The 118,619-nt window shown below is 51.0% G+C and overlaps 2 protein-coding genes across 6 annotated transcripts in view; both read right to left on the bottom strand.

Annotated features, from left to right (window-relative positions):
• Positions 1 to 1,889: 1,889 nt before the first annotated feature.
• Positions 1,890 to 100,587, bottom strand: GATAD2A (GATA zinc finger domain containing 2A). 4 transcript variants are annotated; one of them, XM_040241266.1, is made up of 13 exons: positions 100,267 to 100,587; positions 60,359 to 60,447; positions 37,801 to 38,064; positions 15,115 to 15,247; positions 14,883 to 15,014; positions 13,562 to 13,651; positions 12,789 to 12,920; positions 12,485 to 12,652; positions 10,684 to 10,963; positions 8,215 to 8,513; positions 7,434 to 7,580; positions 7,000 to 7,195; positions 1,890 to 5,337 (listed from the first exon to the last, which is right to left on the bottom strand). In XM_040241266.1, exons 3-13 carry the CDS (start codon positions 38,061 to 38,063, stop codon positions 5,207 to 5,209), a joined length of 1,971 nt encoding a protein of 656 aa, XP_040097200.1. In that variant the 5' UTR covers position 38,064; positions 60,359 to 60,447; positions 100,267 to 100,587; the 3' UTR covers positions 1,890 to 5,206. The 4 variants fall into 4 exon arrangements, with proteins under 4 accessions (XP_040097200.1, XP_040097198.1, XP_040097201.1 ...); XM_040241264.1 differs by having other exon boundaries at positions 37,801 to 38,069; positions 100,267 to 100,586; XM_040241267.1 differs by having other exon boundaries at positions 7,506 to 7,580; positions 37,801 to 38,069; positions 100,267 to 100,583.
• Positions 100,588 to 113,883: 13,296 nt separating this feature from the next.
• Positions 113,884 to 118,619, bottom strand: part of MAU2 (MAU2 sister chromatid cohesion factor) — a 34,394-nt gene continuing 29,658 nt past the window's right edge. For both annotated transcript variants that reach the window (XM_040241262.1, XM_040241263.1), the window contains exons 17-19: positions 117,854 to 117,944; positions 117,019 to 117,146; positions 113,884 to 116,679 (exon numbers count right to left, since the gene is read on the bottom strand). In XM_040241262.1, coding sequence (XP_040097196.1) covers positions 116,605 to 116,679; positions 117,019 to 117,146; positions 117,854 to 117,944 — 294 coding nt within the window. In that variant the 3' untranslated portion in view covers positions 113,884 to 116,604. The remainder of the gene's footprint in view (positions 116,680 to 117,018; positions 117,147 to 117,853; positions 117,945 to 118,619) is intronic.

Genomic DNA, 118,619 nt, shown 5'->3' with positions numbered 1-118,619 from the left:
GAGGTAGGGAGGTTAAGGGGTATGTGTCTGCTGTCCCCACAGGGTCTGGGGAAGGTTGGGGCTATTTTGCTTGTGAGGAGGTTTCTGAGTTTAGTGACAGCGGCTGTTGTCATTTGGGTGTACGGGAAACACCTTCCTCGGTGCTCATCCTGTCTGCCTCCACCAGAGCCCGGGTCCCTGAGGAGAGTGGTCAGTTTCTGCTCCCTCACCCTCCATGGCTCTCAGGTGCCTTGGGGATTGATTATGCGCCAGCTCTCCCTCCACTCCCTTCAAATAGGATGTGATCCCAACCGCCACATTTTACAGAGCAAGAAACAGGGTGAGAAGAGGGAAATGTCTTGCTCACTGAGAAAAAAGCCCACATCCTTTCCCCTTGCCCCCAAGGTCCAGTCACACAGCTCTCCTCTGTCCTCAACCTGCCTTGCTTGGTCTCACCTCTGAGCATTTGCACGGGCTGATACCATCCCCAGCGCTTTTCCCTTCTCTTCATGCAAGACTTGGCCTAAAAAGGTCACCTCTCACGAGGTGCCATTCTTTCCCTCCTCAACCTCCTCACAAGGTGTGATCCCAATGACTGGGTCATGGCACATGCCTTGTTGTGCCCTCTGATTACTGTGTGTAAGCAGTGGGCCTGAGGTCCTTCCCCTTATGACCACACCCATGACTCAGTTACAAGGGGACAGGGTCTCAGGCACCAGGCTGGTGTCCCATCTGTTATCTGGAGAAGATGTGTAAGACTTGCCCTTCCTCCGCTGAGGAGCCTGGGTGCCTGATCCAGCAGACTCACTTGAAGAGGGGCTGTGGAACCCCAGAAATGGCCTTCTCTCAGTGTTGGGGGGTGTGGGCACAATCAGCATGTGTCAGAGGTGACAGGCCAGCAGCGTCTTGTACCAGTTCTGTGCCTTGCCCAGGTGAGACCAGGCTGGCCATGGCCGCAGGGGAGGGAAGTCAGACCCCAGGCTGGAGGCAGAGATGCCCCAATGACAAGTGGCAGCAATAAGTAAATAAATGAACAAAAGCACCTAGGAAAACAAGAGGACATTTTATGCATATTGGAGTTCAAAGTGCTCATAGGTTTCATTTTGTGAGTAAAACTTGGAAACAGTGTGTCTGAAAACAAATTTGCACCAGGAATCGTTCATTTCAAAGGGAGCCAGGTGGCTCCCACACTGCACCAGCACTGTCCTGCAGCAGCCACCCAATGCTGAGCCAGAAAAGCCCACCACTCTGGGATGAAGGCTGTTGATGGCGAGAACCCAAGCCAAGGGGCAGAATTCACTGCATTCTCACTGCATGCACTCCCACGGCCCTGTGGGTAAACAGGCCACAAAGCGCCACCCAAAGGTAAGGCTGTAGCATCCAGGTGTGTGCGTGCTTGTGTGCAAAGTCAAGTGTGACTCTTTGCAACCCGATGGACCATACAGCCCGCCACGCTCTGTCCAAGAACACTGGAGTTGGTTGCCGTGCCCTCCTCCAGGGGGTCTTCCCTACCCAGGGACCGAACCCGAGTCTCTCATGCCTCCTGCACTGGCAGATGGGTTCTACCACTAGTGCCACCTGGGAAGCCCCAGCATCCAGTTCCACTCTGTCCTGCTCAGTTGCTCAGTCGTACCCGACTCTGCGGTGGACAGGGAAGCCTGGCGTGCTGCAGTGCACGGGGTCGCAGAGTCAGACACGACTGAGCCATTCCCCTGAAGCATCCAGCTGGGGAAGACTAAATCCCCGTAGCAAGTGAGATCTGCAAGAAGCCCAGGAAACAAGCGTCTGATCCTTCGCTTACCTGTTAAGAAAGGACCACCCTGCCATCCCAAGTCTCCAAGCTGCCACAAAGCTAGGAGGAAAACAATGCGAGACCCCAAGGCCGAGCAGTCAAAAAGAAAACACAGCCAACACATCATCCGTTTTTTTATTATCCTTCAGATTCTAAAACTTCATGACACAACGCACAGCCATTGATTCCAGGGTCTTTATTGGAACTTCTATGCCGGTTTGGTAGTCACTTTGTTTTTTAACATTATCATCAAAGGCTTATAGTCACAATAAATACAAGTGACAACCTCCTCCCCCCAATCAAAACAGACCACCTCCCAAATACCCTACACGGGTGTGACTATTACTCTTTAAGGATTATAAAACTTTAGCTGTCCTTAAAAAAAAAAAAAAACTCACTCCAGCTTCTTTAGGCAAACGCCATGTGCAGCATAACCAGGCATCAAAGAAAAACCCTACGGCAGAGCAGCAAGGGCCGTCTTTCCATTATCCACGCCTGTGATGAGAACGTATGATTTATACAGAAGACTCCTCCCATGTCTCTCCAGCCACAGCAGTGACTTGTGGGCCACTCAGGAGCCATGCAGGAGTGTCCTGTCGCCTCTTTCCTTCCCTCTGTACCAGTGACCTTTTGCTTTCAGACCACAGCCGCCACCCACCCCTACCTCCCAGGGCAGTCACTCTTGACCTTGTCAAAGGTGTGGGTCCCAACAGATACACCCGGGACACTGAGGACTAGGGTCCCCACGACAGCCGGGATGGCCAGAGCCATGGGCAGCTCTGAGTGGACACAGAGTTCCCTGTGCGAGCACCCACGGGCACCTGTGGGCCTCCGCACACAGGCATTTCAGATGGGGAAGGGAGCCTGGGGAGCCCTGCACCCCAGTCCACATAACAGCCAACGTTCTGAAGTTTCCAGGTGTCACTGGGGTTCCTGTTGCAGATTACTGGGCAGTTACAATTGTCATTTGGGACTGGGGGCTCCCACGTTCTCTGGTTCTCCTGGGAACCAGATCCTCTCAGCCTAAAGACTGCTGGAACCACGGCCCATTTTGAGGGGTGGGCTTTGGGGCTGGGAGAATACCTTTAATGTTAACATCCTTCCCATACTTGAAAGGTATTTAATGCCCTTTCTTAACGACATAAATTTTAGCACAGAACCACGCACTTGAGGCTTATAGGAGTGACAACGCAAAGGGGAAACTAAAGGGAAAGGGGGGGATAGAAGTTTTGAGACGGGAAATGAGTCAAGATTAAGGCATCTCACCTCCTGGATCCCCCCTTTTTTCTTGATCCCTTTTGAAAAAGCTACATTTATGTCACAGTAAGTCCTACCCATGGGAATGTGCCTGCAAATGCTGGGCTGGAGGAGGCAGAGAACGGGTCAGGGCCCAGCCACCGCGCCCTCTGCCTGTGGCGGTCAGTCTGCACTCGGCTCACAAGGTCCAGGCAGTAGCCTGGAGAAGTCTGGCCAGATGAGGTGAGGAGAGGTGGATCCTGAGCATGGTGGAGAGTGATGGGGCGAGGATCCGGGGCCAAAGCGAGTGGCTTGCTTTTGAGCCCCGGAGTCACAGACCCAGGCAACCCCTGTGGGGCTGCAGCAACCCTGGGCACCCCCAGTGCAGAGGTGACCCTGGCCGAGACGCCCGAGTTGCTGCATGGCACTGAGGTCAGTTTGCCCAGATCAGCCAGCTGGGCACTCCTTCTTGTAGGATTTGGGAATTTTGGCCCATGTCATCGAACAGAGAGAGCTAACAGCTCAGAGTAGTATAAGACAGGTATTTATTTGCCAGGCACACAGAAAAATGCGAGGAATAGAAACGCTTGCATACTCTTGATTTTTTGGTGTAAAAACACACCCTTCCCCACTCCCCCCTCCCCCAAAGGTCAATTTCCCCCTTTCCCCAAATCCCTGGATCTTGGAATGAAAGCCACCGTTCTCCAGTCCTCCCCTCCTTCAGGCCACCTTCATTATGCACTCAAAACAAAAATCAATGAGAAATTTAGGGCTTTAGACAAAAAATTCAAACGCTTTGCAAAACTAGGTCTTCTACTGCATGTCAAAAAATGTCTTCTAAACACGGATATTCACACAACATGGGGGGGGGTTAAATGAGCCTTTATTAGAACGGTGCAGCAGTGTATTTGAGGAAGGTGGCCCTACAAAATAAGAATTTTAAATTAAGTCCCTAACTGCATGGACAGGAAAACCAGGGCTGGGGCTGAAGTGAGGAGCAGCATACCCCGTCTCCACACGTGTGTGCATGCACGCGTGGCACCCTCACACCTGCAGAGCTGGCCCGTGTGCAGCACACACACAACAGCTTCTGCCTTTCCTCACGGACTGATTTTTAAGGAGTGGGAGAAAACAGAACAGAACACAACTAAGAGCAGACCTGATCCTTTGAGACATTTCTGTAGACGCTAGAGGATTAAAAAAACACAGTCTGAAGGCAAACCCTGGCCGCGTGGCCCTGCTTTTTAAGGGAGGTTCTAAACTAGACCCAAACGCAAACCCTGAAGTCTGGGGGGTGTGAGGCCTCCCCACGCAGACACACTCGACAGGAGCACAAGCCAGGGCTTAGGATGCGTCCATCAAAGTAAGTAGGAAAAGAAAAGGAAACGATTTAATAAAATAAATCACCACCACAACAAAAAACACAACAGCCGGCCCCTCCGACTTCCTTCTCCGGCTCCGGGTGTGGCGGCCGATTCTCCCCTCCCTACTCAGGCGGCGGCACTCGGCTTCCAGGGTCCCAGGCTCTCTGGCTGGGTCTGGGTTGCAGTTTGTTCTTCTGCTTAAGTGTGGAAGGTCGGAGGCTGTCTCCGGGATGAACAGCAGCAGAGGCCTTCTGCTGGAGTGAGGGCTGGGGGGTGAGAGGCCCACCCCCCAGGGCACCGGGGTCGTGCTTGGCAGGGAACCCTGGGTCTGCACCGTTTACATTAAACTCCATCATCGTGAGGTGATTTAAAAAAATCTGTCAACCTAGGGATTGCCATGAAGAAAGGCAGTCAGAGATTAGGAGGCTAAGACGGGGGCAAAGCAAAACAAAACAATGCTCCGCTCAACTTCTGCAGCGCCGGGCACTGCTGCCCGAGCGTGTCACAGTGTCTGGGCACGCCGTCCAGGAGCCCTGCCAGGGGCTGAAGGGGAGGGCCAGGAGCAGAGCCGGCCCCGAGGTCCGCTTTTCTGCTGGTGTTGGGCAAACTAAAGGCAAAGAAAGGAAGGAAGCCCACGGGAAAGGTCCCCCAGTATGAATCCTGGTCCACCTGTGAAGCATCCCTCCGTGACGCGACGAGACTTTGTAGCCAAGACTGGAGCTCTCACTTCTGCAGCGTGGCCTGCGCGCGCTCGCCCTCTTGGGGAGCGAGGTGTCTTCCGAGCGGAGGGTGCTGGGCCAGGTGGGAGGGAGGGAGCCTGTTCTCCACTGGCGCACTATTTCCACGTGGCTGACTGGGGGATGGAGCGGGGCGGGATCATGTCCAGGAGGTACTCGCGCTGGCGGTCCACGGCTGAGGAGGTCTTGTGCACCGCCAAGCTTGGGCTGACAAACGCGAGGGCCCCGCCTGCGACAGGACAGAGCAACAGGCCACAGCGGCCCCGGTCAGGGGAGGCTCTGGGGAAGACCCCCGCCTCGGCTGGGCCCACTGGGCACAGGGGGCACAAAGGCCAGCTTGGGGAAGCCCCTAAAGCCTCCAACCAGCACACTCTGGGCTCTGGGCTGGCACGCAGCACAGACTGTCCCGAAGCCCCAGCAGCAGCAGGGACCCGAGTCCCTGTAGCACCAGGTATTCCGGGTGGGTTCATCTATTTTGTGGAACAAGACTTCCCAACTGAATGCACCACAGAACCCTCCATGCGCATTCAAGGCCAGCGCTCCAGAAACCTGGAGGTCCTGCCAGGTCCTGCCCAGCCTTCCTCAAACTACCATCCAGAAACCCAGGGCAACCAGGAGCACCGCTCCTAAGCCAGGACACTTTCGTATCTAGTCGTACAAGTCTTTGGAGACAGCAACTATGTATTCCCTCGTGTTCTGTTTCAAACGCTGCCTGTAGTGTGCAGTTTCCCCATGGGCGCTACCACTGTGCACACGTATGTAGTCTCCTGTTTGACTTTTCCCACTTATTTCATATACTTTCAAAATTTCCCAAAAAAGGACTTTTCTGACCAGCCTAGGAGTTCTTTGCTGCCATCTCAAACGTGCTGAACAAAAGTATCTCAGTCTGGCATGTTCACAAACGCTCTCTGCTCTCCAGGAGGGCTGGGTTCTGCTGCAGTCGGCTGGCCCCTCCCCACCCTCTAGCAGGTTCTGCTCCCCAGGCGCGTTTCTAACGCGTATCAGCTGTGCGCAGAGCCGGCTTTTCCGTGCTGTTTCCACTGACAGTCCTCTCCCAGTTCTGACTACTGAGATGGACTCTCACGAGGGTGCCTCTTCCTCCTACAGGGACCCGGGGGTGGGCTGGGGAGGGAGTCGGGAGAGAGCTCTCACCCATCTCCTCCTCTCGGCCCTCTGTGCCGAGACTTCCACTTTCCAGTTACTGATGGACACAAGAAATATTTAACGTTCATCTCAAGGCGAGCACAAGAATAAGGAAAAGCAGGAAAGCGGTGTCAGGGGACAGCCAGAGGACAACATTGGGAAGGGGGAGCTGCGGCAGACAGGAGCGGCCACAGGAGGGTTTCCGCCTCCCCAAGCTGGGTCTCAGATGCCTGCTCCTCACAGGGCTCTGCTGCCCACCTCCCCAGGGGCCCCTTCCTCCTGCCTCCTTCTAATTCTATCCTGCACTTTGTACCATCTGACCTGTCCAAGCAGGCAGGGGTTCCCCACAGAGTGGGGAATGAAGGACACTGGGTCAGCACACCATGAAAGGTACGCTGTAACAGCAGAAACAAGCCTTCTCTGTGTCAGGAAGGAGGAGGGCTGAGGCGGGCATTGCCTGAACTGGTTCCGTCCCACATTTTGGGTCAAGAGCTGAGAGTCTAGGTATGGGGGTGGAGATACCAAGTGTGGTTAGCACTTATCCAGGGCCACCACTAGTTCAGGGTGTCCTATTCAGCGAACAGAGAGGTGAGGCTGTAGTCTCCGAGGCAGCTGCTCTTAAGAAAGCAAGTACGGGTTCAGGACCCTGGCGCCACAGCCTGGGCGCGTGCAGGCCTCTGTTAAAAGTAAGGGTGGGAAGGGCACGCCCCTGGGGAGGTCCCCACTGAGCCCCTCCAGGGCCGCCCACCTGTACTCAGGGGCGCCTTCTTCCAGTTGGAGGTGGTGCTGCCCTTGCCAGCGCTCATGGCCCTCTCGGAATGTCTGCCCGTCCTGCTGACGAGGGTGGTGGCCGAGGCTGCATTCTGCAGTTTGGGCGACTGGCTGAATGTGTGCAGGATGCCCCGGGGTGTTGTGGCCGAGCCCCGGGACAGCTGGCTGGAGGCCTGCGGGGGAGAGAGAGGGCCACAGCTCACACAGGGAAGGGGGCCGCGGAGGGCACGGTGCTCAGCGCAGCCTCTCCTTGATCTAGCTGACCTCTTCCCACCCACACGGGATCCCGGAAGTCCAACATCAGGAGACTAGGTAAGTTGCACCGAGGCAGGAGGGGAAGGAGGAAGGGAGAGAGAGAGCGAGAGACAGACAGACGGACGGACGCAGGTAGCGTGACAGTCGGCGACTGACGTGGTCACGGTCGGGGGCGTGAGGGCTGGTTGGTTGTGCGGTGCGGGGGGCTCCCGGCGCCCTAGTTCTGACCTGTAGCACAGCCCCGTTACTCCAGTCGCGGGCCTCTCCTGAGCGGAACGCCAACTTACGCCGGGGTTTTATGACCTACACAAACGGGGGTTGAAAGCGAGGTCAGCGCTGTCCAGAGGCTGACCTCAGGCGACCACGTGACCGAGGGGCAGCAGCTATGGTCGTGCAAGGCTGAGTCCCCACAAGGACAGCAATTTCCTGAGGCAGCACCGCCACCCACTATGCAGGGATCTTGAGAAGATGAGTTTGTTAGATGAATTATCAACGACTTCCGAGGACACAAAAAATTGCCAACTGTCTACAAGGGGTGGGAAAACAAAACATTTAAAAAAAAAAGGGCAGCCAAAAAAACTTGATTTCAAACTTGCTCCTCTCCTTAATTTAGCTACAACATTTCTTCCAGCGTCCCTTTTGCAGCTCAGTGTGGCTTTCAGAAAAGTCCTTTTAGACAAGAAGTACTTGTCAGCTGGCACACTGCGAGTGAAAGCTACAAAATCTAAAGAAACTGCAAATTAGTATTTTCACCACCAAAAACCACCATTAAATGCAATTTAGACACACAGTTAACAACCAGGCAGATGATCGCCGAGTGAGGGAGAGAATGCCGGAACATCCTGCCTGACAGCGACAGCTCCTTGCTGAGGGAGCGAGGAACAAGATCCCTCTCCCGGAGGGCACCGTCCGTGTCCACCCCACGTGCGGCTCTCACCTGCTTCAGCACAGGGAGTGGGGCGCTGGCGGGCTCGGCCTTGGCCTGCGCGGGGGCGGCACCCTGCTGCAGGAGGCGCTGCTCGATTTCCTGCTCCTGCTGGAGCGCCTTCACGAAGGCGGCCTTCAGGCGGCTCGTGTGCTCCACCTTGAGCGCCTTCTTCTGGTTGGACGCCATGCAGTTCTCGCACATGATGGTGCCGCCCTTCTCCTCCCGCCAGCGGCACGTGAAGTCTGTCTTGCACTGTGCACACATGTAGGGCTCCCGGGAGAGCACGACGGCGGCCGACATCCTGCCTGCTGCAGGGGGAGACAAGCGTGGCTCACGTCGGAGGAGCGGGAGCAGCACAGCCAGAGCCTGCACCACCGCCAGGAGGGATGTGCATGCTGGCAGAGCCCAGGCAGTGCCCTGGGCCAGGGGGCCCAGCTGGCATCGGGACACCGAGGCCCCGACGTTCGTTCATTCGGCACACACACGGGTGCCAACTGTGTGCAGACACAGGGCCAGCCTGCAGAAGCTTTGCTGAGAAGCAACGCTGCTGCACTTTAGAAAGCGCGGGCTCAGCATCCTCGATACCAACTCTCAAAGACACCTGGTTTCTCCCGGCCACCCTTCCTGCCCAAGGAGCAGGCATTTCCCACCCTCCTGCACTGCACCACCTGGCGGGGAGACGGTGGCCACTCCAGGCCCCAACTTGCCTGGGGGCGAGGTAACCACATCTAGAAAGTGCTCACAACAGACACTGTGCCTGGTGTCCTGTGCATAGCAGGGCGTCCGGGCTGCACAACAAGCTCTTGAGGGGACGCCCCTAGCGCCCTGTCTCAAGAAGAAACAGCCTGGGGAGCTGAAGTGACTGTGCGTGGCTGGCCAGACACACAGCCGGACCCGGGGAACGGGAACTTGGTGGCACCCAGCTCCCGGAGGGGTGACCAGGCAGCCACAAAAAGAGCCTGCTGAGGTGTGGGGTCATGCTTTCTTCAGTGTGTATACACACACACACATGTGCCACCCAATGTGCATTTTGTTCCTCTCTCTTGCACTCAAAGTTCAGCAGCCTCCTGGCGTCTTGGACCATGATGTGGAGAGGCCCCGGCCGCCCCATCCTCCTGGCTGAGTCGCCCTTCCTGGTGAGGGGCTGCAGCGGGAGATCTGATTCCAGGGGGCTCCCGCCACTCCACAGAGCAGACAGGACGCCACCTGCCAGGCTGCCGGAGGCCCCAGCCTGGAGCTTCTCCTTCCACACGCCCACCCCCAGAGGAGGTGGTCCCGGCTGCCCTCGGCGTCAGCGCCACCTCAGGCAGGACTCAGGGCCTCCTCACACGGCTAGGGCCTGTTTTCTGACGACAGGGGATGGAGACTGACCCCTGACGAGAACAAGCGCAGACAGACCAGTCTGGGAGAGAAGGAGCCCAGCAAGGCCAGTGCAAGACCGGCGGGCACTGCAGCCTCTTGCCTGCCACACCACACAGGCCTGGGAGCAGCTCTTTTGCCAACCTGACCTCACCCCAAAGGAGTCTCTGAAGGAGCGCAGACACGTCCGGCCTGTGTCAGAGCCCACAGCTCTCCGTCCTGCGCCCGGCCGCGAGCCCCCAGCTCCTCCGGGACAGTCCACCCGGCCACCCCTGGCCCTGAGGAGGTTTAGCGCTGTCTCCTCTTCAGCACGGAGCGTCGATGAGCCCACGCAGGGAGGAGATCCAGGCTGGCTGGCCAATTGGCATCACCACGTGCGCAATTTAAGGACAAAAGAGCCCTCAGTTCTGCATCTGCTGGCAACTCTCTTGGGGCAAACCCGACTTCCCACTTTCCAGCATCCTTTCTCCTCACCACCCCGTGTGTGCGCTTTCGTTCCTAAAACCTCTTAACATGCAGGTGGCTTTCCAGACCACTTCCAGAGATGGTGACAACGTGAAGCTAGCCCAGGCACAGGTGTCCCTCCCCCAACGTGGGGACTCAGTGCTCTGCAAAGCTCCACCTTTCCCCAACTCTCAAGAGGAGGTCCCATCAGAAAGAAGCTGCCTACTGTACATGTAAGAAACGATCTAGGATGGGAGGGATAATCAACTGGGAGACTGGGGTTGACATATATACACTACTATATATAAAAGGGATAACTAATAGGGACCTGCTGTATAGCGTGGGAAACGACTCAGTTCTCTGCAGTGACCTTCATGGGAATAGAATCTAAGAAAGAGTGGATATATGTGTAACTGATCCACTTTGCTGTACAGCAGAGAAGCCCAAACAACACTGTACATCAACTATACTCAACGAAAAACTTAAAAAAAAAAAATTTATCTAAACCGCAGAGCAAGTGAAGAACTGATGGCAAGAGATCATCCATAATATGCTACAAGACAGCCGTGCGTACACAGCAGACGTGCCCACACGCGCTATGCATCGGAAACAACTCACATGATGGAAACCTCAGCTTCAAGACAGAGAACAGCCCCAAGCCCATGGCCTGCTCACCTTGTGTCTCCAGCAGGTTCTGCACCACCTCCTCCAGGCCGACCAGGTAGATGAATTCGTTGTTGGCAGCGCTGGGCAGGAAGTTCATCTCGGGGGCAGGGGGTTTGGGTGGGGGGATTTCAAGCAGCGTCTTCTCCAGCTGTTTGCGCAGAGCAAGCTTGGCAGCCGCCTGCCGACTGGCTGGAGAATCCGCAGCGGTGACCACGGAGGCCACACTGGTGGGGGTGGAGTTGGCCTGAGCAGAGGTGGCTGTCGTTCCTTTCAGCGATGCTGGGGAGGGCTTTGGGGAGGCAATGACCTGGTCAGGGTGCCTGAGGAGAACCCCCCAGTCTGCACCATCAGGTACGCTAAGTCCTTATAAAAGTTAACTCCAGGTCGGCACCATCAGCTACACTAACAAGTCCTTAAAAGTAACTCAGAGCTGCCTGCCATCAACAAGCAACAGAAAAAGAGACATTAAACTCAACTGCTCTGAGATGACCAATCTTACAAATAACTTGTTGAGGTTTAGCTGATACCCAGATAACTTAAAAATCTGTAACCTGCTACACTCTATCAGCTGAGGCCACTCATGAAGCCATCAGCATCACAGTGGGCACCCCTTTGGCAACCACCCCCACCCAGGCGCACGGCCACTGTCCTGTCACTGCAGCCTGGTTCCCCTTCCAGCGCGGGTCCAGGTGGCCCCTTCCTCAAAAGGCTGCCAAGGTGGCGCACTGCGGCATCAACGGCATCTCCCTTACAAGTACCTCTGTGTGCCCCGCCCTTCACCCTTCTCCATCCTCATTGCTCCTGCGTCACTCACCATCTTCTCGACCCTGGTGGCTGACCTTCCACCATCTCCTCACTCCAGCTCACTTGCCACCCCACACTCAAATGCTCTCCTCCAAACTGGGAGCGGACCATGCCAGTACCCTTAAGCTTTACAGGACTGAAGACCCTTCTGGAAATAGGAAAGCTGTGTACACTGTCTCCAGGAAACTGCACGCACCTGACAACTGGCATGCAAGAGGCCGTGGGCCTCAGGGAGCCCATGACACGGGCCCAGGGGTCTCCACAGGGGAGCGAGACTCCCCAGCACAGAGGGTGCCACCTGGCCTCTGACCGGCCAGCTCTTCGCTGTCCCCCTCGCCGGCTCCCTTGACCCCTCAGGGAGCAGAGCGGCAGGATCACCACTGCCTGCCTGGCTGCCACCCTTCTAACACAAGGAGAGGACGACACACAGTAGATCAGTGTCTACGGGGTGGACGGAATGGCCTGCCCAGGACATCCCCATTTGGGCAGCAGGACAGTCCTTGAACCTGACTTCAGAAGAGCATTGCTGGCCATGATCTTATCTGAGAAAGGCAGACATGGATGGTGCCAGAGGAGGAAGAGAAGCTAACTTGCACAGCAACAGAAGCTCGTGCAGACCCAGCCATTTCATCTGTCAGTGAGGATCTTCAGCCTGCCGCCCCTGGCTCCATCTTCCCCCACTCTTAGGTGGAAACAAGCCCTCACCATCTCAGAGGCTCTGTACAGAGATGAAGGGACACGTGGCTAAAGACAGGTGCACTGGCGCTGAAGAGACACTGCAGACATTCCCCTCACGTGCTTGCGCCTGGCCACGGTGGGGGGGAGGGCAGGTGGAGGGGAAGGGGAGCCTCTGGTGACCCTACCCTCACCCTCTCAGCAGTTAGCTGCCTCTGCTCGACGGCAGAGGCAACAGGAGACTCCTGTCCACAATCTTCATGACCCAGCAAGGTCCCGGGAGCTACAGCACCACGGTGCACGGGCCTGGGCTGTCCGTTGCACGACTCACCTGTGGGATGTTGACGAGCAGACTAGTGTTGGGGACGTTGGCGACACGGATGAGGCCCTGCTGAATGATCCTCTGCCCCTGAATCTGCACACTGGGCACAGACGCCCGGGGAGCCAGGAGGAGTGGCGGCGGCCCTGTGCTGGAATGTTGTCTGATGCTGTGGATTTGCTGTTGGGGTGTGGGGCAGAGGCAAGACAATGAGAGGAAGATAAAGAGAGACGGGGAGAGAGCCCCAGTCTGAGTACCGGGGTCATTCTTCTGAGAGGGACAGTTGCCTGGGGCTGTTCCGTAAGCCCGTGCTCACCTGGGCCCCCCTGACGAGTGGGGGCATGACGACCTGGGAGCTCGCCTGAGGCCCTAACTTTGAGGACGTCTGCTGCCCACCACGGACCAGGGGTGGTGGGATGACACTGCCAGGCATCCGAGTTGCAGAGGCCTGTCAACAACAGCAACTCTCAGATCTCACACGGCTTTGTGAACAGGTGTGTTGTGTTCATAAAGGCACAGACGCACACTCACCAGAACAGTGGTGGTAGAAGAAAGCTAAAATGACTGCTCACTCTAGACAAACAAAAGAACGAGGAACACAGGCTCCCACCAAGAGCCATGCCAACCTGGACTCGCTCAGGACCCAGGCACCCCCATGGTAAGAAGTTAGCTAACTGGGATCAACACTGCCTGCCTGCTGGTCTCAGCTGCGGTCTCTGGCTTGAGGGCGGGCAGGTGGGCTTGGCCTGACCTCTGTCCTACGGCTGAAGCAGGAGCTCTGCCCATCGCGCCCTGTGGGCAGAGGAGGCTGTGACAGGCTCAGAGAGCCGGGCTGCGGTGGGGGCCCAGAGTGTCCAGGATCTCAGCCGTCTCTCCAGTCTCACTAGAGGCAGCCATGGGAGGGGCCCTCTGAGCGTCTGTGTTATTCATGATGAACAGGGGCCCAGTTTGGGTATGGGGACGCAAATGTGACTGGTAAGGGGGCTCCCACTGGAAGGCCTCATTCTAGTCTTACGAGAAGGAATGAGCAGCCTTTTGCAGAAACCGGATCACGGCTGCTCAGGAGCGTGATGCAGAGTAAACACTGACCTGAAGTGATGGCTTGCCGGAAGGAATGTTCTGGGTGCCCCGTACGAGCGGGGGAGGGGTGGTCACGGAACTCCCAGTGGAGCCTGCAGGCTGCAAGAGGTCAGGACAGGCAGAAGATGAGAAGGCTATCAACCATGCTCCTCCCTACACACGATTCTGAAGAGCATTGCTTTTTTTCTTCTTTAAGAAGCATCAGGCTCTCAAAGGTTCTGCTTGCCTGCCATGTTCACTGCAGCGGGAATTAACATGTTTGAAAAACACAGGACGGATTTTCCAGGGCCCTTTACCCCTCTGCCCCAAGGTGCTTGGCATCACTGAGATTCAGGTGCCATCTCTGCCCTCCAGGGGACAAAAAAAGGCTGGCGGTAAAGGCTGAGGCTTCTATATGTATATATCAATCCCCACCCTGGTGAGAAACTGTTTGGTCCAGGCATACAGCCACCAAGGAAAGTGACAGACTTGGTTCCCATCATCAACTCTTCAGCAATCAACAGGAAACAAGTAACGAGCAGGCTCATCCATCAGGATACTAACAGATGCCAGGCTTGGTCCACCTGCTTACTAGGTGTGGAAGGGAGTTCAAGCAAATCCCCAAGTCAGACCACGAGTGTCCTCCCATCTCGCTCCCTTTAAGGCGGAAGCAATGTCTACACACTGTCTGCGTGTACTGCCCAAGATGCATTTCCTTTCTGGTTCACTGAGAGAGTCATCAGAATGTAAGGAAGGGTAGCCATGTCACGGACCAGGAACTTTCCAGAATGGGATAACAAAAGAGGCCCACAAAACCAGCCTGACCTTGCCATACAGGATAAGCCCCGTTTAGAAGCTGCATGAGGAGCGTGAGGCGTGGGAAGGTGGCAGGGGCAGAAGCCCCGGGACACGGCCTCTGGGGTTGGGTATGGGCACCCTGAAGCAGGCGTTCAGCAGTCTGTCCAGAAATCCAGAGCAGCCCCTGCCGGCCACACAGGCACCCACAGGGCAGGACGCCCCTCTGAAAGGGGTTCAGGACAGAGCTGTGTTGCCAGCACCTTCAGAGACGTCTGCTCTCCATTTCCCTGATGGGAGCCTACAGGGAATGAGGTTCTCATACTCAGATCCAGAATATTCTAGATTGAAATCTCCTCTAAGCTAAATCCAAAACATGAACTTGAGCCTGCAAATTTCCAATTCAGACCCTGCCCCTTTGCCCCCGAGGAAACTGGACTCCTCACAGACCCAGCTCCTGGGGCAGCAGGGAGCCAAGGAAGTGCCCATGGTTTTCTGTCCCTGGTCCTAAATATCTCTCACTGACCCCTGAGGAGTGAACAGCCAACGCACATACCTTCTGGGTGGGAGTTTCTTTTTGTATTTGACTCTGCCGCAACTTCTTCAACAAAACCAGTTTTGCTTCTTCTAACCTTAACTCTTCTTTTAGTTGCTTAATCATCCTTTCTCGTTCTTCGGGACTGCTTTTCTACAAGGTCAAGAGAACATGGGTTGAGGGAGGGCTGGGGCCAGGGAGCACCAGCTGGCCCCACAGCGAGGCGGCTCCCTGGCGCGGGGACAGAGCTCACCATGAGGGCCTCGGTGCTGGTCTCCTTCGGGGGCTCCTCGGTCAGCCCATTCACCCTCGGGCTCGCAGGCTGCTCGTTGTCAGACAGCACGATCACATCAGGCGAAGGGGGTCTCCTCTCAGACTTCATGTCACTGTGGGGCAGGGAGGAGGGCTGTTACCTGAGCACCCCGCCCGTGGTGGGCGGCACTCCCACGGATGCTGGGATTCAGATGCAGACACAGTGAAGTGGAGGCGAGCAGGCTGGCCTCCCCACCCCTCCCCACAACTGCCTGCCCAGGCTGCCTTTTCTCACTGCACTCACCACGTGGCCCTCGAACCTGCCAGTTTACAGCTGAGCCCTTTAAAAAGTCAGGACTGTTCCCGATAACCACTTCTGTGTCCCCGGGCTGAGGATACCTATGTGTCTGCGGGAAAACATCACATTTTGGAACCCACCACAGCCCCTTTCCGTACCATGTGGCTCAGTACTGAACCAGAACACTTGCTCCTGGATTTTGGGCCTGCTGGTGGAGCACCTACCTACCCATGCTGGAAGCCACCTGATGGGGAGGCCAGCCCCACTTGAATCAGCCTTTCTCTGCTGAACCCAGACTCCCTGACGACCCTCAAGCCTGGACAGCCCACCTACCCCTCCCCAGGTGACAGAGGGGCTGAGGCATACACTTTCAGCCGACGGTCTAAGTCCCCAGCGCAGGGCGTCACCACCTCACGAAGGCAGCCAAGGCAGCCTGCTGCGGGGTCCTTCCTGGGCTACAGGTGGGCTCTCTATCCTGCCAGTGGCAATGTGGCAGTAGTGGCTGCAGGTTTTGAAACTGACTGGAACATGGCACACATTTGCTCTCACATACCAGGGTACTACCCAGCCACTTAATCTGCTCACAGACTAGCTCCCAGCCAACCCTGCCCATTATCCTCTGCCCTCGTTTCCCAATCCTACCACTCAAGTTCCTCAGAACGTATATGCACGTCTGGTAATGCTCAGTTCACTCGCTCAGTCGTGTCCAACTCTGCGACCCCATGAATCGCAGCACGCCAGGCCTCCCTGTCCATCACCAACTCCCGGAGTCCAGTCAAATTCACGTCCATCGAGTCAAGTGATGCCATCCAGCCATCTCATCCTCGGTCGTCCCCTTCTCCTGCCCTTAATCCCTCCCAGCATCAGAGTCTTTTCCAATGAGTCAACCCTTCGCATGAGGTGGCCAAAGTACTGGAGTTTCAGCTTCAGCATCATTCCTTCCAAAGAACACTCAGGACTGATCTTTATAATGGACTGGTTGGATCTCCTTGCAGTCCAAGGGACTCTCAAGAGTCTTCTCCAACACCACAGTTCAAAAGCATCAATTCTTTGGCACTCACCTTTCTTCACAGTCCAGCTCTCACATCCATACATGACTACTGGAAAAACCATAGCCTTGACTAAACGGACCTTTGTTGGCAAAGTAATGTCTCTGCTTTTCAATATGCTGTCTAGGCTGGTCATAACTTTCCTTCCAAGGAGCAAGCGTCTTTTAATTTCATGGCTGCAGTCACCATCTGCAGTGATTTTGGAGCCCCAAAAAATGAAGTCTGACACTGTTTCCCCATCTATTTCCCATTTAGTGCTAGGCTTCCGCTAATGGCATTGCTGACCACATATATAAGGACCAATGGGTCTCAGAGACAGTGCTTAGCACCAAGCCAAGCAGCTCTGTTTGCTGAGGACATAATGTAAACTCTCCCTTAAGATCTAGCCTCAGCATGTGTGTTGAAAGAGCAATCAGCAGGAAAGCCAGCCAAGGACTGAATTCGCCCGCTAGGTGGCACTATGACCCAGAGAAGAAACTGCTAAGTTAACTGGGAGTAACAACAGCTCAAAGTTGTCCCATTCCTTCCAGCTGAGTGGGGAAGCAGATTTAGGGATGGGAAACCGGTATTTTAACAGCCCACTGAACTGCCCTTTCCACTCCCAGAGTGAGCTATGCCTTCAGGGAAGGGGGTGCACAGAGGACCACACACGGGGTTCACTGACTCCCCCAACCCCTCAACCCGCAGTGCTCTCCCTTGGCCCACCCTCATCTCAGCTCTCAGAGCAGCACAGCCGCTGCACTGCAGCAAGCCCAGCCCTGATGCGATGGAACCACCACAGGTACAGCTGCTGGGTGGGCTTCCACGAGCGATCAGGAGGCGCCCATTTCAAGGTACAGAACTCCCTCATTGGGGTTAACAGCCCACATTTTCAAGGCCAGGAATTGGCTGGCTATAAAATAACCCAGGATGTCTCACTAGGGCCTCAACAAACCAAAAAACCAATGCAGTTCAGGAACCATTACTCTTTCAAGTCTGTGTCTCCCTGCTGGCTGCCAACTCTGCCCAAGATACACATCAAAGATGACCCCAGGGCTCCAACCCAGGTTCTGTGGGCATGCGCCCAGGCACTGAGCAGACACAAGGCTCTGGCACGGGAGCTGCAGCCGCTGGTCGCAGCCCAGGCGGGCACACAGCAGAGCAGCAGCCTCGGCAGAACCAAGTCTAGAGTTACAGACTGCCGGTGCTTCCTGAGCAAGAGCGAACGGGGGCAACGGTAACCTACAGGGATTTATCACTTTTTACCATCTCATGGAGCATGTGCCCATCTCCCAAAGGTGAGATGCCTAATACAGCTCAAATCTCCCTGAGGGAAGAGGGCAGGGTTAGGGGCTGGACCACATGGAAGCTGAAGCTTCCTGAGATGACCACTGTGACCAGAGCTCTCCCAGGTCCCATCTTGGACCGAGACTAATCAATAACTCGTCCAAGAGATGACATCACCTCCCATCAGTGATCACTCAGCATCCCAGCAGCCAGCAGGGAGTGAACTTCCTGTATGCTAATCAGGCCACCAAAAAGTCATGTGACAAAGGCATTTCCCTCTTTGGTCATGTGACCCTTTAACTGTGCCTTCCAATGTGAAAACCATGGCAACAGCCAGTTCTAACCAGTTTGTGACATGCAGCCTTCATTTTGAGAAGTGAGGTAGGGTTCAGGTGCTGTCAGGAAATGGAGGCGCCAGCTCGCCCTGGGGCTGCAGGGCTGCAGGCACTTCCTGTGTGGCGCCAGCCCACAGGGGACTGCTCGCTTGTTACAAGGACCTAGGTCGCCTCTTCCGAACGCAGAAGGGCCACCAGCCCCCACTAGTTTCCAACAAGGAAAACTTTCCTAAAGCTCAATTTTAACACAAAGGTACTTTAAGTTTCTCAGAACTTTCCCAGCGAGCTCTTTTAATTCAAGGAAAAGGATACTCATTTGACAAAGGCTCAAAATTATTGTGGGCATTCTTTTTCTAAAAAAATGTATTCTAAATTATAAAACCATCTAGCCCAACATGCCAGGGAAGCAGTGTAGTGGCCGGGTATATTATCTCGGTCCAGGGAGGCTGCCTGGGCACCACGTTTATTTGAAAGCTATGATTTCAGGGCAAATGCATTAAGCCTAGCCTGCCCATCTTGGGAATCCTGATATAAATTATTATGATCAGAAGATATTTTATGTGACCTGGAAGCAAGCCAGGCTGTTCGTGAAAACATTCTCACTACCTCCCTCCCTTGTATGCCACCCGAGGCTAAACAAACAAAAATTCTGTTACATGCCCGGAACTTCCGCAAGTTTCCTGGAGATTAAAACTTAACTCACAAGACCCCTCCATTCACAGCACCACATCCCAGGTGCTTATCCAGCAGTGGTCAGTGCGGGGTTAGCACTGAGTGTCTCCCTGGCCTGTGCCAGGGGAAGCAGTTTTCATCAAGGGAAAGCAGCCCTGACCTTTGCTGGTCTCCATACGCGCCTGCCTGATGTCTGGGAAAGGTGCACTTGTTCCACATTCATGCATCCATGTACTCACTCCTTCCTAGCTGCTGGAAGCCAACCTAAGAAGTGGGTGCCGTGTCCAGCAGCGGGGAGAAACCCCTGGATAACAGCAGCTCTGTCTTTAGGGTCAGCCAGGAGGGACAGGGGCACGCAGGAGCAGACCACCGCCCACCCGGCTTCACCAGAGGACATTACTGCCTCAGACTTGTTTGACCAAAGCCTGCGTTTTTCTAAGATCCCTGAGATGCCTGCATACATGAACGAAGTCGGGGACAACTGTGGGCCCAATGAGGCCTCAGGACAACAAACTGCTCCTCGGGGCTAACCAGGGGGAGAGAAGCAGGGCTGGCAGCCAACTAGTCCCTGCCAGAACCCTCCCTCTCCCCCTCATCTTTTGGCCCCAGCTGGGTGAGGAGAGGCAGGTAGCTGCTAACTGTTTAGGGGGGTGGGGGGGGGGCTTTGCTAGACCCCGCACCAAGCAAACACTTGTCTTGGCCCCACCAGACCCCTCCCAGGGCATTCCTCCCACTAGAGCCCATTCACACCATCCAGGCCCACAGGTCTCTCCAGTCCCCAACCCTGAACCCCAAACTCCTGCTCCTGAGCTGCCCCCACCTTCACCACCATCCACTCCAAGGAAATGTCCCTCCATCATATTCTCATCTCCCCTGTGACAGACCCAATGCACACTGGAAGATGCACTTCTTGAACGGCCCCTGGAAGCACAGTCAGCACTACCCCACTGCACTCAGGGGACCCGTCCCCAGCGGCACGCAGTCGGGGGAAGGCTTCCTAGTTCTACCCCCAAACTACCCACCCTCAGCAGGGAGCTCAGGGCAAAACACTGGGGCCTTCACTGAAGGGCGGCAAAAGCCTGAGCAGAGGCCCTCCCCCGCCAGAGCCCAGCTAACTCACTCCTCACTTCTACAAGCTCGTCCAAGGCCAGCGCCCTGGCCTTCCTACAAGGGGCCACCCTCCCTCAGCCTCCCAGGGTGACGCTGCCACTGCCCACTCGACAGGCGGGTGCCCCAACCCAGGGCTGGGGCCAGGGACCGGTGTTCCCACTCAGACCCTCTCTCCAGAAGGGTGGGGCACTGCAGCTCCCAGTGATGGCCAGGATGTTCCCAGGGCGCTGTGACAAGGGCAAAAACAGGGGTCCAGCCCTGGTGCAATGCCACAACCCCGGAAGAGGGGCTGAGGCCCTCTGAGCCAGAGGAGCAGGACTCTCCTCCTGGCACCAGGCTGGCTGGTGGACAGGCCACAGGGCCTCCTCCCAGAGCAGGCACGGTGCACCAAGCCTGCACATGCTGAGGGAATGAGGGGGTCGCACGCCTGCAAAACCGCCCCACTTGGTCCTGCCTCTTACAAGTGAGAAACCCAGGGTAGGACATTCCCTCTCTGTGCCTCCTCCAAGGTTGGGGACAGCAATTCCTGCCCTACTGCCCTTCAGCTTTGCTGGGTGAGGTGAGACCTCAGTGCCAAGAAGGCTCAGATGCCCCAGGACGTCACTGGGGCAGTTTGGGCCCCAACCTCCTGAGGCAGTAAGGAGCTGCTCGCTGCGAAGGGGAACTTGGCAGACAGAGGACAATCAGGTAACAGCCGAATATTCCCAAACCCAGTGAAGACAGGTGTTGAGTCTACTCTCTGGGTGCTCAGGTGACGTCCCTGGTGTGCACCAACCTCCCCCACTTCCCTGTACCTAGCTCCAGGAGAGTCTGAGTTCATGAAGAATCCGCAATGCCTGTAGACTGATCACTGTGCGCCTGTGGGCAGGTCTTTCCACATGCACAGATACTATGCTGCTCAAAGATGTGCAAGCTCAACTCAGAAATCAAAGGATTTCTGAATTGTGTCATTATGTATTTTCGAGCACCAAGCCCTAGAAATCCACTTCCTGTGAGCCCAGGACTCTGGTGGATGTTAAGGAGGAGTCCTAACACTCCTAGTTGACAAAACGCTGTGCAGAGGACCACTGCACCACACCCTTATGAGGCCGCCCACTCAGTCTGCAGCGTGCCCTGAAGGCAGCTCACTCCCTGCGGCTTGCAGTGAGGAGCAGAGAGGAGCAGAGAGGAAGCAGCAACGCGAGCTTCTGAAGCAAGGTCACAGCCTCAAAAGATTCTCCTTGGGCCCTGAGAACATATGCTCTGAGAGACCACCCCCTACAGAAGGACGCCGAGCTAGCTGTTTGGCTAGAGGGTCACAGAGACAGACACAGAGATGGCCCCAGCACCCCACATGGGCAACAAGGCCACTGGAGAGGAGAACCCAAGAAGCTACACTCAGCTGGGACCAGTCAGCCAGCAGAGCTGACAGACGACGCTATGCTATCACAGGTACTTTACGCCACCCGACTCCTGGGGCTGGCAGCCCAGCTCTGCCCCCAAGAGCTAGCCAATGCCAGGGTAGCTCTACGGCCTCCTGCAGACTGTCTTCAACAGGCTGGCCACTCCAGACACTACACTACCCTGGGAGTGAGAAGGCGGGAAAGAAAGGGCTTATCCAAGTAACCACCCCCGCTGAACCTCAAAGCCCCGTCTCCTCCCCTGAAAGGACCAGCAGCAGTTCTCCGAACACAGAGGTGCCCCAGGGCAGACGCCCACTCTGGAGGAGATTGGTGTACAGCTCAGGGATGGCCCGGCCCAGCAGAGAGAGGGGTGCATGGGGAGTCCAAGGAGAGCAGGGGCCCATCCTCAGGCCTGGGAGCCGCCACTGGAGGCTGCAGGCACTGCTGGGAGGGCTGTCTGAGCCAATGTTGGAAAGCAACTCCATACACTTAAGCCAGGGAGCACCCCTATTTCAGAAGCACTTGTAGGAAAGTTCTAAAGAGAGAAAAATAAGACGTCTATCACCAGTTTCCAGGTTAGTCCTACTGCCTGGTAACGTTTCACTGGCAGTTTCCAGTTGCACACTGCTTGTCTCAGTGGACACACACCACTGGGATCTTTCACAGTCATCTGGGCATGAGAGCTACTCACTGGGACCCCACCACAAGGCACCTTCCCTTCCCAGGAGGCCCCATCCACTCAGACACGCTCAGCGTTATCAGAGAGGGAATTGCCACATGCAGACACAGGCTGTGCCCCGAAGCCGAACACTTGCCTGCCCTGACGAGTGCGGGGTCCCTGCTGCACCCCCGGAGCCCACCTGCTCCCTGCTTGCCCCAGCTCTTCTGAGACTCCCTCAGCTCCCCTTCTTGGCATCCATTACCACCTCTCCCAGCCCTGTAACTTGACACCCTGTTGGCTGGGATGTCAAGACAAAAGCCCAGAGCCTGCTTTGTGGGGGCCAGGAAGTCAGAATACATCGTGCTTCTAGGCCACAGAGGCCACGGAGGTGAGCAGCTGAGATGGGAGTTTTGAAACCCAGCCATAATTCTTCCTGGAGACTCCAGGTCCAGTTATTGCTCCGGGACTCCATTATGGCCAAGATCTCAGAAGAAAGGAAGGGAACACATGTGACCAGGGTCTGGCCCCAAGAGCCCATCCCCCACCAAGGCCCCCAGAGCAGAGCGGGGCAGAGGCAGCTGCAGCGAAGAGCACTGTGCCATCAGCAAAGCCAGGAGGCATCCAAGCCTGTCCTGCTGGGGGCTCCTTCTACGAACACAGGAGCCCCTGAAGTCACACAGTCTGGCCAGGGGAACCAAGAGGACCTTCCTGGGCCTGGAAGCAGGGACGGGGGCATGAAAGATCACTGGAGAAACAAACCGAGGACAGGCAGAAGGGAGTGTTCCCTGAGCCACAACTGGCAGCGGCCCCACAGAAAGACCCTGACCTCCAAACGGCAACGGGGCAGCCTGCAGGGTCAGCCCATCCACAGTCACGGCAGCGCAGCCTGCCAGCCAGGAGCACGCTCCAGTCGGGGCACCACCAGGAAGACTAAATTCGATTCAGCACGCGCTCTGCTCAGAAATCTGGGAAGGGTCACTTGTCAGGAAACAACCACAGTCACAGAACTGAAATGCTGGCCTGTGTCAGAGTTGGACGTCTGCTGACCGTTCATGGTGGCCGCCTCTGTGCCAAGCACCACGATGCCTGCCTCTGTATGATCCTCTCAACTGTCACCTATACCCACAGGTGAGGAGGGCGTCTTGAGAGTGACTTCCTGAGGTCACAGCCCCAAGGCCTGCAGATAACCTGGGCCCACAGCAGGTCTGCTCAACTCTGGCACACCAAGGCCTGCCACACGCACCCCACCCTGCACTGGGACCTGAGCCCCCATCTGCTCAGAGCAGCTGGACCCCTGGAGCCTGCAGGGGGCTAAATGGCACCCTAGAAAAGAAGATGCAGGGAGAGAGAGGGCGGGCTTCACACAACCGTCAAGTGAGGCCTCTACTCAGGTTATCAAATACCATTTTTGGACTAGGTTAAAGGGGAAAATATTTTCATTTACACCTGCAAGATCCTGGATAGTCAGCAGCATTTGTATGCTGGGTCCCTGAGGTGATAAAGAGATAACAGAGCAAGGACACAGATGTGGCCCTCAGACTTATCTGAGAAACAACTCTTGCTACATGTGGACCGCTGTCTACTCAGAGAAGCTGGGTGACGTTTCAGCACTCGGGAACTCACGCTTCCAAGGGGCCTGGGCCTGGGGAGTGAAGGTCAAAGGAGTGTGGGACCCCTCTGCCAACCCCAACACCATCACTAGCATCTGTTCGTTCCTCTGTCACTGTACCCATGTGCCAGGCCAACCTTCCTCTAGGGAGAAATTCAGGAGCACTCTGCAGCATGGAGGCACTCCCTACAGCAGATGAACCCAAACACATCTCCTAGGATGCCAGCTTCCTAACCAGCTCACAGCAAGAAAAAAGTCAGCTGTACACAGATGAAACCACACTGGAGAAGCAAACACCGCTTTCCAGCTTGCAACGTCCACAAACTCTTGTGATAAATGGAAAGTGCTTTGTTTGCCTGGAAGTTTTTTGCCCCTCTTAAATATGTGTTTGGAACTGCTGGATCCTCCCCCACCACGCCCTGGCAAGCCTCAGGGGATGTCCTCCCAGCAAGGCTCTGGAGTCCGCCACCCCCACCAGACCTGCTCCAGCTGCTCTGAGCAAAGCTGCTGTGAGGCTCCACCCAGGTCAGCCATGAGGACTGTGGGGGGCTGGGTGCTCCTCAGTGGCTGCAGTGACCTGGGCCAGTTACCAAGCCTCAAAGAGCTGTAGTTTCTTCATCTGCAGAATGGGATGCCGCTGACCTTGAGAGGATGCTATGAAGCACAGCGGGCACGGAAAGTGCATCCAGTCAACGGATGACCACCCCACCTCTCTCCTCCAGGCTCACAGAATGCACGGTGCACGCACACTCAGGGCAGCTCCCATCTCCTTTTCTGCTACAATGTAGCTCTGAATCAATTCATTTGGCCACCTGCCCTGCAATCCGAGGTCTCTGGTGACAGGGTCCCCAGCTGAGGGCTTCTCCTACCCCCACTTTCTGACCCCATCAGGCTGTTAACCACTGTCCTTCCTGCAACGTGAGCTCAGAGTCCTGCCAGGCATCTATGCCTGTGCCCACCCTGCAGAGCCCGCCAGGGGCCCCCCAGAGTGGGCCTCAGGACCCCTTCGGGGCTTCTGCCAGGTCGCTATAATATGGAGATGCCATCTGCCTTTTGTACCGAGTCAGAACAGCTGCAGCCAACTGTGCCAAGATTCGCACTGTCGTCACACTGTAGGCAATGCCTTGGATGAAGTACAAGCTATTGATTTGATTAAAACTCAGCATTTGAGTACACATGTCTTTTTAATATTCTGTGACAACATAAAGCACTCCTGCTGCATACCCACGCAGAAGAGCCACGTAGGGAAAAAAAAAAAAATCACACGTTTGGGCATCTGTAATGTTTGAAGGAAGGATGGACAGACATGCTGTAGTTATTCAGACACGGGTGTCCGCCATGCACTTTCCCCAAAATGGTTAGAGCAACGCTGGTTCACTGACAGGAAAACAACCAATAATGTATCACTAATGATAATGTCTGAGCTCCCAACAAGCAAAATGTAGGATTTTGGAAAACTTGTGAGCCCAACAGCTTCCCAGCAGATCAGATAATTAACTAATCTGATTTTCTGAAATACTGAAAAATAAAATGTATCAGACTTTGAAAGATCTCTGTAACTCAGTCAACTAATATTTTCTAATGTTCAGTGGTATGATTACCCACTCAAATATGAATAAAGGATCATTCAGGGAGAGAAGAAACAGAACACCCTGATGCTTCACCCTTTATGTGCTGTAAACAGTCACTCCCTTCCAGAGGGCACAGCACAGAAAGGGAGGAAGAAAGTAACTTTATGGTGAAGACACCCGACAAGACACTCAGGTGATCAACACCGCAGCGACAACTCACACTGATGGGACGTGCCCTGGACACGGGTATGATGAGAAGGGCACCTGCCCTCTGTGGTCCTCTCCAAAACCCAGTCCAACCATGAGAAAAACACCAGACAAATCTCAACTGAAGGCCACCCTATGAACACCTGACTCCCAACTGTCAAGGTCATGAAAATCAAGAACGTCTAAGAAACTGTTTCAGCCCAAAGGAGACGAAGGAGACATGATGACAAAATGCCATGCGGGACCGTGGGACAGAGAAGGTGAAAACTGCAAACAGGAACTCAGAATAGACTGTGGTGAGCAGTAACTACTTAGGACAAATGTTCCACAGCAGTCTGTTAGCAACAGAAGACTGGGAAGGGGTGTGTAGGAATGATCTTCGCAACTTTTCTGTTAAGTCTAAAGCAATCCTAAAATTTTTAAAAACTTTTTTTTTGTTCAAAGTACAAGAGGGACTGACAGATTTTAATGTAACCGAGTACAAAAACTTAATCAAGGTTTCAGAGTTCACAGTGCAACTAACTGCTGGGAATGGCCACTTTGTGTCTTGCATTTAAAGAAGAAACACACAATTATGCAAAATGACAAGCAAACACTCCTCCCTGCCCCAACCTGCTTGTCTGTGTGAGGCTGGATTTCCTTCACATGCTTCACCCCTAACAACTTAGGACGAGAGACTAAATGGAGAAGCAGATAGGAGAATCCAGCTGTCTGCTTATTAGAGCTGCAAAATAGCTTTTTTTAATGAAAAATGTTTTTTATGCTCACATGGAATTGGTTCATTATTGTTCATTATTATTATTTAAAAATAAACAAGTATTTTCAAATTTTTCTAACACAGTAAACGTCATCATATTTTCCACACAACTAAGCTTCTCTGGGGTCCAGAGATGGAAAAGGGGCCAGGTCAGCACTTCTGGCAAAGGGTTTTCTGTCCCCATCGAAGGAAGATGCCAGCCAGTCTCAGCAGAGGCCCCCCCAAGTGGAGTCCTCCTGACATGCCACAACCCATGTGTTTTTTTCTTGTTGCCAAAGCTGTGTTTTGAAAAGCAAGGTGTGCTAAAAATTTAATAGGACTCACCTCACATATAACACTGTAATTTCTCTATAAAACCTATTCAGTTACAAGACAAGGATGCTTGTCTTATAAGAACTGGTAACCTTTTTCTTGTGGCCTTGAAAAGCAGCAACTGTACCGGCCCCACAGTTAGCCAGTTCACAGAGAACTTGCCACTGCCCAGGGCGGTTGGGACACCCTGCATCTGCGGAGGGGCGGGCAAAGCACTGGCGTCCTGTGGAGGCAGGTCGGGGACCCCAGTTCCCACGCCAGGAAACTACCCTGCATCTCACGCCGCACTCCCTGCTTACGCTGCCCTCCAGGCAAAGGCATCTCCTCCCTTCTCCAGCAGCTCTGCTCTCACCAGCAGGCATCCAGCACGCTTCTGAGCTTCACCGACATCCAGAGCACCAACTCTCCCTGCTCCAGAGGGTGGCGCACGGCCTGCACTTCTAGCCCAACAACCCGGCCCTGCTCCTACCACCACGGGCCTTCTCTGGCCCTGACTCCAGGCAAACCCAGTGGGCTCCAAGGACCTGGACACCTGAGCAACCCTACTTCTGGGCTCCCAGAGCATGCCACCCGGACTGCTCTTGCCCACACTGCCCACGGATGGATGCCCAAGTCCTCCTGAAGGGAGGGCACACGGCATGCCTGGACTGGCTGGCCTCCTTAGAGCACTTGCTGTGCTGAAGCTGCTTTTGAAAGCGGCCAAGGGCCTCCTCAAGAAACTGTATGTCACCAGGTCTCAGAGCCCTAAGACCCAAAGCTTTTCTGTGTGATTACATCACAACTATTTTTAACTATTTTTAAGATTTAAGCTCTAAAAATAAGCACTCTGACAGCTTGGGACCTAAGGAAGGGGACACGTAGCAACGTCTGGTATGTCTCCCATCTTCCCACCCATCAGACACTCCCTGCCTCCTTTGCACTCCTCCTCCCTCAGGTGGGCCCATCACAGAGTTACCGAGAACTCAGTTCCCCCTCCCTCATTCTTGGATACCCATGAGTCCCAAGGCTCCTTCCCACCAGCACTGGGACAAACTTTACTGAATGATGTTGGACCTTCTGAGGTTTGAGTATAACCAACTTCACTTCAGAGCAGAGGGTGGGCTCCAAGGGTGGAGAGGCCTGTCCTGGGCTACCCAGGGGTGTGAGTGAAATCGAGCTGTCAGACCCCACATTCTTTTTTTTTAAACCACCTGCCATCCCCACTCCCTTTCAGGCTCACAAATTACAATTCAAATGCTCGCCTTAAGGGAAAAAAAAAACCCAGAAACCTCCTGCAATCAGGCCAGCTCTTCTTTTCCGCAGGGCACACTCTGCTGGGGAAATGTTCCTCTCCGGGTGTGTCACCCCCGCTGGCCTGGGGTCACAAACAGAGCTCCCTTCAGCCCACTTCTTCACTGGGTTAGGTGGCTGGGGGTCAAGACGGGATCCCTCAGGCTGGCACATTCACCATCCCCACCCCCAGGGCTGGTTAAGGTGCTGGTACACCTGTTTTCATCACGTCAGAGACGCCAGCTGCAAGATAAAAAGCAACGCATACGAGAGCAGAGCCTCCACGGCAGAGGGCTGGTCAGAGGCCCTCTGTCGTGACCCCCGTAGGCAGATGCTTCAACAACCACCGCTGCGAGGACACCACTCCAACAGGAGCCACACCGTGAGTGGACATCAGAAACGGTGGCTGCAGAATCAGACTGAGTAATTTCAAAGTAAGGAAGTGATCTGCTTAATCTGCCGATCTGCTTAACTCACACGTGTGTGAAGCCAAGAGTTCCTTGTGCGTGCAAAGTTGCATCAGTCGTATCTGACTCTTTGTAACCCTAGGGACTGCGGCCCACCAGGCTTCTATGTCCATGGGGTTCTCCAGGCGAGAATACTGGAGTGGGTTGCCATGCCCTCCTCCAGGGGAATCTTCCTGATTTGGAGATCGAGCCGCCATTTCTTGCATCAGCAAGTAGTTCTTTAACACAAGCACCACCTGGTAATTCCCAGCTGCTTACCTGGATGACTACACAGTGGCCTCTGGTTCCTGGTGGGGCAGTCACATGGAAGGCTGGCACTATCCAGTGAGAAGCCATCCCCTCCACAGCCAGAGGAGGGCGCCATAAAGGCAACAGGGAAGTGGCAAAACTGTGGGGGCTCCTTACCCGACCAGGCTGGCTCACAATATGCCCCTCACAATATGTCCCTACGTCACTCTGAGAGTTAGAAAACAAGGCACCTCAAGTCTGTCATGCTGCCATCCAAAAATAATGATTTTTAGTAGTACAGGTGAACTCCTTCAAATTTCAATTAAAAACCTGTGATAAGATGTGGTCAGACAGAGAAGAACTGGGATGAGCAGCCCCGAGGGAAGGGGAGAAGCAGAAGACGAGGAAGAGATGGAGAGAAGTCACAGAGGTTCAGGGAGGTGGCAGCTGAGGCCAGGAGTACAGAATGAGGAACTGATTTCTGAAGGAACATACTCCTCGGTTCCACGTGCTGAAATGCAAGCAAGCTATGGACTTCTAGTTGAAGCTGACAGAGCTGCTCCCCAGCCTGCTTGGCCTCTCCTGGAAGTCGCCCAGCAGCAGACAGAGAATTAGCAAATGAAAGGCCAGCCCACAACAGGTGGCTCGGGAGGGGCTAGGCTCCACGGTGTGTCAGAGCCCCCACCTATGGGAAGTGATGGCCACAAAGAACAGGCTCCTGGCTACAGGACTCCCAAAGCCCATGGTGCAGGAGGGACAGGGGTCGATCGCTGGCGACTGTAGGAGAGCCAAGGTGAGGGCCACCACACCTACTTGGGCTGTGAGAACCAGAGCCCTTTCCAGAGCCATCACAGGCCCACAGCCATGTCACATTCCCCCAAATCACTCAAGGACGCACATTCCAGCAGACAGCTGGCAGGAGGGTCAGGCACAGCTGCAGTGGGGCACGGTGGGGAGGACAGGGCAGGAGGGTGCTCGGGGCTGCACACGGCCATGGAGGACCACCACCACCCCGCACAGCTGCTGGCATGCCAACAGTGCTGGCCTCACCCTGTCACGGAAGGCAGAGGGCTGGTGGTCACACACGCAGACCAGGACGTGGGCTCAGACCTCTCTGGAGACCTCATGGCTAAAACTGTGAAGACTTGACACTCAGTGAGGACCAAGTAGCTGACTCTCCACACACAAGTGAAAGCACTCAGACATTTTAGAGGAAAGGTGTAGCAATTTCTTTTAAAACAACTCAATACTGACCTACCCTGTGACCCCAGCCTGATCCCTATTCATGTGAAGATTTCCACAGGAATGCTCCCAGCAGCCCCAACCTGGAGACTGCCTGGTATCCGTGGACAGGTGAGTGGGTGACTACGCGTATCCACCCAGGAGTTGCTCAGTGAGATGCTGATACACACCACAGGGATGAATCCCAATCACACGGAGTCAGAGACGGTAGACCCCACCAAGCACACACTCTCTATTTCTAGGAGGTTTGAGAAGAAGCAAGACTGATGGAAAGTGGGAGAATACACCCCGTCAGGAAGGGCAGTGTATGTGCGATGGCTCCAGTGAACCATCTGGGGTGCTAAGGGTCTGTACCCCGATAAGCCTGTGGACTACACAGGCGGGTACACCTGTGAAAACTGCAGCAGGAGAGCATCCGCAGCCGGTACCAGCAGCGCTCCTGGCAGAGCAATGCCAACCCCAGTGTTTGCTGCGTGCATCCTCTCCTGCAGACTGCGGGTAAAGCAGGCGCAAACAAACAAGGGCCCCACAACCTACGAACAGCAAGTGACACATACACCCGGCCCTGTGGACGCAACGCCTACTCAGAACAGAGCGACGCCATCCACACAAGCCCACGCTGCAGACAGCAGGCGGAAGCACCACCACGTTACTCTCAGGGTCATTCACTTTGGAAGAGGACTCAAGCATGAACCAGGGTGTGGATGACGTGCTCCCACAAACCGCTCACCACTATGAGTGGCTAAGTCCTGTCTTACTGGCAAATGACCTGAGAACCCTGGCTTCTATACAGTGTCACCCACCACTATCAGAGTCCCAAAGAAGGACAGGGCAGTGATTCTGTCATCAAGGATATCTGCTTCAAAGGTGGCCTGCTTTGCAGGCACCTTGGCGGGGATGAGAATACACATTAGAATGCCTCCCATCCACGCCACAGGGCACACCACTGGTCCAAGTAAAGCTCTGTCCCAGAGCAAAAGAGACACACGACGCAAAATGGGGAAGGAAGAACAGGTGAAGCAGCTGCCTGAAGACCACGTACCCAATGGAAGCCAGCAAAGGCAGCCATCATGCCACCTGCCCCACACATCCACTCAAGGCCCACAGGGCTGGTTGGTGAGAAGCAGAAATGGGGCTCCAAGTCTGCCCCTGCTGTGCCCGAGGCCTAGGAGCCCTAGTTTTGTTTCCCCCCAAGGTAAAATAAGGAAACAGAGATGGTCTGCTCAGGTGCCCAGTGACTTTCAGCCCTTGTGAACCACACCCCTAAAATCAAGGCTCCCCAACAGCTCTGCAGGTTCTCTGACCACACTATGGTACCCTAGAAAACCCTGTCCCATCACTTCTGCCCCCAAGGGCCAGCACCGGGCCTGCCAGAGAATCGAGGGAGAGCTGGCAACTCAGAAAAAGGCACACACAAATGTTTTCAGTGAAGCATGGGAGTGTAAGCATGCAGCTCCCACCTCACACAGCCCAGGGGAGCCAAGGGACCCTGTCCCAACCTTTCAGGTGGAGAAGGCCTGGCAAAGAGGTTCATTATTTTACTGAGTTAAATGTATCTCCACCCAAGAGAGGAAAAACAAAGCTATTCTCACCTGTGTGAGCCTAGATTACTTCTGAAGATCAATTTGTGACAGAGAGTCTCCTCTATAGCAAAGTGTAGGAATGGAGTCTATTTATCTTAGAAAGGAAAAAAGAGAGAGAACCCCCAAACAGCTTCCTTTGTTGGATGCAGCTCCAGCCGCATCCAACAGTCTGGACTTGGGTGGGGAGGGCAGCACAGGCTCATGACCTTTGGGCTGGTCTCAGACCAACAGGCTCGACTACCACCTCTGTGGGATTCTGTTTTTCCATGAACACATTTATGGATGCCATAAAGGAAACTGAACTATTTTAACCTCATTTTTAAATTTTAAACACCCATACTGAGACATAATTTACATACCGCAAAAATTCATTCACTATAAAAGTATAACTCAATGATTTTTAAGTGAATTTAGAGTTGTGCAACCATCCCTACAAGCAAAGTTTAGAACACGCCCCTCACCCCAAATGATGCTGTTACGGACGCCCATGCACTTGTCTTTGTGCAGATGTACTTTCTCAGGTACGTTCCTTGGACAGATTGTTGGGTCATGTGCTAACTTGGCCACATCTAACTTTTTAAGAAACTCCCAAACTGCTGGTGTCATTTTACATTTCCACCAGCAACATATAAGGGTTTCAACCTCTCCATATCCCCGCCGACACCTGTTATTGTCTCTTTTAATACAGCCACCCTTGAGACTCGTTTCATGGCCTAGCCTATGATCCACCCTGTGCCGCGTGCATACTCGATGTTATTTCCCAGTATTCTATAGACACCCTTTAGCCAAACAGAGAAGGCAATGGCACCCCACTCCAGTACTCCTGCCTGGAAAATCCCATGGATGGAGGAGCCTGGTAGCCTGCAGTCCATGGGGTCACTAAGAGTTCGGCACAACTCAGCGACTTCACTTTCACTTTTCACTTTCATGCATTGGAGAAGGAAATGGCACCCCACTCCAGTGTTCTTGCCTGGAGGATCCCAGGGACGGGGGAGCCTGGTGGGCTGCCATCTATGGGGTCGCACAGAGTCGGACACGACTGAAGCGACTTAGCAGCAGCAGCAGCAGCCAAACAGAATCAGTGCTCTTCAAGTCTTTCAGAATCTTGCCAATTTTCAGCTTATTTGCTCTACCAATTACTTAAAGAGAAGTATGAAGTCTCTAACTACAATTTATGAATTATCTATTTCTATTAGCAAGACTATCGTTTTATGCTTCAGCTATTTTGGGACTCTATCGTTAAGTACATGTACATCTGTGACTGTTACAACTTCCTGCTGTGCCATTAAAAAAAAAAAAAATGACGCTCTTTTCGACTTCCTTGGTGGTTCTCCGGTTGAGAGGGTGTGGGTTCGATTTCTGGTCGGGGAACCTCGTGGCCAAAAACCAAAACATGAAACAGAAGCAACATTGTAAGAAATCCAGCAAAGACTTAAAAATGGTCCACATTTAAAAAAAACAAAAAGTCCCTCTTTGGCTTTAGGAATATTTGTCTTAAAGTCGATTGTGTGTGCATGTATGCGCACACGCTCAGGCATATCCCAACTCTTTGTGACCCCATGGATTGTAGCCTTTTAGGCTCCTCTCTCCACGAGATTTTCCAGGCAAGAATATTAGGTTGCCTTTTCCTCCTCCAGGGGATCTTCCTGACCCAAGTGTCAAACCGGCGTCTCGTAACAAGTCTCCTGCATTGGCACCTGGATTCTTCATCACTGTGCCACCTCGGAAGCCAAAGTCCATTTTATCTGATATTAATACAGTCATTCTAGTCTTCTTATGGTTATTTACGGTGTCTCTCCCTTAGCCTTTTATGTAAGGATCTAAGGGGTGTCTCTTATAGACAATATATAATTAAGCTTTATCTTACCTTTTAATCTGGTCTGACAGTCTCTGCCTTTTTATAGAAGTATTTAAACCATTCACATTTAATATATTTTTGATCTGGGTGGATTTATACATTTATCATTTTGCTATTGGTTTTTTACATGTCTTCCTTCTTTTTTGTTCTTCTTTTCCTCACTGACTGCTTTCTTTTGTGTCAAATATTTAATGTACCACTAAATTCTTCTGTTGATTTTTTAAACAATATTTTAAAGTTATTTTCTTAATAGCTGCTCTGTGTGCTGTGCTTAGTCGCTCAGTTGTGTCCGACTCTTGCGATCCCATAGACTGTAGCCCACCAGGCTTCTCTGTCCATGGGATTCTCCAGGCAAGAATACTGGAGTGGGTTGCCATTTCCTTCTCCAGGGGATCTTTGCTCTAGGGATTACAATAAGCATTTTACTAAGATCACAATCTGCCTCCTGGTAAAATGGAAAAACTATTCCCATACAGCTCCATCTCATTCCTTCTGTACTGCTGTTGTCCCATATATTATATATCTATATATGTTATAAATATAACAAATTGTTATATACTCTAGATCAATTGCCAAAGAGCTATGGTCGTTTTTGTCAATTCTACCCAGAGTTATAGTTAATGCTTTAGATGATGTTATGCCTTTTATCTAAGAAGAAATGAGGGGAAGAAAGTCTTTTACAGTAGCCCACATTTACCTTTTCCAGAGCTCTTTATTTCTTCCTGTGAACATAAGTTACCAACATGTCATTTCCTGTCAGCTTGAAGAACCAGCAGATCTGCCAGCAGCAAATCCTCTCAGTCTTTGTTTATCTGAAAATGTCTTTCTGCTTTCGTTTCTGAGGGACAGTTTTGATGCACTGAGAATTCTGGGTTTATAGTTTCCTTCTTTTAGTACTCTGAATGCATTTAGTTCCCTTTAGGTTTCCATTTGAATGTTTCAGGTGAGAAGTCAGCTGTTAATTATATTAATGCTTGCCTTATATGTCATGAGTTGTTCTTCTCTTGCTACTTTTGATATTTTCTCTTTTTCTGTGGCTGGTAACAGTTTGACTATGATGTGCTAGGTACAGATCTCTTTGCATATATGCTACTTGAGATTTGTTGAGCTTCCTGGATAAGCTTCTCCTCAAATACATTTCTAGGGATTCTTCCTTCAAACAGTTTTTCTCTCTTGCCCCAAATATGCCTGCAAACGTGGGCTAACAGAGCTACTGTCCCTCCCCACATGTCATCTTCAAAACTGTCACTTCAGCCAACACCACTCTCAACTGAGTGAGCCCCTTCTCACCCGTCACAGCCTGCACTGGCCAGGCAGAGCTGCCCTGTGAACAGAGCTGGGCAGAGGGCATGAGAGCAGCATCAGGTGAAGTGACACAGATTTTCACCATTTTAACCCCACATTTCAGCAGTTTCTTAAGCATAAACCCTTCTCAGATTGTTGCATGCTTGTGGTCCGTTTCCAGGATGCTGGAATAGTTGATTCAGGGAAGGAGAGAGGGCTGGGCTCTCAATTCTGTCCTGCTTTATAGCTATTTTTTTTTTTGGTGGCGGGGGGGGGGAAGGATTTGACAATCTCTCTTTACTCAATCACTGCTGGAAGCTGCCTTCCAGTCTTGACTCATTTTGAAAAGAAAACATACACACTGGAAGACTATGTCAGAAAAAAATGCCAGAGATGAAAAGAGGAACTGAAGAGAAAGAGAAAACTCATCCTGCTGCCTCTTCACCAATCTCCACATGCTCGAAATCCCCCAAAGTAGGTTTTTTTTTTAAAAGTTGTATCTTGATTTAAATTCACCAGCCACTTCCTTAAAGAAAAAGGAAATTCTCTCTGCTAGAAGCCACCAGAAACTCCCTCTAGACTTCAATATGCCCAAACTGGACCATAAGAATAGGACAGCATGAAAGAAAGCAGCAGCCCGAGCAGAAAGAGCCAGCGCAAGGGGCAGGGGTGCATGGACCAAGTGGGAGACTGCCACTGGCACACATACACTGCTGACACGCTTTACAAAATGGGCAGCGGGTTGCAGGAAACTCCACTTAATGCGCGGTGGTGTCCTAAATAGGACGGAAGCCCAAAAGGGAAGGGAGGCATGTGTATGTGTGGCTGACTCATCTCACTAAGCAGTAGAAGCTAACTAAACACTGTAAAGCAATTATACTGCAATAAGAATTAACAAAGGTAAAAAAGCCAAACAGAAAATCTAGAAGAATACTACATGGCACTGAAAAAAAGATTATTCCAACATTCAACAACACAAGTAAACCTGGGACTTCCGTGGTGGTCCCCTGGTTAAGAATTTGCCTTCCAGTGCAGAGGACGTGGGTTCAATCCCTGGTCAGCGAACTAAGATCCCACATGCTGCAGGGTAACTAAGCCCACAGCTCACATTCGCAACTAAGACTCAAAAATAAATATTAAAGGCAACAACATAAGTAAACATCACAAACATTATGCTGAATGAAAGTAAGCCAAGGCCACAGACTACATAATTCCAATTATTTAAAGTGGAAAAACTAATCTCTGCTGTTCGAAGTAAAGAGTGGTTACTCAGAGGGTAGTGACAACAAGAGGGTATGCAGGGGCTGAATAATAATATATTTCTTGATTCGAGCTACAAGAAAGAGATTAGTTTGTGAAGTATACCAAGAGGCACATGTCTACTTTTTATCACGTATGCTACACCTCCATCAAATGAAATTCTCTGTATGGAGGTTCCCAAGGGATGACCCAGATGCTCTCAATGAGGATCCAAAGACTGCCGGCTTCTAACTCAGAAACCATGGACACCCCCCCAAAAAAAGATTAGTTCTAGAATGGTTCTGGGCTAGACTTGATCCTAGTATTCTGGCAAAATTCTCCAACAAACCAGACAGAACATTTTGTGTGGGCACTCAAGGAAACACTAAGCTCTATAAGCGACATCTTATTTTACGTTTAAGTTTAAAACTGAAGAGTACTCGTCACCAACACTTCTCATGCCACGCACCATGGTCAATTTCTGCGTACACATCTGTCACCTAGAGATGCAAAGCAGACATTATCACCCATTTTACAAATGAAGAAGCACAGACTAAGGTCATCCACCCAAGGTCAGCCAGGGAGCGTGAGCTGACCCCCACTCTGCCAAAGCCAGACCCTCCACAGTCTCACACTGCCTCACGTCTGGAGACACCGGGGCACGTCTCGCCCTGCAGGAGGGCCCCTGCTGTGTGCCTGGGCTGGTCTGTCGCTTGCGCTCCACACTCTTCCATGTTCCTTCACGTAACCTCACAATCCCCTCACAATTCACTGGCCTGCCCTACAGGAGAGCATGGTGATTACAGGGGAAAAATGCAGACCAGACAGCTAGAAACGGCTTTCCTAGCAGCTCAGTGGTAAAGAATCCAGCTACAATGCAGGAGACTGTCTGCAACGCAAGGGATGCAGGTTTGATCCCTGAGTCAGGAAGATCCCCTGGAGAAGGAAATGGCAATCACTTCACTATTCTTGCCTGGGAAATGCCTTGGACAGAGGAGCCTGGCGGGTTGCGGTCCCTGGGGCTGCCAACAGTCGGTCACAACTTAATGACTAAACCACCGCCGCCTAGGAACTTAAGAGGGTCCCAGCGAGTCTCCACAAACATGGGCTGCTCCTCTTCACCCACATGTGACACTGCTGAAGGGAAAGCAGACCCAAACTCACAATTTCCAGAACTTTAAAAGAGGCCTCTGGTTTTAAAACAGGGAGGGCAGAAAGCAGTCAGACAGAAAGGCCTTTCTGGGTAGCAAGAACACAAACACACTCCCCCAACTAACAGGCTTCCCCAGCAGGAGGGAGTTAAGTTCTCAATTTATCTTGAGGTAAAATTTTTAAAGCCGAGAAATACCGAGTCAGACAATCTCTGAAGTCCTCAGAACACCAATCGTCTGGGCCCCCAGTGAATTTAACACATAGCCTGCAGGCTGGGGTCCCTCTGTGGGATTAGTCAGCAAAAGAAAGGGAAGAGCACCTAGGCTCTCCAGAGCTGCACCTCCCACCTACTGCCCCCTCCCCCATCCCGGGGGCCAGATCCGGAAGGGAGTGTGCAGAGGATGCGCTGGGGGGCCGCGGGGCTGCCCGGGGGCTGCGGCCGCACCCACATGCCCCCCAGCTGCTGGCTCCCAGGACAGCAGGGACAGCAGGGCTGAACACCGCTCACCTGAGCTCAAGGGAGGACCCGGGAGAGCTGGGGGAGGGGTGGGGCGTTGCAATTCTTTGCACAGGGAGAAAAGAAATGGGGTGGCACACTGAGTCTTCTTTCCTTCAAGCTGAGGATTGGGAAAGTCACTCTTGAGGCCATCCGTACTGACTAAGGGGAAACCAGTGAAGCACACGGTACCGAACTTGGGAAGAGAGGGGCTTCCCTTCCCACATCCACCGCCTAAGAGGAGTGGTGGCTCCAGACTGCCCACAGCCCAGTGACCCAGGCAGGGGGCGGCCGCATCTCTGACCCCCCGGTGCCCTAGACGTGAAAAGCAGGGAGGCAGGACCAAATGAAAAACTCCCGCTTCCCTACAACCAGAAGCAGAGAATGGCACACAGGCACGCATTCAGCTGAGACCTGCAGCCAAGCAGGGGGGCCGACAGAGGCTACCACTCCCATCCGGTGACAGCCACCCACACTGCAGGCAGCTGGGCCCCAGGACGGAGGTCCCTTGGCCGGACAGTGGGCAGATGTCGGAGCTGGAGCCCACAGGCGTCTCCATGGCCACGCACTGAAAGATGCCTCCCCAGGCCCGACGGGCAGCTTCACCTCCGGCCGGCCGGGGCCCGGGCCTCTTGCTCACCTGTGCGTGGTCCGCATGTCCACAGGCCCGTCGCCCGCCTGCCCTTCGCCTCTGCCCGTGGCCGTCGCCTCTGTCCCCCTCAGCAGCCCTTGGGCGGGACCTGCTCCCGACTCAGGCGTCACTCGCGTGTCTCCGTCAGCGTTTAAATCCGAGGCCAGCACTCCTCTCTCCATTTTTATCTTCTTGCTCTCCACATCGTCCTCCACTGGGTCCCGCTCAAGTGCTCGTTTCTGACTCCGTGTGCGGCATGCTTCTTCAGTCATTCTGAACTTTAGGGGAGGGGAAAACATGACATTTAAACTTGGCACGACCAAGCGGCTATCTTCTCAGAAACTTTTCACAGTGTCAGCTTGGAGTGTTTGCCTCACCATGTGACAATGGCAGAGGTGGGCACAGCAAATGAAGGGCCCGCAAAGCGTGCCCAGCACATTTCTTCACGGGCTTGAGCAGGAGCAACAGGGCATCTGGGAGGCCAAGCTATGTGTCACCCCGTCCGGGGCCAGAAACCTACCGGGACCGGGGCAGGAACAAGGGAGGGTGGCTGCTTGTCATAAAGAAGGGGGTAATCTCTGCATTCCAGACTCAAGAGCAAATAGAGGAAACTGTTCTAGGTCTGACCCCCTCCGGCGGGATCAAGCGCACTGGATGTGAGCGATCTGGAATCCAAGAAGGGGGCACCACGCTGTCCCAGGAGCAGGGCCACAGCCCAAGTCCAGCCCTGCCCTGCCCTGATGAGGGCTGACCCTTCAGCCAGGGGCAGCCCCGCACTGCCTGCTCACCTCAGCAGGGTGGGGTGGGGGGGTGGAGATCACATTTAACCCTTTGACTGCCGACAAAGTGAACTCTGAATGGGGTGAGGCCTGGCCCAGCACCATGTACCTGCAGCAGACACATATCTTGATTGAAAGAAGAAAGAAAAGAAGAAGGGGAAAAAACACCGCTGAGTCAGGTTTTGATCCCATGACATCACTGGGCTCCACATGACCCTTCCCAGGATTCAGTCTGCGAGACAAAGCACTTTCCAGAAAACCAGTTTGAACCGGTTCCAGACAACAAGCTGAAGTGTTGTTAACCCTCACAGAGACACTGAAGGAAGACCGCAGTGATGGCTGTTTGCAGGGAGACTGCTGGCATTCCACAACCCAGTCTGGGACACAGGTACTTGCTCTTAAAGGGGCTGCTCAGAGACCAGCCTTGATGTCCCAACAGGGCAGGACACTGGAAACCAGAGTTCCAATGGTCAGGATCTAAGAAGCCACGCAAGAGTTCATCACAGGACGAAAAAGAATCTAGCTGCCAGGCCCCTGAACTCCCGAAGTACCAGTTCTCCACAGGACAGTCAATGCCCACACCTACCAACACGGTAGCCCCTTGGGGAACCCCAACCACTCCCCGCAGTGTGCCCACACTGAAGACCTCCTGGCTGTCTCCAAGCAGGCAGGGCACCCAGCACCTGGGTTTCTCCCAGGCAAAACCCCTGGGAGGCCTGTCCTGGGTAGGGCCAGGCAGAAACAGTCCAGAGCCCAACTTCTGGAATCTGGGGGGTGGTACAGGGTAGTGAAGGAGCCACATCGCTGTATGTGAGGCACACTCCTGAGGCAACTCATCTGCCACCTCTTTAAAGGAGCCGACTTCACAAATGAGCAACAGCGCAAGGCACTGCCTTGGACTCAAACGGAAAGGAAGTGAAGTGACAGCTGCTCCATGCTCCTGGCGCAGGAGGCAGGGCGTCCGTCTGACACGTGTTAGGCCAGCGTGGCCGAGCATGGGCACTCAGACATCTGCTCCCACAGGCAGTCCAAAAGGGTGGAATCAAGAAGGTTTCTTGATGGCCGTGTCACCCCCAGGGTGCTCCCCATTCCAGGCAGAGCTTGAGAACTCTGAAGCTCAAGGGCACAGGCTATCAGCTGGGCCTCGATCTGCCCCCAAACCTTCCTGGCACCCCAGCCTGCACCTGCCACCCCACCTCAGCCCCCTAGGTCCCGCAAACTGTCAGACTGCTGAGTCTGTCCTATTTCCCTGTGAGCTGCAGACAAGTCAATGCCCTGAATGGAAGTCACCCTCCCCTCCTCTCCCTCATTGTGGAAGGGACGCTGCTCCAACATTTGGGGAATTGGATGAGAGCAGTGATTTCAGTGGTCACTTTGAATAGTGGGTACCTATACTTCCAGGACCAGAGAGGAGCCTACTGGGCGTAAGAGATGTGGGGAGTCCAGGATCTCAGGTAAGGAAGTCCCCCACTGTTGTCAGAGAAAATTCTGTCCCTTAAGGAGAAGCTCTCAGTCTGGCCAGCCCAGAGGGGGACCACCCCCCAGGACAGCTTCTAGAGTGGTAAGCCCCAGGCTCCAATCCATGAAGCTCATCTGAACCCCAGTTTCAGTCTGAAGCCCTTCCTCTCAACTGTCAATATGAAGAACAAGGTTGGGGTGGGGAAGGGTTAGGGAGTGAGGACAAGGAGGTCGCTCTGCATGAAGCCATCAGACCAGCGAGGCAGTGCCCCAGTGACCTCATTTCACCGTCACTGGTGTGGAATAAGTGGTCCCAAGGGGCCAGAGTGGAGTTTCACACCCATGGGGCTGCTCCCTCCAGACTCAGATCTGGTCAGGGTCCCCAGCCGAGGACCTGGGAGACCTCGGAGACCCGTCTGCTTGTGCTCAGCGTGCAGCTTGTGCTCAGCGTGCAGCGTCAGGGCAGCTCACTCGGAAGCCGAGGGGCTGGAACTCTGCCAACCCCAGACACTCCCTGGGCCTCTGGCAGGCTGCTGGGGTTGGGGGGCCGGCTGCTGCACCCTTCCCCCATGACACGAAGGACGTGCACAGCTGGAGGGGGCGGGGACAGCAGGGGGGTGGAGGGGGATGAAGTCTCAGGTTCTGACCTCCTCCTCCTCCTTGGGTGGAGCCTCCTCCGCCCCAAGGAAGGCGGTTGCCTTAGTGCCCACATGGGGCCTGCCGCCAGCCAATCTCCATCCCGCCAGGCAACTGTTCTTGGGGAGGGCAGGTGCGAGTAAGGAGGGGCCCCACCCTCCCCTCAGCAGGAAGGACCTGTGACCCAATCCAGCACATCAGGGCTGGCGGCCACCGCCCTGCAGGCACAGCAAAAAAAGAAAAAAAGTTGTGAGGAAGAAACCAGCCTTGAGGAACGAAGTGTGACCTAGGAATGAAGCAGGACGGACAATTTCTGCAAGACGCAGCGAGGAGGAGCACTAGCATACTTTCTGAAGAGCAGCTGAAGAGGATATATCGCCCCAACCGGCAAATTAGGATCTGCTTCAAAACTCCGAGAGAGTGAGCGGGAGAGAATGAAGGGATAGCAGAGTAGCAGTGAGTAGCGTAAGTTCCACCACAGGCTGGAGGAGACCCGCTGGCCCGCAGAGAGCAGCACCTCTAACTGAGGCAGGATCTGAGCCAGCTGCTGCCTGCAGGGCAGAGCCCAAGAGCAGCCAGCCCGTAGAAAGAGAGGCACCACCAGGGCACAAGGCTGCCTGGGGCACAGGCTGCCACCTGGGGAGCAGGGCCAGGACCCAGGAGGCTTCCGTCCCCCTTCTCACTCTCTCCAGACAAAACCTGGCTGGTCAGCAGGACGCAGCCCAAGTAGTCCTCGGGCCCAAGAGGGACAAGCTCCAGCTACACCAGAGGCTTCCCAAGCACCCAGAGCAGACAAATGCCAGCGTGGGGGCTACACCAAGTCCTGGGCAGAATGCTAATGCAGGGCTTTGGGAGGGGTGCAGATGTCAACTGCTCCTACCAAAAGATGCTTTGAGCTAAATGTCACCTTCTAACTGGTCTGAGGACCTCAGGCGGAAAATCTATTCTAAAATAACTCCAAAAGGGTGATTGTGCTATGGCAGGAACCAATATTTTTTTAAACAGGACTCTGGGGACCAGCACCCCACACAGGCTGGTTCATTTGGGAGAGGGGAGGTTTAGAGAGGCATAAGTCACAGTCTTAACCCTGAGGTTATCATTAATACTCTTTGTACTAGGAAATGCTGTGTATACTGTTACTAACATAACAGCAAACACACTGCTAGTAATACTCGTTTCAGGCATGAGAAAAGTGAGGCTTAGGAGTATGTGTTTGGGAGAAGTGACAAGAGCTGATGCTCTGAAAAGCAGATGACGTGGGGGGCTTTTCCCAAAGCCCAAAGAAGGGCGTGAGCTCAAGGCGGCAGCAGGAGGAGGGTGCTGAGTGCAGACTGGCCTCAGGTGGAGCAGAGAGGACAGGGCAAGTCGGGGGGAGAGGGGTCCAACCTGTTCTAAAGGATCGTGTGGTTGATCTGGGGACACACGGGGGCAGAGCAGCAGGGAGACAGGACGGAACGATGGGTGAACCTCAGAGGATCTGGACAACATGGCAGACCAACAGCTGGACAGGGGGCGGGAGAGGGTCGTTTTGCTGTTGTTCTTAATTTTTGTCTGAGCAGCTGAGAAAAGATGGACTTGACTTTCTGGGTCAGGGATGGACCAGATCTGGAGGAAGGTCGCGGGAGTGAGACGGGCTGGCACGCACAGAGGCTAGGAGCGTGCGGACAGGTGGGGGCCTGAGCACGGCACAGCCGCTGGCCTCGGGGTGGTGTGGAAAGAAGGGGCTGAGCTGTGCAGCAACTGCCATGCGGCTGAGTGACGACAGGGTCCAGATGCCAGCCGCACTGGGCACCGGCCAAGCGCCACACCCTCCACAACCCCTGGCTGACAGGCACACGTCTTCCCATCCAGCACAGACCTCACTGCTCTCGGCCTGAGCTACTTCCGGGTGCCCGTCTCTGAGAGACAGTGGCAGAGATGCAGCGGCTGTGCTCTGGAAGGAGCTCGCCCCAAACACCAGCTCTCGAGTTTTAAGTGATGTCAGACCTCCTTCAGGCCAAATGTAAGGGATGCGATTTAACTTGGGAAATAAAAAATGGATCCCAATGGCCAGCCCCCACCAGATACAGCAGAGAACAAGGATGAATCTTAGGAAGCAACTGGCAGGGGAGCTTGTTACTCCCTGAGCCTCAGTTTCCCCTCCACAACTCACAGATGTGCTGGGTGAAGAGAAACAGTGACATCAGTAAAACCTTGAGTGAGAAAATCAAGTTGCAGAATGGTATGATACCATTCACAGTTTTAAAAGGCTTAGTTACAACCTGCAGAAAAAGATACTGAAAGCTCACTAAAATCAAAACTGAAAGAAATCGGACTAAAATCCACAACACTCACCCTCTGAAACTTTCACTGTCTATATTAAGCATTTCTGTACTAAATTATTTCTCTTAACAGTGACAATCAGTTTCTTTGTAGTCAAAGAAAACAAAGATAAAAAGAAGAGTGAGATAAACAAACATTCCCACTGCAGAGGGTGAGAACTGAAAGAACGGCAGGCATGAGGTGCAGTGAGGGGAGATGGTCCCTGTGGAGAGAGGCGCGCAGCTCCTCCAACAGGCAAACAAAGAGCCCAAGAGGAACCGCAACCTTCAGCGGATGGAGAGAGGGTGTCGCTGCCACCTTCCCACTTCTTACTGGCAGCTTTCAAGTCCACCTTCTGGACCACTTGCTACAGCAACTTCTGAGTTCTAAGCAGTAAACCCGAGCCCATCATTTCATCCTCACAGCCCACCTTCCACCTGGGTCACCAGCTGTCCCCAGTGGACATCAGGCCGCGGCATCAGAGCCGGCTCTCCCTGAGGGGACCCCTCACCGAGACAGCCCACTGCAGCAAATCCCACACTGTCACTCCCCGACGGCAGATATCCCCCATCTGTCTCCATCTTCAGTGTGGAGCGAACAGTATGGGTCCAGGATGGGCTGCTGAGTTAGACCTACATTTCTGTTAATCAGCCTCATGAAGGGTGTGACTCTTGGAGATGGCTTACATGGCAAAATGTAGCAAGTCAGTCAAGGGCTTTGATTAAAAACCCCCGCATTCTGACTTTCTGGAAGGCGAGTGTACTGAGATGGAGCCTCACAGATTGAGGCCAAGGCAGGAAGAGGAATCCAGGGAGATGGTCCAGGTAGAGGAACAGCATAGGCCAAAGCAGCTGAGCCAAGAATCTCAGACAGAGGAAGAGAGGCCACGGTTAGTCCTGTGCAAAAGATATCCTCAAAAAGAAACCTGAGTCCTACTCACTGACTGAAGCTGAGTTCTGAACCCTTTAGTTCAGTTCAGTTGCTTAGTCGTGTCAGACTCTTTGCGACCCCATGACTGCAGTACGCCAGGCCTCCCTGTCCATCACCAACTCCTGGAGTTTACTCAAACCCATGTCCATTGAGTCGGTGATGCCATCCAACCATCTCATCCTCTGTCGTCCCCTTCTCCTCCCGCCTTCAATCTTTCCCAGCATCAGGGTCTTTTCTAACGAGTCAGCTCTTTGCATCAGGTGGCCAAAGTATTGGAGTTTCAGCTTCAGCATCGGTCCTCCCAATGAATATTCAGGAGTGATTTCCTTCAGGATTGACTGGTTTGATTTCCTTGCTGTCCAAGGGACTTTCAAGAGTCTTCTCCAACATGAGTCTTCAGTTCAAAAGCATCTGAACCCTTAGTGGTCTGAAAGCTTAAAGACACTCCAAAAATGTAAATGTTTTCTCTTCTATATCATCAGAAGGGCCCCTGGCCCAGCCACCTGGCTAAAAGTTCCATGGGCCTTCAAAGGACAACAGACTCTCCCTGCTGCAGTCCAGGAACTCGGGTGGGGACCAACCACACCCACACATGTGAGGGCAGGTGCCATTCACCAAGAGTCTCTGTGGGTAGAAGACCAGCCAGTCATCCCACAGTGGGGAAATCCGAGTACAGTGGGCCTGGAACCAGGTTCAACACTCTTCTTTCTACTTGGCATCCTTATCAGCTGCCCACCGTGGAACACTCCATCGTACAGTCTAAAGGCCTTTTATTAATCATGCTTAAGTCTTTTTTCCCCTCACCCTGGAGAGACAGGCACATGTGGGGCTGAAATGACACCAGTAGGGACAGAACAGCCATCTTCATGCCTCCACAGCGGCCTTACTTCAGAGAACTAGGACCTGCCCTGCCGGTGGCTACAGAAGCACCCGTGGGGAGGTCTGGCCAGGAAGACCCCGCAACTGCAAGGTCTGAGCCCCCTGGCGTCAGATGCCACTGCCGCCCGCCCGGTGTGTCCCCAGCTCCAGAGGGGTGCCAGCCACGCAGCAGGTGCAAGCCAAACATCTGATGGACAAATGAGGTTTAAAGAGACCCCCCAAGGGGCTGGGGTGGACGCTGGTGAACATGGGCTCCCTTTCAACACTGGCACTCTCAGATCTCAGCCCAAGGTTAATGTTCCTCTGTTAACAGAAATGTGGGGTCTTCTGTTACAGACAAGATAGCTTACACTGACTGGGCATTTATGTACCGCACATGGGTCATCTCAGATGCAAGGTGAGTGCTATCATCAGCCCCTGATTTACAGGAAGGGAAACTGAGGCAGGTGAAAGTCACACAGCAAGTGGGAGGGACGGCGCTGGGAACGGAAGCCCAGGCTCCTCTGCACAGTGCCCACTGAAACTCCCCCATCCACCACCCAGAGTCAGGCGTGTCCTTTCCAAAGGACACAGGAAGCTCCTCACAAGCAGGAAGTGGGGTCGGACCACTCGCTCTGGCCCCTCGAGGTCCAAATGAGATATCAAATGTTTACAACTTTATTGAGTGTTATCAGTGAGACCACACCTTTTGCTGTTTGCTTTCAGAGCACAGAAATTCTGCTGGAGTACAGGATATGCATTCCTAAAAATTGCCACATGGTGCAAAATCATGCAATAAAAACACAGGGCTTATAGAAATGATGGAACAATGCCACAAAACTTCAGCAGTAACATTAAAAGAGTCTGGAACCTGATTTTTAAATGGTAGTGTGTTAAATAGCTAAGAAATGCACAAATGCTGCCTGAAGCCTTATGCCTCACCTGGGGGAAGACCCGGTATTTGCTGTCACTGTGGGTGGGGTAGGGTTTCTGAGTTACTGCAACTCAGGAGGAAGGAGGCTGTCTGAACCCAGAAGGGGATGGGTGTGGTGTGATGCACATCTAAGGTACGGGCATCTTGTTTTGGGGTCCCAGCAGGTGCTCTTTTAGCTCGGAGCAGTTTTCTGGATTCATCTAGTACAGGAGTCGGCAAACTTTCTTAAAGAGACACAGTAAATATTTTCAGCTCTGCAGGCCATTCAGTCACGGTTACTCAAGCCCTGCAACTGTGAGAGTTTGTTCTCAAGTGGGTGTGGCTGTGTCCCAGTCAAACTTTATTTACCCAAACAGGCCACCAGCCTGTGGGCCACAGGTTCCCAACCCCCCAGACCTAGCATTTCTCCTGGACAAAATCACATGTAACAAAACCGTGTGCCCTTATACCAACAGTGTTAGAACAAATCTGCTTTTCCAAACAAGCATTACAGCAGAAGTGACTACAGAGAAAATTGGTTTCAAAAAAAGGATGTGAATGTGTTAATTCAATCCGAGTCCAGGACTCAAGGTCAACCCTTTTGACCAATCAGAAGAAATTCCGTTTCAGGAAGTGTCAAGTGCATCCTGGTTACTGCAGGGTCAGTCTGTCCAACCACATGGGTCAGATTTACATCATTCTAAAAGCCCTACACACTCTCCAGACAAATAGGCCCCTCACAGAAGGAAATTACATGCTATAAACTCAATTACTGAAGCAGATGAAACTAACCCAGTTACAGAAACAAATGGTTCCTAAGCACACGTGCCTGAGCATCAGACCAAAGCTCTAAGGAAAAGCACAGGGGCTGAGGACCGGGGGTGGCAGGGGAGGATTAAGCCAGGAAAAGAAGAAAAGTGAAGTCGCTCAGTCGTGTCCAACTCTGTGCGACCCCATAGACTGCAGCCCGCCAGGCTCCCCCATCCATGGGATTTTCCAGGCAAGAGTACTGGAGTGGGGTGCCATTTTCTTCTCCAAGGGATCTTTCCCACCCAGGGATTGAACCCAGATCTCCTGCACTGCAAGCAGACGCTTTACCATCTAAGCCACCAGGAAAGAAAGTGCAAATCAAGTACACTGGGGCTGTTGCTACAGACCTAGGGTGGTGAGGGGAGGGGTCCCTGGGAAGAGCCTCGGGATCAGGTTCCTCTCCAGGTAACCGACTTAACTTTGCCCTTGAGGGCTGGTGGGAGTGGGTGCAGTCGTCTGTGTCAGAGGACACAGGTTCACTGCACGCTATCCCCCACTGTCCTGCTCCAGGGCAGGTTAGGCAACGCCATCACAGCCTGCTCCCTGCATCCTGAATACACCTCAATGCAGTCTGCCTGCAGCCGCACTTCCACAGCCCAGCCCCAGCCTGGAGAGGCCACAGCAGCTTCGGGAGCAGCCGCTGGGCTCAGCCTTCACCCAGTCAGCACCTTGGTCCTTCAAGTCTCCTGACCTTTATGTGAATGCCAGGCCTGACTGGTAGGCACATCGCCTCACTTCCAGCCTGACAGCATCGTGTCCATCCCACTGGAGCTCCCTGGACCTGGGGACTTGATGCAGGTTTTCTAAGCCTCCTGCTTAATGTTAAGAGAAGCCAGCGTTGTTTGCCAGATAAACAACCACTTTACAAAAAGTCTTGACCAACAAACACTTCTGTCATATTAAAGGAGCTCACCTGCTCTTTTAAAGGTTTTTCAACAAGGTGGGTAATGTCACCACTGGCCCCAAAACGGTGGCCAGCGGTGCCTAGTCTCTGGGAACGCAGAGAGAAGAGCGTAAAAGAGATGAACACGTGGTGCTCCAAACTTGGGAGCATCTGACCCTACTTGATGGACACCCTCCTGGCAGAGGAGGGACGCAGGAAACTGGGGTGTTAGCAGATACCTCCCTGTTCCCCAAAATGCAACACACCAGGGTAGCTGAACACCAAGCAACCTTGTGTCACACACACAAATACACACGTGTGTACCCACACTCAGACACATGCACCTATACACACTCATGTATGTACAGTTTTCACCCTTTCTTCCGACTTCCAAATCTTATCCAATCATCTTAGAAAAGGTCTTTCTTCTCTGTGTAATTCATTTATGAGCAAAAGAACAGCAGTTCTTATGTGTGATCACTGTCCGCTGGGCTCCAGAACCAACTGTCGGGAAGGAAAACCATTCTGAAAATGAGATGAGACACAGGGTCCAGAACCACCAACTTCTGAAGCAAGTGAAGGAGCCCACAAGCCATGCAAAATCCCTTCAGGGCCCTCTGTGAACCCCTGCACACCTCCACCTCTTCAACCCACACTTCCTCTGAGACAAATAATTTCACACCTGGGTAGAACAAGAGACCGTTTTAAAAATCACTAGCACCTGCAACTATGCTCATTTTTACTACTTTCTGCACACAGTAATTTAAACTTCCAAAGAAGGCAAAGAACCAACTGCTATTTACTGCTGTTAATATCTGAGTGATGCCTGAACCTGGAAGGGAACTTCCGCAGTACCGAGGAGCCTGGTCAGTTACTAACAACCAGGGATACCCTTCTCCTAGTTCAAAGCCTGTCTGATCCAGGACATGGATATCAAACACTGATTCTGCGCCAGTCAGTGACATCCAAGGGGTCAGTGACATCCAAGGGGCCAGTGACTTGGGGGTACGAACTTTGTGGAAGGCAGGAGCAGCAGCTTGGGGCTGGCCTTCATGAGAGCAAAGACCCAGTAAGGATTGTGAGATACATGTGCCGATCATCATTTTGTTACAAGCCAACAATGGAAAACAAATCCGCTCTGCTGGTCCGGAGCAGGAGGCGGGAGTATCTAGAAATGCTTCATTAGAGGTAGGTCGCGTGAGAAGAATCTGGAGTTGTAGAGATGGAAGAGGAGAAAGCAATGGTAGCAAAAAAGGTGAAGTGGCAGAAGTATACAGGCATGTGAAAACCCATCTCCCAAATAAGTACATAAAAACAAATAAAAGGGGATCAAAACTTTTAACAGCTTTTAAAAATGGAATGAGGTTGCTCAGAAGGAAAAAACATTCCCCCCCATGACAGTAAGGCCACTTATATGTTAGCAGTGATGACTGGGCCTCCCAGGCTGCAGTACTCTGGGACTGGGATGGGGCGGAGGTCCTGGCCGGCCATCAGCCTGTGAGCGCGAGGAGGGCTGGAACCTTTACTTAGGTCCTGAAGGACAGGGGAGGAAGTGCTGAGAGCACAGAGTGTGCTCCCAAAGGCGTAAGTGCGCACACAATTTAAATCAAGTCACCAAACTAATCAATCTGAGCACCGATGCTCTCCACAGGGGACTCTCTGACCCCAGTCCCCAAAGGCCTGCGCTACCTAACCCTTCAGGGAACAGACAACATTTAAGAATGCGGGGTTCAACTCAGATTCAGGAGTGAAAGGTGAAGGTTAAGTTCAGGAGCATCTTAGTCTCCTCCTAACAGGGCACTTCTTTCACGCCAAGCGTGCCCAGACACCACATCCATCTGCAATGATAATGACGCATCAAATATAAGGCCATCACCTCTCAGGAATCCTGCAAGGTGAAGTCAGACCGAGGCAGCCATCGTATCAGGTCGCCTTCAGTCCTTGGTTCAAGAACCACTTGGATATGTAGGTATGTAGACTGTTAACACTGGAAAGGAAAAAATATATGTATATATAAAACACCCTGGGCTCTCACATTTACAAACAAACACACATTTACAATCTGATTATTTTGGGGTTGCCATGCCCTCCTCCAGGGGATCTTCCCAACCCAGGGATGGAACCCAGGTCTGTCTCACTGCAGGCGGATTCTTTCCAGTCTGAGCCACCAGGGAAGCCCAAGAACTCGAGTGGGCAGCCTATCCCTTCTCCAGGGGATCTTCCCGACCCAGGAATCGAACCGGAGTCTCCTACACTGCAGGCAGATTCTTCACCAGCTGAGCTCCCAGGGAGGCCTTTGTAAGGTAGAGGAGATGTACATATAGCTTCTGGAATAATGTTTTTTGGGGATATATTTAATAAAATTAATCCGGAAAGCAGAAATTTTAATATACTCAGGTAGCAACCACCAACATTTTAAAAATAAAACCTCAATGGTCTTCAGATTCCTAAAGGCCAATGTCATGCAGACCTGGAGAAAGATGGTGGCAGCACCTCACCCTAGAACCGCCTGAGGGAACAGAGCAGGTTTGGGGACCAGTCATCTCCAGAAAAACCGATGGCCACTGCCTTCAGTGGGGCAATGCCACAGTAACAGCCAGCCCTCTGGTGGCCCGCCCAGCCACTCAGACTCCCCCTGGGCATGCGCAGGGCCAGGCCTGGGACAGCTGAGTCCCCAGAAGGCAACACCTTCCTCCCTCCCTGGAGTCACGGGGAGGGGCAGCCAGAGAAAGCACAGGTCCTGTCAGGGAAGCTGGGGTAGGTGGGGAGTATGTTTTTATCTTTCCCAGACACAGACCATCTCTTGAAACTTCTGAAAACAGGGCCCACCACTGACCAGCCAGGCCATGCAGACACCACTGAGATCAGTCTGCACCTCAGCCTCATGACTTGGCCTGAGTATCCCTTCCCAGTGACAGGAGATGAACACCTGTCCACACCTCCATGTTCAAGCATACAGCAGGACAAAGTACACCTAAACTGACCATGCTTTAAGAGGGGGAGAGACTGGCAGCGAATGTTTTTAAAACGTTGATAGCACCCTGGGGTTCACTCTGGAAAAGGGAGCTTGGATATTCTGTTCTCAGAAGTGCTCAGTAACTACCCTACACTGCCCACCTGCAAGTGGCCCCACGGGGGTGTCTGAGCCTCTGAAGGCTGAGGCCTGCGCCTGAAGCCCAAGTGCAACCCCAGAGAGAGAAACAAATGTTACCAGAAGAGAAGGCGACCCGTGAGGGGGTGTGAATGACACTAGATACCCACAGGGAAGCGGTGGCTAGGGGCCCTCTGGCACAGGACGTCACTGAGAAATTTGTCACTGAGCCTCCTCAGCCCACAAAGGGTTACGCCTGCCAATTCCCTGCCATCTGCAATGTGCCCAGCGGGCGTCACATCACCAAATGGGAGGCCTTAACCCTTCAAGGGCCGCCTCCCTCAGGACCTGGCTGAGAAAGCAGCCCTGACCACCAGCTCCACCGAGCTGGAAAAGGCAGGAGGTTTTACACAGAAATGTCCAGGAAGGGCCAGAAAAGCCTTCTGCATTCTCAGGAGGAGATGGGAGTGGAAAGAGGGAGAACCAAACGTGCACCCAGCAATGTGGTGGCACGGGCCTGGAGGCCCTGCCCGGGCTCCTTTGTCAGCTCCTCCCCGCACACATCCTGCAGCAAGCAGGGCCGGCAGCCCCACAAGGATCAGAGCCAGCAGGGAAACCTACGTCTAGGACGAAATAAGTTTCTGGTCTCAATGAAGCCCAGGGGCCTAAGAAACAGTTCCTCCTGATGAACAGCTCCTCCAGCACTTCCTGCACAGCTGTGAGAGCTGGAACAGAAATCTTCTCTCCTCCGTCCTGTACGTAGAGATCTCCCCCTTGGACAGAGGGTTGTTCTGGGTATAGACACCTCCCCAACCTCCAAGAAATAGCCAGGCTGACCTAAAGGATATCACATGAGTGGTCATTTTGTACAACATGCTACTCAAGGTACAAGCAAGATCTCGCCCCAGCCAAGGCCCTGAGAGCGCCTCTGACCTGGCTACCACCACCCCTCTCACGCTAACCCGGTTCTCTCAGCTCCAGCCACTCAGACATCCCAGCTGCTCCTCTGAAAGCCAGGTTTACTCCCACCTCAGGGCCTCTGTCCTTCCTGCTAGGTCCTTCCCGGAATCTCTATACAGCACTCTCTCCTTCAGGAGAAACGGCAAAGTGACATGAACCTCCCCCCACATACGCGACTCGGTGGGTATCTACCCTCTTTCCCACCGCATCACCACTAGCCATGCAATTACTCATCCTTCCATCTGTGTGTCCCCCTCCTCTCAACCCCCGCAAGAACACAGACTATCTCTTTGTTCAGTGATACTAGCCTAGGGCCCAGGACAGAATAGGTGTTCAATACATACTTGTTAAACAGACGAGAAAAAGTACCTTCAGTACTCTCAACTATGGCACTCCCCTCCCTTGTTAAATACATCAAAAACTCTTCATGTCAATAGAAAACAAAATGATCAAAACCAAACAAAACGGGGACTTCCCTGGTAGCCCTGTGGTTAAAAATCCTCTTGTCAGTGCAGGGAATACAGGTTCGATCCCTGGTCCAGGAAGATCCCACAGGACTCAAGAGCACTAGGCCAGTGAGCTGCAACTACTGAGTCCTCGTTCTAGACCATGGGGTCACAACTACTGGAGCCCACACAGTTTAGAGCCCGTGCTCGGCAACCAGAGAGATCACCGCGACGAGAAGCCTGCACCCTGCAATGGAGAGCAGCCGCCACTGGCCGCAGCTTGAGAAAGCCCTTGCGCAGCAACGACGGCCCAGTGCAGCCAAAAAAATAAAATTAATAAAACAAAATGCTTACTTCATACCATATATGAAAAACCAACTCAAAATTGGCCAAGACCTAACTATTAAACTATTAAAAGCTAAACCTATAGAACTCTTAGAAGAAGAGAATATAAGAGTAAAACCAGGACCCTCAATTTGGCAAGAAATTCTTAGATACGACACCAAAAGCTTAATATCAACGAAGGAAAAAAATAAATTAGACTTCATCAAATTTATTTAAATTCTTTTGTGCAAAAGATTGTGAAAAAAATCAACAGAGTGGGGAAAAAAATATTTGAAATCATATCTCTAATAATGGTCTCATGTCCAGAATATATTAAAAAACTATTAGAACTTAGCAACAAACCCAATTCAAAAAAATAGGCAAAAGATTTGAAAAGACAGTGCTCCAAAGATGACATACAAATGGCCAATAAGCACACGAAAAGGTGTTCAGCATCACCAATCATTAGGGAGACGCAAATCAAAACCAGCTCTCACCCGTTAGGATGACTGTTTAGAGAAAAAAGAAAATAAGTGTTGTTGAGGACATAAAGAAACTGGAACCACCATAAATTGTTGGTGGGAATGTAAAATGTTGCTGTGATGTGGAAAAGTCTGGCAGCTCCTTGCAAAGTTAAATACAGATAAATACAGAATTAGCCTTGCTGCTGCTACTGCTAAGTCACTTCAGTCGTGTCCAACTCTGTGTGACCCCATCGACAGCAGCCCACCAGGCTCCCCCGTCCAGGCAAGAACACTGGAGTGGGTTGCCATTCCCTTCTCCAATGCATCAAAGTGAGAAGTCAAAGTGAAGTTGCCCAGTCGTGTCCGACTCTAGCAACCCCATGGACTGCAGCCTACCAGGCTCCTCCGTCCATGGATTTTCCAGGCAAGAGTACTGGAGTGGGGTGCCATTGCCTTATGACCCAATAATTCTACTCCTAGATATATCCAAGAGATGTGTTCATTAAAAAAAAAAAAATTGTATACAAGTGTTAAAAAGCAGAACTATTCACAACAACAAGAACAACCCAAATGTTCACCAATGGGTGAATAAACAAAATGTGCTATATCCATACAATGGAATATTATTCAGACATAAGAAGGAACAAATTTCTGATCCCTGTCACAATGCAGATGAACTGTGAAAACATAGGAAGTGTTTAGCATGTTTAGCAGACACAAAAGGCCATACAGTACATGACTGTATTTTTCTGAGATGCCCAGAACCATGCAAATCTAGAGACAGAAAGTAGATTAACGGGTGCTGGGGAATGGGGGCACAGAGGTGGGGGAGTATAGGCTAATACACACAGGTTTCTCTCTGGGGTGATGAAAATGTTCTAGAATTAGAGGTGACAGCTGCACAATATTATGACTGTATTAAATGCCAATGTATACTTTAAAAGGGTTAAAATGGTGAATTTCATGTTGTGTGAACATAACCTTATTATTTTAAGGCAGGAAAACAAAAACAAAATAATCTTGACCTCAAGAGCCACAGCCCCTCTAGAGCTGCTTAACTACTAAAAGGGAAAAGCAGGCTTACTCTGATCCCAACAGGACTTGAAAAGGGTCCTCAAGGAAAGACTCCTTTGTGTAACAGGATCGCCAACAACCCAAGAGCCACTGGGGTGCAGTCCCTCATCAGCTTCTCACAGCAGCCAAGGAGGCTGTAGCAAGCCCGTGATACAGAGTGTGACCACATGGGACACAAATGGGAGAATTTATCAAAAGGGAACCAACTCTGTGAGAAGCCAGGCCACCAGTGTGGAGCAGGACTCAAGTCAGGCCTGCCCCTGGCCCCACACTGGGTTTGTGTCAGATGCCTCAGTCTCACAGACAGATCACTCACTCATTCACCCTAACACTTGCTTAGTTTCTACCACGGACCAGGGGCTGACTGGGCCCCAGCAACACCCTTGGGGGTTCCAACAAAAGGCCTCCCATCCATAGCAGCACAGTCAGAGGAAGCCCTTGGGGACACACACAGATGTATGGGGTGGGCAGTGAACACAGCAGGCTGAGACACAGGGCAGAGGTCCCTCCCACACGGGAGCTGTCAAAAACCCTGGATCACACTTAAGGCTCAAATTTATAAAGCACTTCTTTTTTTATAAGACAAAGTCATGTTGAAGACCAGCTAGCTACCTACTTCATCCAGACTAACTGGCTATGGCTGCTCTGGACAGACACCACCAATGGAGAGGTGAGACTGATTTCTAATGAATAATATATTAATTTGTGTCAGAAAACAACACATGGGGCAGTGCAGCATCAGGGTACTAAAGCGAAGCAGCACACGCAGTGATCGACGCGCTCTGGGTTCCGGGGGCGGCGGGGGGAGTGTGCACAGGACAGACAGGCTACCAGCGCCACACCCCACCAGGCCGAAACCAGAGTGCCTGGCTCAGCCCCACACCCCTCACCTTCCCCACCTGCGAAATGGGAACACGCCCACCTTAGCACCACCACGGCTCCACGAAGGCCCTGTGAGTGCTATCACAGAAAGGCAGAACGCCTTAAGGGAGCTCTGCCGCTGGACGGGCCACTGCCACAGCTCCCCACCGCAATGCCAGAACCGCTGCTGGAGGTTTTCGGCTCAAACTTAAACTAATCACAAGCGGCCAGCACCCTCACTTTTATAAGCGGGACTTTTCCTGCTCTGGGTCACATGCATTATAAAGCTCCCTGAAGGAAGGCCTGGGTTACACTCATCTTCCAAATTTATTTTATGGAAAATAAATTATTTTATGGAAAATTGCAAACATACCCAAAGCAGGAGCATAAATTGCACAGGCCCACCACCCAAATCCCACGGTCATCAGACAACCAACCACAGTTTTTCACCCACCTCACGTCTGCTAGGCTCTTTAAGAAGCAAATACCACTCAACATGTATCTATGAATGAACAGTTCAGTATTTATCAGTACAGGACACAAAATCACAATTCCATGATCATACCATCAACAATTAAACAATTATTCCTCAATCTTTGTCAAAGTCACACTTGTCTAAAATACACAGGTTCCCCCATTGCACTCTTTGCAATCATATGTTGAAGAAATCAGGTCATTTGTCCCATTTTCCCTTGACTGGGCTTTGCAAGTGGCCTCCTTGTGGTATAATGGAAAGTGTGAAAAGTTGTCAGTCACTCAGTCGTATCCGACTTTTTGTGGCCCCATGGACTGTAGCCCGCTTGACTTCTCTGTCCATGGAATTCTTCAGGCAAGAAAACTGTAGTGGAGAGCCGTTCCCTTCTCCAGGGGATCTTCCCAACCCAGGGATTGAACCCAGTTCTCTTGCACTGCAGGCAGATTCTTCACCATCTGAGCCACCAGGGATACACACCAGGAACACAACCCCAGTTTCCTATGAACTAGATTTTGAGGCCAAATCAAGCATATATCCCTCTGAAAGCACATGCACCCTTCCTTGGGGGTGGGGGTGGAGGGCTGGCAGCCACTGAGGACCACTGTCTAGAGCCACCATTTTATTAGGTGTCTGCAAATGTATGAACTTATAATTTCATGTTCCATACTCATTAGCCAGAGCATCAACAGCGACCCTGTCTGTCAGCCACATGTGGCTATTTAAAAAGACTTGTATCTAATAAACCTAAAATTTGACTTTCTCAATCACAATACTCCAGGTACCACATCAGACAGCATAAGTAGAGCAACTGGGAAACTCTGGCAGCTCGAGCCTATCTTCGAGGGGAACTAGCCCTCACCCGCTATTTTGCTCCTTGCAAGTTCAGCTGTAGAGGTAAGTGCTTGCTTCTTCACTCTACCAATTTTTCAAAATGAGTTGATTCCCTAACACTTTCTGAAGGGCACTCATGAGTTTCTCCCTTTCCTCTAATCATCAATACAAACCCTGGATTCTTTTTTTAAACACATTTGATGCTCCAACCCAGGGAACTAATTTTCATTCACATTTGCCCCACCCTTGGCTGGGGGTCCTGTGGGTCCTTCTGATACAACCCTGGCAGGATCTTTCACAACTGGGACATCCCAATGCAGATTTAGAATTAAAACATTTTCACTTAAGTGCTTTGATCTTTCACTTACATGTCTTTCGTCCTTAAAAAAACAACAACAAAAAAAATTTTTTGACCACACCACAGGGCTAGTGAGATTCTAGTTTCCTGACCAGGGATCAAACCTGGTCCCCCTGCAGTGGAGGCAAGGAGTCCTAACCCCTGGACAGCCAGGGAATTCCCAATTTTGGTTCTTAAAGACATTGGTTACTTGTTTTCTCCTACAACATATAATAAGACTATTGGCATTGTTGACCTGAAACCAAAAATATGATTCCTAAAAGCAGTTAAAGATTTTTTTCCCCTAATTCTTACCTTTATGGCATTATCTCATATCTTATGATCAAAAACTACCATTTTTCCAATTGTGTTTATTTATGGCTGCACAGGGTCTTGTTGCTGCACGTAGCCCTTCCCCAGCGCAGAGCGCGGACTCCAGGCACACAGGCGTCAGTGGCTGTGGCGCACCCTGCGGCATGTGTCCCCTGCCTTCGCAGGATTGTTAACGCCGGGCCACCAGGAAGTCCCCCAAACTACCATGCTTTAAAGCCATGTAAAATAAATCCTCTGAGAGGTTAAATTACCAACTTGAGTGATAACTCAAGATATGTACCCAGATTCATTTATTTCAGCTTGCTTTTGCGCAGGGCTTTTACGGCTTCCCCTCCCCCAGCATGACATAACTTTATTTTCTAATTATATAAAACATGCATCTGGTGCGACACAGAAAGGAAACCTGGAGGAGTCTCCCAATAATCCTATCCTCTTTTCATCATGCTTCTGGAGGTGACCATGTAGTTCACTTATGGTTTGTATATCCATTCTAAAAAATAAAAATAAGAACAAATACACAGTATGTCTCCATCCCACCCCTACCTTTTATCATGGGGGATAAAAGTGAGTACAATGCATCTACCCTTCAGTTTGTTATTGTTTCTGCTTAATTCACCCTAGAAACCCCATCACCATGACATGAAGCCATCCTTTCTTTCACTCAGGGGCTCAGCTCCACCCCACTGGCAGATCAAGCCCCATCAGTCCTGGCCCCAACTCACAACAGCTAGGTTAGTTCCAGTTTGCTACTTCAGAATGTTGTAGAGAACAGCCCAGACACAATCCGTACTTTTGACAGCATCTTCAGGATCCTTTTTGAGAAGTGAACTCACTGGAGCAAAGGGTAAGCAAATCCCTCACTAAGGTGTTGCAAACCTCCCAAAGCAACATACGGGGGTGCCTGGTTCCCACCAAGAGAACAGTGTCCACCTTTCGAAACTAAGGGTCAGAAATGTCTTAGGGAAGCTCCAGTGAGCACTGTTCTTAGTACTGGGAAAGACTGAGTCTCCTTCCTGCCTTGCTTAAGGGTCATCTGCATTTGCTTTTCCCTGTTTGTTTTTCTACAAGTCATACCCGTTTTGGTCCTTAACACCAAGCACAAGGCCAGTCTCTGAGCACGCGAGCAGTGTCTACAGCTGCTGAACGAACAAGACACCTGACGGGCAAAATTCAAGGGTAGACGTCAATTCCGTCAGCCCAGGCAAGCAGACGGACCCTCAGTATGCACAGTGACAACCACATACAAGGCGGGGCATCGTGTGCCAGCTGTGTGCGTGTCGGAAGGCTCTCCAGGGCGCGGCCCCTCTCCCGCCTTGCTCTTTCTCCATGCCCACTGAGTCCTGGGCAGCAGGAATGAGGAGACCCCAGCTGACCACAGGCCACGGTTCAATGGAAAGTGGAACAATCAATCAATCAATCAATCTGCTCGGCTGACTTACACCCACAACCAAAAGTACACAAGCTGACATACTTACACATTTTTTAAAAGTAATTGCTCAAGGGTGCTTTTGCCTGTTTGACATTGACCATCACCGGCCACCGCCATCTGCAGACCCTATTTTCCCATCAAGCCCTTCACACAGCAGGTACAGAGAGGCAGGACCGCAGGGAACACCTGAGGTGGCTTCCAGAAATTCCCTCCCGGACCCCCCACCTGACTGCTTTCTAATGCCATGGCTGTGTCTTCCTTGCTGGCCTTGTGATAGGAAAGGAGGAGTTTTCTCTCATTCATTCTCTCCAAAACTTACTGCGCGGACCGTGTACTTCCCAGGAAACAAGGGGCCAGGCAGGGACTTTCCTGGCAGTCCAGCATTTAAGACTGTGCACTCGCACTGCAGAGCGTGCAGGTTCCACCCTGGTCAGCAAACCAAGATCCGACATGCCGAACTGTGGTCAAAATTTAAAACAAAATAAAACAAAGGGCCAGACAGATACGAGGTCATCCAGGACCTCAAAGGATCCTGAGCCAGCCCTCTGCCTTCAGACAAAGCCCTGGGCTACTAGACAAGAGATGGTCCCTCTCCCCACCCTGGGCTGCAATGAGACCTTTTCTAGACATAAACTACCACGAATTTTAAATGCTAACGTTCAAAGAAAGCCTGCTGACAACCACGGGCCAAACCTACTTTCTAGGTGGCTGGCCTATTGCATGCCGCCACCAGCACCAGGTAACGAGCACCATTAACACCAATGATCCTCAACTAGCTCTAAGAAACCAGCACAGACCCTGAGACATTTTCACCAGAGCTCTAGGGTCCCTGGGTAGGGCCGGGGGGTCGGGTGGGGGTGTAAAATGGTGCAGCTGCCATGACAACCGTCTAGCATTTCCTCAGAATATTAGACTCGTGATCCAACAATTCCACTCCAAGGTACACGTCCAAAGGACCTGAAAGCACGCCTCCACAAATCTGTGTGCATAAACCTTCACAGTACTGTTCATGGTTACCAAGAGGTGGGGAGAGCCCAAATTTATCCCAGATGATAGATAAACAAAACGGAGTCTAGCTATGCAATCAAATACGCTCACCCACAAAAACAGATGAAGCACTGACTCACGCTACAGAGTGGACGAACCCTGAACCTTGAAAACATGCTAAGTATGAGAAGTGAGACACACAAGGTCATACAGAGTGATTCCATTGATAAGGAATGTCCAGAACAGGCAAACTCAGAGATATAAAGTAGAGGAGTGGCTGCTGGCGGCTGAGGAAGAGGGATTGGTGATCGACTGCTAACAGGTACGGGGGTTTTGGGGGGGTGATAAAAGTGTTCCATAACCACACAGAGGTGACATCTGCACAGCTCTTGAACACACAAAAAAACCCACTGAATTGTAGACTATAACTGGGTGAATGATATGGTGTACAAACTATCTCAATTAAAAAATTTTAAACACCAGTAAAATTTATTTTGCTGGGGAAACATTCTGGAAATGTTTTCCTGACCCCAGGATTACTTGACCATTCCCATACTTTGTTGCTCTATGCAGGTAAGAGCTGAAACCTCACAAACCGACAGCCAACCCTTGTCACATACCTCGCTCAGCCCAGCAGGGGAGTCCCTGCAGCCAGCTCTCGCCCCATGCAGTCATCCCACTGTTTCAAGGGCATACACCCCGTGGAAAGTCACCGGCCGGCTGGCCTACAAGAGGAAGCGGCTCACTGACCCAGGAGGAGGTCTCCAAGGTGTCATCTTCTAAGACGCCTCTCAGTCCTACCTTCTCCAGTTAGGTAGCCCCGGCCCACAACATCACTAGCCAGGCCCTGATAGTAACAGACAAACTACCACCTGGTTCTGGGCTCGGTCCTGTTGGGTCCTGAAAGCCCTGGACAGTCTCCACCTGAGACCCCAAAGCAGTGGGGGGATGGCTCAGCTTCCTCACAGGCACAGAGTGCGGTAAGGTCAATGCGCTCCAAGCGCGGAGGGTTAAGGATAAACTCTAATCGTTTCCGGCGCATTGGGAAACCACAGGAATGGCCAGAGGGCAAAGGCCACCTGGCCAGGATTATCCTCTGCCCCTGATCCTCACAGAGGATGGCTCACTCTACTGGGGCCTGGGCTTTTCAAACGAGTGACCTGTGAGACACAAGAAGAGAGCGAAAGGCCATCCGGAGAAGGCAGGGCCTGGGCAGCCCTGAGGAGATCGCCCAGTGTGCAAAACCAGAGGTGCTGGCCTTCTTCCCTCGCTAGGAGGTGGCCATCAGCTTCCGAAGCAGTGCTGTTTCAACGTCCAAGGACCTGAATGAGGCCTACTGGGTAAGTCAGTGCCTCCATTCCACAGATACTAGATACCTCGCACTCACCTGGCTTCTGGGCATGGGACGGTGGTCCTACCAGCCGGCCATGGTGGGAGCTATGTCAAAAGGCAACTTCTGTCAACGTGCTGGCCAACCTAAAACAAAGAACAGAGGAAGAAACACTGAGTTTCCCAAAAAAGTTACTGGTACATACTGACAATTTTAAATGTCTCCAATCCCAATTACGCTGTCTCCAATACAGCGTAATTCTAGATTTCAGCCAGAGCTCTGTGATGCACCCTTCCACAGGAGGGCAACCTGAAGAAATCAATTTCTATCAGTCTCTGACCGTATGACCCAATATGGTGCACTAACCAGCAAACACGAAGACCTCAGACACGAAAGAGCCCATCTTCAACAATACGGACAGAGACGACCACAAGCCAACATACTGAGCGCACAGAAAGCGGCTCAAGGCAGTGATATAACAGTAATGACATTACAGCAAAAACAGACACACTAGCGTTTAATACATGTTTAGCAGTGAGTTCCAGGTTTTACGTTAAAATTCAGTAACCTCTTTGAATCCCCAGGACAGTCTCAGGGTTAAGTTACAAAAGCATTCCCATTTGACAGGTAAGGGATCTGACATACCTGATATTCAGGAACTTGTCCAAGGTCAGCACATCTCCCTCTTCCGAGGTGACCTCTCCCCTCTCCAGTCCCCACACCCAAACACAGACCCCAAGAAAACCACCCACTATTACAGTCAGGGTAAAGTTTGCCCTCATGAAGCTGGGGACATGAGGTGCCCAAGGATGGATAAACTTCATCTCCCACATGGAAGTGACCTCACTGCCACAGGGCAACTAGAAGTTTCACCCAGGGATCAGCTCCAAAAGGCTTACACGGCCCAGGCAAAAAGGGGCTGCCTTGTTTTACAGACAGGAAAACTAAGGCTCAAAAACGTTCAGGAACTCTCCCAAGGTCATGGAGACAGCATGACTGTCCCTCCTTTGTGAGGTTAGATGTCCAGTGCAATGGGCATACTCAAGCCAGTGAACCAGCCAAATCTCAGCCTCCCAGGCAGTTGTCAGTTGTAGCTTGCCAAATATTGTCAATATCACCTCTGTTGTCATTCTTTGCACCCACATGACTACCAGGAGCTTGCTCTGGTATGAAACCTTTATATTTAAACTGGGTTCACAGCAATTCACAGATGGATGAATCATGGATGTCGAGAAACACTCCCACAGGAGAACTTGCAAAATAAGCAAATATCATATGGAAAGATATCTGTGGAAAGATATCTGTGGCAAGGAGCACACAGAGCCCTCCTCAGTGAGGCCCAGAGCTGGCTGCAGCCACTACTAGGGCTAGCTCCTAGGGAGAGGGGCCCTTTCTGTCACTTGTTTAGACCCTACTCAGTCTGGGAAATGCAGTATATGCCATTAATTCCCTGGAGCCAACACCTCTCTCTGCCTTGGAGAGGGAAACCTCAGAAGGAGTAGTCCTGCACTTTCCAAGCACCCGCTCTCTTCAGGATCATGGCCAATATACAAAAAGTCAGAGGTATTTCCACACAATGGCAACAATCAATCAAAATTCAGAACTTCTGTGGTGGTCCAGTGGCTAAGATTCCCTGCTCTTAGGGACCAAGTTTAACCCCTGGTGAGGGAATTAGATCTCACATGCCACAACTAAGACCCTGCACAGCCAAATAAGTAAATAGTTTCTTAAAGCCCAAGGCTCGGACTGCCCTCGAGGGCCAATGGTTAAGAATTCGCCCGATTCAGGGGACACAGGTTCGATCCCTGGTCCAGGAAGATCCCACATGCTGAGGAGCAACTAAGCCCGAGCACCACAACTACTGAAGCCTGCACGCCTAGAGCCCATGCTCTGAAACAAGAGTCAGCACAGGAAGAAGCCTGTGCATCACAACTGAGAGTAGTCCCTGCTCACGACCAGAGAAAAGCCTGTGCACAGCAACGAAGATCCACCACAGACAAAACGAGGTAATAAATCTTTGGGGAAAAAAACAAACTCAAAGCTCTAAAAAATAGTAATGATTAATACAGCATAAATGTAAAATACCCAAGGATAAACCTGATTTTTAAAAACATGGACAAGACCTGTAACCTGAATTACAGTAAGATATCACCAAGATTAGTGAGAGAAAACCCGAACAGAGAGATGACTTTTCCATGGATCAGAAAGTTGTCAGTTCTCCCCTAAATTGATGCAAAGCCCCAGTCAAAAATTTGCCAGCAAGTTTTGCTGGGGGAAAAAAAAAAACAGGCTGATTCCAAAATTTATATGGAAACGCAAAAGACCTAGAATAACGCAACACTGAAAGAGAAACAAATCTGAAGACATACCATCAAGCATGTAATCAAGAGTGTGCCATGCACGTAAGAGCAGAGGAGCAGACAAAGGAACAGAACACAGCCGTGCTCGTGTGGACAGGTGATTTGCAAACCAAGCACCCTGACTCTGAAACCACAAGACACACTGGACACTCTCCTAAGGGGTTAATGCCAAGTCACCTTAATCTGCTATAATAATGCATACAGTGCATAATGGCACATTATGTAACATATAAGAAGTTTTAAGGTCATCTCAGACTTTCACCCTGAACCACAACCTTCCCCACTTTCAGTTCAATTGCTCAGTCGTGTCCGACTCTTTGCGACCCCGTGAATCGCAGCATGCCAGGCCTCCCTGTCATCAACTCCCAGAGTTTACCCAAACTCGTATCTATCGAGTCGGTGATGCCATCCAGCCATCTCATCCTCTGTTGTCCCCTTCTCCTCCTACCTCCAGTCCCTTCCAACATCAGGGTCTTTTCCAATGAGTCAACTCTTCCCATGAGGTGGCCAAAGTATTCGAGTTTCAGCATCAGTCCTTCCAGTGAACACCCAGGACTGATCTCCTTCAGGATGCACTGGTTGGATCTCCTTGGAGTCCAAAGGACTCTCAAGAGTCTTCTCCAACACCACAGTTCAAAAGCATCAATTCTTCGGCGCTCAGCTTTCTTCACAGTCCAACTCTCACATCCATACATGACCACTGGAAAAACCATAGCCTTGACTACACGGACCTCTGTTGGCAAAGTAATGTCTCTGCTTTTGAATATGCTATCTAGGTTGGTCATAACTTTCCTTCCAAGGAGTAAGCGTCTTTTAATTTCATGGCTGCAGTCACCATCTGCAGTGATTTTGGAGCCCCCCAAAATGAAGTCTGACACTGTTTCCACTGTCTCCCCATCTATTTCCCACTAAGTGATGGGACTGGATGCCATGATCTTCATTTTCTGAATGTTGAGCTTTAAGCCAACTTTTTCACTCTCCTCTTTCACTTTCATCAAGAGGCTCTTTAGTTCCTCTTCACCTTCTGCCATAAGGGTGGTGTCATCTGCACATCTGAGGTTATGGATATTTCTCCCGGCAATCTTGATTCCAGCCTGTGCTTCCTCCAGCCCAGCGTTTCTCATGATGTACTCTGCATAGAAGTTAAATAAGAAGGATGACAATATACAGCCTTGATGTACTCCTTTTCCTATTTGGAACCAGTCTGTTGATCCATGTCCAGTTCTAACTGTTGCTTCCTGACCTGCATACAGGTTTCTCAAAGGCAGGTCAGGTGGTCTGGTATTCCCATCTCTTGAAGAATTTTCCACAGTTTATTGTGATCCACACAGTCAAAGGCTTTGGCATAGTCAATAAAGCAGAAATTGGTGTTTTTCTGGAACTCTCTTGGTTTTTCCATGATCCAACGGATGTTGGCAATTTGATCTCCGGTTCCTCTGCCTTTTCTAAATCCAGCTTGAACATCTGGGACTTCACAGTTCACATATTGCTGAAGCCTGGCTTGGAGAAGTTTGAGCATTACTTTACTAGTGTGTGAGATGAGTGCAATTGTGCGGTAGTTTGAGCATTCCTTGGCATTGCCTTTCTTTGGGATTGGAATGAAAACTGACCTTTTCCAGTCCTGCAGCCACTGCTGAGTTTCCCAAATTTGCTGGCATATTGAGTGCAGCACTTTCACAGCATCGTCTTCCACGATTTGAAAGAGCTCAACTGGAATTCCATCACCTCCACTAGCTTTGTTCGTAGTGATGCTTTCTAAGGCCCACTTGACTTCACATTCCAGGATGTCTGGCTCTAGGTGAGTGATCACACCATCGTGATTATCTTGGTCGTGAAGACGTTTTTTGTAGAGTTCTTCTGTGTAATCTTGCCACCTCTTCTTAATATCTTCTGCTTCTGTTAGGTCCATACCATTTCTGTCCCTTATCGAGCCCATCTTTGCATGAAATGTTCCCGTGGTATCTCTAATTTTCTTGAAGAGATCTCTAGTCTTTCCCATTCTGTTCTTTTCCTCTATTTCTTTGCATTGATCACTGAGGAAGGCTTTTTTTATCTCTCATTGCTCTTCTTTGGAACTCTGCACTCAGATGCTTATATCTTTCTTTTCTCCTTTTCACAGCTATTTGTAAGGCCTCCCCAGACAGCCATTTTGCTTTTTTGCATTTCTTTTTCCATGGGGATGGTCTTGATCCCTGTCTCCTGTACAATGTCATGAACCTCCGTCCATAGTTCATCAGGCACTCTATCTATCAGATCTAGTCCCTTAAATCTATTTCTCACTTCCACTGTATAATCATAAGGAATTTGATTTAGGTCGTACCTGAATGGTCTAGTGGTTTTCCCTACTTTCTTCAATTTAAGTCTGGATTTGGCAAAAAGGAGTTCATGATCTGAGCCACAGTCAGCTCCTGGTCTTATTTTTGCTGACTGTATAGAACTTCTCCATCTTTGGCTGCAAAAGTGAAGTGAAGTCACTCAGTCGTGTCTGACTTTTTGTGACCCCATAGACTGTAACCTACCAGGCTCCTCTGTCCATAGGATTTTCCAGGCAATAGTACTGGAGTGGATTGCCATTTCCTTCTCCAGGGGATCTTCCCAACCCAGGGCTCGAACCTAGGTCTTCTGCATTGTAGACAGATGGCTTTACCATCTGAGCCACCAGGGAAGCTTTGGCTGCAAAGGATATAATCAATCTATTTCAGTGTTGACCATCTGGTGATGTCCATGTGTAGAGTCTTCTCTTGTGTTGTTGGAAGAGGGTGATTGCTATGACCAGTGCATTTTCTTGGCAAAACTCTTATTAGTCTTTGCCCTGCTTCATTCCGTACTCCAAGGCCAAATTTGCCTGTTACTCCAGGTGTTTCTTGACTTCCTCCTTTTGCATTCCAGTCCCCTATAATGAAAAGGACATCTTTTTTGGATGTTAGTTCTAAAAGGTCTTGGAGGTCTTCATAGAACCGTTCAACTTCAGCTTCTTCCGCGTTACTGGTTGGGGCATAGACTTGGATTACTGTGATATTGAATGGTTTGCCTTGGAAATGAACAGAGATCATTCTGTCGTTTTTGAGGTTGCATCCAAGTACTGCATTTCGGACTCTTTTATTGACCATGATGGCTACTCCATTTCTTCTCAGGGATTCCTGACCACAGTCGTAGATATAATGGTCATCTGAGTTAAATTCACCCATTCTAGTCCATTTTAGTTCACTGATTCCTAGAATGTCAACATTCACTCTTAACATCTCCTGTTTGATCACTTCTAATTTGCCTTGATTCATGGACCTAACATTCCAGGTTCCTATGCGGTATTGCTCTACAGTATCTGACCTTGCTTCTATCACCAGTCACATCCACAACTGGGTGTTGTTTTTGCTTTGGCTCCATCCCTTCATTCTTTCTGGAGTTATTTCTCCACTGATCTGCAGTAGCATGTTGGGCACCTATTGACCTGGGGAGTTCCTCTTTCAGTATCCTATCATTTTGCTTTTTCATATTGTTCATGGGGTTCTCAAGGCAAGAATACTGGAGTGGTTTGCCATTCCTTTCTCCAGTGGACCACATATTGTCATTCCCCACTTTAGCTCACAGCAAATTCAGTCTTTCAAGATGCTCAGATTAAAATCTGGCATTACCTTCTTAATCGGTTTACCCATCATCCAGTCCATCAGGAAATCCTACTGATTTTGCTGTCAAACACATGTGGGGTTCAACCACCTCTCACACCTCCACTAGCCACACCATCCTCCAGTAATAGGGCAGAAGTCTGCAAACTGGACCTCCTGCTTTCACGCCTCAGCTCAAAACCCTCCAAAGGGCCTGCTTTCCCACTCAGAGTGAAGTCCTGCCCTCTCCTGATGCCAGAGGCATGTTCACCCCACCTCCCAGTCATGCTGGCCTCCAACACACCACACACCCTTCCGCCTTGGGGTCCTTTAAGGTCTTCAACAAAATCCCAGATACGCTATCATTTTAAACAATCAATTCTTCAGTTTGCAGCCCAAATTGAAAATGACCCTTGAAGACATAACTACCATACAATAAGCCCTAAATGTCAACAAATGCCCAGTCCATATTCAGCTTCACACGATTTCTCAGAAATGTCTGTATACAGTCTGTTCCAACTGTAGTTGTTAGACCATTTGTGCTAGCTGCTCTCTCTGCCTCAATCACTCTCACTCCGAGGACTGACTCCTCCCTTTACCCCCAAATCACTGCTCAAATGTCTCCCTCAAAGAGGCCCACCCTGCTCACTCTGCCCCTTCTCTCCCGTACCCCAACCCCTCCTCAAACTCCACACAACACTGTTACCATGTCTATGGACTTTCTCACCCAGTAAGAACAAAGATGCCACAAGGAAAGGGGTATCTGCCTGGGGCCTGATTTCAAGCACCTACAACATGTCCGGCGCTCGATAAATGTTTATGGAATGAATGAGCAGAGATGGTTTAACACTAAGGGAGAAGGAATCAACCTGAGGAGTTGATAAGCAACCACCCTTTGATACAATTAGTGCAAAATTCAGGAAGGAGCAGAAACCAAGCAGAGACCCCTTAGCACCAACAGAACTGGGAGCACCTCTCTCAAAGAAACTGTAATCGCTTTTCACTGATACATCATTTGGGCTGCTGTGCCATCGACCCCACAGTGGCCGAGGTTTAGAGAGTTTTTACTATTTTTATTTCCAACCCATACATTTAAAACAGTATCAAGTAACCCTTAAGTACACAATTACCAACTCATAAGAGACTCTTCCACTCCGTTGATAAATCATTATGGTTTGGCTTTGACCCTGCACCTGGGTACTCCACTTAACATGCATACACACTCAACACCCCGAATCTTCAACCTACCCAAACAACGATTTCCCAATCTAAGGGAGATCACACTTGGTGAGGAGGCAGTGATTGGTGATTTACATGAAATCAAGTCACTGTACTTCGGGGAACAGAAGTCCACTGTTGCCATTCCATCCTTTCCAGCTCAGGCAAGTGAGGTCCGCGCCCTTTTACCTGGAGGTGAGGAGACCGCGGCCAGACACTGGCTACTGTCTGGGAGCTCCCGTGTTCCTCAGAGACACTGAAGCTGCAGTGCCCACGGCCAGCCCAGGGTCAGCTCTCAGGGGCCAGGGCACCTGATGGGGAGCCTGGGCTCTCTGAGGGGCTCCCCCGAGGACCATATCATCCCTTCCGAGGCCTGGTCCTATGGAAGCCACATGCCTCTGGTCTTCTCTTCAGCACTGCTGCTGCTAAGTCGATTCAGTCGTGTCTGACCCTCTGCGACCCCATCGACGGCAGCCCACCAGGCTCCCCGTCCCTGGGATTCTCCAGGCAAGAACACTGGAGTGGGTTGCCATTTCCTTCTCCAATGCATGAAAGTGAAAAGTGAAGCTGCTCAGTCGTATCCGACTCTTCACAACCCCATGGACTGCAGCCTACCAGGCTCCTCCGCCCATGGGATTTTCCAGGCAAGAGTACTGGAGTGGGGTGCCACTGCCTTCTCCTCAGCACTGTCTGTACTCAAACACTTGTGCTATCTCTAAAATTCTTCTCTGCATCCAAATATTTAACCACCCTAGCTCCAATCCAGATCCAAGAACATGGCATTAAACCCAAAAAACCGCCAACATGAAACCCAACAATCCCATTCACCTTCTCCCACCCCTAGGCCCACAAAGTCCATTTATTAGACACAAGGGGCACCCCCTCCAGAAACAAGGGGTTACCCTAGACCCTTCTGCCAACAATCGAAGCAACTGCACTGCTAATTGTCAAGGAGACGAAATCCCCAGCCAGCCCTATGAGAAAGGGAGAAACTGAGGCAGGCCAACAGTGGATTACCCCAAGGAAGCCCAAAGGTCAAACTGCTCCAACATGTGCTGCCTGGCTAGGGAAAGATTAACTTGGCTCACAGTCAATTCCCTAATCCAGGGATCGCAAACTCCTGCCTGGGCCTGCTCTAGGAAACGGGTTTCCTAGGACACTGCCACGTCCGCCCGAGGTCAGCCTGTCTAGGGCTGCTCTCAGCCACAGGGCAGAGCCGAGCAGTAGTGACAAGACAACGTGGCCCCCAAAGCCAACAAGACTGAGCTGGCGGTCTCCACTCAGCATTCCCAGGACAGAGGAGACTCGGTCAAAGCTGCCTGCCTGAGACGAGATCAGAGCGCAGGCGCGAGGGTGTGCTCTGTCTCCACATCCCCCAGGACCAAGCAGTACCTGCTCTCCCCCAGGCCCAGAGCCTCATTAACCCCTGTATCCCCAGAGGCAGGGAGAGCATGACTAGGCAGGCTGGAGAGGGAGACTCAGCCCCACGAGGGCCACGGAGCTGACAGCGAGGCCAGCTGCACAAGCCTATCCTTGGCAACCAGAGCTGGCCCATCTCCACTGTCAAGCCAGAGCACCCACTGGGGTAACAAGCAGCACATGCCCCCAACCCCTGAAGGGCCCCTGCCTGTGTCACTCAGCCACAGTAACCATGGCCTCACCAGGAGACGGACTGTGTTCCCACACCGCCCCTTCCTGAAGCTCCTTCAAGCTCCCAGCACCTCACCACAGCCTTTAGGAGCCCGCCTGTTTAGGCAGGCGACCCCAGAAGTCATCTGGCAAGCATGTATGTATAGGCACGCACCCGTGTGTGGGTACACACACCATACTCCTGCCTCCAGCCACACCAGTCTTGTTTCCTTTACCCACCATATCTGCCTTGCTCTACGACCCGGCCTTTGCACATGCTATTCTCACTCCTAGGAAAGTACTTCCTTCCCCCTACTCATCTGTCAGACTCAAAACTTGCATTACTCAGAAACCCTCTCCCCTTTCATCCCCAAGGGTTAAAACCCCATCACTTGGCATGGCTGATCTTGACATCTCAAGCATCCCACTCGGTTCTCTCCCCCAGACACTCCACGTTCCATAGGAGGAAGGGCTCTTCATCTTATCCAAGGCCCAACAAGGAATGGAGAAGAGACGACAACGCGGCGTCCTCTGCCAGTTATCGACACCCAGCCCCCGTGCTTTCACCACTGTGCTCGGTTGCCAGGTCGAGTCCAACTCTTTGTGACCCCCTGGCAAGAATACTGGACGGGGCAGCCACTTCCTCCTCCAGGGGATCTTCTCAACACAGGGATCAAACCCACGTCTCTATGTCTCCTGGATCGGCAGGCAGATTCTTTACCGCTGAGCCACTTGGGAAGCCTGTTTTCACCACCAACTTGACGTAAAAGCATAACAATATAAATAACATTAGGAATAAACAACACATGGAGACAGGCAAGGCCACAGCATCGCCACAGCCCCTGGGGGGCCCAGGGCTTCTCGGGGGAGGGGCTCCCCCGACTGCCTCACACGGCTGTTTCGAGAAAGGTGCTTGGAGACTCCCACAGTCCTCAATGGCCTTGTGTCCAGAAGCGCCTCCCTATCACTGCTGAGAAGTGAGAGCTACCCCAGTACCCATTCACCAACATCCTGAACTACTCCCCTCCCTCTTTCCAATGGCCAAAATTCGATTTTGTTGTCGTTTTTCAGTCACTCAGTCAATGTCCAATTCTTTGCAACCCCATGGACTGCGGCATGCCAGGTTCCTCTGTCCACCACCTCCCGGAGTTTGCTCAAACTCACGTCCGTTGCGTCGATGATACCATCTAACCATCTCACCCTCTGCTGCCCCCTTCTCCTTTTGCATCCCTCCCCCAAAAATACCATCAACAATCCTTCCAACAGACCCATGCCCTCCTGAAGACTTGACGCCACCTCCCCCTCCTCTCCTAAGCATTCTGGATATCCCTCCCTTTCACACCACCAGCCCATCCCTGAGGATGATGGACAGAATCCTCCTAATGAATCACACACACCCAACTTCTCGGCCATGACCCTCCTGACAATTCAGACACTCTGGGGCCCACTTAGCCCCTTAGGACTCAAGATCACTCTGAGGACCAAGCGACAAAGCCTGGCTCCAGGCAGGCTCTCCAACAGAAGCAACTAGTTCTTTCTTTGACTATGATTACTGTTGTTCCTCAAAATCCTAAGCCTCCTTATAATAAGGCTGCTTTCAGTGTCTTCACGCTCACTCCCTAACAGCTGCCCAAGCAATCCACCTGGCAGGTGGATTCAAAACGTCAGAGAAACCACCTCCCTCCATATTTAAAATGCACAGGCACCATCTGAGTGGTTTCGCTTAAAAAAATAAATAAATAAATAAAATAAAATGCACAGGAATCAAATGTCCACCTCTAGACAGACCTGAGACTTTGGTAAGTGTTTGAAGGGTTTAGTATTAGTGTGTGACGTTATGAAAGGACACCCTGAAGAAAATGTCAGAACAAAAGAGGAAATAACTTTGGTGTTAGTAGCGAGGACCTACGAACCGGAGTCCCCCCTTCTGGGCACACCTGTAAGTATGTGCCACCCTAAGGGGATTCTCTGACAAAGGGCCACAGGGAAACAAGGGCTACCAGCAGTCTCTTCAGGCACTGGGAGGAGACCTCAGGTGTCCAGGACACTGCTCCCCCCAGGTCTCCTGCAGACTCCAGGCCTGTGTCACGCTCCCGAAGGGAGGAAGAGCCTCCAGGCCCCACCCTCCTAGGGCCAAAGAACGCCCACGGAATCAGGCCCCCAAGATGATGTCACAATGAGCCTTCTAGAACTATGCCTATCTTTTTGTGTCAAAAAGCCCCTAGTATCTGACAGTAGGTAGACCATCAAACTGTGAGTGTCTTTGTTCATTTCTCTCTAAGCTAACACTGGAGGCTAAAAACGCATGCTCTCATAAAGATGCAGGATATCGCTACATTCACAAAGGTTCCCTTTTGTTTTTCTTCCTCAATGTGGTATTAATAAAATATACATAACATTTACTGACTGAGTCATTTTCTTGATCTTAGTCATTTTCAGTGTCCAGTTTAGCGGCATTACGTACACTCATACTGCTGTACAGCCGTCAGCACCACCCATCTCCAGAACCACTTCACCTTGCAAAACTGAAACTGTCCCCATGACACACTAATCCCCCATTCTTCCCTCCCCCACACCCCTAGCCAGGCGCCCACCATCCTGCTTTCTGTTTCTATGCATTTGACTGCTCCAGGCATCTCATTTAAGTAGAAATCATGCAGTCTTTGTCCTTTATTGTCTGGTTTACTTCACTCAACACAATGCCTCTTCGAGGCAGAATAACAGATCATTCTAACATTTTGAGGCCTGTGTACAGAACAAATCCCATGGGGCTGGTATACACCCAGCTACAAGTATGGTTCTAGAAACTTGCTTCTCAGACCGGGCCCATGTCCCTGAGATGCTTCACTATCACTCAGTGCTTCCCTCCACTCCCCAGATAAACTGCACAAAAAAATACTGGCAAAGGCTTCCCTGGTGGCTCAGGGGTAAAGAGTCCACCTGCCAATGCAGGAGACATGGGTTCGATCCCTGGGCTAGGAAGACCCCGTATACCACGGAGCAACTAAGCCCATGTGCCGTAACTACTTAGCCCACACTCCACAACAAGAGAACCCACCACAATAAGAAGCTCAAGCATCACAACTAGAGAGTAGCGCCCACTTGCCACAACTAGAGAAAACTCACACACATCAACAAACAGCGCAACCATAAAGAAAAATAATTCTTTTAAATTGCACGACTGATTAAAATGCTGCAAAGTTTCAAAAAAGAAACCACAATGGCAACATCCATCAGTAAACTGCGGCTTGCACTGTGCTGTGCTTACTCGCTCAGTCGTGTCCGACTCCTTGCAACCCCATGGACTGTAGCTCACCAGGTTCCTCTGTTCATGGGATTTTCCAGGCAAGAATACTGGAGTAGGTTGCCGTGCCCTCCTCCAGGGGATTTTCCCAACCCAAGGAACAAACCCAGGTCTCCTGCATTGCAGGCAGATTCTTTACCAGCTGAGCCACCAGGGAAGGCCTACACACAAGCCGGCACTACTCAAGCCAATTAAAAATAAACTGAAACACGACAGGAACGTCCACCACGTCTTCCTGACAAGGCACCCAACAATAAAGGTATGACCAGAGAACACCAGGATCAGAGGGGTTTCTAAGAGAGCGTGTTTCAGGGAACCATCCAACTGTCTACTCCCCCCAGCCCTTACAGGGTAAACTGAGCCCAAGATGGAGAAGCAGAGCCTCCCTAAGGTCTTAGAGGAGGCAGGCAAGAGGGAGGGTGGGCAACACCAGCTTCTGTGGGCCGTCAGTGTTCCTCCTCACAGAAGGGCCAATGGGGAGAGGAAGTGCCTTGCTGGCTGGAAAGAGTCCTGCTCCACTCGGCCAAGAAGCCAGCATCTGGGGAGCAGACAGGAAGGAACTGTACTAGGGACTCGGACACCTGGAGAAGCGGCTCCAGGAGGAGAGAGGCAGCAGGGGCCAACCCCCACCCCCACCAAGGCTTCAGAGGAGTGCCTGCCTCCAGGGGTGCAAAGGTGAGACCAGAATTTTGAAAGATGCTTTGCTTTGTCCTTTGCTGCAAATCGGAGTTCTCCTTGGTGGTAGACTTTAGTACCAACACTGATGGGCTGTGAGGTGCAATGCAAATGCCATGTGAATCTCTGCCTTAAGATAAGAAGTCCAAAGAAACCTGTGGGTTGTGCCCTCAGGGGGACTTTGCCTATACCTGAAACTCACCCCAGCGTAAGCCAGGGACCCCACAAAAGGCAGGACTCTGCCACACAAAGTCCACATCCCAGCAGGCACACACGGCACACACAGGGCCACCACACAGGAGCAGGAGCATGTGGGCACACACCAGCCAGCACACATTTTATCTTCCAGGCAAAGGTGCACTTCTAAGCTGTCAGTTGTTGAGAGCGCAGACCACACATTCCAGAGCAACACGGTGCTAAGTGGCTCCAAGTAGCCCACAAAGTCCATCTCGTCCCAATGGCACAGTCCTGCCAACATAACCCAACTCAAGCAAGAAATCCTCTGGGAAGTCGCTTCGAGTCCCAGGTCACCAACCCTCCCAGACCAAAAGGGGTGAAGAGGAGGGAGGAGGGAGGAGGAGGAGTGCCAGGGAAGCCAGAGTGAGGTGTCCAGTCACCTCACCTTTACTGGGCACGCCTTGCAGGACCCCTCTGGCCTCCTCCGCGGCCCACCCTACTGCCATGCTCTGTCACCAGCCGCCTCACACAGACCTAGGCCCCAGTCACTGCAGGTCTGTCCCAAGACCCCAGTGACACGACTGCTGGAAGTAGGGACTCCGCAGCCCCCGTGGTCCAGGACTCCTTCCAGTGCTCATCAAGCTTTGGTGGCATGGGAAGGGGAGGGCCTGACTCTTCACTGAGAAAGCCACCGCTGGGCACACAGATTCAAACTGCTGCAGAAAAAAAAGCCCACTGCTGACAAAGCCGGGAACATCCAGAGAATCACCTTTAGCACACTGACAAGAGATTTTGTTACTAGAGGAGGAAAAGAAAAGTGAAACAGTGGCTAACAATTATTAAATTCTTTACTTGGTGCCAGGCGTGGTGCCAGTACTTTACATGCCTGATTTCATCTAATCCTCATAACCACAGAATGAGGTACTACCAACGCTACCCACGCTTCACACAGCCGCTGCTACCACTACCCACACCGCACACGGGGGGACTGCCGCCGCCACCCACGCTGCACACGGGGACACTTGACAGGTGAGAAAACGGGCTCAGAGAAGTCAAGGTGACTGGCCAGGGTTACAGGGCTAAATGGGGACCCAGACCCAGGCTCCAATCTCAACCATGACACCTTGTGGGGCAGCCTGTCTCTAACTAAGGCCATCCTAAGGCTGGATCCCTCCCAAGGTTCTGGGAGAACTTCCTAAAGCAAAGGTCAGCACAACCTCTGATTAGAGCACACTGCTGCTAAGTCGCTTCAGTCGTGTCCGACTCTGTGCGACCCCAGAGAGGGCAGCCCACCAGGCTCCCCCGTCCCTGGGATTCTCCAGGCAAGAACACTGGAGTGGGTTGCCATTTCCTTCTCCAATGCAGGCAAGTGAAAAGTGAAAGTGAAGTCGCTCAGTCGTGTCTGACTCTTAGCGACCCCATGGACTGCAGCCCACCAGGCCTCTCCATTCACGGGATTTTCCAGGCAAGAGTACTGGAGTGGGGTGCCATTGCCTTCTTAACCCTTTTCTGAATTTCAGGAAACCTCGCTGTGCAAACCCCCATTCCACGAACCATACAGCAAATTCAGGGACTCATGCGTGTCTTCAGCTTCTATGAGAGGCACTAAAACCCCGGAGGGTGCTGAAGCACAGATTTCTAAGCGCCTACCCGCCAGGGTACATACAAGCTAAGGGAAGAGGACTTGATCAACACTGGCAGCCTGAGCCATAAACATATATGAAGACCCTTTTGTCTTTCCCATTGTGTGAGAGGTACACATATGCCAACCACATTCAGCACTCCACCAAGCAGACCTGGGACCCGCGGCCAGGACTCGTGCAGACTGAGCTGCTCTCCTTCCATCGGAAGAGCAAAGTGCTCACAGGAGGCAGGAGACAGAGCGGACGAGACCAGGGGAGGAGACAGGTCCCCTGGCCTCTGACTCGGCAGTCTCCCCGGCCACGGAGCATGGAGCTGGGGGTGGCCCAGGCCCTGAAGGGAGGGCTTCCTGAGGTGGCTGGAGGCCGGGAAGCATGCCCACCCAGCTCTGCACACGAGGCACCAGTCTGCTGCTACACTCCTGACTCCTCACTCCCACCCATAACCTCAAAACCGGGGCCCCTGGCCATCATCAGGCAGACGCCACTCTCAGAACCAAGTCATTCTTTCCCGAGGGCCAAGTCTCCAAGGCCCCCTTCCTTCCTGCGTCCACAACCCCTCCCTACTCCCAAAACCCGTACTGTCATTTGGCAGGACATCCACCTGTCTTCTTCCCTGAACTCTGCCAGAAGAGTTAGGATTTGAAAACATTTGAGCAATGCATGAAACAGGGTAACTTTTCAAACTAGAAAGTAGCAGCTGTTGGAAAAATTCATGTGGATGTTTCAGGGAAGTGTCTTAATCGCTCTAGGTCTGTCTGGAAAAGTGTCCAAAGCCTCAAGCTGGAAAATTCTCAGACTTTAGAAAATGCTGATTACCAACCAGCTCCCGGGGCACAGGAATCACACTGAGCCTCTTCTTGGTCCCTCTTAACTACTACAAAGCTCTTTCTCAGGCGAAGTTAAGGGCCGTGTCCTCCTAATTTCAATCCACTCATCACTACTTCACTCTTGGGAACAGAGCAGGACAAACTGTTCATATATGGGACCGTCCCTCAGATATTTTATTATTTTATCTGTTATTTACCACACTTTCATCTAACACAAAGCACTGCTAGTTTGGGGAGGAGGAGACACAAGGACAAATCAAGTTCTGCACCCAGCCCCCAGAGAAGGGTCAAAGACACACACCCCTCAGTTCATGAGGGGTCCTGGGTCCTGATACCACACACGACCCCCCATACCTCAATCCACTATGAATCCCAGTGAAGCAGGGAGCGGCCATCCAGGCCCACAGGCTGAGCTGTCTCACAACGCTTGGCTTCTCCCAGGAAGGAGACACCATCTCAGACCACACTTCTCTAGGACCCAGCTCACCCTACCTTTGCTCAAACTCAGCACCCTGAAAACTTAAGGCCCACTATCTCAGGGCCTCCGCCACCTTCCAGTCCCCACTCGGGAGCCACCCCCTGGACACGCTCCTGCCCATCCTTCCTCCTTCCCAGAGCACCGCGCCATCTCCCCACGAAGAGTTAAGACCCCCAAGGACAGGAGCCAGCCATCTCTCCATCGCCAGAACCCAGGGGCACAGCACAGGCCAGGCAGAGAAGGGACCCCAGTTGCTGAATAACAGATGACTTGTCCTCAGTCCCTGGTATCCAGTTAATCCCTACCCGATCTTCACGCACAGGATCTCTGGCACCTGTCCCTGCTTTTTACTCCCCATCAGGCAAATTCAAGGCCATGTCAGCTCATGCTTGCCTCTTATCAGTGGCCCTTTTACCTCACTGGCTTCCCTACCCAATTCAAGTCAGCATTTTCCTCCTCACAAACCTGAGGGCTCTCCGTGCTTTTAGTATCAAGTGTCAACAGCCCTCCACTTAAGGTCATCAACGACAATCATGTTTCAAACTTCTTTCCCACTAAGACTTCCCATAAGCCCTGAGGTCCAGGACAGTGATCTGCCAGTGCCGTCCCTCCCTGACACTCCAGTGCGGGGAGCACCCCCTCCACAGCCCAGTCCACACCACGAACCTGCTTCACAACAGCCGTTAAGACCCCCGAGACCAAGCAAATCACCTCTGCTCAGAATAGTGTGCATGGCAAGCACGGATCAGATGACCCATCTCTCATGTCATGACATGTAACAAAAATTATATGTGCACAGTGCACTTCAGTAATATGAGGGCAACTCACTGCGGAGCTGGGTTGGGACCACCTGGGCCCGAGGCCATCTCTGCATCTGTCACCCAGCTCAGCATCTCTCCTTAGGGAGTCTCAGAGCCCGCAACTCGTGCCGTGGCCTGAGTGTGTGCCCAAGTGTGAGTCGCCAGCTCACGACGCGGCAATGAGATGCCTGCACTGCATTTCCCTCCGTGGGCCACCCACTAGAGTAACTTAAGCTCTTAACTATCAACGGGCTAACTTTCTAAACAATAACTTAAAAAAAGAAAAAGCAGCAGCCAACAATGGTTCATAGAAGACTGGTTACAATTTAAGTTTCCTTCTCCTTTCTGCAGTAAACCAAGGCAACAAAGTGGGCGTGCTCCCACCATCTTAAACTCGCAGAAGGTGCGTGCAGGCCTCTCTGTGCTTACCCAACGCAGAGCGCCTTCCCAGGGACCTTCCACTTCTGCTGCCTGTCATGGCAGAGCCAGCTGATTTTATCTCTGGAAAGTCAAGAGGAACCCCTTCCATCCTCCCTGAGGGGGCTGAGTGGGTATGTGATGGCACCAGCAGCAGGAAAGGACAACTGTCCAATCCTGAGCCAAGATTCCCAAATCATCTATGTACCTCCTGGAACCCCTCAGCACCCCTTACCCCAATCTTCTCTCGTCCAAGAACACAATCAATCCCTGTAACAGTTCACCTGTGAAACAGCTTAAAGATGACTTCAGCAGGCAGAGCGGACTCCCCCTACATACAAAGGGTAAGTGAGAAATAACCTCTCTCAAAGCTTTGCAGCAGCCAGCCTGTGCTGTTCTAGACTTACCCGTACCTGAGTGTTAAGGACCATCCCTCCTGCTCTAGACTAGCAGAGCCTGATACAGGATCTGATGTCCAGCTTTTCTGAATCCTGAAATGGTCACTCAAAATGACTCATACGGAGGATGCCTAAATAATGAGTGCCATCTCTTGTTTTTTAATAGATAGGGAAAAGCAGTTTAATGCTCTTAAAACTAAAAGCCATCAACCACTCAATTCCAGAACAAGAAACATAGCTACAGTTTGTTTCGTTTGCTGGTTTTTAAATGCAGCCTGGAGACTCCAGAAGCAGCCTGAATTCTTGCCTGTGTCCTGTCCCATCCTCACATTAGATACCGTGATGACCTCAAAAGACAAGGTCCTGAGGAAGGAAATTTGCCAGTGGACCTACACTACATAAATAAAGGGAAGAGAAACCTAAAACAAAACAAAAATTGTGAAACTAACCAAGCCATAAAGAAGTAAGGATAACAGATCAGACCAGGAGGTTCCAGGAGGGAATAGAGCTCTGCGTCCTTCTCTCTTCTGCAAGTCAACACAAGGCGGGCCACTCCCCCTCTCAGGCTCAGTTTCCAGTTTGTAACATTCAAGCCCCGCCCCACTCATCTGGACGACTGTATGCCGCCTGCTGGGTTTAGCAAAACAGTACACAGAAGCTAGTCCCAGGTGAATATTAAACTTGTCTGCTGCTCAAGGACCAAAAATAGTTACATTTCTAATGCTCTTCCTGACAAACAGAAATTGACAGTAGGCTGCAATTACATTTCAATCCAGACTCAAGTCTGTTAATATCCTTAACCAAGAAAACTTCAAAAGCAGACCAGGGTATAACTACTACTGACACCTGAGACTCCCACCTTCTCCCCAGACTTTAGTATCAGGAAATGTCACTTGTAGGGTTGAAAGAGACAGAAAGCCTCAACAATAAAAACCTAAAAGGTTTGGGGAAAGAGGCAGGAGACAGATGACCAACACACAAACTGCTGAAAAGGTCAGCTAATCAAACAAAAGTGGCAAGGAAAACACTAACCAAACCCTCAAAATCTCCCCAGTGCACGAAAAAGAATCCCAAGGAGAGATCTGACTCCAGAATCCTCTGAAAAAAATCACTTGCCATTGAAGGAATGCATTAAGCCTTTACATACCCAATAATACAGGAAAGAAAAGAAAATGAAGTTAAAGTGTTCTGTCAATGATAAGCAAGCCCTGAGAATATCACAGGTCTGGAGTGACTCAACCAATGCAACCAACACCTTCAAACCAAGGATTCTGTTTGCCAAGCTCCTACTGTCCCCACAGCACTCAACAACTGGGCGGGGTGGGGGGGGGTGGGGGGGGGCAGACTTCCCTCCATGATGAATGAAAGTTGCAGCAGCAAAATTTTCAGAACTGGCTGGCTAGCAGTGAGAGCCTGCCCAAAACACACAGGAAGACTAAAGCTGTTGTCACTGCCACAAAAGCCCAACAAATGGAAACTCGAGTAAGGAAAAACTGGCCTGGAAACCTGCTCACCTCCAAGGTCCTGGTGAGAACCTTCCTCCTAGGTAAAAATGTGCTGGGTCAAGTTTAACAGCTACTGACTCAAAGGGTAATTGCATAGAACAATTGGAATTGGAGGAAATGTTATATTGGGATTATATGCAGAGTTAAGACCACAAGGCTTTTTTAATTCCCTTCTGGGCAACCTGACTGACTTTTTTAGGTAAGATCTCCTTACAATGAGTTCTGAAGACCTCCAAATTGTTAGGCTGTGGTAGAATTTTGTTATAAAGAAAATCTAGCTCCTCAATCTGTTTCATTGTGCTTGATAACTGAGATGTAAAACTTGGGGGAGTATTCCTGTAGTTGTCCTCTGGGCAGAGGAGGATTTTGGTTTTTGGCTTGTTTTTGGATCTTAGTTCCCCAACCAGGGATGGAACCTATGCTCCCTGCAATGGAAGTCCAGGAGTCCTAACCACTGGAACACCAGGGAATTCCCTCAGGGGAGGAGTTTCATCTCAGAAGTAAATGGAGGACTAAGGATTAGGATACCCCTAACTACTTTTTCAAACATTTCTCAGTTGTCCTTGCAACCATCCCATGAGGTTAAAGATACAGTGCCCATCTACAGGTGGGGAAGCTGAGGCCAGGTAGCCAGGCAACCTGCCCACAGCTGAAGAATGGTAAGTTGTTGTCAGATCTTCAGATTCCCAAGCAGCCTAAGTTCAGAAGAAAGACAGGGTTCAGGCCCAAATTCTCCCATTAGCCATAGCAAGCACCATCAAGCAACCTACTTCCAATCCCTGGCCAAAGGGCACTCAGTGATAAGGCCAGAAGTACAGAAGCCCCTCTTGGTTCTCAACGGCAGGACCCCATGAGGATCTGCCTGGCGAACATCTTACAAATGGAAGAGCAGCCCCCTGAAAATCAAAATGTGAGGTTCATAAAGCCCAGGGTCTGGAAGAGGGGCTGTGTCCCCTTTGCCCCAATGAGGCATCACCAACCCAAGCATTCTGTACTTACTGCCAGGGAGGCGCCAAGGCTGACGGAAGAAACATTCGGTCTGAGATTAGAAAGGCTGGGGCCCAGTCCCAGATGTAGAAAACCCAGCAAGGTGACCCTGCAAGCATCACCCTCCGTAGGGGCTTCACCTTCTTCCATCTCAAATGTGCGAACAGGCTGCAGTTCTCAGGGGCAGACAGAGACATGTGTCCCACAAGCATGGAGGTGTTCCACACGTGAGGAGAGGCGCAGGGAGCTTTTTCGCTCTGCCTCATCGACCCCAGCCACAACAGCACGCTCGGGGCCCTGAGTGTGAGAGCAGGCACACACCAGGCGCCGCACTAGGCCCCTGTGCATGTGTTACCTCACTTTCAAGTCAGTCATCATGGGAGACAGTACTTCCTCCTTTTCAAAAATGAAACACGGGGAACTTTCCTGGCAGCCCAGTGGCTAAGACTCTGAATGCAGGGGCCCCGGGGTCGATCCCTAGTCAGGAAACTAAGAGTTCCCCAAGAACTGCCACACCACAACGAACACCTGGCATAGCCAAATAAATTAATTAAAACAAGTATGTTTAAAAGAAGAAGAAATGGGAAACAGAGGATGAGGCTCATCAAGGTCAAGTCACTACGAAGAGGCTGGGTGGAGCTCACACCCAACCTAAGGCAGTGCCAGGGCTGGCCCAGGACACCTCCAGAGGGACCTGCTGCCCAGAACCCCGCCCACCCGGCCCCAGGAGGAGCTGGATGAGCACGTGACCCAGCAGTGCTAGAGTGCGTTCAAAGGCACTGCCTCATTTAGGGTGAATTAGGTCTGAACGTTCAAATCAAAAGACCTGGCCATCAAGGCAGGTCAAGTAGTGTCAAGTGTAGAGATGGAGACACAGGAAGAATAGCTGAAGGATTCTCCAGCCTCAAGTGAAGACTTTCTTTCCAATCCCACACCACCTCTGACTCTGCCTCTGCCCTCTACCCAACCCTCAGCTATGGCTGGACCTGAGGCCAAGCAGCCTCAAAGTTTACAACCTCATCAAACCTTCCCTCCAAACTCCTGCCTCAATTTTGTTGAGAGCCCCCTTTCAGGTACAGCCCATCCCAGCCAGCACATTCTACCTCAGATTTCCTCGGACACATATCAAATCTTCAGTCCTTTCACATAAGGAATCCAAGAACTGGGAATCAGAACAGGAAAGCAAGATCCCTGTCAAACTCACCTGTGAAACAGGTATCTCTGTGAAGACTGGGAGCGAGAAAGCGGGTGCAGTGGCACTGAAGCTGCAAAGACCCTTTCTCACAGACCCTGGAGTGTTCCAGAGGACTCCCAGTCACTTCCTAAGGTGACCTGCAGGTTTTCAATTACAGTAAGTTTGTCTTCTAAAAGACTAACCTACATTTTCATCAGACAAAAAAAGAGGTCGCAAATACAGCCTAGAAAGCAAGGGGAGGGGCAAGAAGCCTGTGGTCTGACATTCCTCTTGACTAAAAAGTCCTGCGTCGTGTTTGCCAAAATCCACAGGTCTGCAAGATGCGTCCCCAGCTGCTACTTGTTTCCAATAACTCAGTCTCACCACCTTCCACCTCACTGCCATCTCTTCAGGTCCCGTGCCTTTTACCTCCACCTTCTTAACACACTGCCTTCCTAATTCAAGACAAAGATGTAGCTTTGCACAGTTGGCACATGAAGTAAGTTTCATTAGCTGAACAAATAGCAATCTGAAGCCAGACTGACTAACTCACCTCCTAAAACAGTTCATATAACTCAAGAGCATCCATTCTAACAACCAACCACATTTAGCTGGCAGCACAGTTCTGTAAGCCTCAAACTATGACACTGCCAACCCGTTCTTCTGGTTCTGCGGCACTTCCCAACCTGACAACTATTATAAGGAAACCCCAACGATGCTCTATTACCCCAGGACGACCTCACCCACTCCCCTGTTTCATAACCTTCCTAGTTTTCTACAATGAGCATAAATTATCTCAATTATTGGAGGAAAATAAGCCCAGGGAAAACAGTCTTGTCCATTCCATTTGATGGCACAGAAAAACCCCAAGCCCAAACAGACAGTTCTCGAAATAAGTATTTGAGTTGCCCATGCTTTCAGAGGTTAACACACTCACGATGACAGTCCTTAACTGGATTCAGTGGTAAGAGTATTACACTTTTGTGTCTCGGAAACTGACACATTCAAGGCTCTGCAGGTCATTTTTTATTTTCTCCCAACAGAACACCAGAAAATGCCAACATTTCCGAAACAGCTTCACTACTCTCCCACTCGCGTCCTTCAGGTGCATCTTCTAGTCCTCTGCGATCTCGGGCCCAAGGAGGTCTAGCTATGAGCTTCAATGTGCCCTCATCACACTGGCCCCTGCCTTGCCCTCTTCAGCTGGGTCCCGCTGCTCTTATGGCAAATTCCGGACCCCCTCAGCCCTGGAACCTGCCCATTTGTCTCTCTCTGCCCCAACCACACTGATCTTCCTTCAATCCCCAACACTCTCTCTCTGCCAGAAATGCTCTCCCTTTTCCGCTTATTTAGCTCCTACATGTCCTCTGATCCCAGATGAAGGAAGGCCCCCTCGAGTCCTGCTTACCAGTTCACAGCATCCTTCTATCCTTGGCCCATGTTAAGTTTCCTCAAGTTTATGAGATTAGTTACAACTGCTCTCCCATTAATCTCACAGTAAACTCACTGAGCAGGGAGAGATTCCTAGCACAGTGCCGGAGGCACAGTATGCACTCTGATATTTATTGAATACATCAATACAGAAATCACTACTTGCAATGCCACAAAGTCACAAAATAAGTGATGCAAAGCAAGTGAGAAGAACTACTTACAAGAGTTGAGAACTGGAGTCTTTTAAATGCTTTATCATTCAATACTTAAATTTAAAAGTGTTCTTAAAAAAAAACTGTAAAATACAGACACCAAAAAGTTTATAAAAACAAAAAACTACTGCTAATCCTAACCCAAAGATTTTGTTGACATCTTGCTACAAATTCTTCCAGGATTTTCTTCTACCAAGAGCAGCATTATTTCTTTCCTCTCTATCAAAATATAAGATTGCAGGATCTGCCAAATGATACTGCATTAATAGAGATGACTTGACATTAAAAAAAAAATGATGTCATCTGAATGGAAATAACAATGCATCCAAATCATTAATACATTAATCCCATTCTCTACACCACATCCAAGATGACAGACAATCCCCTGCAAAAACCAGCTTCAGAATTTTAGGGGCAGCAGAGGGGATGAAAGCTGAAGGGTGGGGGAGTTAGTGAGGAGAGGGTCTAGAGATCACTCTCAAAATCCCCAATCTAAACCGCTTCCTCCCTAAAAGGGCCAACTTTTCTGAGTTACAGGCTATAGAAGCGAAGCAATGGGGTGACTCTATGGCTTGGTTCTTAAAAGCCACCTGGTAACTCTGCTCTCCAAGGACAAAGCAGGGCTAGAAACGGAGTTACCAGATCATCCCCCAACTCCAAGCAGAGGTGTACTGGAGCTTGGACAAGTACGTGGCTTTGTGTTGTGGGAGCTCCCAGAAAATCCTCATACACAGCTTGCAAACCGCAGCATTCCTGGGCTCCAGTGCCCCACAGGGCAGGCGCAAGCCCAGCTCTATACTACTCAGAGTCTTGGGCAAGCAGCCTGGCTTCAAGTCCTGGCCTCCAGTTATCTCACCTGCAATATGAGGACTATACTCTCCCTTCCCAAATCGGATTATTAGGGGCACTGAAATAATATGTCTGTGAACTGAGTTTAGCATACACTGGGCACTCAAATTGGGGCCAGTTTGGTCCTTCCTCCACAGCTTGCTGTCAGGTCTAACAAGCTACCAGCACTCTGGTGCCAGCGAACATTTCACATAAGATTGAAGGCAGGAGGAGAAGGGGACGACAGAGGATAAGATGGTTCAATGGCATCACCAACTTAGTGGCCATGTATTTGAGCAAGCTCCGGGAGTTGGTGATGGACAGAGAAGCCTGGCGTGTTGCAGTCCACGGGGTCGGAAAGAGTTGGACATCACTGAGTGACTGAATTGAACTGAACTTGAAAAAAAACTTGCAACCACTCTCAGAAGAAAAAGAGTTTCAACAGGACAGTAGGTCCAAGACTGAAGCAACTGCACTGAAGGCTGTCTGTCCCTCAGTTCCTCTGTGCTACCACAGCCAGAAGGTGTCACTGTGTAAAATGGACACACAAGAACCATAGACTTAACCAGTACTATGTACTCCGAGAAAACTGAAAGAAGTAAAAGGGTAAGGAAGAGAAAAAAATTAAAGGCTCAAGTGACTCACTCGGACTTTGATCTAAAGAATCCAAAGCTCTAAAGATAAGGATGAACCACACACATAAAGAGGTAGAGTCAAATACACAAAATTAGGCAGTCCCTGCAAAATTCCCAGGGCAAGGGAGAAACGTGCACGCAGGTTTCCCAAGTCATTCAGTGCCTAAGGGAGGGGTCCCCATTCATTTCTGGGTCCCAGTGTTTATATACACACCAAGTGTCAGTCACCCTCTAGGCTAGGGCCCTGCCCATAAGCCTTTCCTTGTTGAAGTGATCAATTCCGATTCTTGGCAATAATCCCTTTAAAAGGCCAGCTGCTGCTGTCTAGTCACTGATGCCAACCCTTTCCAGGTGGGAAAAAAGATATCAATACAGCCAACGCCTAGATGGAGAGGCAAATTTAAAGTATAAGGCCCTGAGAAAGACTGGAACCCAGAGAGGGGGAAGGGTCCCGTGGCTCCCCGGGGTCAGGCAGGAAGGGCGCGAGCCGGGGGGAGGGCCAGCCCTGCAGGCGTGGGCGCGCGGGGACTCTTATTCTGACACGGGATCCGCAGCCGCCGTCGCCGTCGCCGCGGGGTTCAGCGCCGCGGCCCGGCCTGCCCGCGACCCTCGTCTCCCGCGCGGGACCCCCGCCCCGCGCGCCCACGTGCCACTGCCCCCATGCCCGTCCCGGCCGCTCGGAAGCTGCACCTCACGACCTGGCCCCGACTCTGACCCCCAGAGTAAGCGCAAGAGGAAGAGGGGCGACGCCGCGACTTTCTGGGACCCCCGCCCGGCCCGGCCCCCACGTGCCCGGGCGGCGACGGAGCGCGGAACTTTCCAGGGCAGCGCAAGGAAGACGCTCCCGGAATACAAGGAGTAGAACTCGCTCGCTCTCACTTTTCCACGCTCGCATCGGGGTCCCTCACAGCCCCCAGACCTTCCGACCCTGCCCAGCCCACACGGCCCCTGCCGCTCCGGTCTCCCTCACGCGACCCCGGCCATGACCCCAGCCCCCGCCCCCCGCCAAGTTTGGTCCGGAACTTACCGGGCCGCGGGCCGGCCGGGCCCTAGGACGGTGTGCGGATTCAAGGGGCCGCGGGGCCGGGGTCGGGGTCGCCTGCGGGGCCGGGCGGCCGAGGGGCTGGGGGCGCTGGGCCGCGCGCGCTCGCTCCGCCTGTGGGGCCGCCCGGGCCCGCGGCGCTCGCTCCGCCGGTCCGCCCGCCCGCCCGCGCCGCCGGCCAGATAATGCGCCCCTCGGCCGCACACATGGAGCCCGGCGCCGGCGTCACCGCCCGGGACATGCGCACCAGGTCAGCGCGCCCGGCCCGCGGCCCCCAAAACACCGGGGAGCTCTTAAAGGCGACGCCGCCCGCCCGCGCCCGGCTGGGCGGGGCCAGGCGGATGGTGGGCGGGGCCTGGTGTGGTGGGCGGGGTCAGTTCACCGGTACCGCCCCGGAAGCACCGCCCCTCCCGGCCGCCCTCCACGGGACGCCCTGCCCCGTGCGCCGGTTTCCCACGAGGGCTCGGGCGTGCTCCTGTAGCAGCGCCGAAGGGTCGTCGCCAGCTCACCCGCGCGGCCCAGCCGAGCGGGCCGCGCCCAGGGCTGACTCACGGCGCGCTCACTGCTGACCTCGCTCCAACTGGGCTGCGAGACATCGAGCAACTGCTTCTGAAAACCAAGGTTAGAATGCCACCCCCGCGGGGTCGACACACGAAGTTCCCCTCCAGGGGATCGGCGAAACCATAAATCCTCCAGCTCAGTAAAGAGAGTTCTACAAAGTAAGCGCCAGACCCACCCACTTAAAAACACCTAATAGATGACTGCTCTCCTTCTCCAGTTACCTCCCAATCTGCCCCGTGCCTCGAGGAGAAGGTGAAACCTCCCAAGAAAGCAAATCTGCGCCCTTCCCTCTGCAGTGATGTGGAGGAAACACGGCAAACAGTCTAACCCAAGAGGATGGCTTTGGAGATATTCAACTACATAAAGCAAAACACAATTTTCCTAGGGAAAATAAAATATCTTGTATTACAAAAAGCTCTCAATATCAAGGTTAGGTTCTGAAAGTGAAAGTGAAGTCGCTCAGTCGTGTCCGACTCTTTGCGACCCGTGGACTGTAGCCCACCAAGCTCCTCCATCCATGGGATTCTCCAGGCAAGAATACTGAAGTGGGTTGCCATTTCCTTCTCCAGGGGATCTTCCTGACCCAGGGATCTAACCCAGGTCTCCCACATTGCAGGCAGACGCTTTAACCTCTGCACAACCAGGGAAGCCCTTAAATACAAGAATACAGTCTCTCAGAAAACCTCCTATAGAGACACAGAACTTCAGATCCAAGTACTAACATCAAAGATTTCAAGGGAGGAAAGGAAGCCAGGTTGAAAGAAGAAGAGGGAGGAGGCGGGAGGTGGGGGGGCGGCGAAAGGGGTGGCCTTACAGACGTCTCCTGCCACCTACAGATACCCAGGCGTTATGGGACTTTTCCCTGGGCCTCCAGAGAAGGGAGGACTGGAACTCGGCCCTACCAGAGACCAGACCAGACCAGAACCAGAATTCGAGTTCTCTGCCAAGAGGAGGTTCTGAAGAACCACCAAAAAAGGCCCTTCCCAAGTTCTTTTTATGAAAGTGAAGTCGCTCAGCCGTGTCAACTCTTAGTAAGTCTACCAGGCTTCTCTGTCCATGGGATTTTCCAGGCAAGAGTACTGAAGTAGGTTGCTATTTCCTTCTCCAGGGGATCTTCCCCACCCAGGGATGGAACCCAGGTCTCCTGCATTGCAGGCCTACACTTTACCCACTGAGACACCAGGGAAGCTCTTTTTATGGCATTAATACAAATAATTCATGATGAGACACCTAGATAACACATCCTGATACATACTCATCAAGTGAAACAAAGTTTCACCAAACATACATACCTTTACCATTTGAAATGTAGTGATATTTTTCTACTTCATTTTTTTAAAAAGAATCAATGTAATTCTGACCCACAACTGGTCTTGACCCCAAACTTTAAAAACAATGTAGAATAAGTTTTACAAATAAAAAGTTTTCTGCCATGTTCCCACCCCACCCCCCACCTCAATAAGAAGTTCAAAAAAGCCCATTTTAATTGTGAGTTCCATACCTAACTGGCAACTTTTTGTTGCTGATTCCACCCCCAACCCTACCCAAAAAATCTTCCAAGGGCTTAAAGCCAACATCTGGTACAACCTCTCCAGGGCCAAAAGAGAAGCATTCCTCAAACTAAAAATGATACAAAATACAAGTTGTTGAGCAGACACCTTGCCTGACTCAGTTTTGTCAACAATTTGCTTTGCTACAAAGAAATTTAAATGTTCAAATTCAAAAACCAAACAAAAACAGTTTATTCTCAAACAGGTAACTGGGTAAAAGAATGCAGAAAAATCCCTGATCCCAGAGGCAAAGGTAGTTTAAAGCAAATATGATTTTCACTCTAATTTGGCAGCTCTGTATTTTGAGAACTGCTTTGCTGCTGCTGCTGCTAAGTCGCTTCAGTCGTGTCCGACTCTGTGCAACCCCATCGACCCAGCCCCCCAGGCTCCCCCATCCCTGGGATTCTCCAGGCAAGAACACTGGAGTGGGTTGCCAGTTCCTTCTCCAATGCATGAAAGGGAAAAGTGAAAGTGAAGTCGCTCAGTCTTGTCAGACTCTTAGCGACCCCATGGACTGCAGCCCACCAGGATCCTCCATCCATGGGATTTTCCAGGCAAGAGTACTGGAGTGGGGTGCCATTGCCTTCTCCGGAGAACTGCTTTACTCAACAATTAATCAGATGATGTATATTAAAGCAATACAAGCAAAATATTACCTCACTGCTCCTCAACTGGGTCGTGATTAATCCTACTTGATTAAACACAGACATAGCAAAGTGTGGTCAGGTGGGAGATCCAAGACTTGAGCCTGACATAGGGATCCCAGAATCTGGGCAAACCCTGTGTAAATCACCCAGGTGACAACCATCCTGTTTTAAAGAGGAAGGCATCAGCTGTGATGCAATAATGACATGGCCCCATGGACTGAGATGTGAACTGGTGACAGGTGGTCCTCCAAACAATAGTGCCAACTTCTCTGGCTGGCAAAGGGTGAAATGGTTTATTTTGTGATAGGAGGAGAGGACCAAGTGTGTAAATGGAAAAAGTGATGGTGAATCCAGACCCACCTCAGGTGGGTGAATGCTGGCTGATGCTGCTTGGCTTTGAGGCCTTGTGCCATAGTACTGGACTAAACAGCAAACAGTTCAGCTGGTGACTAAGAAACATGCTGCAACCACCTTCAGGTGCCATTCTAAAACTGAAAACACTAACAGACAAGTAGGGCTAGAACTATGTTTCTCTCGAAGTTTTTTCCCTCTGCCCTAAGAACAAGGCAGTCACTTAATACTTATAGATGCCAGTTAACATAAAAACACTTCTGTTATTAGGTTAAACAAAATTTTCTGCCAAATTCACTTCATATCCTTCAGATCCTTGCTAATAATAGCCAAGCCTCCTTCCACCCTAACCACTGAAGAAATATTCTAATTATCTCTCTAATGTACTATTAGATAAACTTTCAAACACCATCTGAGCTAAATTCCTATACAACAGAGGGACTGACGAAAAGAAATTTGGGCCAAACTCCATGTTCGTGTCCTCGTTTATAAAGCAGAAATTGGTCAAAGGCTCCAAAGTAGTGTGAAACTGACTGAAAAGGAGTAGCATCACCTACTGAATGTTTATGGTACTGTACTTTTGGGGTTTTAATCAGAAAATTTCTTTGAAGTTTCTGGTGGACAAAAATTTAAGTTGTCTTATGTGATAAATAAGAACTGGATTTTGTAGGCTGGGGAGCCTAGAGGCACCAGCTCCACAAGTTCACAGGCTGGTGGCACAGAAAGACACAATGATTTCAATGCAGAAAATGCATTCGTAGGAAAAGACAGGACTCACAGAGGAAAGGACTGCTCCCCTCCCTGGGAAGGGCTCTGGGAAATCTTTGCGGATGTGACATTTGAGCCAGCTCTTAATGGATGGACATCCTAGGCACCGAGAATAGCAGAGGCAAGGGGCCAGAACTGGCTACTCCTGGAGAGGCTTTGGCGCAGGAAGGGCTGAAAAGGGGTGGATTCATTATCTTTTAAACTTTCTAGTTGGCTTTCTCTCTCAGAATGCTTAAATTTACAAGCTAAGCAGGCCTAGTTATGAAGACTTTAACCAATTTTTAGATTACCGCAATCAAACAGTGATACTAAAGCTCCAACTTGTATTCTAAGAAGCTCTCCAAAGTTTTTTTTTTTTTTTTAAAAAAGGGGGGACTTCCCTCATGGTCCAATGGCTAAGATTCTGAGCTTCCAACGCAGGGGGCCCGGGTTGGATCCCTGGTCAAGGAACTAGATCCCACATGCTGCAACTAAAGTTTGTGTATTCTGCAACTAACTCCCAGTGCAGCCAAATAAAAAATAAATATATATTTTTAAAAAGGTACCCTTATGACAAAGAGTAGTTGGTTAAGAATCTACCTGCCAGTGCAGGGGACATGGGTTCTATCCCTGGTCAGGGATGATTCCACATGCTGAGGGGCAACTAATTCTGTGCACCACAACTACTGAGGCCCACAAACCCTAGAACCTGGGCTTTGCAACAAGAAAAGCCACCACAAGGAGAAGCCAATGCGACACAACTAGAGAGGAGTTAGCTCCACGCAACTAGAGAAAGCCCGCATGCAGCAACAAAGACCCAATGCAGCCAAAAGTTAATACACACATAAATAGAAATGTGATCATAAAATTAAAAAAAGATTATTTAAGAAGAAAGAAAAAGTGCACTGACTGCTTTCCACACTTTGCATTTTTAGTACTCTAAAGTCTAAAACTATTTTCATTGAGTTTAGAGGCAATATAACCACAGTCTCTAAGAGGATTATTTTTTAAGTTTCTTATTTCACCCCAAATTCATATTCAGATGGTGAGATTACAAAGCAATTGGGTTGGGAACGGAAAAGATTCGTTTCTATGTGAATTTCATTTCCCTAGCACTTTGATATTTTTGGTACGTTTTTCAAGGACCAGAAAAGAGTTAAAAGAGGATGTACTTTAAGAAAATACTGTACTCCCAACACATTACAGCTGCTACAACAAATGTCACTGTTTAAAAACAATCACAATGCTTTTACACTAGACTTGGAGTTTGTGGGAGATACCAGCTCCTGTTTGCCTCATCCCCGGAAAGTTCTCTGAAGTGCAGCTCTCTGCAGATGAGCCACCTTGTCGACATGTGTTTGAGTATCCTTTCTAACCACGACTCTGAACACTTAGGGTCAATGCAACATGGCGTTAGTCTCTGTGACCGTGATGATATCCCTCTATTACAGGCTTCTGAGCACAAATGCTTCCCTAAAGGGTTAAACACAAACTGCTAAGAAGTATCACTGTGAACCGAACCGGAAGTGAATCTCCCACTCTGTCTTCATCTGCATGTGTCACCAGTTGGCAAGGAGTATCTCTTTTGTGTCTATACATGGCTGACAAAAAAAAAAAGCACACCTAATTTAGATCTATTTTAAGCCTTTGAAAAGTTAGTCAGTGAACCATGTTTTCTATGAATTAAAGAATTAAAAGGGAAAAAAATCAGAAGACGACCAGGAAAAAAAAAAAAGTGCTACATGACAGTCTTAAGTCTAGAAATAAATCTATTCAAACCCGCTTAACAAAGAAAGTGTTAGTCACATCATTCATTTGCTAATAAACATCCTTGGTTTAGACATGAAGAAAAACATTTTAAAACCTTGGTATCCAGTTCATACCTCCCTCTCTCAGTTATTAAATGGCTGATCTTCCAACTTGACATAGGAAAGAGGAAAACATTCCTCCTAAAGTTTTCCTAATAGGATGAGTACTGGCCGCCTCCACTGGTGCCCAGCATTTTACTATAGAAAATGTATGAGATGGGTCTTTCTAGTTTTCTCCCTCACAGCTTGCCCTATTCCATGCTGACCTAGTCAGGCCTACAATTTCACCAACTCCTGGTCTGAGAGCAGTAATATCTTTTCTTCAAATTTGGGTCAAAAATAAACCTTCACCATATGTAAAATAGATAGACAATGGGAATTTGCTGTATGGTTCAGGAAACTCAAACAGGGGCTCTGTATCAACCTAGAGGAGTGAGATGGGGAGGGAGATGGGAGGGAGATGGGAGGGAGGTTCAAAAGGAAGGGGATAGATGTATACCTACGGCTGATTCATGTTGAGGTTTGACAGAAAACAACAAAATCCTATAAAGCAATTATCCTTCAATTAAAAAAAAATAAATTTTAAAAAATCAACCTTCAGTATAGATACTTTAAGAGGATAAATACAAACTTGAAACCTTTATACATATAAAGCCTAAAACTTGAAAATGTCATGCAAGTTAAAAAATTGTTTTGCATGTTAAGAATTTTAGACCAGCTTAGGGCTTCCCTAGTGGCTCAGTGGTAGAGAATCCACTTGTCAATGCAGGGGACACAGGTTCGATCCCTGAATCAGGAAGATCCCACATGCCACAGAGCAACTAACCCGGAGCACGGCAACTATTGAGTCCACACTCTAGAGCCCGGGAGCTGCAACCACTGAGACAAATGCCACAACACTGAAGCCCGCGGGCCTAGAAGCCGCCTTCCGTGGTGAGAAGCCAGAGCACTGCAACTCGAGCACAGCCCCCACTCACTGCAACTAGAGAAACGTCTGTGCAGCAATTTTTGACCCAGGACAGTCAAAAATAAATCAATACAATTTGTTTAAAAAAATTGTAAATGACAATTCTCAAAGGAAAGAAAAAACTCAAAAGCAGAGACTTCCCTGGTGGTCCAGTGGCTAAGACTGCGCTCCCAGCACAGGGAGCCCAGGTTCTATTCCTGGTCAGGGCACTCGATTCCACATGCCACAACTAAAGCTCCTGCGTGCTGCAACTAACACTCAGCGCAGCTGAAATACATAAATATTAAAAAACAATCAGAAGCAGCCCCCATTCTCTGTCCCCCATGTAGACTGCATACTATTACAAAGAGCGTCTGCACAGTCTGATTTCACCAGCCACCACTGGTTTATGATTGAAAATACTTAGTCAGAGGTCAATTTAAATACAACTTGATAGTTCAATCTTGAATCCTACTATGACACATTTTTCTCTACTTTTGAAGGTAACTGAGCTTTTCTTGCCAAAGGCGCTCCATTCAAACACTGATTTTTAAGTGAGCATAGCCACATCAGGTCAAGAGAAGTCACCAGACTGTTTCACATCCAGGTCCCCATGATGCCCGTGCCGCTCCTCTCCTGAATGCCCAGTCACCTGAAGAGTAGCTCTCCCCAATTCCCCTTCCCTCGCAGGCTCCCCAATCCATCCCTCCCTCCACATTCCAGCTGCGGCATTTTGCTGCACTTTCCAGTTCATGAACCTCTCTCTTCCTAGCAGCATATGAGGGCCACTGTATCCAGCCAGGCGCTTAACCCTTAACAAGTTAAATGAGCACTCCCATCACACTTGAAGGTAAGGTTTTTGCTGTAACATACCGCAGGCACATAGTGTGTAAGTTTGAGCCTTTTTCCTAGTCACCCTGTCATGCTTCAGAAGGCACGGCAAGTCCATAGGGTATACCAAGGTGGTGCAGTGGTGGTGGCAGCAGCAGGGGCAGTATAGGGCTACAGTGAACTAAGGGAACCCATTGGGAAAAATCAGCCAATCCAGGAACCTCCAGATCAGGGGTCCCCAGCCTCTGGGAATGCCTGATGACCTGAGGTGGAGCTGATGTACCAACAGAAATAAAGTGCACAATAAATGTAATACGCTGGAATCATCCCAGAACCATCCTCCTTCCCTCCGGTTCATGGTACAACTGTCCTCCATGAAACCAGTCCCTGGTGCCAAAAAAATTGAGAACTGCTGCTCCAGATCACTGGCCCTCAGTCATAAACAGCAGCCTGTGGCCCCAACATGGACTGGTTTGCTCTTGGGCAGTATTAACTGCCATTGGTAGCCATCAGATGCCAACCTCAAGAGGAATAGCCAGCCTTGATATGATTCTATAACAATTACCTTTACTGTTGTTTAGTTGCTAAGTTGTGTTCAACTCTTTGCAACCGCATGGACTGTAGCCTGCCAGGCTCCTCTGTCCATGGGATTTCCCAGGCAACAATACTGAAGTGGGTTGCCATTTCCTCCTCCAGGGGATTGCCTTTATTGGCAGGCAGATTCTTTACCACTGAGCCACCTAGGAAGCTATCTTTACTAGGCACCTACAACAGTCTGGCTGCTTGCTTCGTGCTTACCATCCCCACCAGCAAATAAAGAGACTGAGGCTCCAATGTTAGCCCACTTTCCTAAGGGCACACAGCCAGCAAGTGGCAGAATCTGGCTTTCTGGCTCTAAAGCTTCTGTTGCACACAGGGCCTCCCATGGCACTTTTAACCAGGCAGTAAAGACAAATAACAGCAAACAGTTATCCAAGAACACACTCTTGCTGAAGGATCTATCTACTGTCTGCTTCCGTAAGTTCTATACACATCTCCAGAGCAGCCTTTTGCAGGCAAGCTACTGCAGGGAACCCTGTGATAATGCAACAGGAAACTGTCCTGTTAACCACCCTGCCAGACAGTCCTGAATCTGTGGGTACATGTGCTGGGCCCCCAGCCCTGCTAAGTGTAGGTCCACTAGCTCCCAGCTCTGACAGAGCGGCTTACTGAGCAAAAAGTGAGAGCCTAAATGTTTTCTATGCTCACACTGGAGCCTAAGAACTTAGCCTGGAGGGCGGGGAACAGGAAGTGAAGAGAGAACAAGCATCCACTTCCCAAGGGCAGCAGAGCCCAGAGGTGGGAGTCTGATCACGTGCACAGTTGCAATACTTGTCCACGCCCACTTCCGGCCTCGGCTTTCCTCTTCACCTCAGGAGTCAGTACTTGGGTGGAGAGAAAGGAAAAGAAGACTACCAGGAACTCCTTGTAATATGCTCCTTCTCTCCTGGAACCTGGGCCCTGAATGAGTATTCACCCCTGCTCTCTGGCTCCACCCCTCACAAATACACTTACTTAAGAAAAACACCTGTCACATGATTGATCTACGTGGACTAACATAAAATCTGGACCACAACACAGGAAAATCAAACTAGTGCTTCCCCAGTCCCAGTATAAGAAGGAACTGTGGGGCAGAGGGAACTCTGCGCCAAGAATACTAATACAAAATAAAGCAACTTAGCTCTTTGAAATCTCACCTTTCCATTGCCATAAACAACAGCCAAGTACTACCCTTATCTGATTTTTTTTTAAGAGATTGCAAATGAGGCAAGATGACATTTAGAGTTGTGTATATCTGGGCTTCCCAAGTGGCACTAGTGATAAAGAACACCCCTGCCAATGCAGGAGAGAGAAGAGACACGGGTTCAGTCCGTGGTTCGGGAAGATCCCCTGGAGAAGGGCACTGCTGCCCACTCCGGTATTCTTGCCTGGAGAATCCCACAGACAGAGGAGCCTGGTGGGCTACAGTCCACAGGGTCACGCAGAGTTGGGCACGACTGAAGCAACTTGGCATGCATGCATGCATCTCTTTGCATAATAGGCACTGCCATGAAGAAATACCACGGGATTCCAAAAACACACTGCCACCAGCTTCAGGAGAAGCAAAGCTGAAAATGCTCTGCGAAATAACCATTCCAGAATCTCTTTTGTTTCTCCAAGACTATAGCCCCAGTCATCCTGGATCAACTAGTGCCAAAAGCCAACAATCAACTGGGAAAACACCATAATTTCTGCCTCCTTTCAGAGGGAGGAAACAGAAAACAAGAGTCCAGTGAGGAAATGAGAAGGGTAGTAAGGTTTCATTTCCAAACCTTCAAGGAAACTCTACCCCCAAATCTCAACATCCAGGGATATTCTCAGAGAAGCCCTGAGATATTCTTTCATTCGTTTATTTGTCTGTGACAGGGACGTAAGGTCCTAGAGGCCTGACTGCATCTCTCTAGCCAGCTCACTGCCAGACTTCCAGCCCCCGGCACGGTGTGCCTGGTGCATCACTGGCACCCACTTATTGCTGAATTATTTGCGGGCATAGGAAGTTATATGAGCCAGGAGTTCTAACACTTTCTATTTTCCAATCCAATTTAAGTTACATTAAAAAACAAAAACCCTACCTTAGGGTCACACGGAAAACTCGTAGCAAGTTAAGCCCTTACTTGAGTGTTCAAACGTCCTTTATATGCCAGTTTGGAGGGATAAATTCATATCCAAGCAACACATTCATATAGACAAAGGCAGACAGTCTGCAGAGAGGATAAGGTCAAACTTAAAACTAGAAATTCAAAATAACATCCATTCATTTGAATAGAACAACTCCATAGAGTAGTTACTTCCCAATTTCGAAAGAGGTCAGCTTCTTTCTTATCACCAAAATCCCTCAGGGATTTAATGCCCCCAGTGCTGTCTCCAACAGGAAGGAAACCCTGACTTCCCCAGCTATTTCAGTTATATAAATCAACAGTTTATCGTCCAGAGTTAGGAGCTGGGCAGTGTTGGGACCCACATGCCTTTTAGAGCAGCCTACCAACGGATAACCACGTCACATTACATCTAATAAATGTACCTAGATCAATATCATTTCTAACTATCCAAGGGTTTTTATTGCTGTAAGGATCTTTCAATTCAAAAAAAAAAAAAAAAAGGTTTAAAAAACTTCCTGTTAGATAAAAGAGATGAGATGGTGGCGCCACCATCCACCAAAGTGAAGTCTGTGGTACATAAGAGACATAATTTCAGAAGGGATAATAATCCCTTTAAAGTTCTTAACCTTGTGTTTTATATTTTAAAAATAATAAACTTTGCTCCTTCATATAATGGAATAAATGTCCTTAAGAGAATTTAAAGAAATTTAAGACTGGCAGATACTTCTTAGCTTCAACAGTTAAATTCACTGTGTGTGTATGAAAGAGAGAGGAAGAGAGAGAGTGGAGGGCAGAAGAAGGATATTTTTTGGAGGGAACCCTTTTCTTCTAACTTGGGAGCAATGCAGTGGAGGCCTAGCTCAGATTTCTCACTCACTATTCCCCTGCAACCCAGGTTGTAGCTATCAGGGACAAGTGCCATCTGTCCCCACATGAATAAGTGAAAAAGGCTGAGCCCAACTCATCAGGCCCAATTTTAAGGCTTTCACTAATTGCTAAGAAAAACAGCTTCTCAGAAAAAAAAAAAGTGTCCTGCCCATTCATTCCAGTCCCCATCTGCAGAGGTTGAGTTAGCATCTCCACAGTTCTCTGGATATTTGGGACCTCAAGGTGAATTCTGATCTCATGGGCACTACGCTACACACTCAATGTACTATTATTGTGTGGCAACAATTGCCTTTGTACATCACGTTTGCAGTCTTCTGTCCCCAAATCTGATCCATTACCCAAAAAGAATGGTTCATCTTCCAAGGTTCTAATGTAAGAAGAGATCACTTATCAGGTTGCATATCCTTCAGTCAAGCAGTCCCAAAATCTGGCCTAGGATCCTATATGGTTCACTTTCTTTTTCTTCCCACAATTCAAGTTTGTAATAATCTTCTATCTGGCCTGTGCTCTAATTATAGTAATATATCTCCTTGTCCTTAACTCACAGGTTACCCCATTTTACAGAGGGAGAAAGCAAAGCCAAGGCAAACACAAACCCCTGCCACAAAGCCAATCTATCTCACAACTGCTATCTGAACACAGAAAAATGCTAGACCCAGATAGGCAGTGGATTTTGCAAGAGACAAGTTTCTTTCTCTTTGCTCTTCAGGCATATTTAGCCTTGGCAAAATATCAAACACTTCCTGGTCTGGGAGTCCAGGCCAGAACCATAGTCTCCTGAGCACAACAACCAACCTTTACTGCACACCAACCATGTGCTAGGTGCTCTGCTGGCTGCCTCCGGTTCATTATCCTAGACTCATTCATTCACACATCTGGGAAGCACTTCCCCATTTGTAGGCACCTTCACACATATTCACGGAGATGTGACCCCCCTCAAATATTCAGTAATGTGCTGATCTTGTGCCAAAACTTATCTAAGGCCACACAGCTAGGAAGGACAGACTCAGAATCTGAATCAGGTCCTTCTCACCTCAAAGCTCCCCCTTCCCCAACCCTGCTGGTCCTGTGGGCTTCATTTCAAATAATAAACATGCGCCAGCACTTCTCTGTCCTATCTCAGGACATCTTAAGCCCTGAGTTCCCCACCATCTTCCTTTTCCCTTCAGGGCAGTGCCGACAGCTGACCAGGAAGAGGCAGCAGAGAAGCAACCAGGTCTGGGACAGCTTCCTGCCTGGACTTGACTACTGCAGGAGCAGAGGGCCCAGGAAACTCTCCAAGCCCTTCTCCACAGAAGAAAATAGCTCGAGTTGAAACTTGTGTCCACATGGTCCACCGACAGATTTAGAACTCAAATTATAGCCTCGGCAGGAGTCTTCACAAAGGACGCAAATTAAGCAAGACCCAGATGGAAATGAACAGGAGAGAGACAGTCTTAAGTCAAACTGTAAAGTGAACTGCAGTTCTAGCAGAGTCAGAGGGAAGAGCTGGTTGAAATGCTAAACCAAACAAGTTCAGCCTATGTTTCGGAACTTCAGGAACATTTCTCCCCACGTTTTTAGCCTGAGACTTGTGCATGGACACGAAGTGGTTACAAGTTACTCAGGTTTCAAATTGAGTTCATTCCTGTCCTTTGGACCATCTCTCAATGCCAGCATTCATCAACTTGGGCTCCAGAGAGCTCTGCGTTTGGCAAAACAGATAAAATTAGCTACTGGAGTGAACTTGGAATTCAGGGTGGGCCACTAAAATAAAGTACACATGAGATTTGTAAAAGCCACGTAAAAACTTCCTTTGAGCCAAGCTGAAGTCACCTAACTTAGAGAAATGGATTCAAATCCCCTGTTCTCTGCCTCCCTTCCTCCCTTCCTTGATCGAAGGTGACCCATTTCCTGCTTCTTGCTTTGCCTTTCGAACCAGAGTGTCCCACAAACTGAAGATCCACTAGAGATCAAGGGGTAAATGAGTGGACCTCAGGAGAGAAAACACAGCAGGAAGACCTGAATGAGCGTTGTTTTTTTTTTTTTCTTCTCCTTTTGCAGGGGTGGGGGGTGAGTTCTAGCATGCAGAGGAGGACTGAGGATGGGACCGGAAGTGGGTCAGTCCCACAACATGAAGGTGTGATAATGGGGTACAGTGCTCCAGCCCTGTCCATCCTGTCTCTGCACTGGCCTGACAACACTGCAGTGGCCCCATGACTCAAACATGGAGTAACCACAATTGTCATCTGACAACAGCTCTTGCTCCCCAAAATCTAGCAGGCCTTAAAGGATAAGAGAAAACAGCGTTTTGTTCTTTGCCTGTCTCCCAATTTCCCTTCCAGCCACAAATTCCTCCAGGTCCCCTGAAGCTGAGGTAAAAATTCAGAGAATACCCCTAATCTGGCCAGAAAGAAGACTGAAGGTGGGAGGGGCATATTTCTGATCTCTCCTTCCAGAACAGAGAGAAGTTGAGTACCAAAAAACAGAAACAGGGGTCTGAAGTTGGGGTCTCAAAGGAAAAGTGAGGGAAGAGTTTTTGCATTAGAGAATCAGGACGGAAACCTTAGGAAAGGGGAAATGTCCTCAGGCAAGTGGAAGGAGAACCCCTGAGAATGGAGGGGGACCCTTCAGAGAAGTGACTCATTCCCTCTTCAATCAGAGAGGGGGTATCTTGAAAGAGCGGAAGCATGCTTCAGGGATGTGAGGAGGCTAATAAAGTGGGACATTTCATTTTAGGAAGAGAACCTCTGGAGAAGCCAGGGACCCCTCCAAACACTGCGGCACCCATAGATCAGTAGGAGTCCCCCACAAAATGGAAACTGTTTTGGAAAAGTGAGGAACATTTCTTCAGACAAATAAGGGTCCAGTCATTAATATGAGCACTTTGGAGTAGTGGGCCCCCTCAGGAAAATGGAGGTACTCATCAAAAAGTTAGGGGTCCCATCAAAAGTGGGGACAACTCAAAAAAGTGGGGAACACCTCCAAGAAGGATTCTGACAGAAGTAGGAACACCTCAGATTAGTTAAGGGGGGCCACATGGGGAAAGGAGGAGGCCACCCAGAGAAGTGGGACAGAGAAGTAGGGAGAGCAACGCGGAAAGGTAGGGGGGAAGGGGAGCCCATGAAAAGTAGGGGACGCCTCAAAAAAGCAAGGGCAAAAAAGGAAAGCAGTACAGTGGGACAACAGCTCAGAGAAGCAGGGATCTCCTTACAGAGGTGGGGGTCCCCGGAGAACTGAGGGGCAGGGTCCCCTAGAAACAGGGATATCTCCTTAGAGAAGTGGCGGTCCCTCAGTGAAGATGGGGGTCGGTCCCAGAAAGGGAGGCGGTCCCACATAAAAAGCAACCCCTCGGAGAAGCAGGGGTCCCCTTAGAGAAGTTCAGAGGAGGTGTCTTAGAGACGCGGGGCCCTCAGAAAACGGGCCCCTTCACGAAGCAGGAGGTCCCTCAAAGAGATGGGGCACCCTCAGGGAAGGGAGACTCCCCTCAGAGAAGCAGGGTCCCTTAGAGAAGCAGGTTCCGCGACAAGAGGGTCCACGCATGGAAGCGGCCCCCTCGGAGAAGCGGAAGCCCCAGAGAAGCCCGGGGCACCGGAAGCCGGGGACCCGCCACCAGCGGCGTCCGCCCCTCACTCACCGAAGTTGCTCGGCGCCTCTGCGGGCGGCTGCTGGGCCCCAGACGGCCTCGGGTGGCAAAGTCGGATCCTGTCCGCTCGGGTCTCGCGGCGGCAGCTCCCTCGGGTGGCGCCCGCGGCGGCGACCGCGGCGGCGACAGGACGACGGACGATCGACCGACTGACTGCGCGGGCGGCGCGGAGCGCGTTCGGGCAGCGGGGGTGCGCGTGCGCGCGCCGGGGCGCTGACCCCGGGCGGGAGGAGCCGCCGCGCAGCGCTCGAAGCCGCCGCTTGGTCTCGCCGCTCCGTCTCACACTGAAATTGCCCGCTTCGCAGCCCGGCTTCCCCGGTTGCTAGGCAGATTTCGCCTCCCACACTTCCGGGTTGAGGCACGTCTCACCGAGTGGCGGCGCCGCAGGCCAATGAGGTCGGGCCAGGGTTCCCGGGATCCGCGCCCCGGCGAGGGCGTGGCCAGCCTCGTGACGGACAGCATTCGGCGGCCAATGAGCATACGGGCCGGCTGGCCCTCGGGATCGCGCCGGGGGCTTGGGCGGGCCCGAGGAGGCGGGACAAGATGAATGACATGCGATTTGCCAATGAGAGAGTGGAGCGGACCTCAGGTCCAGTCAGGGCGCTTCAGGGGCGGGGCTTTAGCTTCGGGGCAGGAACACCGCGAGGGGCGGGGCGTGAGGACGAGTCAATCCGTGGCCGGCTGCTCGGACACTGGCGGGGGGTTCTGCCCGGCTACCCGGCGGCCGACAACTGTCTGGGCAGGGGGTTCCCCGCAGTGCTCAGCAGGGGCGCCCCACCCACAATGCACCGGAGGCGGCTTAGGCCGGGCGGGCGTGGAGCGGTTACGCTGGGCAATGGGCGGGGCCGCATGAGGCGCGCTCTAAGGACTCTGGGCGAACTGTGGCCAGCTCTTGTTCCCCAGGGGATTCGTTGCCCTGGGCTCTCTTCTGACTACAGTCACGGGTTCGACCCTCTTCTGAGGAGAACTTTGAGGAATCTCGCCCCTGGCCCCTCTTCTGAGAAGAGTTTTAGCGATTCTTGCCTTGCCCACTTTTCTGAGAACTGCCAGGATAAGAATGATTTTGTTATAAGAAAACATGTAGGGATTCGGGCCCCTGTCCCCTTTACTAAGGAGAATTTGGGGGCCCACTGCCTTTCCTGGAGAATATTTAGCGAACATACCCTGCCTCTTTTCTGAGCCTTAGTGGTGGCCACTGGCCATCTTCCTCCCTGGTGTGAGGGGCAGTGGGGGTTGCATGTCCTTGGCCTTCATTTCTGAAGATAACGGGAAATTCATAACTTGCAAGTCCTTCCTTCCACCAGAGGAGAAACTTGGAACTTAAAGCACCCTTCCTCTCTCCAGAGAGAAATTGCAGGAAACTGATGGCCCCTCATCCTTTTACTAAATAATTGCCGAGGAGTTGTGCTCCCTGCGCTTTTTCTAAGCAGTGTTTGATTGTTGGAGAAAGAGTTCCTCTTTTCCTAAGAAGTGCAACCATTTGACTCCTCTGCCCTAGAAGAGTTATCCATTTAGCTCTCCTTCCCTTTTTTCTTTTTTTATGAGAATTTTTCCAAGCAGCTTTCAATTCTTTCCCAAGGGTCGAATCTGTGGTGCTTCCTAATTCTGTCCCCTATTGGGCTCTTCAGTTCCACTTTTCTGCTCTACTGAGTGGGGCCCTTCCAAGAAGCAGTCCTTTTTTTTCTCACCTGTCCCCAGACAAAACTAAGCAGTAACTAAACTCTGCTGTAGCATCACCATGGCCTACCAGATGTCTGAGGCTTTCACCTCTGTCTTCCCTCAGCCCTTCTGAACTCCTCCCCTGATTTATCCCCAAGGAGCCCAGTTATACCCTTTGCATGCAACCAGACATCCATTGAATTGAAGGGGTGAAGAAGGCAGCCATGAGAAAGATCCACAACACTCAGGATTCAATATGGCAAACTGTTATCACTCCCACCCCACCCCCACTGACCTATGCACAGAAATATGCAAGATGCTGGGATACCTAAACTGTAGGATGGAACTTGGGAGCCGGTATGAACACAATAAAGGGAAATAGGCCTATTGGATAAGGCAGACTATTATACTAAAGAGATACCAAGAATAGGTTCTAGGAATATAGAGGAGGAAGTGATTACATGAAATAATGGATGTGAAAGTGCTTTGTAAACCTTGAAGCACTGTTCCCTTGTAGAAAGGATTATTGTAATTGTTACAAGTGAGCTGACATTCCTGGGAGAAAAGTAAAAAATAAATGCTGAGAGAGTGATGGGAGGGTTGGCAGAGAGCCCTGTGGGGCCTGATTCCCTGAGTGAGCTCAGCCTAGATCTAAGTGGTAAGGCTGACAGAATCCTTGGCTAGGAAGGGAAACTTCTGGAAACATGAAGACACCGTGTTCCCAGAGTGCCTTGTTTGTACCTCTGCTGTAGCACTTGCCACATTCTACAAGTGTCTAAGGCAGTCTGGGTGGACAGTAAACCCTTGGACTATGGTGACTGGCAGAGCTGGGGTCGAACCCACACCTGTCACTCTCTAGCTAGGCCAGTTACTTCCCTTGCATGCATGTTTAGTCGCTCAGTCGTGTCCAACTCTTTGCGATTCCATGGGCTGTAATCCACCAGGCTCCTCTGGCCATGGGATTCTCCAGGCAAGAATACTCAAGTGGGTTACCATTTCCTACTCCAAGTTACTTCCCTTAGCCATATCAAAAAAGGGAACACCAGTTCTCTAAAGGTTGCACTGAGGTTTGTGAGCTCGAAGTGCCTCGTGTGGTACCTGGTGTGCAATGGGACTTGGGAGCTTTTTGTTTCACTCGAGTCACTAACCAGGATGCTTTCTGAGAGCAAGAATACAGCCTTATTCATTTAAGTAATCCCTCAGTGCTTTTATAGTTCTGAATTGAACTGGGATCAAAGAGCAGTTCATTGTCCAACCCCTTCATTTTATACATGAGAAACTGAGAGGCCCAGAGGGCAACTGTGACTTGTTCACATCCCACTGGTACTTTACGGCTGAATCCTAAACTTGCATTGTCTTAATGTCAGTTTTGGCCTCTGTGCAGGAAAGATGAGAAGGAGGGAGACCTGTGCCCCTGATCCGTTGTGCAAGGCAGAGTCATGTAAGAACCCAGAAATCCCTGGGCCTAATCTCTCTCCCAGGCAATTGTGAGAAGGTTCTGAAAATAGTTCTAATAGAGTCCCCAGACTCAAGAGCAAAGGGCAAGTGGGGGCCTTGACCAGGGTCAAGGCTACCTAAATTAACTTTATCAAAGGGAAATTGCAAATGAAGTGAGGTTATTAATATTTCAGAGCTACTCTATGTAATTTCCAGATTGATCCCTGGAAATGTCAGGACCTATAATTACATCTCACCTTTTTATTTTAAGAATGCGCAGAATTTCTCAGATTCTCTGGGGAAGGGTAAAAAAAAAAAAAGCATTGCCTGGAGGAGGAAATGTTGGTTGAATTAAGAGATGTCAATGAAATCTGGAATTCTAAAGCATAAACAAGAGTCCCATTTGGCTGGAAAATTATGCCTTTGAAGAATCAGAGGCAAATGGCATTCACTGGAGAGAGTGAACTGACCCACCAAAATGGATGACAGGAGCACAGCTTCTGACATTAAAAAAGAAGAGCACTCAACTCATACCAAGGATGGGCTTTCCTTTCCACACTGGTAGCAGTGATTGCATCTTTCTGCATCAAGGCGTGTCCCTTCCTGGGTCTGGGAAATCATGTGGGCAAACTGGCTAAGTGACATTCACATCCAAATAGGGAAATGGGAACTGAGCCAGGTGAATGCACAAGCGGCAAGGAGGGCAAGGCCTCATCAGTAGTTAGAAAAACGAGGACCTGGTGGGCTGCCACCCTGCAGAGACCTCCTCTTGGGGTCGTGGTCCTGGACAAGGAAGAGTACCAACTGACAATGAGTGGAAAGGGTACTAAGCACGAATATTAAAGCCCACAAGTGTCACTCAGTGAGAGTGGCGGTTCAGGTGCGCACAGTACAGTTCCCCTCCATCACTGCCTCCTAGGATTCTTGGATTGCCTAATTCATTTGGGTTTGCCAAGCACTCTGAAGTCCACCTGGGCTTCCCAGGTGGCGCTAGTGGTAAAGAGCCTGCCTGCCAGTGCAGGAGACATGAGCGACTCAGTTTCGATCCTGCATCAGGAAGATCCCCTGGAGGAGGGCATGGCAACCCACTGCAGTATTCTTTCCTGGAGAATCCCATGGACAGAGAAGCCTCGCAGGCTACAGTCCATAGGGTCACAAAGAGTCAGACACAACTGACGCGACTTAGCACGCACACACGCCTGAGATTCACATATCTGAGTTGCTAGTCTACTGAAACGTGCATCATTCGGCCAGTCCACTGGAATCAGCTTTGATTCTCCCAGGGAAAGGGTGGTAATAAGCCAGTTCCTTTGGGGAGGGATAAGTTAGGAGTATCTTAGTCCCAGACACTGAATTTAAAACTCCCGCTGCTGCTACTCTGTGCAGCCCTGTGAACTGCAGCCCACCAGGCTCCTCTGTCCATGGGATTCTCTAGGCAAGAATACTGAAGTGGGTTGCCATGCCCTCCTCCAGGGGATCTTCCCAACCCAGGGATTGAGCCAGGGTGTCCTGCATTGCAGGCAGATTCTTTACCGTATGAGTCACCATGGAAGCCCTTTTTTTTTTTTTAATTAAAAAAAAATTTATTTGTTTTTGTCTTCTTTTTTATTTAGTTTGTGGAAGCCCAGTTTAGTATATGTAAAATAGATAAATAAGAAGGGCTTACTGTATAGCACAGGCAACTACACTCAATATTCTATAATAACCTTTAAAGGAAAAGAATCTGAAAAAAAGATATATATATAGATATATATATGTATAACTGAATCACTTTGCTGTATACCTGAAACTAACGCAACATTGTAAATTAACTGTGTGTTCTGTGCCGTGCTAAGTCACATTGGGCTGCCGTGCCCTCCTCCTGGAGATCTTCCCAACCCGGGGATCGTACCCATTTCTCTTATGTCTCCTGCGTTGGCAGGCGAGTTCTTTACCACTAGCACTACCTGGGGAGCCCTGTAAATCAACTATACTTCAGTTTTTAAAAAGACAGTCAATCCCTGTTCCCAAAGAGAATAGACACCACTAAACCAAGAGGTTGGCCTACGATGTCCCCCTGATTCCCTAAGAGGAAGTCAAATAGCGCCTGAACTACGCAGGAGTCGGGGGGTTAGTGAGGAGAAGCTGTATCCCGTGCACTGGCAGGCGGATTTTTAACCACTGGACCACTGCGGAAGCCCTCCTTTTTCTATCTACTCTTTGCAATTTCCATTTCTACCACAGATGCTTGGACTACAGTGTGCAAAATGTCAACTAATTTCTCTTAAATCATGGACCACATGACACCCTACTCAAAACACTCTGATTTTTACAGAGACTGTATTGCATTGCTTTTATAAATCAGGAAGAAAAAAAATTTTTTTTAATGACCTCCATCAACAAAGGTAAAGATTGAATCTTGACAATGTTTTAAGCCCTCTACTTGCCCCTTCTTTTCCCTACAGTTTCTTCCTGGATGCTTTCTTCAAGAATGCTATCTTACACTGATTAATACAAAATTTTCCACATTGAATTCCAGGAGACATCAGAATAACTCAAGGGACTTTTCCTGGTGGTTCTGGGGTTAAGACTGCACCTTCCAAAGCAGGGAGTGCGGGTTCAATCCCTGGTCAGGGAGCTAAGATCCCCCATGGCTTGCGGCCAAAAAACCATGCAGCTCCTGCGGCCAAAAAAACCAACAGAAGCAATATTGTAACAAATTCAATAAAAACTTTAAAAATAGTTCACATCAAAAAAAGAACAGTCTTAAAAAAGAAAAAAGAATGACTCAAAATATCAGTAGAGATTCTATGATGAGTTTCCCTGCCTAAAAAAAAACAAAACTTTTTTTCAACCAGAGAATTTGGCTAAGCCTTTAATATTGTTGATACATGTTGTTATGTTATATTACAACCCTCCTTGAGCATGTGATGTTTCCTTTTTTCCTAAAGCGAAAGTGAAGGTCACTCAGTCATGTCTAACTCTTTGTGACCCCATGGACTGCCAGGCTCCTCTGTCCATGGAATTCTGCAGGCCAGAATACTGGAGTGGGTAGCTGTTCATTTCTCCAGGGGGTCTTCCTGACCCAGGAGTCAAACCAAGGTCTCCTGCTTTGCAGGCAGATTCATTACCAGCTGAGCTACCAGGGAAGCCCTTTTTCCTAAGAACATCCGTTAATATTCTGGCAAACTTAAAATCAGTAGCACGTGGTTCATAGCTTGAATGGGGCTGGCTGGGCATTTGCCGTAAGCCACCTTCTGCCTCCCTTATTGCCTCTCTGCTTCCCAGAAGTTGTATGAGATCAAGGAACATTGCCCCATTTTGGAGGGGAGAAAATTGAGGCTCAAGGGTTTTTATTCAGCTAGGGTCACAAATAGATAAAACCAGAACCTAGGTTTAAATTCCAATTCTGAACAAAATCTCTGACTTTCACAGAGTATTTCCACCTACTAGGGCAATAAGCATATTAATAACTAATATTTTGTTTATAATCCTCATTTTTGTACATTTTATATTAAGTAACTACAGAGAGTATGTAGGCTGGCTTGCCTTTCCTTCTTTCCTTCTTCTCTTCCTCCCTCCTTTTCCTCCTCTCTCATCCTTCTCTCCCTCCCTCTCTTTCTTTTTCTCTCTTTCTCTCTCTCTCCACTAGATAATACATTCCTAAAGGACAGAACTACATTATTCAAAATACTAATACTTATAATAGATACATGCACACATTTAATATATACACAGTGGAGACGTTCCTAATGGTCCAGTGTTTAAGACTCCATGCTTCCACTGCAGCGTTTGATCTCTGGTCGGAGAATTAAGATCCCACATGCCACGTGGTGCGGCCAAAAATAAAAATGCACACACACAGTGCTTGAACAACAAATGCCTGCTCATCTCTCCCCTTCACATCTTCATGTAGATAACAGCGTGTTAAGAACTGTCAGAACTGAGAGGAAGTTAAGCAATCAGCTAGTCCATCTTCAATTTCCCAAATGCAGAGTGCAGAGAGGGTATGACACGAGCAAGATTGGCATCAAGGTGAGAGCTGAGCCAATCCCCTGGCAGAGCCAGCCTGAATCTCAAAGTCCAGAGATCTGCTGCACTTAAGCGGTTTCTAAACTCCAGTGGAAGAGCAAGTGGCATCCCATCTCCTGTCTTGAGTGGAATTCAGGAGTCTCCAGGGAGCTCTGGGCAGTCATAGGCCATGCCCTATGGGTCACTCACGTGTCTTTGTGAGGGAAGTTTCTTTGTCACTGCCCAGCTGCTTCCTGCCTCCATATTAAGGCCTCCAGACCAGTCTGCAGGGAAGCAGCCATCAGGGTTCCCTGACTTTGGCTCCCACCCAGACCCTGCCAGGCCCTACTGCTTCCTGCTGCAAGTCAGCCTCTCACACATCTGCTCACCAAGGTCCTGGTCTTCTTTATGAGAATTTTCTTCTGCGCTGTTGCTGAAGCGAGGACAAGAGAGTTTGGAGACAGACGTTCTCCCAGACATACAGGAACTATAGGAATGTGTCTGGTCAGCTCGGATGCTCCCCTCTTCCTCCTTTGTGGCAGGCATGGGGCTGGCATTGGGTGGTAGCAGGATGAGCAGTGGGGATGGAATAAAAGAGCATACTTAGTGCCTCCATCTTATTTTGTTCTTTTGGACAAATAACCTTTCAGAAGTTCCCTCATTCATTAGTATGTTCATTTATTCCACAAATACCTGATGGGCCCTTGAGGAGGGCTGAGCATGGTGGGGTTAGAGCAGTGGACAAAGGCACCGGGCATAAGGCATCTCTCCCTGACCTTGACCCTCCAGCCTGCTGCCCCTCCCCCATAGGTAGCTACTGTCACCAGCCTCTTGAATGTCCTTCCACAGAGGTTCTATTCCACATGCAGATGTACAGGGTCCACTTTGGTTTTCCACACACACAGCATCACACACTCTCATCTTTTAAAGCAAGTGTTCTGGTGGGCAGTTTTCAAGTTGCCCCCTCAATCAGTGACCTGGGACTGTTCTAGAATGTTTCTGAGAACTGAGCACCCTTAGCCCAACATTGCTCTTCAGTATAGAAAGGGTTGCAGAGTCCCACATGACTTAGTGATTGAACAACAACAAATAGAAAGCCCTAGAAATCCCTGCACTGGGGCCTGAGGGGAAAAAGTTCCTGGATCCTTGGAGTAGGGGTATTTCTACGTCTTGGGTTAGACAAGGCCGAGTCACAACTTTGGCTTAGTTCTGGCAACAAATGTATCTTCTTCCTAGTGCAGGAGTCACTAATGCCCCCTGTCTGGGAACCTTCACTCCTGTTCCCAATGATGCAGCCAGCCAGGAGCTTGCAGCTTAGGGGTAGGTGGGGCTGTGGCAAGAATTTCAGTGCAAGGGCCCAGGTTCTCCACTGGAGCCATCACAGGCCTGTGGTCTTGGAGTTCAGGATGCTGTGATGAGCAAGTCGAGTGGGGAGGGACAGACTGACAACAAGGTGAACAAGGCGATTTCAACCATTAAAGATGTTGAAGTAACTGGGGAGACTTTCCTGGTGGTCCAACGATTATGACTCCGTGCTTCCACTGCAGAGGGCGCTGGTTCAATCCCTAATGTGGGAACTAAGATCCCACATGCCACGTGGAGCAGCCAATAAAAAGAAAAGTAACTGGGGATGCGACATAGTGACTGGAAAGGGCTCTGACCAGGACAGGGGTGGGAGACTTGTGAGCAGGGAGATTTGAGAGATCTGAGTCTTAACAAGGACTCAGCCTGGGGATAAGCATTCTGGACAGAGGGGAGCAGTGCTCGGCAGAGAACAACTGGCAGCTGGTGGGCAGGGATTAAGTGGGAGAGGTCGGCTGATGTTTGAAGGCTGGCGAGGAAGTGGGATTTTATTCTGATGGGGAGAAGCAAGCATGCTACAAGGCTCTGTGAGCTCTGTTTCCTACTGGTAAAATTCCTGGTTTGGATTCAGTAATCTTCCAGCTCTCTGGTTTCATGACTACATTCTTTTATTCAAAGATGTTATTGAACCGCCAGGGTGGCCACGTTTAGCAAATGAAAACATAGGACGGCCAGTTAGATTTGAATTTCAGATCAATGATCAATTCTCCCATATTATAAACCTATCCCCGAGTGTCAGAGTATCTTCCATGCGCCTGGGCCCCCGCCAGCAGTCAGCTCAGGTTTGAATAATTCACTTCACACAACCCCACAGCCTACTGCCTTTGGAGGAGCTCGTCAGACATGAAGCTTAAGAGTCTGGTGTGGCTTGGGAGTAAGGGATTAACCAGCTTCAAAAATCCACCTTGGCCCCAAATCGTGACCTTGAACTGGTGATTCCTTGGGCGCCCCAACTTGTTAGCTGCCCACACGGCATTGATCGAAACACCTTCGACATCCCTGCATCCAGGTATGTATTGTGTTGTGTGAGGAGGTTTCTTGGGTGACCAAATACAGATTCTGGCCTTTTTCATGAGAGTTATGAGAAGGGAGGGGAGTGTGCTCAGCACCAACCTATTATCCTCACCGAGGGTGTGGCTGTGAGACCTGAGGTAAAGTTTCAAGGTTGGAAGAATCCAGAGAGAGATGACGTAGCTGTGGGCTCGTCTCACCATGGGGTCCGAGTTGATGCTGGGGTCTGTCTGTGTGCAAAACCCACCTGGCCCTGTACTCTGTATCCAAGGCATGTGGGTGTTCCATAGGGCAACCCCAGGCATGGTCTACGGCTGTTCCAGAGAAGTCAGGGAGGGGCAAATAAGCCTGGAGAAAAAGTAATCTCCTTAAGTCAAGGTTTTAGGTCTCAGGAAAACTAGATCCTGAATGAGGGATTTGGGTGTGGCCCTGCTGGGACTTCCTTCTGCCAGATGACAGACGGAACAGGCGTACAGTCCCTGACTTCGGGACCCAGCTCTGAGGCATCTTCTCTGGTTAGTTCGTGGTGCTGTCAGGAGGGCTCCAACCCTTGGTTATCTGCTGTTGGAGTTCGTGTTACACAAGGGGGTGGGTGACCCCGTCTCCGTCAGTCATCATCTGACCCATGGCCATGCCTCACATCCAGCCCTGTCTGTAGTCCCAACTGAGTTCACTTCTAGGACATGGGCCCAAATGTGTTGGGGGAAGAACCTGAGGGGGCCTGGAGATTCAGTCGCTCACCTGGACAAGAGGGCTCAGGCACCTTCTCCATCCATCAGTGTCCTCCTGGACATGACCCAGGCCTCGGCTGGACTTGAGATGGTGGGCACGTGTGTGTGGCAGCCCTTGCCCTCCAGAATGCCACAGGCAGCCCAGAGGCCCATGGAGCATCCTGTCTGGAGTGTCCAGAAGTGAGGGCCGTCCATTCCCTCCCCGCAGTCTCGGTGGCTGTGTAGCAGAAGCTGGAAACATCATTTGCCTGCCCAGCTGACTGGCTGGCTGAGGAAGGCTTCCCTTTGTCCTGTCACAGAGCTCCACTACCCCCCAGGTCCCCTGCTTGCCCCATCCTGCAGTATGCTCCTTCTCTCACGGCAACACAGCACTTGCTCCTGTGAGGTCCATCATAGAGCTGCTGGTAGACTGTCCACCCCTGAGGGCAGGCCCTTTGTCTCATGTGGCTCCTGCTGTGTCCCCAGTAGGTGCCAAATGTTTGGTGAGTCAAAGAAGGAATGAATGGTATAGCCCTGACACCTAGAGAACCATGGGGATCAGCTTCTCCAAACAGGAGAGGAACTGAGCAGGCCTGAGGTAAAGGTCAGCCCACACCCTTGCAGACAAGGACAGAGCCAGGCTACATTGAGGTCTGGTGACACCCAGACCAGCTTTCCTGGTCTGCCCTGCCTGGTGGGGCCGCTGACTGGGGTGTCCACGACCCCTGGTGGCTGAGGCTGGAACAGACCAGGCCACTGGCAGCAGCTGATGACACCAAGATGAGATGGGAGATTTATTTCCGGTTCACAGTACTTCTGAGCAGCTTGTATTTAACCCTTTAGGGGAGTGTTGCTGTTCAGAACCCTGTATTCAGTAGCAGGCCATCCTCCAGGGCCACACAGACACTCGCTCTTGGCAGAGCATACCTACCTGCAGACGGAGCCTGAACATCAAGTTGCGCAGACACCTGACATTCAGAATTGTAGTTAGAAACACTCAAAGCAAAACAAGCACACACTGACCACGCAGCCCCACTTCTAAGGGTCTATTTCAGAGAGCTTTTCTTCACACAGGGAACTCCTAACTTAGTGTAAGAATGTTACAATTTTTAAAACAACATTTGTTGTAGCAGTCATAATTCATTGAGCGTTACATTTTTCATAAAGCATCACCATGACAGTCCCTTTATGCTTCCCTGGTGGCTCAGTGGTAAAGAATCTGCCTGCCAGTGAAGATGTGAGCTGTTCCCTGGGTCAGGAAGATCCTTGAAGAAGGAAATGGCAACTCCCTCCAGTATTCTTGCCTGGGAAATCGCATGGACAGAGGAGCCTGCAGGGCTACAGTCCATGGGGTCACAAGGAGTCAGGACCCAACTTAGCGACTATACAATAGTCCTTTTATTTTCCAGTCCTTGAAAAAAGTATCAAAAGATATCAAAGTGCTAAGAAAACCTAATTCACATAGAAATGAATCATTTCCTTTTTTCCCCCAACCAACTGCATTGTAATCTCACCACATGAGCATGAATTTGTAGTAAAATACTTTTAAACTTGTCAGCAACGCCCCCTGTCCTCTCAGACCCCTTGCAGGTGTCAGGCTCCACTTGGCACTTCTCAGCTGACTGGGATTCTATTAGAATCCCATCTGGGAAAGAAGGCGGTGTGGTTCAAATGGAAGCAGCAACGTGAGGTGCTGGACAGAAACACGGCACGAATCTCGCCAAGTAGCTTTCTTTGTGGGGAAATAGAAAGTCAAAGAGCTCAAGGAGACCGAAGGAGTAGCCGATAACGCATGAGGAGTACTTCAGACCCCCAGGCCCGCAGGAGCCCATCAGCCAGGGGGAGTGAGGTCCAGACTCTAAGGTGCACGCCAGCAGGGGCCTGGCCAGGGACTGCGGGTGCTGACGCCAGCAGGGGCCTGGCCAGCGACTGCGGACGCTGACACCTGCACGGTGTGGGCAGGGGTCCAGTGGCATCTGCTGGACCCGCCTAGGGATGGCCCATGTGTCCTTCCCTCTGGGCTGTCCCTCAGTGAAACCCAGCAACCACAAGAAGAGTACTCCTCACAAGGGGACAGGTGCGAATGAGCACAGAATATTCTGGGACCATTCAGGGAGGAGCCTCCAGGTGGGAGACGTGACTGGGCCTCAGGCAGGTGAAGATGGCCAGGAGTGGGCAGAGTGGCCGGCAGGATTTCTGAGGACTGGGGATGAGTGTTATCGAGGACTAGCAATGATGCCTTTGCCAGGTATTTGGTCCTTGGGCCAGCTGCCCTGGCCACCTGCTAGCCTCTGTGAGGTCCATTCCTGTCCTCCCCTCAGCCCTGTGGATGCTTCCCGGCTGAGTTCCTATCATCTGCTTCCCAAGTGTGTTCTCTGCATTGTGTCAAATCACTCACACATCCAGTGGCCAGCAATTCTGCCCTGGGGACTGTGGCCCAAAGGCATCTTCAGAAGTGCCCTTAAAAAGTCAAGGCCACCTGGGCATCTTCTCAGGGCACAGGGATGAGAGCAACACAAGGGCCGTGATATGGCACGGGTGGCAGGATGGTCCTATCCATGCGCATTAAAAGCACGGCACAACCCAAGAGAATTGCAAACACGTGCCAAAACAAACGCACGGATGCATCCATAGCAGCACTACTCACAACAGCCACAAGGGGGCAGCAGCCCAAAGCCCATCAATGGTGACTGGATAAAACGTGGTCCATCCATCATCCAACAGACCATTATTGAGCCATAAAAAAGAAATGAAGCAATGATACCTGCTCTCATGTAGAAAAATCTTGAAGACCTGAAGCTGAGCAAAAGCAGCCAGACACAAAAGGACATGTTACACTATTCCATTTATGTGAAATGCCCAGATCAATCAAATCCACAGCGACTGAAAGTAGATTAGTTGTCAGAGACGGGAAAGAGAATGGGGATGACTGCTAATGGAGACGGGGGTCTCCTTCTGTGGTGATGAAAATGTGCTGGGACTAGACAGAGGTGCTGGTTGTACACAGTAAATGTACTGAATGCCACTGAATTGTAGACATTAAATTCTACTTGACTTTCACCTCAAAAAGGAAAAACTCAACCCCCAGGTACACGAAGGCTGACCCATGTGTCTTCTAAGAACACAGCAAACAGAACACTGGGAATGCAAGCAAGTCTGGCCTGTGGCGGAGCCAGGAACAGGCAGGGCTCTGGGCTGCGCCTGTCGCGTCCCAGCGGCTGCCTTCCCTGGAGCAGGGCTGGGCTGAGAAAGATCCTCATTAGACGGGGAGGAGATTCGGGTTTCCCCCAGCTCCTCCGTGCAGGGTCTGGGGCTCTGCATCCTCATGCCCTGTAGGTTACAGCAGCAGGCACTGTGGCCCCGCCGGCTGGCCGCGGAAGCTTGGAGTCTTCACCAGGGCACATGTGAGGGGCGCACGGCACAACAAAGACACAGTGAGTGAGGGCCCCTGCAAGTTATTTTACTTTGAATACACAGGAAAAGAAATCTACAAACAAGATGCTTTGTTCTACAGCTCTTTTAAACAATGCTTTGTATTTACAAAAAAAAAAAAATTTTTGTGATTAAAAGCACCAGCTGAAAATACAGGCTGCTAAAAACTTAAGACACTGAAAATCCATTAAAAGACAGTATGCCAAACACACATTAAAAACCCTTTAGGGAAACAAAGATGATGCAACCAACACATTTCATCCCCTGTGCCAGGCAGCCCTTTCCGAGTTCCCTGCCTGTGTTCCCAGTAAGTGGGGCGGGGAGTGCTTACCCCAGGGGGAGGACCCTGGCCTCCCCCATGGGTGACTGTGGGGATCCAACTATGTGTCTGAAAGGGAACCGGCACCTCCTGGACCAGCATCCTCAGAGCCGCAGGACCTGAGGGCCACCGTCACTGACAGGAGGAAGCGGGAGGCACACAAAAGGGAGTCTGAACAGCTTTCAACAATTAACCTGCCAAGAACAATCTTTCTGCGATGCCTTCACACCCCTTGCATGCTTAAGCGTTTGGAGTTTTTGTTTTTTTCTGAACACCCAGCTATATGACACTGGCTGTAATATATCTCTGGGGCTTGTGTGCAGTCTATCTTGAATTCTTATGATTGAGAAACCGTGAGGCACTGAATTTGGACTTACAGGAGGGTATTTACAACAGCTTTATGTAGCTAAAAGGTGCTGCAGTTAAGGGGAAGTTCAAAGCTTGCACGCATGCATGTACATGCGGGTTGGCTTCCATAAAGCTAGAGCAGAATATTAAATATCGAGTACTGAATTTTTAACTGTAAACTTAAGAACTTATCTTTAACTTTACATATACATAGATAACAAAGGGGTCACTAAAAGCACTTCAACATCAGGACAAGACATTAAGTTTTGAGGTTCTTATTTCAACTGCTCTACATACAAAATGCCCTAGAAGCAAAGAAAGGTTTAAATAAATACTCAAACAATGTAAAGCAGGACTGAAGAAATGTGGGTCTGAAGAGGCTGCACAGTGTGGAGCCCAGGCTAGCAGGTACAACCTGTAGCGAGACAGGTGCTCTGTCCCTTTGGTGGAAGAGAGGACCTGTGCCAGGGGGACCGTCAGAGGAGGGGGGAAGAGGGGATGGGGACAGCTCATGAACAGGCAGCAGACCACCTCTGCAGGCCTCGGAGGCAACCCCGAGGAGCATGGGGCAGGGCTTGGCTCTTGAGTGGCCCAGGATGACACAGCGAGGGCGGGGCCTTTTCGAACAGAACTTGGCCAGCCTGTCCCTTCATTCAGTAGCTTCCTTGCATGCCTGTTGCTGGCCCCTAAGAGGGCGGCAGGGCCCTGACGTGGGCAGTGACCCAGGACAAGGAGGTCTCTTGACAGCCCTGCTAGTGGCTAAGGCACACCCAGGCCTTGGGGCCCAAGCAGCTGACCTGAGCAATCCCAACATTCCTTTCGTCACAGACACTGAGGCTTTGAGAAGCAGCTTTCACAGTGTTGGGTAACAAGACATGGACCAACCAGCAGTCATAACTAGCAAAACCATACACCATCCTCATCAGGGAGACCTTCCCAGGCACTGGAAGCCAAATGGGGCCGGGCTGCTGCCGTGATGGCCCACAACATCACTGTCACCCAGGGCATCTCGACTATTCAAGACGAGCACAGAACCAAAACGGCTGTCTGGGCCTGGCAGGGCCTCCTAGGGTCCAGCTCAGGAAGAGGTTACAATGTTGTCCCGAGACCCAAGGCAGGTAGGTCTCCTCCTCCTCCCCTCTAAAAACAGGGCAGGGTACCAAGGGAATGGCTGCCTGCAAGGTGGTAGAGCCGAGCTGGGCTGAGAAAGGCCCCTCCCACCCTGCACTATGGATTCTGACAGGCAGAAGGCGGCTGATACACACACAGGAGTCTCAGCTCCAAGCACCAGCTCTGGCTGGGAAGCAACACACAGGCACACACGTAGACCAACACCAGCAGGTGCACTCCCACAGCCGGACAGTGAGCCCAGTCAAGGTGCAGATGCTCAGAAGGCAAGTTCCTGGGTTCCCCAGGGGCCCTAGCTAGAGACCCCAGCTGCCAAAAGGATGGATGCTGACCAGAAAGGCAAGCCAGGAAAAGCACTGGGGTGAGACAAGCATTTCCATCCCTGACAGGCACCATCACTTCTTCCCTCCAACTGTGGGTCAGACACTGGCATCTTGCCCCTGGGCGCAGGAAGCTGCCATGAGCAGAGGAAAACACTCTGGCCCAGCAAGGAGGCCTGTAGAAGTCATGAGGTACCTCGGCACCGACCACCCGTGCATGCAGCGTCAGGACCGGGCTGATGGCCAACACCCGCTTCCCTAGCAAGATACTCTCTTGAAGATACAACTCAGACACGGAAGCAGGACCAGCAATTCAAATCCACTTTGAAGGATGGCTCTGCAAAGTCAGCTCCAGCATCCCACGGGCAGCCACGGCACTTGGACTCCTGGTACCTGGCAAGAACGGCCAGCTGGCCCGTCCTGGGAGGACAGGAATCAGCCCTCCATGCTCCCCAGGGGGCCAGGCTGCTCTGGAGATAGTCGGGAAAGAAGCCTGAAGACAGCCACGCCACCACGTCTCCAGGGAAAGCTCAAGTGCCATCTGGGTGGAAGTCAGGGACACACCAGGCCCTCACGGAGGCTTGGAGAAGCTGAGAGGCCCCGTCCAGGGGTCTCACAGGAGGCTGGCCAGGCTGGTGTTTGGTCCATTCTGAGCTTGGAACTGCACGGGGGGCGGGCCGTCTGTCCACTGTGGGGAAAGAGGTCACACAGGTGAGGTCCTTCCTAGTGAGCAGCAGGGGGGTGCTGGGCCGCATGTCTGTGCCTGGAATGTTGCCCTCTTCAGGCTGGTCAGGGGCCCCAGGAAGCAGCCTGCGTCACCCACTTGGGTGGGAGCTTTCCTGCCCATCCAAGGGGGGTTCCTGAGGCCAGGCTGGGTTAGGGTTTGTTGGAGAGGCGCAAGGAGCCAGTGGCCAAGGGTGTGCTTCCTTCCTCAGGAAGCGCGTCCCCAGGGGCTGCAGGTTGGGTGAGCTGGCCCCAAGGAGCCACCCAGCACCCTCATTCTGCCTCCCCTACCCTGTGCCCATACCGTGATGAGGTTGTGCTCAGGGAGGCTGCAGGCCTCGATGTGGTCTTGGAGTAGCTGCTGCGAGAAGTTCTGGTGCATCTGGGCGGCTTCGTGGGCATCCATGGCATTCCCACAGGCTTTATTCAGGTCTGGGGGTGGCGGGGGTGGGGGTACATGCAAAGGATGGGCCTGTTTTGGCCTGGCTCTGCCCCACGGCCTCCCCTCAGGCATGGGTGGAGCCCTGAAGTCAAACCCCAGCTTCACCAGTGGATTCCTGTGTGCCTGGCACGTCACCTGCCCTGAACCCTGTGTCACGGTCAGCAGAGCCGACCTGCCAACAGCCAAGTTTCTGAGTCTTATGTCCTTGGAGGTGGATGAACAGCGAGGCCCACAGGGGCAAATATGAGGGCTGGGAGGGCAGTGAAAGTCCTTTTGGCTCCCTTGGATGTGGCTATCCCAGGGATTTCCAGGCCAGCTGTGGGCACCCGGGAGCCTGCAGGGAGCAGGGCACCTAGTGTTCGCTTCTGAGGCAGGAGGGCAGAATGAGTGCCCCAAGCCCACTGCAGATGAGAGCAGCCGGCCCTCCACCTCCTCACCAGGACCCTGGGTAGTCTGTGGGCCCTGGTTTCACAATCTGTAAATAGGGGAGCAGCAGTAACAGCTGCTGAGCACCCTCTCTGTGCCCAGAGCACCTTGACTCATTCTGCAGGACACAGATGGCTGCCGTCCCCATTCTAGGGAAGGAGACCGAGGCCAAGTGCCAGGGTTCACTGCCCAAGCAGATGCCAAGAACTATCCCTGTGGGTCCCAGAGAGTCAGAACCAGACTGTGTAGACCTCCCCGACCTCCGCCTCACCTCTGAGCAAGGCCGATGACCACAGCTGCACCGACATGTCCGGGATCTTGCTGGCCAGCTGCATGGCGGGCACCACCATGTTGTTGCTCTCCTGTTGGCCAAGAGCAGCGGAGGGTCAGGGAGCGGCGAGGGCGGTCAGGGCTGGGGTGGAGGTGGCTGAGACTGGCGGCAGGGACAGCCTGGGCCCACCTGCGACCTCCCGCTGCCTGGCAAATACCTACTCCTATTGTACAGTCTATCTCAAATGACCCTCTCTGAAAGTACTCCTCGACAACCTCAGGGGAAAAGAAACAGCTCCCACCCCTCGGCCCCACACGTGCCTCCTGGCTGGGGCACAGCCGTGGGGGACTCTATGTACCTTTGTCTTTCTAACCGAAGAAAAAAGCACTGGTGGCAGGCATCCCTGGACCCATCTCAGGAACTGATTAGAAACACAGACTCAGGGGCTTCCCTGGCGATCCAGTGGTTAAAAACCTGCCTGCCAACGCAGAGCACACAGGTTCAATCTCTGGTCTGGGAAGATCCCATATGCCAAGAGGCAACTAAGCCCGTGCCACAACTGTTGACCCTGCCCTCTGGAGCCCGGGAGTTACAACTACCAAGCCCATGGGCCCGACAGCCTATGCTCCGCAACGAGAAGGCACCGTAACAGGACCGTAACCACTTGCTCCAATGGGGAAAGCCTGTGCACAGCAACGAAGATCCAATGTAGCCAAGAATGAATAAATATACGAAATTAAATTAAAAAAAAAAAATACTGGTCTGT

The sequence above is a fragment of the Oryx dammah genome, unplaced genomic scaffold, assembly GCF_014754425.2.
Source record: "Oryx dammah isolate SB20612 unplaced genomic scaffold, SCBI_Odam_1.1 HiC_scaffold_5, whole genome shotgun sequence".
NCBI classification, from domain to species: domain Eukaryota; kingdom Metazoa; phylum Chordata; class Mammalia; order Artiodactyla; family Bovidae; genus Oryx; species Oryx dammah.
Note: the sequence above shows the minus strand (reverse complement) of the source record. Positions and strands in the feature narration are given on the sequence as shown.

Bases quoted from the DNA above. Each gene is read 5' to 3' on its own strand.
- GATAD2A (XM_040241264.1), bottom strand. The intron at 12,921-13,561 runs GTCAGTGTTTAC...TGTTGTTGACAG, and splicing joins CCGGCAAGCCATCACTTCAG to GCCTCTGCAACTCGGATGCC. The intron at 7,196-7,433 runs GTCAGTCGCCGA...TCTCCCCCGCAG, and splicing joins ACGCCCCCGACCGTGACCAC to GCCTCCAGCCAGCTGTCCCG.